General features: G+C 38.0%; 7 protein-coding genes and 1 long non-coding RNA gene across 20 annotated transcripts; 2 read left to right on the forward strand and 6 right to left on the reverse strand.

Annotated features, from left to right (window-relative positions):
* Positions 1-49929: 49929 nt before the first annotated feature.
* Positions 49930-51337, reverse strand: LOC122194721 (uncharacterized). The gene is made up of 3 exons (XM_042895881.2): positions 50939-51337; positions 50526-50596; positions 49930-50401 (listed from the first exon to the last, which is right to left on the reverse strand). The coding sequence occupies exons 1-3, from the start codon at positions 51306-51308 to the stop codon at positions 50354-50356; spliced, it is 489 nt and encodes a 162-aa protein (XP_042751815.2). The 5' UTR covers positions 51309-51337; the 3' UTR covers positions 49930-50353.
* Positions 51338-52305: 968 nt separating this feature from the next.
* Positions 52306-54041, reverse strand: LOC111892170 (disease resistance protein RUN1-like). The gene is made up of 4 exons (XM_023888233.1): positions 53697-54041; positions 53062-53553; positions 52638-52958; positions 52306-52554 (listed from the first exon to the last, which is right to left on the reverse strand). Exons 1-4 carry the CDS (start codon positions 54039-54041, stop codon positions 52306-52308), a joined length of 1407 nt encoding a protein of 468 aa, XP_023744001.1.
* A 2654-nt stretch (positions 54042-56695) lies between these two features.
* On the forward strand, positions 56696-64151 carry LOC111892184 (uncharacterized). Of its 4 annotated transcripts, XM_052764019.1 has the most exons (7): positions 56710-56995; positions 57090-57240; positions 61100-62599; positions 62687-62791; positions 63113-63298; positions 63629-63838; positions 63935-64151. In XM_052764019.1, exons 3-6 carry the CDS (start codon positions 62306-62308, stop codon positions 63827-63829), a joined length of 786 nt encoding a protein of 261 aa, XP_052619979.1. In that variant the 5' UTR covers positions 56710-56995; positions 57090-57240; positions 61100-62305; the 3' UTR covers positions 63830-63838; positions 63935-64151. The 4 variants fall into 4 exon arrangements, with proteins under 4 accessions (XP_052619983.1, XP_052619985.1, XP_052619986.1 ...); XM_052764023.1 differs by lacking the exons at positions 62687-62791; positions 63113-63298; positions 63629-63838; positions 63935-64151 and having other exon boundaries at positions 56696-56995; positions 61104-61817; XM_052764025.1 differs by lacking the exons at positions 62687-62791; positions 63113-63298; positions 63629-63838; positions 63935-64151 and having other exon boundaries at positions 56696-56995; positions 57156-57240; positions 61100-61817.
* On the reverse strand, positions 57390-59146 carry LOC111892183 (callose synthase 9-like). The gene is made up of 6 exons (XM_052764027.1): positions 59008-59146; positions 58340-58459; positions 58165-58246; positions 57927-58084; positions 57729-57849; positions 57390-57647 (listed from the first exon to the last, which is right to left on the reverse strand). Exons 1-6 carry the CDS (start codon positions 59013-59015, stop codon positions 57447-57449), a joined length of 690 nt encoding a protein of 229 aa, XP_052619987.1. The 5' UTR covers positions 59016-59146; the 3' UTR covers positions 57390-57446.
* LOC128126282 (uncharacterized) lies at positions 59143-64582 on the reverse strand. 2 transcript variants are annotated; one of them, XR_008224065.1, is made up of 5 exons: positions 64521-64582; positions 59878-59926; positions 59622-59683; positions 59450-59534; positions 59143-59365 (listed from the first exon to the last, which is right to left on the reverse strand). It is a non-coding gene; the product is annotated as an uncharacterized LOC128126282 (long non-coding RNA). The 2 variants fall into 2 exon arrangements; XR_008224063.1 differs by lacking the exon at positions 64521-64582 and having other exon boundaries at positions 59878-60011.
* An 8362-nt stretch (positions 64583-72944) lies between these two features.
* Positions 72945-79354, reverse strand: LOC122198253 (uncharacterized). Of its 9 annotated transcripts, none has more exons than XR_008224075.1 (11): positions 78856-79353; positions 78182-78263; positions 77926-78068; positions 77688-77847; positions 77486-77580; positions 77303-77412; positions 76925-76993; positions 76673-76832; positions 76360-76568; positions 76145-76260; positions 72945-75877 (listed from the first exon to the last, which is right to left on the reverse strand). XR_008224075.1 is itself a non-coding variant. In XM_042902590.2 (2 exons), the coding sequence occupies exons 1-2, from the start codon at positions 79199-79201 to the stop codon at positions 78235-78237; spliced, it is 375 nt and encodes a 124-aa protein (XP_042758524.1). In that variant the 5' UTR covers positions 79202-79335; the 3' UTR covers positions 78075-78234. The 9 variants fall into 9 exon arrangements, 1 of the variants encoding a protein (XP_042758524.1); XR_008224073.1 differs by having other exon boundaries at positions 76659-76832; XR_008224079.1 differs by having other exon boundaries at positions 76749-76818; positions 78856-79352.
* Positions 79355-79960: 606 nt separating this feature from the next.
* On the reverse strand, positions 79961-81589 carry LOC111892169 (uncharacterized). The gene is made up of 3 exons (XM_023888232.1): positions 81018-81589; positions 80041-80916; positions 79961-79964 (listed from the first exon to the last, which is right to left on the reverse strand). The coding sequence occupies exons 1-3, from the start codon at positions 81587-81589 to the stop codon at positions 79961-79963; spliced, it is 1452 nt and encodes a 483-aa protein (XP_023744000.1).
* Positions 81590-138371: 56782 nt separating this feature from the next.
* LOC111892167 (uncharacterized) lies at positions 138372-140543 on the forward strand. Its single transcript, XM_023888230.1, has 3 exons — positions 138372-138564; positions 139373-139775; positions 139985-140543. Exons 1-3 carry the CDS (start codon positions 138372-138374, stop codon positions 140541-140543), a joined length of 1155 nt encoding a protein of 384 aa, XP_023743998.1.
* The last annotated feature ends 3636 nt before the right edge of the window (positions 140544-144179 follow it).

A 144179-nucleotide genomic window follows, 5' to 3' on the forward strand; every position in this document is an offset into this window, starting at 1 on the left:
ATGCTTATTTTTATTCTTAATTAAATTATGTCACACAATTAAGCACATAACACATAATACTTAAATATTTCATCATTAATACTTCAAAAAGAGTTACAAGGGTTAACCTAGAGTATTACATCAATGATAATGCCTAGCCTGGAAACGTGGGCGTTACAATTCTCTCCCCCTTAGGATGATTCCATCCCTGGAATCACACATCAACAAACAAATGCAGATAGCGACTCAACATGTCACTCTCCATTTCCCACGTGAGATTTGGCCCATTCGAATGTTTCCAATGGACAAGCACTAATTCGACCATCTTGCGTCGAAGCTTCTTAGTCTTTCGGTCAACAATTGCCTCTGGTTCTTCAATTAACCTCTTGTTTTCATCAATTCTCAATTCAGAAATTGGAATTATATCGGGAACTTCTCCTGTGAACTTCCTCAAATAACACACATGAAAAGTGTTGTGAATTCCATTCAGTTCTTTAGGTAATTCGGACTTGTAAGCTTGGTTCCCAATTCTCTGAAGAACTTTAAACGGTCCAATAAACCATGGACTCAACTTTCCCCTTTTACCAAATCTTATAAGTCCCTTCCACGGCGAGACTTTAAGCAAAACCGAATCTCCAACCTCAAAAGTCATCGGTCTTCACTTCTTGTCAGCATAGCTCTTTTGACGATCCTGAGCTGCTAACATTCATTCCCTGATCACTTTCAACTTCTCAGCAGTCTGATGGACCATCTTGGGTCCCATAAACTGCTTTCCCCCAGCCTCAAGCCAACACGACGGCGTACGACACTTTTGTACGTACAAAGCTTGATAAGGTGCCATCTTTATGCTTGAGTGGAAACTATTATTGTAGGAAAATTCTATAAAGTTAAGTGTTCATCCCAGTTACCTAGGAATTCCAAGGTGCACGCTCTCAGCATATCTTGAAGTGTTTGTATTGTTCTTTCACTCTGACCATCAGTCTGCGGATGGTAAGCTATACTTAAACACAACTTGGTACCCATTTCCTCTTGTAGACTTTTCCAAAACCTTGAGGTGAAACGGCTATCACGATCCGATACAATCGTTAACGGAACACCGTGAAGCCTCACAATTTCCTTCACGTAAGAATTCACAAGCTTTTCCATAGACCATTTCTCATTGGCTGCTATGAAATGCGTACTCTTAGTGAATCGATCAATGACCACCCAAATCATGTCGTGACCACTTTTTGTTCTGGGTAGTTTAGTGACAAAATCCATCGCAATGTCTTCCCATTTACCCATAGGCACACATAAAGGTTCTAAACTCCCATATGGTTTCTGATGTTGTGTCTTGACTCTCGCACAAGTCACACACTAGGCCACATACTTTGCAACGTCAAGCTTCATCGTTGGCCACCAGTAGTAGGGTTTCAGGTCCCTATACATTTTAGTGCTACCAGGATGAATCGAGTACATGGTTTTGTGAGCTTCTTCCATCAGAAGATCTCTTATTCCTCCTAAATTAGGTACCCAAATACGATCTTGGAATACCTTCAGTCCATGACCGTTTGTACCAAACGTTCCTCCTTTAGGTCATTCTTCTCAGAAGCTTCCTCTTGAGCTTTCTTTATACTCTCCAAAATTGTCGAGTCGAGACAACTTCAATTCTCAACGCTCTTGGCCTCCTTCTTTCAAGATTGGCTTTCTGACTGAGAGCATCCGCAACAACATTAGCTTTACCGGGATGGTAAAGTATCTCACAGTCGTAGTCCTTGAGTAACTCTAGCCAGCGTCGTTGCCTCATATTCAATTCTTTCTGATTAAAGAGATATTGGAGACTCTTATGATCAGTGAAAAGTTTGCACTTTGTGCCATAGAGGTAATGCTTCAATATTTTCAGAGCGAAAACTACCGCTGCCAACTCCAAATCATGAGTCGGGTAATTCTTTTCATGCTCCTTCAGCTGTCGAGACGCATATGCTATCAGCTTTTCTCTTTGGGTCAAAACACAACCCAATCAAACCCCAGACGCATCGCTATAGACAACGAAGTCTTCAACTCCATCAGGTAGAGAAAGTATCGGTGCCTCGCATAACTTCTTCTTTAGCTTCTCGAATGCTTCTTTATGCTTATCACTCCCAGCATAAGTAGCTCCTTTGTGGGTTAAAGTTGTTAATGGAGTAGCAATCGAAGTAGTAATGTAATTGTATCCCGCCCCCCTAAAACATTTAAAAACAATTAAAAGGTTCATTAACGGGTATGAACTCACCGGACTAGAAATGTGTGGACTAGGATGTTTAAACGTTGAATCGAGGCTTGAAAACGTGCGAGGTTCCTATGTAATATTAAATGATACACAATAGTATCTAATTAGATTTAAATCACTAATTAATAGAGGATATACATTCCTAGTCACGAAAACACTTCAATTCAAGTGTTTGGAGTGACCCGAGTGAGATGTATGGACATGTATGGTTTGGATAAGGAGTTTACTCTCCAAGAGTAAACTCTTTGGAGAGATATTGGCCCTAAACACCTCATACTCATGAGTTTACGGCCGTAAACTCATGGATGAGGTTCTTGAGTGCCAAATGGCCTTTTACTAATTGAGGGATGATGCTAGGTTTTTTTCTAAGGCATTAGAAAGGGACTAATTCAAACATATGGACCATTTGATGAGTTTACGGCCGTAAACTCTCACCTACACATTCATTTGTGTTTTGAAGGCCATAGGTTAATCATAAGTGGTTCTACTCATTTTTACAAGTCAATGGGTGAGTTTAGGGCACCATTTAACCCCTTTATAGGAGTTTATGGCCCAGGAACCCATGTATGAGGGGTTTATGGCCGTGAACTCCTTATGGAGTTGTTTTAATCGAGTTTAAGGTCCCTATCTTGTTGGTGGTTGCTTCTAGAATTTATTCCAAGGCTTATGAGGTGTGTAAGTGGCATTTTAACACCCAAATATGAGTTTACTCTCCATGAAGGTGAGTTTACGCCCAAGCATGTTCTTGCGCAGTAAACTCATGTTTACTCTCCAAAAATTCGTTTCAAGGTGTTCTAAGTCCAGTATATTAAGTCATATAGCCATATCTAAGCTCTAAAGGTCCATTAGAAGGGTTTAAAGGCTCAAAAACCCCTTATATGTGTGTTTATAGCCCAAGCATGTTCCATGGCCATAAACACATGAAAATGGTCCTAATTGATTGTTTAACCACGAATTTGAAGGTCTAAGATGCTAATCTATGAGTTAGGGAAGTTACCTTAGTGATTTGAAGCTTGAAAAGTGTGATTTTTGGACCTAGATCTTGGATTGAGGTGAGGGTTAGCAAAAGAGTGAAAAAGTGTTCAAATGAGGCTTAAACCACTTTAAATATGGTTTGGATTTGAGACACGGTGGAATTCTACCCGGTACTGATGTTAACCGAGGCTTTTGGTTGCACCCGATTAAGTTGTCGTCACCTGATATGGTCAAAACTAAAGTTTTTCTAATTACTAGTTTGAGATGTTTTCTTGTGTTTCTAACATTTTTGGATACTTACAAAGTCAAAATAAAAGTCTTAATTTAATTGACCTAATCCAAAAACGGAAACGGAATAATTCGCTTAAGACGAGTTTTACGGACGGAACGAGTTGTAGAGATGGAACAACTTCAGGTTGTCACATTATCCCCCTGTTAGAGTGAATTTCGTCCCGAAATTTGAGTTCAAACAATAATGTTATTACAAGATAATTAAGCGAAAAGATAAGGGTACTTAAGCTTCATTTGATCCTCGCGTTCCCAAGTGAATTCTGGCCCTCGCTTGGCGTTCCATCGAACTTTCACAATCAGAATACGACTTAGTTTCGTTCGTTTGACCTCTTGATCCATGATTTCCACAGGTTCTTCCACAAAGTTGAGGCTTTCGTCGATCTCGATCTCGTCTAGTGGGATCACCAGGGTTTCATCAGATAAACACTTTTTCAGGTTCAAGACGTGGAAGGTAGAGTGTATGTTACTTAGCTCGTGGGGTAAGTTGAGTTTGTAAGCTACGGGGCCGATTCTAGCGAGAATATCAGAAGGCCCTATATACCTTGGGTTCAGCTTTCCATGCTTTCCAAAGCGTATCTTGCCCTTCTAGGGTGAGACTTTGAATAGGACTCGATCTCCCACCTGGAATTCGAAAGGTTTTCGTCGTTTGTCTGCGTAGCTTTTCTGTCGGTCGCTAGCGGCTTTTAATTGCTTGTGAATCTGTACAATCTTCTCGGTCGTTTCTTGGATGATCTCTGGACCCGTGAGAGTGCTGTCAGGAACTCATCCTTTAGCTAACTGAGTGTCACCCACCTCAGCCCAGCACAGAGGGGATCTGCACTTCGGACCGTAGAGGGCTTCAAATGGAGTTGCCTTGATGCTCGTATGATAACTGTTGTTGTAGGAAAACTCCACAAGGGGTAAGTGTGTATCCCACGCCTTACCAAAGTCAATCACACAGGCTTGCAGCATATCCTCTAAGGTTTGGATCGTCCTCTCACTTTTTCCGTCAGTCTGTGAATGAAAGGCTGTACTCATGTCCAGCCTCGTCCCTAATGCTTTTTGCATTGATTTCCAAAATCTCGAAGTAAACCTACTATCTCTATCCGAGATAATAGATACAGGGACACCATGCAGTCGAACTATCTCCTTAATGTATGTTCTTGTGAGTTTCTCCATCTTGTCTATTTCCTTGATGGGTAGGAAGTGTGCGGACTTGGTCAATCTATCGACGATGACCCATATGGTATCCAAACCACCCGTTGTCTTGGGTAGCTTAGTTATGAAATCCATAGTGATCCGCTCCTACTTCCACTCCGGTATCTCTGGTTGTTGTAGAAGACCTGATGGTTTCTGGTATTCGACCTTGACCTTCGTGCAGGTAAGGCATTTACTCACAAAGGTAGCAATATCTGCTTTCATATTAGGCCACCAATATAGCTTTTTGAGATCCAAATACATCTTATCTGAACCTGGGTGAATGGAGTATCGACTGTTGTGTGCTTCCTTCATGACCAAGTCTCTGAAACCTCCGTGATGCGGGGTCCAGATTCGGTCCATGACATAATAGGCTCCATCACCCTTGACCTCCAAGTTCTTATCCATTCCACGCAGGGATTCTCCCGCCGCATTCTCAGGCTTTAAGGCTTCAAACTGAGCCTCCTTAATCTGTGCGGATAGATGTGAACGGATAGTAATTGTTAGTGACTTGACTCTTCGGCCAGAATACTCTTTTCTACTCAGTGCGTCTACTACTACATTGGCTTTTCCCGGGTGATAGCGAATCTCGCAGTCGTAATCATTGAGTAGTTCGACCCACCGTCGTTGCCTCACATTGAGCTCCTTTTGATTCAGTATGTGTTGATGGCTTTTGTGGTCAGTGTATATTGTGCTCTTCGTTCCATACATGTAATGTCTCCAGATCTTCAGAGCGAATACAACCGCCCCTAACTTGAGGTCGTGCGTGGTGTAGTTGATCTCGTGTGTCTTCAGATGTCTTGAGGAATAGGCGACGACCTTACCTTGTTGCATCAAGACACAATTGAGCCCTTGTTTCGATGCGTCGCAGTATACCACAAAATCTTCTGTTCCTTCGGGAAGGGATAACACCGGTGCGGTGCATAGGGCTCGCTTCAGGGTCTGGAATGCCTTCTCCTGTTTCTCTTCCCAGTCAAATTGTATGCCTTTCTATGTTAACATAGTGAGAGGTTTTGCAATCCGAGAGAAGTTCTGAATGAATCTGCGGTAGTAGCCAGCGAGGCCTAGAAACTGACGAATTTCCGTAGGCATCTTTGGTGCTGACCAGTTCTCGATGGCTTTAATTTTGGATGGGTCTACATGGATTCCTTCCTCACTAACCACGTGTCCTAAGAATTCCACTCTTCGGATCCAAAATTCGCACTTAGAGAACTTTGCGTATAACTTCTCCGATCGCAGGGTTTCCAAGACTCCTTGTAGATGATTTTTGTGCTCTTCCTCACTCCGAGAGTAGACGAGTATATCATCAATAAAGATGATGATGAACTGGACTATGTATGGATGACACACCCTATTCATCAAGTCCATGAACACTGCAGGTGCGTTAGTCAGTCCAAAGGGCATTACTACGAACTCGTAGTGGCCGTAACAAGTTCGGAAGGCTGTCTTCGGAACATCTTCCTCAAGGACTTGTAACTTATGATACCTGGACCTAAGATCAATCTTAGAAAAGTAACTCGCCCCTTGTAGTTGGTCGAATAGGTCGTCTATACAAGGAAGAGGGTAGCGATTCTTGACCGTGAGTTTGTTGAGCTCCCTATAATGGATGCACATACGGAACGATCCGTCTTTCGTCTTTCCGAACAAGACTGGAGCTCCTCAGGGTGAGAAGCTCGGTCTTATAAAGCCCTTGATAAGCTTCTCGTTAAGTTGACCGGATAGTTCTTGCATCTCGGCAGGCGCTAAACGATAGGGCAACTTAGCTACGGGGGTAGCTCCTAGGACCAGGTCGATTCTGAACACAACTTGACGTTTGGGAGGTAAACCTGGAAGGTCTTCCGGGAAGACATCAGGGAAATCACATACAATAGGGATGTCTTTTGGATCTTTCACTTTCTGGCTTGTGTCGACGACGTATGCAAGAAAGGCGCAATACTCCTTGCGCAAGTACTTCTGGGCTTGAGTACTTGAGATGATACGAAGACTCATACCGGGTTTGTCTCCGTAGATTAACAAAGTTTCGCGATTTGGTGGATTTAGGTGAATGGATTTTTTGAAACATAGAATATCAGCACCATGAAGACTCAACCAGTCCATGCCAACAATGACATCGAAACTCTTGATCGAGACCGGTATGAGATCGATTGGGAATGAATGATCGTCTAACGTGAGCGTACAACCTATGTAAATTTCGTTAGAGCTTTCAGTCTTTTCGTTAGCCATTTATACGACGAATGTTTCTTTTAGTGGTTGTGGGGATTGTTTAAGTAAGTGTTTAAACTTTTGGTTTATGAAGCTTCTTTATGCACCACTATCGAATAAGACACATGCATAAGAGTGGTTGAGAAGGAACGTACCCGTGACTATTGTGGGGTCCGCTACTGCTTCATTGTGGCCAATAACGAGTATTCTTCTGGTTCCTCCCGCATTCGCAGCCTTCGGACAGTTCTTCTTCAAATGGCCCACTTCACCGCAGCCATAACAGGTCTAGGTCACTCCCGAACTAGGGACTTGCGAGATAGGTTTGGGTGGGGCTCAGCAAAATCGGACAGTATGGCCCTTCTGGCCGCAGTTGGTACATTGCAATTCACGGCAGGGGCCGTTATGATGGAAGGGGAACTTGGGACACTTGGGCAAGTTCCCAGCATAAGATTTTGCCGGTGCAGGAGTAGCAGGAGTGGTGGCAGCATGGACAGCCATGACCTGCTGGTTTTTGGAATAAGGTTGAGTTCTTTTTTCCTTTCTCCGATCCCCACATTTCCTCTTGTTGTCAGATGATTTGGGTGGTACAGTGGCAGTTGTAGTTGCTGTTGCTAGGGTAGAAGGAGTTTCATGATCGATCAACCTGTGGGCCAAATCCTTGGTGCTGTCAAAGGTTGCAGGGTGAGAGGATAGAACTTTTCCTTGATACGGGGGCACTAAACTTTAGATGTATCGTTTGATTTTCTTGCTCTTCGAGGGGATCATGTTGGGACACATAGCTGCCAAGTCGCAGAACCTAGTTGTGTAAATTGTTATGTCGGTCCCTTTCATCTTGAGGTTCCAGAGTTCCTCCTCAAGTTTCTGAATTTCACCCCTAGGGTAGTACTCCCTTCTCATGAGGTCCTTCAGTGTGTCCTAGCCCATGGCGTTGGCTGTTATCAAAGAGAGTGCACTGACGTGGCCGTTCCACCACGTCATGGCCTTGTTAGTTAGGGTGGCAGTAGCGAATTTTATTTTGCTCTCCTCGGGACATGAGCACATTTCAAAGACAGCCTCGGTTCTTTCGAACCACTGAGACAATGCCAAAATTCCTCTAGTACCATCGAAGAAGGTAGGTTTGCAGTTCATGAAGTCCTTATAAGTACATCCCTATACTCATTGATGGACTTCACCAAATCTAGAGTTGCCACTACTCGCATCACCAGAGTTCATTTGAGTTATGGCTGCGGTCACAGCTGCGGTCACAGCTGTTTAAAACATCACTGGATCGAACTGCGGAGGAGGAGGTGGTGGGGGAGGGGTTTGAGTTGCTGGTCTGCCTCTAGTTGGGTGCTTGCGAGGAGGCATCTTTTACTGAAAGTTCATAGAATTGATAGCAATAGTAAGAGTCTATTGCAAGTATGATAAGAGTGTTTCATGGATTAAATCAACATAGTTCAAATCACAGAGAGAGTCATAGCAATAGAGTAGTTAACTACCAATATTAATGATGTAATATGGGTTCGGGAAAAGTGACCTAACAGTAGGTCATATATTAAATCATAAGGAAAATGTTGGCAACCTAGAGGTCTAATTAGAGTACTTTCAAAGTCATGAACGTTTACAAACAAGTGCTCTACCGAGCATAGAAAGAGAAAGGCTATTCCTTAAAATCAAAAGACAGGTAGACATCTTCTACTGACGACGGTTATTCGTTGGGCGAACCCTAAGATCATCTAATAGGCAAACCGCTTCCTGAAGGTGTCTCTCCTGAACCCTCTGACGTGCTCGGAGTTCTCTAACTTCGGCTCGGGATGCAGCTAGCTGTTGCTGCAGAGCCTCGTTGGTCCTCCTTGTCCTATCCATAGCTTCTTCCAGTTGGCGTATGCGAACAGTGTTGAGGTTTGAGTTGGCATCAACCTCCATAACTCGGCCAATTGCTGCTTGACCTTGCTCGACATTCCTGGCAATCCTTCGGACCATAATGGGCAAGACTCGGTCCGCTGATCCTCCTTCGCTTATGTTGTAGAATCTTCGATCTCCATCGAAAGGCACCGGCTGACCCTGCTCATCGCTCCATCGGTTCAGGGTTATTGCCCACATGGGAGTGGGGCCTTGAAACACTGGATGGGGTTAGGGTTTGGAGCTACTGGGGGCAGGTTGTTAACTTCTGGCTCAGATCTGGAGCTATCCGAGAAACCTTCAGCATGGTGATCATCCAAAGGGATCGGGTGATCATCATCTGGCTCCTCGTCGAGCCATCCTCCATTGCCCTGGTTTAGATAATACGGATTGCCGGGATGGTGGAAGCCAGCCATGCTATCTACGCGAGAAAGGGGGAAAGAAAGGTTAATAGACGTACTAATCTAGGATACTTATAAGATGGATCATTATTAGTCGAGCCAATACTTGCTTAGTGCATACCAATTACATGTAACCAAAGCAAGATAGTCCTTCAAATAAGCAACTCTAACTTCAGATCCCCAATCAAACAAGAACAGGAAATGAAGCAAAGGCCACAGATTCTGAGTCTATAGCGCCCTAGTCACATGTAATCGTGATGTACCCACTTAGTAACTATTGTCCTACCAATAACGACCCTTTTAGTTATCACGTATGTAGTTAGTAGAGTGCAGAATACTCCTATAGTATTCTTATTCTAACGAACTTGTGGTAGTGTTGGTAAGTTTTTAGACTTGTTGCAACACCACAACCATTCTTAGGCACATGCTAGTCACTCCTAGAGAGATGTAGTTGATCAGGCTACATCCACCCATGTCACACCCCCAAACCGGAACGGCGGAAACGTTCGGGGGAGGATGACTTCATGTGGTAACGTAACAAATGAATACATAGTAAAGAAAGAAAATAATTGAAAGTTTACATTGTTTAAAAGAGTACATGTTCAAAACCAATTACAATATGATGCCAAAATATGAATTTAAACTAGTGCCGCAACGTTCCTTCTTCAAAAGCTGTTTAGTACCTGTAATTATTGAGTCCGTAGGACATACAAGTAGTTTTGAAAGAGTAGATCAGCATTTAAGCTGGTGAGTTTCACAAGCATTTAATGATAGTATTTGTATGAAAATGAAATGATTCGTTTTTGTTTGTTAGTCTCTAGAAAATCCCATATTTCCTACTGGTATAAACGTAGCCTTAAATCAAGACCTATATATGTTAAAAAGTTGATGTTTTTCCATCTATGAGTAGTGGTTCGAAGTTCCAAACTTATATCACAATTGGGTTTTTCATGCATAAAGTAAATCAATTTATTTTCGTATAAAACCTCCATTACATTTGAAAACCCCCGTAAATCAATGTGTTTTTAATACTCTATGTGAGTTTTATAACTATGCTATTGACAAGGAATGCCTATACACAACGTTCTTCAGGCGTTGGAATGTTCTGACGGTTGTCACCCCAAATGGTGTACTGTAGCTAAAAGTCAGGGTGCGGGGTTGTCAATCCCGTGTAGATCTATACACAAACACCATGCTCCCCCTCCAAGGGATTCTGGCATATAATACAGGACTTGAAATGTGTACTCGAGCGTACGTGAAGTTTAATGTCTCACAAAACTTAGTATAAAACAAATTTACGTGTGAAAATGTTCGTTTGTTCTTGTATATGAAAGTAGCTTTTTGAAATAGTATTTCCATGTATCTAAAAGTTTGTAGTATTCTCGTAAAACAAATTTACGTGTGAAAATGTTCGTTTGTTTGGTTCGTCAATCACAATCATATCGAGATTCCCTAAGGGTTTATTATACAAACGAAACACACATTTAGGAAACTATAATAGGTATAGTTTTACGAGAATACTACGAACTTTTACATACGTGGAAATACTATTTCAAGAAGCTACTTTCATATACGATAACAAACGAACATTTTCACACGTAAATCTGTTCTATACTAAGTTTTGTGAGACATTAAAGTTCACGTTTGAAGTCCTGTATTATATACCAGAATCCCTTGGAGGGGGAGCATGGTGTTTGTGTATAGATCTATACAGGCTTGACAACCCCGCACCCTGACTGTTAGCTACAGTACACAATTTGGGGTGACAAACGTCAGAACATTCCAACGCCTGAAGAACATTGTGTATATGCATTCCTTGTCAATAGCATGGTTATAAAACTCACATAGAGTATTAAAAACACATTGATTTACAGGGGTTTTCAAATATAATGGAGGTTTTATACTTACATAAGTTCATTTATTTTATGCATGAAAAACCCAATTGTGATATAAGTTTGGAACTTCTAACCACTACTCATAGATGGAAAAACATCAACTTTTTAACATATATTGGTCTTGATTTAAGGCTACATTTATACCAGTAGGAAATATGGGATTTTCTAGAGACTTACGAACAAAAACGAACCATTTCATTTTCATACAAATACTATCATTAAATGCTTATGAAACTTACCAGCTTAAATGGTGATCTACTCTTTCAAAACTACTTGTATGTCCCAGGGACTCAGTAATTATAGGTACTAAACAGCTTTCGAAGAAGGAACGCCGCGGTACTAGTTAAATTTCATATTTTGACATTATATTGTAATTGGTTTTGAACATGTACTCTTTTAAACATTGTAAACTTTCAATTATATATATGATGGTTGTATTGCTTTCTTTACTATGTATTCATTTGTTACGTTACCACATGAAGTCATCCGCCCCAGAACGTTTCCGCCGTTCCGGTTTGGGGGTGTGACATTTTACTTTCGAAGTTAATTTCATTATAACGAGCGTGGTTATAATACTTGACTTTTTACGTCGTTTACATAGAGTTGAAATATCGGGTTGTCACATCATCCCCCTGTTAGACGGAATTTCGTCCTGAAATTTAAAGTAAGAAAGATACAAGTGGATCAAAGAAAAAGATGTGGGTACTTTTGTTTCATCTGATCTTCGCATTCCCATGTAATTCAGGTCCTCGCTTGGCGTTCCAATGGACTTTCACAATGGGTATGCCACTTTGTTTTGTTTGTTTGACCTCTCGGTCCATGATTTCTACCGGTTCTTCCACGAAGTTGAGGCTCTCGTTGATCTCGATCTCGTCGAGTGGGATAACAAGAGTCTCATCGGAGAGACACTTTTTCAAGTTCGATACGTGGAAGGTTGGGTGTATGTTACTAAGTTCACGTGGTAGATTAAGTTTGTAAGCTACAGGGCCGATTCTGGCGAGAATCTCGAAAGGCCCTATGTACCTTGGATTTAGCTTTCCACGCTTTACAAAGCGTATTAAGCCTTTTCATGGTGAAACTTTCAATAGAACGCGATCTCCTACATGGAATTCCAAAGGTTTTCTCCGTTGGTCAGTGTAGATTTTCTGTCGGTCTCTAGATGCTTTTAACCATTCACGAATCTAAACGATCTTCTCTGTCATTTCTCGTATGATTTCCGGACCGGTGAGAGTGTTTTCAGTATCTCGTCCTTTAACTAATTGTGTGTCGCCAACTTCGGTCCAGCACAGAGGGGATCTGCACTTGCGGCCATAGAGGGCTTCAAATGGAGCAGCCTTTATGCTCGTATGATAACTATTGTTGTATGAAAATTCGACAAGAGGTAAATGGATATCCCATGCCTTTCCAAAGTCAATCACACAGGCTCTCAGCATATCTTCCAAAGTTTGTATCGTTCTCTCACTTTGCCCGTCTATTTGTGGATGGTAGGCTGTACTCATGTCGAGTCTAGTCCCTCGGGAACTTTGTAGTGACTGCCAGAACCTTGATGTAAATCTACTATCTCTATCGGAGATAATGGACATCGGAACCCCATGCAATCGCACTATTTCCCTTATGTAAGTTCTTGTAAGCCTTTCCATCTTGTCAGTCTCCTTGATTGGTAGAAAATGCGCGGATTTGGTCAATCTGTCGACGATCACCCATATGGTATCAAGTCCACCTGTTGTCTTGGGAAACTTGGTTATGAAATCCATAGTAATCCGTTCCCATTTCCATTCCGGTATCTCTGGTTGTTGTAGTAATCCTGAAGGTTTTTGGTACTCGACCTTAACCTTATCGCAAGTAAGACATGAACTTACAAAGGTAGTAATCTCTGCTTTCGTGTTAGGCCACCAGTACAGTTTCTTAAGATCCAGATACATTTTATCTGAACCTAGGTGAACAGAATACCTCGTGTTGTGTGCTTCGGTCATGACCACATCTCTGAAACCACCATGTCTCGGTGTCCAGATACGGTCCATGAGATAATAGGCTCTGCCACACTTGATTTCTAGATTCTTTTCCATTCCTCTCAGGGATTCACTCGTCACATGCTTGGGTTGTAAAGCTTCCAGTTGAGCCTCCTTAATTTGTGTGGATAAGTGGGAATGGATGGTCATATTCAGAGATTTGACTCTCCGACTAGTGTATTCTTTTCGACTGAGGGCGTCAGCTACTACATTGGCCTTGCCAGGATGATAACGAATCTTGCATTCGTAATCTTTGAGTAACTCGACCCATCGTCGTTGTCTCATGTTGAGATCCTTCTGATCGAAAATGTGTTGAAGGCTCTCGTGGTCGGTGTAAATAGTACTCTTCGTTCCATACAGGTAATATCTCCAGATCTTTAAAGCAAATACCACTGCTCCTAACTCAAGATCGTGTGTTGTATAGTTTACTTCGTGTGTCTTAAGCTGACGGGAGGCATAAGCAATAACCTTCCCTCGTTGCATAAGAACACAACCAAGCCCTTAATTTGATGCATCGCAATACACTACAAAATCTTCTATCCCTTCGGGGAGGGATAGTATCGGTGCGGTGCATAAGGCTTGTTTCAGTGTTTGGAATGCCTTCTCTTGTTTTGCTTCCTAGTCAAAGACCACGCCTTTCTGGATTAATGTAGTAAGAGGTTTCGCGATGCTAGAGAAGTTCTTTATGAATCTGCGATAGTAGCCAGCTAGACCTAGAAATTGACGAATCTTTGTAGGTGTCTTTGGTGCCGACCAGTTCTTAATGGCCTTAATTTAGGAGGGGTCCACATGTATCCCTTTTTCGCTAACAACGTGGCCCAAAAATTCGACTCTTCGAATCCAAAATTCACATTTAGAGAACTTCGAATAGAGCTTGTCCGATCGTAGTGTTTTTAAGACTCTTCGTAGGTGCTAACTATGTTCTTCCTTACTTCGGGAGTAGATAAGTATATCATCGATGAATACGATGATGAACTGATCCAAGTAAGGACGGCACACTCTATTCATTAGGTCTATGAATACTGCTGGTGCATTGGTTAATCCGAACGCCATCACTACAAATTCGTAGTGTCCATAACGGGTTCGGAAGGCTGTCTTGGGAATGTCTTCCTCTAGCACTCGTAATTGGTGATATCCGGATCGTAGATCTATCTTCGAGAGGTAGCTCGCTCCTTGAAGTTGATCAAATAGGTCGTCAATGCGGGGCAGAGGGTAACAATTTTTGATAGTGAGTTTGTGCAGCTCTCGGTAGTCGATGCACATCCGGAACGATCCGTCTTTCTTCTTCACAAACAAGACTGGTGCTCCCCAAGGTGAGAAACTTGGTCTAATGAATCCTTTTTGGTGGAGTTCGTTAAGCTGAATGGAAAGTTCTTGCATATCTGCTGGTGCCAGACGATAAGGCGATTTTGCTACAAGGGTAGCCCCTGGAATTAAATCGATTCTGAAGTTGACTTGGCGTTGTGGTGGTAACCCCGGTAGTTCTTCTGGAAAGATATTGGGGAAATCACGTACCTCTGGAATGCCGTTAATATCCTTTACTTCCCGACTCATACCGACGATGTGTGCAAGAAATGCCTGATAATCCTTCCGCAAACACTTTTGAGCTTGGATGCACGAAATGATGCGAAGGTTTGTACTTGATTTGTCGCCGTAAATCACTAATGTTTCATTGTTAGGAGATTTAGACGAACGGCTTTTTCAAAGCACATGATGTCGGCGCGAGGAGGACTTAACCAATCCATGCCAACTATGACGTCGAAACTTTTTATTTGGACTGGCATGAGGTTGATTGGGAAAGAGTGACCGTCTAAAGTTAATGTACAACCCATGTATCTACAATTAGTGTTTTCCGTTTTTCTATTTTCCATTTATACAGTGAATGATTCTTCTAACATGCTATGTTTATGTTTAAGTAAGTGAATAAAGTTTTGGCTCACGAAGCTTCTCTCTGCTCCACTATCGAATAGGATGCATGCATATGAATTATCGAGAAGAAACGTACTAGCAACTACCGTAGGATCAGCTCCGGCTTCCTTGTGACCAATAGCTAATACTCGTCCCACTCGGTCGGTATTCGCTGCATTTGGGCAGTTTATTTTGTAGTGGCCCACCTCGCCACAACCGTAGCATGCTTGGGCTACACCAGTATTGGGAACTTGAGTGATCGGCTTTACGGGGGCCTTGTAGAAACGGACAGTGTGTCCCTTTCTGTTGCAGTTGGATCACTGCATTTCCCGACAAGGTCCGTGGTGGTGGTAATTGCATTTGGTGCACTTTGGGAGGTTGCCCACATAAGGCTTTGTTGGGTAGAGATTTGTAGGAACGGTAGTAGGTACAGTCGCAACGTTTACTGCAGCCAGTTGTTGTTTGTTCGAGGATTCTTGGGAAGACCCACCCTTCCCCTTATTCCACCCTCTCTTCTTGTTGTTGTTTTTATTGTTGTTTCCCTTTTGTGGTTCTGGTGCAGAAGTTGTTGAGTTTTGATGATTTACGTGATAAATAAGCGATTGTGCCAGCTCTTTGGCACTTTCAGAAGTGTCAGGTTTAGAAGCTAACACGCTTGACTCAATTTGGGGCGACAGTCCCCAAGTGTATCGCTCTATTTTCTTGCTCTCGGGAGCAATCATATCTGGGTAAAGGATTGCCAGATCGTAGAATATGTTGGTATAAGTTTCTATGTTGGTACCAATCATTCCTAGAGTCCAGAGTTCGTGCTCGAGTTTTTGAATCTCTACTCGTGGACAGTACTCCCTCATCAGCATGATTTTCAAGCTCTCCTAGCTTATTGAGTTTGCCACTATCAGGGTAAGTACCTTAATGTGGCCATTCCACCAAGTTAAAGCCCTATCAGTAAGTGTGTAAGTTGCAAACTTGACTTTGCCGTGCTCGGGGCAGGAGCAGATTTCAAAGACTGATTCCGTCCTTCCAACCCACTGTCTTAAAACCATCACACCACCCGTTCCATTAAACATCCAGGGTTTAGCATTCATAAAGTCTTTATAGGTGCACTCTCGGGGTTGCCCATGACTATCACCATAGTTAGAAGGATGTATGCCAATTCCTGAACTAGTAGTATTGATCTGTGACATGGCAGCTGCTACAGCTGCGGTGACTGCTGCCTGGAACATGACAGCATCAAATTGAGGAGGTGGAGGTGGTGGTGGTATCGGTGCTTCGCCACCGTTGTTTCGTCTCGGATTTCTACGTGGAGGCATCCTTTAACTAAAGATTGAGAAAACAAGGGTAAGAAGTCCATAGTATAGAAAATGTATGTGTCTCATGAACTAAATTGCTATAGTTCAACAACAGATGATAGTATGAGTCTCAAAGATAGAAGAACGAAGGTTATTCGTAAATCCGAATATATGAATAAGCGTATGGTTTTTCCAAAATATTTTAAAGATTGAACGAGATACTTAACGTAGTAATAATAGCGTGCGAATTATATTAATATAATAGATGATACAACGATCACGAAAATTTGACCCTTAAAAGGGTCTCCGATTACAAGAACTTTAAGAAAGTAAAAACTTTTAGCCGAGGTCCTATCTTATAACAAAATTTGAGGTCTTCACAAGTACTACTTGCTACGTGTGTTGCGCTTGGAGCTTGACTCCGCATCCGATTGCTTTGACTCCATAAGACGCCTATCGAAGGTGGCTTGTTGTTCCCTCAACTTTGCGAGGGATGCATTCATTTGTGTTTGGAATGCATCGGCGCATAGGTAGGTGTCATTCTACAACATATCCAGACGACGGATGTCGGCCGTGTGAACTTGTACTTCCACGTTGACTTCAAGGATTCAATTTGCTTGGACCCCTGATTGATAGGACTGGTTGGCCAGTTTACCTACCATGACCGAAAGTGCTCGGTCGGCTGTACCTCCGTCCCTGATGTCGTAGAAGTTTTGAAACATACCGTAGGGAGAGCGTATCCATTGTTGTTGGCTCCAATGGGTGAGGTGAGTTCCCGAAACGGGGGTCGGTCCCTGGAAGGATCCTCCTAATGGCTGGAGGGTCGACTACTTCTGGTTCCGAGTCTGTGCCAGAGTCATCCCCTTCTTCTAACTCGATAGGTTCTTCGTCCTCTTCCGGATCCTCGTCTACCCATCCTCCGTTGCCCTGGTTCAGGTAGTAGGGGTCCCCTTGTGGGTGAAATCCGGCCATTTGACTATACGAGAATATGGTTATAAGATTTGAACAAAACTTGAAAACATGTAACACTAATTAATCTATTGTATGCACCAAATACTCCTATAGTATTTAAATTGTACGTTTGATACTAGTGTCCATTTTGGTAAGTTTTGACTTGTTGCTCACTACGATCAATCTTCGATATACGTTAGTCTAATTTTGGATAAATATAGTTGATCAGGCTATATTCGTCCCAAATTTGATTACATACCTCGAGAACTAATCGTAGTGTCCAACTCGTCTTAATACTTTTTGTATAGTTCTCATCGTGAAAATATGTCGTTGTATGCATGTAATTTGTATTTTCATGACCTAAAATAATCTATTTAAATAAAATAAGGATTTTAAGTGTAAAAACCTTTTGTCAGAGACTTTGAGTCCCTAAGCATTTATAGTTTGTATATCTTATGAGGTTCGATATACTTAGTTCACTATAAACATTGCTCTGATACCAATCTGTCACACCCCCAAACCGGAACGGCGGAAACGTTCGGGGGCAGATGACTTCATGTGGTAACGTAACAAATGAATACATAATAAAGAAATCAATACAACCATCATATATATAATTGAAACCAATTACAATATGATGTCAAAATATGAACGTAAACTGGTGCCCCAGCGTTCCTTCTTCAAAAGCTGTTTAGTACCTGTAATTACTGAGTCCCTGGGACATACAAGTAGTTTTGAAAGAGTATATCAGCATTTAAGCTGGTGAGTTTCATAAGCATTTAATGATAGTATTTGTATGAAAATGAAATGGTTCGTTTTCGTTTGTTAGTCTCTAGAAAATCCCATATTTCCTATTGGTATAAACGTAGCCTTAAATCAAGACCACTATATGTTAAAAAGTTGATGTTTTCCATCTCTGAGTAGTGGTTAGAAGTTCCAAACTTATATCACAATTGGGTTTTTCATGCATAAAGTAAATGAATTTATTTTCGTATAAAACCTCCATTAGATATGAAAACCCCCGTAAATCAATGTGTTTTTAATACTCTATGTGAATTTTATAACCATGCTATTGACAAGGAATGCCTATACACAACGTTCTTCAGGCATTGGAATGTTCTGACGTTTGTCACCCCAAATGGTGTACTGTAGCTAACAGTCAGGGTGCAGGGTTGTCAATCCCGTATAGATCTATACACAAACACTATGCTCCCCCTCCAAGGGATTCTGGCATATAATACAGGACTTGAAATGTGTACTCGAGCGTATGTGAAGTTTAATGTCTCACAAAACTTAGTATAAAACATATTTACGTGTGAAAATGTTCGTTTGTTCTTGTATATGAAAGTAGCTTCTTGAAATAGTATTTCCATGTATGTAAAAGTTTGTAGTATTCTCGTAAAACTATACCTATTATAGTTTCCTGAAAGTGTGTTTCGTTTGTATAATAAACCCTAGTGAAAATGTTCACTTGTTATGAAAAGTATAGTTTTTGTTGTGCCAAAACCGACACACATAAATATAGTATAAGCAGAGTGTCTGTTTTACATAAATACCTAAATCATTTCTCATTTCAAAAGATAAGATGTTATCGTGGTGAAATTTGCATATGAAAGTTTTACTACAATAGTTATAAATTCGCATATGATTCCGTTGATAAAAAGCGAATAATGAAACTTTATATAACACACAATAATAATCGAGTGTTTTACTTGTATTCGCCCCCCCCCCCTTAAAAACATATAAAAGTACTCATAAAACATTTAAATGTGTGAATTGTAGGGGTATGAACTCACTTGAAAGATCGGAGAAGGCAGGATGAAAACCGGACATAATTTCAACTCGAGAAAGCGGATTTTCTCGGGATTCTCGGGAATCTCGAGAGCACAAACGACCCTCGGTACTTGGGCAATGTGACCGGGACTTCGGGATAGCACGGGCAAGGAAAACGAGGCAAAAATGCAAGAGAGATGAGAGAGAATGGCCCTTTTCTTCAGAACCCTCGCATCCCTTTTATAGGGGGTGTGAACCGCTTCCGTACGTGGGGCGTACGGGCGTACGCTGGGCGTACACGTGCGTCATGCATGCACGCATCCTCGACTGCATTGGACCTCTGGATGGGACTGGACGTAGCTCCACATAGGGTACAACGTGGACGATCCAAGGCCAAGGCCTTGAGTACGCTGGGCGTACCCATATACGCTGGGCGTACTCGCGTGACTCAGCCTTCAGATAATACCGAAGTTTTCATTAAAAATTATATATTTAATATTTAATAAACTTGAAAAAAATCATATCTTCTTCATACGAACTCCGTTTTCGAAGTTCTTTATATTCACGCGTAGGTGAGACTTTACTCTACAACTTTCATTTAGATTCCATCGGAAAATTTTGAAATTATTTTTATTATTTATTTTTAAAAGGTCGCGGTAAGAAAATTTCTTAAAAAATTCATAACTTCATTATCTGACATCTGTTTTTGCTAGACTTTTTACCGTTGAAAAACCATTGTCGAGACCTTCGATTCTCATTTAGGTCATTTTGGTCAAAAGTTGCTCGATCTCTGTTTCGAGTTTTTAGTTGTCCGTTGCTAAGCCGAACTTGGAAAAATTCATAATTTTCTTATACGAAGTTAGATTTGGGCGTTCTTTTTACGTACGATCACGGTTTATTGACATCTAACATAATAGGTAATTTAATCAGTGATTTTTGGATATTTTATTTTCGAAGTTAATTTCATTATAATGAGCGTGGTTACAATACTTGACTTTTTAGGTCGTTTAGATAGAGTTCAAATATCAGGTTGTCACAACCCAAATGTGACTATATGTCTCTAAGCTTAATTGTGTTGTTCAACAATCTTTAATACTTCTGTTCTGTTCTAGAATGATATTGACCCCTTTGTATTGGTGAATGTATATGTATATACTTAATTAAATATTTTAGTATTTAAAAGTATATATTCTTGGTCAGAGTGTTTTAGTCCCGAAGTGTTTATAATTCGTATATCTTTTATGGGTTGATATACTTGATTCACTATAAACAATGCTCTGATACGAATATGTCACACCCCAAAACTGAGAACGGCGGAATACGTTATGGGGTGGAGAACGTCATGTACAGTATCATTACAATTGCATAATAGTAAAAACAAGAAACAACAACCATTTCATATATATAGTGATAATGATTATAATTGTGTTCTGTAAAGTTAATAAAAACCAAAAGTATAACAAAACAAAAGATGAGTCTTGTATATGCTCCATCTTCTTCCAAAAACTGCCCTGTACCTATCTATCTTTGACATGAGGATACAAGTTATTTTGAAAACGAATATCAGCATAAAGCTGGTGAGTTCATAAGAGTTTAGTGTCATTGTAGTGTAAAAGTGTTTGCAAACTTATAGTATAAAACTGAAATTTGTATTTATGAGTAGTAGAAATCCCTAGAAAATCCTATATTTTCTAGAAAAGTACATCTGTAAGTAAATCATTTAAGAGTATAAAAGTATTATCCTTAAAACCAATCAATTGTAAAATTGTAGTAATAGTTCTCACGTGAGTAATATGGATGAAGAAATGTTATGCCCGCTAACAGTAGTAGTGTTGTAACTTTAGTTAGTAATAGATCTTTAATTACTTCGGGATATTAGTTCAGACTTAAGTCTTAGTGGATTTATTTGGATTTAAGTTTAACTTCTAATGTGATCAATTGTGAAGTAGTAGAGTACCGATGACCTTCCCGGTCATGCGTAGTGAAGTAATGTAGTGCCACCCATGGGCCTAGTCGGCTCGGACTGTAGTTAACAGTCGGGACGTAATAGCGTTAGTTCTGTATAGATCTATACATATAGTGTGGCTTTCATTTTGGGAAGCCCTGGTCACATGGTGCAAGTACAGTAGAGTGCCTTATATATAGGTATAGAGAGGTAGTGTGATATACTTAGTATTAGTGAATTCTCTTATGCTTTAGTATGATAGACTTTTAGTATAGTAAGTAGAGTGTTCTCTCATGCATGCATTAGCTTGTAATATTAACAGTTTATGGTGTGTATAGTAGTAGTAGAGGTAACTAGTAGTAGCCTTAACTATACCTATTATAGTTAAATAGAGTATGTGAATTCTTGCTTCTGATCAACAATAGTAATGAATAAGATAAACACATTCATATCTAACACAAATATATATTATATATAATTAAGAATTCAACGACAGTCGGACGGACAACCAATACCCTAAAACCACATCAAACAAGAACAGGAAATAAGGCCAGCTATCGGTCCTAAGTCCTTCAAGTTTTATTTATATAAATATATTAATGTAGATATATTTTTAAAAGAAAAGTAATTGAAACATAGTTTTGAAAATAGTTTAACAACAATTTAACTTTAAAAGCGCATTAGATAATTAGTTAAAACAGTTTTATTGATAAGTATCTAAATTGTAGAGAAATCCCTTTTTGATGATAGATTGTAAACCACATATGATTTGATAATAAAACATGTATTAATGTAATTGTATCCCCCCCCCCTCCCCAAAACATGTAAAAACAATTAAAAGGTTCATTAAGGGTTATGAACTCACCGGACTAGAAATGTGCCGACTAGGATGTTTAAACGTCGAATTGAGGCTTGAAAACGTGCGAGGTTCCTATGTAATATTAAATGTTACACAATATTATCTAATTAGATTTAAATCACTAATTAATAGAGGATATACATTCCTAGTCGCGAAAACACTTCAATTCAAGTGTCTGGAGTGATCCGGGTGACATGTTTGGACATGTATGCTTTGGATAAGGAGTTTACTGTCCAAGAGTAAACTCTTTGGAGAGATTTTGGCCCTAAACACCTCATACCCATGAGTTTACAGTCGTAAACTCATGGATGAGGTTCTTGAGTGCCAAATGGCCTTTTACCAATTGAGGGATGATGCTAGGTTTTGTTCTAAGGCATTAGAAACGGACTAATTCAAACATATGGACCATTTGATGAGTTTACGGCAGTAAACTATGAGTTTATGGCCATAAACTCTCACCTACACATTCATTATGTGTTTTGAAGGCCATAGGTTAATCAGAAGTGGTTCTACTCATTTTTACAAGTCAAGGGGTGAGTTTAGGGCACCATGTAACCCCTTTATAGGAGTTTATGGCCCAGGAACCCATGTATGAGGGGTTTACGGCTGTGAACTCCTTATGGAGTTGTTTTAATCGAGTTTAAGGTCCCTAACTTGTTGGTGGTTGCTTCTAGAATTTATTCCAAGGCTTATGAGGTGTGTAAGTGGCATTTTAACACCCAAATATGAGTTTACTCTCCATGAAGGTGAGTTTACGGCCCAAGTATGTTCTTGGGCAGTAAACTCATGTTTACTCTCCAAAAATTCGTTTCAAGGTGTTCTAAGTCCAGTATATTAAGTCATATAGCCATATCTAAGCTCTAAAGGTCCATTGGAAGGGTTTAAAGGCTCAAAAACCCCTTATATGTGTGTTTACGGCCCAAGCATGTTCGAAGGCCCTAAACACATGAAAATGGTCCTAATTGATTGTTTAACCACGAATTTGAAGGTCTAAGATGCTAATCTATGAGTTAGGGAAGTTACCTTAGTGATTTGAAGCTTAAAAAGTGTGATTTTTGGACCTAGATCTTGGAGTGAGGAGAGAGGTTAGAGAGAGAGTGAAAAAGTTTTCAAATGAGGCTTAAACCACTTTAAATATGGTTTGGATTTGAGACACGGTGGAATTCTACCCGATACTGATGTTAACCGAGGCTTTTGGTCGCACCCGATTAAATTGTCGTCACCCGATATGGTCAAAACTAAAGTTTTTCTAATTACTAGTTTGAGATGTTTTCTTGTGTTTCTAACATGTTTGGATACTTACAAAGTCAAAATAAAAGTCTTAATTTAATTGACCTAATCCAAAAACGGAAACGGAATAATTCGCTTAAGATGAGTTTTACGGACGGAACGGGTTGTAGCGATGGAACATCTTCAGGTTGTCACAGAAGAGAAAACTTTTCTGGACTTCAAATGTTACCATTGTCAATGTCCATGGAAGTTTGGAATGTAGATCTTCCATTCATATTTTCTTTACCAGTGCACCAAATCATTGCAGATTCAGCAGCAATCAACAAATAGGTAAGATCAATAAGGGTCAGGTCGAGGTCTGTCATATAGTAGTCTTTAAGGAACTTACTATATGACTCAAGAAGTGATTGAAGAACTAAGTCAATAGCCAGCTTCCTCGAGAAAACGATACCTAACATTACTAGCCTATCAATATGCAACTTCATCTCCAAGACGTGAGCACACACAAACTTTCCATCTTTGTGTTTTCTTGCCAATTGGGCTTGAGTGATCTTGAACTTTTCAAGTTTACGAACACGTAGGTCGGGGAGAACTATTGGAGGAGGTAGAGGAAGTGAAGTATCATCTTCATGAAGAAAACTTTTTCCAAAAGATTCGGGAAGACCATAGTTGTCAGAACAACACATCTACAAGGGAGAAATTCAAGTTATTTGATTTAATCCTTAATATATAACCCAAATGAAATATAAAGGCTAGGATCCAAAACAATAATTCAAAATTTGGAAGAAGGATGTCTTAATCCAATTGTAAATTATTTGTCATTAGGTAAATGACGATTTACCAATTCCACTATGAAATTTAAACGAATTAGGTTTTAAATGAAACTCGTAGATCTTTTGAGATTCATTGAACTTTTCAAGGGCTTGTTTAATCTCGATTATTCCCTTCATGTTTGTGACTAGAATACCGAGGATCACACACAAGGTGTGAATAACCAAGCAAATTAGCTTGGGACTCTCGAAATCCTCTATCATCTAATCAATGTGTCGGTTAGCCACACACGCTCAATCGATCTATGATAATCTTTGAGCTACCCATTGTCATTCTTCATTAGTCTCATATTAGTGTGCTGGTTAACTACACACACTCCACTAACGACCAATAAGGTGTAATGTGCAATTTCATGGGTTAGCATCAAATTCACATTTTTTCCTAAAGTAACTAAGATTTGGGAATTTTATAAAAACGTTCAGTTACTTCGTACTATCATCATAATTTTAATGGAGGTTTGTGTCCTATCCTACCTGTTCAGCTAACGACCTCCACTAGTCAAGGAAGCGGTGAGTGAGAGTGGACACCCATTCAATCTTCATTTTACAGGAAATTCCTTATACCCCCTTTATAGATCAGATTTGTGAATGAGGCCTACTAAGGGTAAGACTGACCTTTTACGTATACATATATAATATATTCAACTTTTAATTTTATATAGTATAAGGGTATATTTTACACTTTTAAAATACTAAGTGGTTTAATCTATTAATAAATTAGACTTTTTATTTAATTAAATTCAAACCATTTTATTATGGATTTATTAATTCAATCTTTTAATTAATCACTTAATTAATTTAATAAAATCCGTAAGGATGTAATTTGAACTATTCAAAAATTACCAACTTCCTAAATTCAGGATTTCAAAATTAAAACTATTTAATAAAATTTCAATTATAAAACCATGAGGTGCACGTTTTAAACTTTTCAAAATCCTAAGGTTTAAGAATTTAATATTTCAAAATTAAAACTTTTAATTAAATTTTAAATTCTGAAACTTGAGAGCAAATTTTGAAACTTTTTCAAAAACATCTAGATCAAATTTAAAATAATTAAAATAATCATATAATTTTATCTTTATCAAAAATTTGACCTAATCCAATCCTATTTGGTAAGATAATTCAAATCAAATTTTACAAATAACTAATATATCATATAATCTTGTAATTATCTTAAAATTTGACAATTATCCTTCAACTAGATGAGGATATTCATTACCATATCATAAAAATCAATTTTGATACGAAAAAACAATTTATGGTAATTATCCTTATCTAATTTAGCCATGAAACCCGAAAATCTACCAACAGACGAATCAACTTGTCGAGTCAGTGCATGGACTCGTCGAGTTGGCCCAACTCATCGAGTCCCACTATAGACTCGTCGAGTTCATGCTGCAGACTCCAGATTTTGACTTCTTCCAACTTTGGCAAAACACAATAGCATCACATGTAATAGAAAAACGACCTAGACTCTGATACCACTGATGGGTTTTGAGCACTACAACATTCCTATGGAGTACATGCAACCATAATACTTTGGGTCTAGGTTTTTCTCAAGTTATACATGCAAATTCATATCCAAAGCATGAACCCTATTTCTAGGATACATAATTTCGAAATTCATGTGTATGAAAGGGTTTTATCATTACCTCACTTTTTATGTAACAATAAGAAGAACTCATTAACCTTTGAAAGCTTAGTGCCCCAATTTTTGCACCTCTAATGGAGTCACATACACTCTTGCAAAGAATGAGTGAGGAGAGATGAGGAAATTTGGATTGGATTGGGTTTCATAAAATAAAGCATTCACCAAAGATCTCATGCTAGGGAGGGGGGGGGGGGGGGAGTTATGGTTGAGGCTATTAGGGTTTTTAGGTGGAAACCATAATTTCCTTGCTTAGGCCTTAAGCAATCCATAAACCCCCATATGATATGCCTTGGACGAAAAAATCTATGGGTTTCCCATATATTTTCATCCACCGCTTATCAATAAGGTCCATTAGCCCAAATTACAACTATTAGTGATTTACATAATTAGTCCCTCCATTATTAATCAGTTCCTTTAACCCCAAAATTAATACTAGATTAATTTCTGATTAATTACTAATTAGTAATATGATTTTCAAATAATATATTAATCATACAATATATTAATAAAATCATTCTGAGTACCAATTTATTATTCATATAATAAATCCTACTCTCTCTCTCCACTTGTCATCATATCAAGTTGCATGAGTGAAGGCAACCCAAAAGGACCATGCTCATAATTGAATCAAGTACATACCAAAAATAGTTATGGGCTTAAACACCTAATCCAACAATAATCTCATTAATAAGTATAATGATATAAAAGTACTAGAACCTTCTTTTAAGATCCCACTCTAGTTACTTTAGAAAAAGTGTGAAAAGTATGCTAATCCATGAAAATGCACAAAATACATTATATGTCGTTAATGGAGCGTGTGATTAACTCACACAATAATAGGGAATCTAAAGAGATATGATGGGAATCTCAAAGATTATCATTGTTGATGGAGCATATGTGGTGACCGACACGTCAATGTGAGATGATAAATGGCATTGAGATTTCTAAGCCGGTTTGTGTGGTTATTCACATCTTGTTTGTGATCCTTGGCATCCCAATCAAAAAAGTAAGAGCATAATCCGAGATAAAACATGTCATTGATCAGATTCAATGAATCTCAAAACATGTAGGAGTTTCATAAGATTGGAACTGGTAAAAGTCTTACCTACCTAAAATAGATTCGAAATTGATTACGTATCCCTCCTCAAAGCTTAAATCAAAAATATGGATCCTAGCCTTAATTTAAATTTTGGGTTAATAATTAAGGATTAAAATCAACTAACTTGAATTCTTTTTTTCTCCCGCTATTTAGAAGTCTTAAGAAGATAGAAATCATCTTCCTCATTCCTATGGAAATGGTTTTTGTCAATCTTCTGGAGATGGTCTTCTCATTTCAAGCAAGAGTGAAATTTTTTTCCCCTTCCTTAGGAAGGGGTAAATTGGACACCATGCTTCTTCAACTCTTCCACCTCCTCCTGTGACTCTCTCAATTTCACATTTCCTTTAATTTGAAAGATATAAGACTACTCTATCCCTATTAGATCAACATGGAAACTCTATGTGAGCGCATGTTCTGGAAACAAAGTCATACATTGACAAGTTGGATAGGATGTGTGTCGTTTTCCCAAAAGAGCAAGTCTTTGATTTGGTTCTTCTCTCACTTTCAAATTCATATGATTAGATCACTGAGAACTTTTATATGAGGAACATCTATCTTACCCTAATTTAACCGACCCAAATGTTGATTGTTTTTAAAGAAGAAATACCTAAGAGCATATCTAAAGCAGAGATACTTATTGGGACTAATTCCAAGGTTTCCATGGACATTGATAAGGGTGATCCAGAAAATATTTCTCTTCCCAATGGAAAGGGGTTGCCCAAGATCAAACTGTTTAATATATGGTAAAGAGAAAGGCTTGTTCTGGAATCGTTTCATGTGTTAACAATAAATAGTCAATTTGTTTCTACTATCAATTTAAGGGACATTGGAAATGGAGTTGTCAAAATACCAGAAAGATCTTAGAGATAGTAAATTCAAGTTGAATAGACTCATAATACATGATGTGATGATCACATTTTGATGGTATAAAAGGAGCTAAGAGAAAGAAGGAAGCTTGAGTAAGGTGAGGTAAATCTGACCATGAGAAATGGACTTTGGTCACATGGTTCGAAGATCAGAACTTGGAGCTACTACTAAGGAGTTGGGATAATTTAATAGATTGTTATTACTTTGTAGAGATGTTTAGAAACATAGTTTTCATTTTATACGTTGTAAGAACAAGTTCCAACTTTTCGTTATTTTTCAATAAAAGTGAAATTTTGGTTTATCTAGTTCCCCTATTTTGTATTTGTTTGCAATGACATCTATGAAAGTGTTTGTTACATTTATAATACTAGCAATATTAATTATGGATATGATTTTTATGATTTCACTTGTGGTATTGTCATAATTAACCAAGTGAAAATAATTCTTATCACCAAGTTTCAAATTGGATAGAAACGTGGAGTCATGCAATTTGAATTGTGTGATGCACGAGAATCTTGGTCATTGGGAAAGTATGTCTAATTCATTGATCACATGTTTATTTGAGGCAAGTGAATGACTGATGAATCTAGTACATGTTGATATGGACTATTCAGATCCACTACGAAAGATAATAACTCTATTCATCATGATTTTCTAATGTTTCAGTAAATATGGTTGTGTTTATAAGATTAAACATAGTTCTGATAATTTGAACAAATTCAAAGAGTATCATAATGAATAAAAAGAATACATATTTGGTAGAGAGATAAAAGTTTCTCCAATAAGAAAGGAAAGCAGAGTACTTTAGCATCATGTTTTATGATCAACTTAGTGATTATGGACTTATATCACAATTAATCCTCAAAGAACATCTTAGTGCAATTGTATGACTAAAAATAGGAATCAAATATCGTTGGAAATAATTCAATCAAGAGACGAGTCATACTTCATTCCAAATCAAGTTTGCGAGTCATACTCTAATAACTACAAATCGTATCTTTAAACTCATTTCATATTAAAAAGGTTGATAACACCTTGTAACCTGTAGAGTAATAACATTATCTTACCCTAACACAATTAAGATTTGGAGTTTTGATGTTTTTCATTGATCAAGAAACAAAAAATAAACTGAGAACAATTATATGAAGTGTTTTCTTGTCGAGAATCCACACAAACTTTTGAATATTTTTTTTAGCTCGTTAATGAATGTTCCTCGAGAGAAAAACTCAAATGTCAAAAGGTCATTGAGATTCATATTGATCTTGAGAGTTTCAAGAGTCAATCGACAATAAAACTTTTAGTTATCACAAGCACGCGACCTAAGGTTGATAACCTATTGTGTTTGGTTGACACATTCTTATTCTTGTGCACTTCTAGTTCAGTTTAAAATGCTTATGAGTTCTATATTTTTCATTTATCTACAAAATAAAAAGCGTGTTGGTTAGTAAAAGTACATTTATCAATATAGGTGAGATGCTAACAACATAGAAGCATTTGTAGGCCCTTGTGCTAACAGAGGGCAAGAAATTTAGAATATCGAAGTGTAGTACATGAAGGCAAGCTAAATTTGAATTTGGTTGTTTCCTAAACCTTGAATTATGATTATAGGATGGAAATGATAGATTCACGTGGATGGGAACGTATGTACCATAAAATCTAATTGGCAACGGTTTCGCTCTAGTTCACAAGAACGATTGTGAGGAAATACTTTCTCTAATAGATTATAAGATCTGATAAAGATCAATGTGAATGTTTGTTGTATTAATTGCATTTTCAAATTCACAAGATGATTATAGCTTCCCTCTTCAAATTTGGAATTGTGAGGAATGGAAGGAATTGTTTGAACTTTCATGGCAAATGTTTACACGTTCTGAATGTGTCTAAACATACACATACTGTAACACAGTAAATTTCAAAACAAAATTTTCAATTTTTATAAAATATAATTCACTTAATATTCATAAAACAACCATGTTTGAAATTCAATCCAAGTAATACAAAAATCACAAGATCTCAAAATCATAAAATCCCATGCGTGTGTACTGATCAAGCCAGCACCTTCCCACGGTCGTCACTAGTACCTGAAACGAATAACATCAAACACTGTAAGCTCAAAGCTTAGTGAGTTCCCCAAAATACCACATATAACACATATTAGCCACTCGAGGCTATAAGTATGTGGGTCCGTACACCCAAACTCTGTGAACCCTCAGGTTCTAACTCTGTAAACATGCACAGCATAAATCACAAAGAATAATGCAGCGCAACACATAACAAAAATATAGCATACAAGCACGGTATCACATAACTCTAGTTACCTACTTAAGGTAAAGTATAGTGAGAAGACTCACCTCGTGTATCTCGATAGTTCACAAATCCCTGAACCCACTCGTACTCGATCCCCCGAGCTATAACACTCCTATAATACAATACATCTCTAATTAACATTTTCACAACTAAGGTTGACTAACCCCACTAAGCCAACACAGGTCAACTCTGGTCAACGGTCAACTTTGACCGGACTCGGCGAGTTCATAAGAGCGACTCGACGAGTCTACATGTGTTCGCTAACTCCCTCGGATTCTCGCTTGGCACGTCGAGTACTCCTCTAACTCGACGAGTTCCACCTGGCATGAATTGCGGGGCCACCGTGACTCAACTCGCCGAGTCTCAAAACAACTCGGCGAGTTCCAGTTTGACTCAGTCCACCTGTCAACCCTCTCTGACTCTCCCTGACTCACTGAGTTAGCCCTTAACTTGGGAAGACCACTCACTGAGTGGTTATGGACAATCTTCATGCCACTCGCCGAGTCTGTTCTTCGGACTCGGCGAGTCTACGCCATGCATAAGCTCAAACTCACTCCTGTGGTCAGATCCGTTCCAATAACTCCTAGATCCAGTCCTTCCAAGCACATTCATCACGTAAAGTCACAATCTTGGTGCTCATGCAAAGGTCCAAAGGCCTTATTTGATGACATGATCTCTAGAATGCTATTCTAAGCTCATGGCCTCCATTAACACAGGGAAAAGGGTCTCTGGACCTCTTTGGGTCTAGATCTAAAGTACTAACATAAGGAGAGGCCAATTACTCCATGGATCTCTTCCACAAAGAAACCCTAACTCTAAGATTCATAACAAGGACTAAGAAAAGAACGAATGGTTACCTCAAATGAAGTCCCTGAGCTCAGAAATCACTGGATTAGCACCTTCTTTGGTCTCCTCTTGCCTTGATCCTCTTCTATATGCAAAAATACCCACAAATAATCAAGGATCTTCCTCTTTTCTCTCAGAAAGTGCTCACAGGCTCTTTAGGGTTCTCTCTGGGTTTGGTGGCCGCAAATGACGGCCATAAACCCTTCATTAAACAGTGTGGACTCGCCGAGTCTACCCCTTGGACTCGCCGAGTCTAGAAGCGAACCCGCGTCCAAAATCACGATCCTACTCGGCGAGTTTGAGCTCCAACTCACCGAGTCCCCTCACAATTCACCAAAAATACAATAATAATAAATACCTGAGAATCCGGGCTATTACAATTCTCCCCCACTAGAACTAGACTTTGCCCTCGAAGTCTCACTCTGCAAATAACTCCGGATGTTGCTCGCGCATCTCACGCTCCGGTTCCCAAGTCATCTCGGACCCCTTCTGATGCTACCACTGAACCAAAACCAAAGGTACCTCCTTGTTCCTCAGAACTTTGATTTTCCGATCTCTGATTGCCACCAGTCTCTCGGCATAATTCAGGCTCGCATCCATCTGAATATCCTCTAATGGAACCACTGCCGACTCATCGGCTATACACTTCCGTAATTGCGAAACATGGAAAGTGTCATGAATCTGCCCCAACTCTGCTGGCAAATCCAAACGATAGGCTACCCTGCCCACCCTCACGACCACCCGAAATGGACCAATATATCGGAGCCCCAACTTGCCCCTCTTCCTGAATCGAATCACTCTTTTCCAAGGAGAGACCTTAAGGAGCACAAAGTCGCCGACCTGAAAATCGAGTTCGGACCGGCGTCTGTCCGCATAACTCTTCTGTGGACTCTGAGCGGCCAATAACCTCTGTCTGACCTGATGGATCTGCTCTGTCGTCTAAAGTACGATCTCAGTGTTGCCCATAACACGCTGCCCGACTTCTCCCCGGCAAATGGGGGTCCGAAACCTCCTCCTATACAACAGCTCAAAAGGTGGCATACCAATGCTCGAATGATGGTTGTTGTTGTAAGAAAACTCAGCCAAGGGCAAGTACGTATCCCAACTCCCCCCGAAATCCATCACACATGCCCGGAGCATGTCCTCGAGTGTCTGAATCGTCCGCTCACTCTGTCCGTCTGTCTGGGGGTGATAAGCGGTACTAAAATGCAACCTAGTACCCAGCTCCTCATGAAACTTCTTCCAGAATCTGGAAGTGAAACGTACATCCCGGTCTGAGACAATAGAGATCGGCACCCCATGCCGAGATACCACTTCCCTCACGTACATCTCTGCTAACTTCTTTGCGGAAGAACTCTTGCAGATAGCAAGGAAGTGAGCGCTCTTCGTCAACCTGTCCACAATCAGCCAAATTGCATCAACTCCCCTAGCAGTCCTTGGTAATTTGGTGATGAAATCCATGGTGATCTATTCCTACTTCCATTCAGGAACCTCTAACGGCTGCAACTTACCATGTGATCTTTGGTGTTCGGCCTTAACCCTACGACAGGTTAAGCACCTCTCAACAAACCACGCAACATCCCTCTTCATACAGGGCCACCAATACTCCTTTCTCAAATCCAAATACATCTTAGTAGCCCTAGGATAGATCGAGAATTTCGACTGATGAGCCTCTTCCATCAAAATGGTACGCGTTCCTCCCACAAACGGTACCCAAATACGCCCCTGAAATGTCATAAGCCCCCGACCATCGGTAAGGAACTCCGATACCAACCCAACAACTCGCTCTCTCTTCTGGTTCTCCGACCTCACTGCCTCAGCCTGTGCTCCCCGAATGGTGTCCAACACCGGAGCCATCATGATCAATCGCAAACATACATCTCGCAACGGGGCGCTCTCCGCCCTACGACTCATGGCGTCGGCTACCACATTAGCCTTGCCCGGATGGTACAGGATCTCACAAACATAACCCTTAACCACGTCCAACCACCTTCTCTGCCGCATATTTAGGTTGGGCTGATCCATCAAATACTTCAAACTCTTATGGTCCGTGTATATCGTACACCGAACCCCATACAGGTAGTGATGCCAAATCTTGAGAGCGAACACCACTACCCCCAACTCTAGATCATGGGTGGGATATCTCGTCTCATGAGGCTTCAACTGCCTCAATGCATATGCTATCACATGCCCTCTCTGCATCAGCACCGCTCCCAACCCCAAGATCGATGAATCACAGTATACAAAAAAGTCCTCCATTCCCTCCGGGAGGGCTAACACCAGGGCCTCGCATAACCTTTTTGCGAAGCGTCTCAAAGGAGGCCTGCTGGTCGCGGCCCCATGAAAAAGCGACACCCTTCCAGGTCAACCTAGTGAGTGGCACTGCGATCTTAGAGAAATAACTGATAAATCTCCGATAATAACCGGCCAACCCTAGAAAACTCCTGATCTCGGAGGGTGACCTCGGCACCTCCCAACTCATCACCGCCTCAACTTTGGCTGGGTCGACCAATATCCCTTCCTGGTTAACAAGATATCCTAGGAACTGGACCTCTCGCAACCAGAAATCACACTTGAAGAATTTGGCATAAAGCCTCCCGATCTCAGAACTCCGAGGATCTCCCTCAAATGCTGCTCATGCTGCTCTCTAGATCTCGAATATACCAAAATGTCATCAATGAATATAATCACCGACCGATCCAACATCGGGCTGCACACCCGGTTCATGAGATCCATGAACACTGCCGGGGCATTGGTGAGTCCAAAAGGCATCACCACAAACTCATAATGCCCATAATGCGTCCTAAACACTGTCTTCTGGATGTCCTCATCTCACACCCTCACCTGATGGTAGCCAGACCTCAAATCGATCTTAAAGAACCAAGATGCTCCCTGCAACTGGTCGAACAAATCGTCGATCCTCGGCAACGGGTAACGGTTCTTGACCGTCAGCTTGTTCAACTCCCGGTAATCAATGCACATCTGGTGTGAACCATCCTTCTTCTTGATAAACAGAATAGGCGCTCCCCACCGCGAGCTGCTCGGCCGAATAAACCCCTTCCCTAGCAGTTCTTGAATCTGCGAGGATAACTCTTGCATCTCTGGAGGTGCAAGACGATAAGGCACCTTGGCGATAGGTGCGGCCCTCGGGACCAAATCAATACCGAACTCTACTTGCCTCACGGGAGGCACACCCAGCAACTCCTCTATAAAGACATCTGAGAACTCACGCACTATAGGAACCTCCTCCACCGACCTCGGCCTCTCGAAATCAACCCGCGTATCCGACACGTATGCCACAAAACCCTTACAGCCCTGCTGTAGACACTGCCTCACCCTAGCGGCCGAACAAAATGCTGATCCATAAAGGGTACCCTCGCCGTACATTGTAAGAACTCCTCCACTAGGGTCTCGTATGGTCACCAGCTGTCGCTCGCAGTCAATAACCGCACCGAACCTGCTCAACCAGTCCATGCCCACAATGAAACAGACATCCCCCATGGCAATAGGAACCAAATCAATCGGGAACTCAACACCAAAAATCTCTAGTACGCACCCACGGATCACCTCCGTGGAATATATCACCTTCTCGTCAGCTATGGAAACTCTTAGAGGCCGACTCAGCACCTCGCGACTAACACTGATGTGCTGACTAAAAGCCAAAGATACAAAATACCGACTCGTACTCGAGTCAAATAATACCAAGGCAGGTACATAATTCACAAGAAAAGTACCTACGTCTAACATAATATAAGCATAATATCTCAACATTAAAATAGATACACGAAAGAACACATACCAGCCATGACATCGGGCGCTGCACGGACATCCTCCGCGGTCAACTGAAATGCTCTCCCTCGTGCCCTTGGCGCCTCGGCCTTTACTGGCCGACTCTCGGTAGCTCTCATGGTGGCAGGGGCAGATCCCTGGGGTGCTCCCTGAGCTGATCCCCGCAACTGCGGACATTCCGCCTTCCGGTGTCCGGTCTGGTTGCAGTGAAAACATACTGCAAACCCCCTGGGGTAGACCTTGGCCATATGCCCCTCCTTGCCACATTTGTAGCAAGATCCAGCTCTACGTACTCCATCATGAACCTTGCCACACTTTCCATAAGTGCAGCCCTTCTGGCTCCCTGATTTGGGATCAGCGGGCTTGGCCCGCTTGGCTGCCGGCTGGAAATGTGCCGGTCGCCGATCCCTCCTTGATACTCAAATATCGGCTCATACGTGCCTGCTCAGTGGACACGTGCTCAGGGAAGAACATCTCCCTCTCGTGGAACATCCTGGTAATCACCGTAACAGACTCAGTGCCCTGCTTGATGGTCAGAAACTCCTGGGCCAAACGCTCCCTCTCCACCTGGGGAACGTACTCATCTCGGAACATGGCAATGAACCTCTCCCAGGTCACCGCCACAAGCTCAGCAGGAGAGAAGTGCGCTGTCAAAAACTTCCACCAGTCCTTTGCTCCCAAGCAAAGCTGGTTCAGCGCGAACCGTACTTTCAAATGCTTAGGAGATGAGCAAGTGAAGAAAGACCCCTCTATGTCAGAAATCCATCTCATAGCCGCCACTGGGTCCTAGGTCCCATCAAACTCTGGTGGTTTCGTGTTGCTGAACTCACAGAACAGCAACATATCACCACCCTGCGGCCTCGCAGCAACAACAGCTGCGGTGGCCGCCGCAACAGCAGCCTCAGAAAGAGCATCATAACGCTCGTCGAAAGTCTCAATCAGCGTGGTCTTAATAGACCCGAACATCTATGGTATCTCTGCCTTGATGGCCGCAGCCACCTCCTCGTGAATGATCTGACAGATCTCCTCATCACTAGCCCCAACGCCCTCTAGCATATGACGTGTCCTCATCATGATCAACCTCTGAAATACAACATACGATAAATTAGAATCCATTCGAGCATACTCACACTCGACAACTCATCCCTCCTTGATCCTTGGCATTCCGAAGATTCTTACTTGGACCGTACACCGCCCCGGTGCTTTTAGTACTACGGGCCCAATACACCCCAAATCCTCCTCTTTGAATCCCAATTTCCAAGTACTTTATCACTTTCTAACAGATCTCTCATAAGCTCCTCGCTGCTACCTATTCACTCACAAGCATCTCATAGCAGCTCACTTCTCCTTAGGCTAAGGCATCACAAATCAGGGCACTCTAGTCCTAATAGGAATACCTAGCCTACTTAGCAAGAGAATACATCATAACAATCTCATAAACATATAATATAAGGGTATTTTGGGAAATCGCCGTTCGGGCGCTGACTGATCGTACACACGTTTCTTCTCTGAATTTCTCTAGAAATCTTTTACTTTTAGAAAATTTGATTTTCTTTTGAAAATATTTTCCAAATCCTCAGTTTGAGTTCAAATACTCCTGAAGGTGTACCCGAATCCCTCAAACCAAGGCTCTGATACTAATTTGTAACACCGTAAATTTCAAAACAAAATTTTCAATTTTTATAAAATATAATTCATTTAATATTCATAAAACAACCATGTTTGAAATTCAATCCGGGTACTAGTACCTGAAAACATATAACATCAAATACTATAAGCACAAAGCTTAGTGAGTTCCCTAAAATACCACATATAACACATATTAGCCACTCGAGGCTATAACTCTGTGGGTCCATGCACCCAAACTCTGTGAACCCTCAGGTTCTAACTTTGTAAACATGCACAACATAAATCAAAAAGAATAATGCAACACAACACATAACACAAATATAGCATATAAGCACTGTATCACGTAACTCTAGTTACCTACTCAAGGTAAAGTATAGTGAGAAGACTCACCTCGTGTATCTCGATAGCTCGCAAATCCCTGAACCCACTCGTACTCGATCCCACGATCTATAACACTCCTATAATATAATACATCTCTAATTAACATTTTCATAACTAAGGTTGACTAACCCCACTAAGTCAACACAGGTCAACTCTCGTCAACGGTCAACTTTGACCGGACTCGGCGAGTTCATAAGAGCGACTCGGCGAGTCTACACGTGTTCGCTAACTCCCTCGGATTCTCGCTTAGCACGTCGAGTACTCCTCTAACTCGACGAGTTCCACCTGGCATGAATCGCGGGGCCACCGCGACTCAACTCGTCGAGTCTCAAAACAACTCGGTGAGTTCCAGTTTGACTCAGTCCACATGTCAACCCTCTCTGACTCTCCCTGACTCACTGAGTTAGCCCCTTAACTCGGGAAGACCACTCGCTGAGTGGTTATGGAAAATCTTCATGCTACTCGCCGAGTCTGCTCTTCGGACTCGGCGAGTCTACGCCATGCATGAGCTCAAACTCACTCCTGAGGTCAGATCCGTTCCAATAACTCCTAGATCCAGTCCTTCCAAGCACATTCATCACGTAAAGTAACAATCTTGGTGCTCATGCAAAGGTCCAAAGGCCTTCTTTGATGATATGATCTCTAGAATGCTATTCTAAGCTCATGGCCTCCATTAACACACATAAAGCTTGAGGGAAAAGGGTCTCTGGACCTCTTTGGGTCCAGATCTAAAGTATTAACACAAGGAGAGGCCAATTACTCCATGGATCTCTTCCACAAAGAAACCCTAACTCTAAGATTTACAACAAGGACTAAGAAAAGAATGAATGGTTACCTCAAATGAAGTCCCTGAGCTCAGAAATAACTGGATTAGCACCTTCGTTGGTCTCCTCTTGCCTTGATCCTCTTCTATATGCAAAAATACCCAGAAATAATCAAGTATCTTCCTCTTTTCTCTCACAAAGTGCTCACAGGCTCTTTAGGGTTCGCTCTGGGGTTGGTGGCCGCAAATGACGGCCATAAACCCCCTTAAATAGGTCTCATACCCCGGAAATTAGGGTTTCATTAAACATCGTGGACTTGTCGAGTCCACCCCTTCGACTCGCCGAGTCCAGACACGAACCCGCGTCCAAAATCGTGTTCCTACTCGGCGAGTTTGAGCTCCAACTCGCCGAGTCCCCTCACAATTCACCAAAAATACAATAATAATAAATACCTGAGAATTCGGGCTGTTACACATACACTATCAAATGAAGGTGTATAGGCTTTTATGGGAGAATGTTGATGATTCCCACACTTTTAGGGGAGAATGTCACAGAAGAAAAGTGTGTTCCTTATCAGATCCAACATTTAGGGGGCGAATGTTGAGTCAAGAAATATTGAATTTCATGATGTGACGTTTCTGATTAAGGAGGTGTGGAAGACAAAGATAGGGAAGTTGTGTTATCTATACTAAATGTGAAGAACCTTTTATATATGTATGTATTTTAGTGTAAAGATTGAAGTTGTACTTTATTCCTTAGTCACACTATGTATTTTGAGTCTGTTGAGGGGACTACTATAAATAGTGCTATGATCTGGAGTGTTGGTAAGAGAGAGTTTATACATTGCCAAACTTATACACCTAAGATTACCTTCTAGAAATCAATTAAGCTTAACATAATTATTTACATTTTGTATTCTTACAATTACTGTTTGATTCATGTTGATTGTTCTTAACATCTTAATGTCATTTCCATGGGATCCTACAATTGTAATTGTCAGCCTCCTCGCATACATTTTTCAACTTAAGATGTTTTGTTGAAAACGAGACTTCAGGGCCGAATTTCCAAAAAACGACGTCTTATAGTTTAATTTTTTTAATGGTTATTAAAAGTAAAACCACAAGAGGGGTGTTTCACATACAATAGATGATTCCACTAGATGAGAGGTCGTCACATAATGTGGAATGATTCTGATGTATACCATACAAACACATCTAGTGATGCTGTAGCACTTGGTCCCCAGTACGTAGTCCTTGCTATTTATTTCTTTATATATTGCCTTGGACTCGGCGAGTTGATGGGCCAACTCGCCGAGTAGGAGTGGGTCAAGGAGCGGGATTTGGACTCTGGACTCGGCGAGTCAGTCCCCGGACTCGGCGAGTAGGCCCTGGTTGGGCAAAAACCCTAATCCGGGTGTCTACACCCAATTTAAACACTCTATCTTGGCCTCCTTTGTCCCTAACACTTCCAGAGAGCATTAGAGTTAGACCCTAGCCCCCCTTATTGATCTAGAGAGAGTTTTTGGCCTTGTGAAGGAGATTGGAGCTTGGAAGGAGAAAGGGGTTGTTGAACAATGCAAGGAAAGGATTAGATCCGAACTCTACGCAAGGAGAAGCTTCCATTCAGGTAGAAAAGTCTTTACCATGATCTTTAGATCATTAGTTGCCATTTTGGTCCCAAATTGGTGGTTTTCAAGCCCTGGATCACCAAGCTCCATGTGTGGTGCTTAATGATCCGAAAGGACTTCTGATTTGGACTTATTGGATGAATTAGTAGCATAAAGTTCTTGTGGTTGAAGTGATTAAGGTCCCCATTGAGTCTATGACCTATTGAAGAGCTTGGTTTTGGCCTTTTTAGCTTATAGGGCCATGCATGCACGTAAAGTTTGCAACTTTACATGATAAGCATGCTCAAGGGACATGGATCTATGGCTTTGAGGCGTTGCATGTCTCAGATTTGGCCTATATGGGAAATGGGTCATAGGGACCCGGTGAGTCCCATGGAGGAACTCGACGAGTTCCATGAATATGGCCTTAGACTCGGTGAGTCCTATGAAGATTTCCTGGAACTCGGCGAGTTGCTCTTCAAACTCGTCGAGTCGGGTCACGAGTCAGTTCAATCGTCTCAAGTCATGAATGAAGAGCGATTCAGTGAGTGGGAAGAAGGACTGGCTGGGTAGGATCGGGTTACTAGGAAAAGGACTCGGCGAGTCCAAGTCATGACTCGACGAGTCCAGTCAAACGGACATTAACTTTGACCAAGGGGTTGACCTTGGGCCAAGGGAGGGTCAGTCTTTTGACCTAATGGTATTTATGGGTGTCTAACCTATGTTTATGGTTTATAGTCGGAGGATTTGCGATCCCACAGTTAGACACTCACCAAGCAGATTTCAGCAACTACTTTTAAGGTGAGTTACCCTCCAGTAGCGGTGGGTCTATGGCCACAATGCCGGCCCACCAGTAGGGAAACGTATGATAGATGATTGTCTTTGTGATATCATCTAGGTCTGCTACAACCTGATATGTTATATGCTAGCATGATATGTTGTATGTGGTAGTAGTAGAGTTCGCTTGTTAGGACCGAAGGGTATTCGGACACCCCAAATACGTTTGATAGTATGGGATGATATGTTTGCATGCTGGCTTGTTATGTTACATGCGATAGAGGTAATAGGAGGGGACTAGTCCCCAAGTTCTGTTGCTAGGACCGAAGGGTAGTTCAGGCACCCCAGATATGTCTGATATATGTTATGTTATGATATATGTGATAGTAGCAGTAGGGGGTGAAATAGTCCCCGAGGTTCGGTCATCAGGACCGAAGGGTAGTCAGCACCCCAGAACGGCTTGACATGGGTAGTCAGCACCCCAGAATGGCTTGACACGGGTTGGTCGGCACCCCAGAATAGCCGTACCGGGTAGGTTGGGCACCCCAGAAATGCCTGGAAATATGTATTTTATGTGATTGTATGGTATGTTGTATGATGGGGGAACTCACTAAGCTTCTTTCTTACAGTTTTCAGTTTTGGTTTCAGACACCTCTTCTTTGAAGGGGAAAGAGCTGGTGCGGTAGCGGCCCATCACACACATGCTTCGTATTCCGCATCACGAGATCTTCCTGGGAAATTGTACTCTTACATTATTATGTTTTTATGAAATGTTTTCCAGACATGTGATACTTTTATTAAATGTTATGATCAGTAAACGTTTTAATTTGAATGCTTGCAGAATATATGTTTTGTTTTAAAATGAAATTTTTGGCTCGTATTTTTGGGGCGTTACAAGTTGGTATCAGAGCCCTGGTTTGAGGGATTCAGACACACCTTCGGGGGTGTTCGAACTCAAATCGAGGGATTGAAAGAATTTAGAAAGAGAAAATGTTTTCTAAAAGGCTAAGTAAAGGGTTTTAAGGAAGAACAAAGTGTGTGATGTGCGCGACCGGCCGAGCTCAAGTAAGTATTCCCCAATGTACCCATACAAGTTTATATATGTTTATCAGTTCCTGTAGAACAGCATGCTAGAATAGGACTGAGGATCTAGGAGTAATGCCTTATGTGCCTGCTTTGTGTGCCTCAGTATATGAAATTGCATGCTAGGATTGAGTAGACAGCAGTAGGATAGCCTGTGTAGGTTATGCCTGATAGCATGAGCTGAGCGTTGTATGCTAGTACAGTTTTCCCATTACGAGCATAGAGTTGCTTGAGATTGTTTTCCTTATGTCCAAATGCTGCTTGCTTTGTGCTATGTGGGCTTTGAAGTGATGGGAGTTAGCTGTTAGGTGAATACGTTAAGGTCACATGTGATCAGGGTTGAATAATATTAGAGTGTTGGATTTGACTCTATTGCATAGCTCTTGTTTGAGTCCTAACCGTTGTAGAGATGAGTCCCTTACTCGAAGGATTATCCGAGCGTTGTCACATGTGATTGTATTCAGGTAATAGTTAATTGGCATCACCAGGAGGCCTTCAGCAGCTGAGGACTGGGTTGGGTGGAGTCAGAGGTTTCCTAGGGAAAGCCTAGGATAAGAGTATCAGTGATTAGTGGTAGTGGAAGGGACCTGGTTGAGTCAAGGCGATCTTTGGGGAAGGTACGGATAGATGTGGAAGGTAGTATGGGCCCGTACTACTGAAAGCAGAGGATCTGTACCCGAACCAATGAAGGCTAAGATAAGACCAGGGAACCTGTAGTGAGTGTGATCCCTCCAGGGGTATCAGTATCACTAACAGTTGCTATTTCTTTTGTATTTCAGAATGGTGGTACAACGTTCGAGGCCAGCAGTTGGCAGTTCATGAGAGTGATCAGGTTCCGAGCTAGTAGATGAGAGGCTGCGCGAGTTCATCGCGTTTGAGATCACCAGAGGTATCCTTGAGTCGACCCCCATTATCTTCGGGTCGATCAAGGAAGGGATATTGGAGATGATGGAGGATCGCCTCCGGGCATTCAGGAGCGACATGGCATCTGGCCAGTCGGGATCTCGCACACTGTCCTTCAAGGAATTTCGGGGCAGTGGTGCGCAGGATTTTCATGGGGAAAAGGACCCCATAGCTGCCAGACAATGGATTGCAGACATTGAGTCTGGACGGATGATTAGCTTCTGCCCCGAGGGGACGAAGGTGAGATATGCAACATGATGTTTACGTGATCGAGCTAGGGATTGGTGGGAGTCCGTGAGCGACTCGTTGGGAGCCTCGGCTGTCGAGGCTATGTCATGGTCGGACTTTGCGACCAGGTTCAGGGCGGAGTTTGCGCCAGCTGTCGAGCTGCAGCAGCTGGCCAGAGAGTTTTTGGACATGAGACAGACGACGGAGACTGTGGCGGAGATCACCGCCAAGTTCCGGGAGAGGGCATTGTCAGTGACCCAGTATGCGGGTGATGAGGACATGAGGAGGACCCGCTACCATGACATGCTCTGAGCTGATATTCGAGAGCATGTCAGTTTTTCAGCTTGCCCTACCTTCGACTCTATGATTGCTAGGGCGAGGAGAGAGAGATAGATCTGGAGCACGTCTGGAAGAGGAAGACTGAGGAGGGATAGACAGGAGGGGCTTCAGGGAAGAACCCTAAGGGATCAGATGGTAGGCCGAAAGGCCAGTCAGGACCGAGCCGCTGCAGGAAATGCGGCAGGCCTCATGAGGGGGCACTTAGATTGAGATCGTCGGGCTGCTATAAGTGCAGGAAGGTGGGGCATTTCAGCAGGGATTGTACTTCCCCTGCACCTGTGATACAGACGTCTGAGTTGCTGTGTTTCAACTGCAACCAGAGGGGCCACAAGAAGGCCAATTGCCCCCAGTTGACATCATCAGCACCAGTTAAGGCGCCAGCTCCAGCTACCCTGCGGATTACAGATGGTCGTCAGGGCAAGATAGAGGCTCCAGTGGTGAGGAGCCGGGCATTTCAGCTGACTGCAGAAGAGGCACGCGCCGCACCCGATGTGGTGACAGGTATGATTCTTTCCCTCTACTTTATTTTATGATGTTATGTTATTGATATGTGCTCTGTGTATATGCATTAGGATCGTTCCATGTGAACGGTATTCCGGTTCAGGTGTTGTTCGACTCGGGTGCCACCCGGTCATTTGTTTCCCTTGCGCTTAGCAAAAGGTTTATTGAGTCCTCGGGCATGTTGGATTACCCTTTAGAGGTAGAGATTGTCGATGATCGATCGGTGCGAGCATCAGCAGTGTTCAGGGATTGTGTTTTGAGGTTATTTGAATAGCGTTATCTGGTGGATTTGGTTCCCATACTGTTGCGGGGAAACAAGGTTAGTATAGGCATAGATTGGTTGAGCCCTAATGGGGCGGTGATAGATTGCGCATAGCAGCTAGTGCGAGTCAGGACCCCAAGTGGGGGGAGAGTTGGTGATCCACAACGAGAGGCCACAGCGTGGACCTATAGTATGTTCAGCAGCGAGAGCTAGGCGCTACCTTCAGCAGGGATGCACGGGGTATGTCGCATACATTATGGATACCCGGGAGACGGGTAAGGCGACAGTGAGCGAGGTTGTGGTGGTGCGAGACTACGCTGATGTGTTCCCGGAGGAGCTTCCTGGAATTCCTCCGGAGCGTCAGGTAGAGTTCAGGATCGACCTAGTTCTTGGTGCGGCTCCGATAGCCAAGGCACCCTATCGGTTGGCTCCTCCCAAGATGCAGGAGTTGTCTACGCAGCTGCAGGAGCTGCTAGACAAGGGATTTATTCGTCCGAGCAGTTCACCCTGGGGAGCCCCGATCCTATTTGTGAAGAAGAAGGATTGGTCGCACCGGATGTGTATAGATTACCGGGAGTTGAATAAGGTAACGGTGAAGAACTGTCACCTACTCCTAAGGATTGATGACCTCTTTGATCAGTTGCATGGAGCATCTTGGTTCTCCAACATCGATTTGCATTCAGGCTATCATCAGATGAGGGTTAGAGAGGAGGATATTCAGAAGACCGCGTTTCGGATGCGTTATGGCCATTATGAGTTCGTGGTGATGCCGTTTGGGCTCACCAATGCTCCTGCCGCGTTCATGGACCTCATGAACCGCGTATGTAGACCGCTGTTGGATCGGTCTGTGATAGTTTTCATTGATGACATCTTGGTTTATTCCAAGACTCAGGAGGAACATGTGGATCATCTGAGAGAGGTTTTGGAGACCCTGAGGAGGGAGAGCTTATACGCCAAGTTCTCTAAATGTGAGTTTTGGTTGTGCGAGGTGCAGTTTCTTGGGCATCTCGTCAACCAGAACGGGATTTTAGTAGACCCGGCCAAGATGGAGGCCGTGATGAGGTGGGAGGTTCCGAAGTCTCCATCTCAGATTCGGAGTTTCCTAGGATTAGCAGGCTACTATCGGAGGTTTATTGAGGATTTCTCCAAGATAGTCGTACCCCTGACACGGTTGACTAGGAAAGCCGTGGTTTTTTGATGGGGGCATGAGCAGCAGGCAGCGTTCGAGACTCTGAGACAGAGGTTGTGCGAGGCGCCGATCTTAGCCCTGCCCGAGGGCGTGGAGGATTTTGTGGTATATTGCGATGCGTCGATCTCAGGTTTAGGCGCAATGTTGATGCAGAGGGGGCATGTCATTGTTTATGCCTCGAGGCAGTTGAAGCCTCACGAGGCAAACTACCCGACACATGGTTTGGAATTGGGGGCGGTGGTTTTCGCCCTCAAGATATGGTGACATTACCTTTACGGGGTTCGTTGTACCATTTACACGGACCACAAGAGTTTGAGATACCTCATGGATCATCCGAATCTGAACATGAGGCAGCGTCGATGGTTGGACGTGGTGAAGGATTATGATTGCGAGATCCTTTACCATCCGGGGAACGCCAATGTGGTGGCCGATGCGCTTTGCCGCAAGGCGGCACCGATCAGGGATGTTTGCATGAGGATGACTGTGGTGACTCTCCTGTTGGAGCAGATTCGGGAGGCTCAACAGGAGGCTATGAAAGAGGAGCATCGTAAGAGTGAGCGTATAGTGGGGGAAGTCACCTCCTTCGATTATGATAGCCGGGGATTATTGACACTACACCGCAGGGTGTGGGTGTCGTATCATGGAGGCGTGCTCCAGATCTTGATGGAGGAGGCGCACAAATCCCGATTCTCTATTCATCCAGGGGCGACGAAGATGTATCGGGATCTTCGCCTGGACTATTGGTGGCCCTGCATGAAGCGGGATGTGGCGTGGTACGTCGAGCGGTGCTTGACCTGCAGGAAGGTCAAGGTCGAGCATCAGAGACCGCACGACAAGATGCAGCCGTTGGATATCCCGTTGTGGAAATGGGAGGATATTACAATGGATTTTATCACAAAGCTTCCCAGGACTGCGCGAGGAGTGGATTCTATATGGGTCATCGTGGATCGATTGACCAAGAGCGCCCATTTTATTCTGATTCAGGAGAGCATCTTGGCCGAGAAGTTGGCCGATATCTATATCAGAGAGATAGTGGCACGGCACGGGGTGCCAATGTCAGTGAGATCAGACAGAGATGTGCATTTTACTTCCAGGTTTTGGAAGAAGTTTCATGATGAGTTGGGCACTCGTCTGCATTTTAGCACTGCCTTTCACACGCAGACGAATGGCCAGAGTGAGCGGACCATCCAGAACCTTGAGGACATGTTGCGGGCATGCGTGCTGGATTTCGGTGGTAGTTGGGATACCTATCTTCCTTTAGATGAGTTCTCATACAACAATAGCTAACACGCAAGTATTGATCGTCCTCCCTTCGAGATGTTATACGGACGAAGATGCAGGACCCCAATATGTTGGGGAGAGGTTGGCCAGAGGGTGCTGGGAAGCACTGAAGTGGTGCTCCAGACGACGGAGAAGATTCAGTAGGTTCGGAGCAAGCTTCAGACTGCTCAGAGTCGGCACAAAAGTTACGCCGACAAGCGCCGTTCAGACTTGGAATTTCAAGTTGGAGATATGGTTCTTCTGAAAGTGTCGCCATGGAATGGCGTCATCCGATTTAGAAAGCGGGGTAAGTTAGGCCCAAGGTACATCGGGCCATTCAGGGTTGTAGCCCAGGTGGGCAAGGTGGCGTATAGGTTGGATCTACTAGCCGAACTCAGCCAGATCCACAACACTTTCCACGTCTCTCAATTGCGGAAGTGTTTGGTGGACGACTCGGCAGTGGTGCCTTTGGAAGATATCTGGGTCAACGACAGTCTAAATTACATCGAGCGGCCTATGGGAATTCTCGACAGGAAGTCGAAGGATCTGAGGAACAAAAAGGTGGAACTTGTGAAGGTGAAGTGGCAGCACAGGAAGGGTTCAGAGTGGACTTGGGAGCCAGTGGAAGAGATGATGGAGCACTATCCCGAGCTGTTTCGGGATCGAGTAGTAGACTTCAAGGATGAAGTCTAAGATAAGTGGGGGAGATTTGTAGCACCTGGTCCCCGGTACATAATCCTTTCTATTTATTTCTTTATATATTTCCTTGGACTCGGCAAATTGATGGGCCAACTCGCCGAGTAGGAGTGGGTCAAGGAGCAGGATTTGGACTCTAGACTCGGCGAGTCGGTCCCCGGACTCGGCGAGTAGGCCCTGGTTTGGCAAAAACCCTAATCCGGGTGTCTGCACCTTATTTAAACACTCTATCTTGGCCTCCTGTGTCCCTAACACTTTCAGAGAGCATTAGAGTGAGACCCTATCCCCCCTTATTGATCTAGAGAGCTTTTGGCCTTGTGAAGGAGATTGGAGCTTGGAAGGAGAAAGGGGTGGTTGAAGAGTGCAAGGAAAGGAGTAGATCCGAACTCTACGCAGGGAGAAGCTTCCATTCAGGTAGAAAAGTCTCTACCTTGATCTTTAGATCATTAGTTGCCATTTTTGTCCCAAATTGGTGGTTTTCAAGCCCTAGATCACCAAACTCCATGTGTGATGCTTAATGATCCGAAAGGACTTCTGATCTGGACTTATTGGATGAATTAGTAGCATAAAGCTCTAGTGGTTGAAGTGATTAAGGTCCGCATTGAGTCTATGCCCTCTTGAAGAGCTTGGTTTTGGCCTTTATAGCTTATAGGGCCATGCATGCACGTAAAGTTTGTAACTTTACGTGATAAGCATGCTCAAGGGACATGGATCTATGGTTTTGAAGCGTTACATGTCTCAGATTTGGCCTATATGGGAAATGGGTCATAGGGACTCAGCGAGTTCCAAGGAGGAACTCGGCGAGTTCCATGAAGATGGCCTTAGACTCGACGAGTTGGATGAACAACTCGGCGAGTCCTATGAAGATTTCCTGGAACTCGGCGAGTTGTTCTTCAAACTCGGCGAGTCGGGTCATGAGTCAGTTCAATCGTCCCAAATCATGAATGAAGAGCGATTCAGTGAGTGGGAAGAAGGACTGGCTGGGTAGGATCGGGTTACTAGGAAAAGGACTCGGCGAGTCCAGGTCATGACTCGATGAGGTCAAACGGACATTGACTTTGACCAAGGGGTTGACCTTAGGCCAAGGGAGGGTCAGTCTTTTGACCTAATGGTATTTATGGGTGTCTAACCTATGTTTATGGTTTATAGCCGGAGGATTTGCGATTCAACAGTTAGACACTCAGCAAGCAGATTTCTGCAGCTACTTTCGAGGTGAGTTACCTTCCAGTAGCGGTGGGTCTATGGCCACAATGCCGGCCCACCAGTAGGGAAACGTATGATAGATGATTGTCTTTGTGATATCATCTAGGTCTGCTACTACCTGATATGTTATATGCTAGCATGATATGTTGTATGTGGTAGTAGTAGAGTTCGGTTGTTAGGACCGAAGGGTAGTCAGACACGCCAGATACGTTTGATAGTATGGGATGATATGTTTGCATGCTGGCTTGTTATGTTATATGCGATAGAGGTAATAGGAGGGGACCAGTCCCCGAGTTCTGTTGCTAGGACCGAAGGGTAGTTCAGGCACCCTAGATATGTCTGATATATGTTATGTTATGATATATGTGATAGTAGCAGTAGGGGTGAAATAGTCCCCGAGGTTCGGTCGTCAGAACCGAAGGGTAGTCAGCACCCCGGAACGGCTTGACATGGGTAGTCAGCACCCCAGAATGGTTTGACACGGGTTGGTCGGCACCCCAGAATAGCCGTACCGGGTAAGTCGGGCACCCCAGAAATGCCTAGCAATATGTATGTTATGTGATTGTATGGTATGCTGTATGATGGGGGAACTCACTAAGCTTCGTGCTTACAGTTTTCAGTTTTGGTTTCAGGTACCTCTTCTTCGAAGGGGAAAGAGCTGGCGCGATAGCGGCCCATCACACACATGCTTCGTATTCCGCATTGCGAGATCTTCCTGGGAAATTGTACTCTGACATTATTATGTTTTTATGAAATGTTTTCCAGACATGCGATATTTTTATAAAATGTTATGATTAATAAACGTTTTAATTTGAATGCTTGGTAAATATATGTTTTTTTTTTAAATGAAATTTTTGGCTCGTATTTTTAGGGCGTTACAGATGTACCCTCACATAAGGAAGATATCATTGAGATTTCTTGGACATATTACCAAAACCTACCATTACCACTTAGGCGTACGGAATGATAGACACATATTTCGATTAGGTTAAAGTCTACATGTGTATAGATGTAAAATAAAGGAAGTAACTGTGTATACCCATCTTTTTTGGACTATTGCGTGGACGGAAATATTTACACGCTATATAAGAAGTGCAAACTTTTGATATTGTTTGCTCACTATTATCTTGTCTATCGGGTGGTGATGGATATTTAGATACTTTTAAATGGGGACATTTAGTACTGTTTGTTAGGTTGTGATGTAAGTTATTTATATTTGGATGTTATCATTATACAATAAACAATTACTTGGGTAATTTACTCTCTTTTATTCATGTGTCATCGACAACAAAATATGCTATGGATATCTTTGCTTCTAGAGAGAAGGCCTGATAATGCTCCTGGGATAGTTTTGCCGCCAGCTGCTTTCAGCACCGACGTAAAGAATCAACATGAGATGGCTGATATAAGCCTTTACCGGGTATGGTCTAAATGTGATGCGGTATACGTGTGTTTTTATCACATCACATAAGTATTAGCATGTTATAGCGAAATGTAGTCTAGTGATATGTTATTTCCAACCATTTGTGCAGATATACATTTCCATAAATGTAAAGAATGCCCATTGGTTTTTTAGGGTTTCGGATTTTCAGTTGTTCACACTCGCTGTCTACAATAGTTCATGGTTTAGTGATTATTGTTCAGAAACCGCAAACTGTTTTATAGCTATACAACCGTGTATCCAGAAAGTAGCATCAAATATGACAACACAGGTAGTTATGGTTCGTCGGAGTTAGTAACAGTGGTAACTAGAGTAAGTTTCTTTGTCAGAAACAGTGAACATAGCATTTGAGGTTCTCCGATAAGAGAAATGTATCGCGATGGAGGTTAGAGCACATTCCAAATATGAGGGTTCGGTGCTACTAATTAAGCAAGTGTGGGATACATGGAGGCTAGAATTTGGAAGACATTGGAGGCTAGAGTTTGAACACGGCGGCGATTTGTAAAAATGAAGGAAATGGCTAGGGTTGGAACATGTCGGTCACCGGTTATGTGAGGAAATTGGTGGTAGTGGCATCCTGCCGAAAAGAGAAGGGGACACATGGAAGAGGAAAGACGGGGCTGGGTAAAGGGGTTGGGGGGTTTTTTAGGTTAATAATTTGAATAAAATAAATATACAAATAAAAATCCAAAATACAGTGCAAAATAGTAACATTTTAACATATGTACAATAACAGCTGTTAAACAGAGGGACGGAATTCACAACCAAGCCTGATGAAAAGGCAAAATTTTTGTAATTTTGAAATCACTAGTGTTGGAACCGCAAAAATCAGCAAACAACTGGAACCAGACTTTCATGCTTAGATCATTCGAAAATCCCCTTTTATGAATACAAATAAATAGTTTACAAATTTGTTTTTAATTATTCAGAAAAGAAATGAGATGAAGGTACTCCGTGTTGCCAATATTGAAAGTTTCAAACTGTTTAGCAACCCACAAGTATATTCAAGTTCTTAAACATGTACCATATATATACATCTAATTACTGTTGAATGTCTTATCCTAGGGCATCTAAGAAGCTTATTTAAGTCCTCAATATGAGCAGAAATTTAATGGCCATAGCACAATTTTATAATACTACTTAAACTCAAGGCAACTTAACACTAATGTTGGGTGGTAGTTCATGGTGGGGTTTCGTGGCGGCAATTGCCGATGACAAAGACGCCTAAAGCAATGCAAAAATCATGAGAATCATGGAAACTCTGCAAAAATATCGAATATATATAAAGCAATCAGTACAACACAGAGACTTACATCATGTTCCTCACACATGTATTAACTGAAATCAATTTATCTTCCTGTCTCTTTACCCTTCTCATTATACACACATATAAAATACAAATTACAAAGAATGGGCGAGATATGCAAAGGTCCGAGAGATAACACACATACAAACATACATTTAAAAACTAATATAGTAACACTAAATATTGTTTATCACCTATCTTTCGCAATCAAAGATAAATAAAAAATATATATGAAAACAAAAGCCCGGAAGATTTCCCATATGGGCACCAGGTGTGACAACGAGCAAACCATCTTAATTCTTGTGGAAAATTAGGATAGAACTCATAAGAGTTTCACATGATTGATTCAGAGTAGTTCGGTTACATGCATGCAGCCTCTCTTTCTCAAGCACTTTCAGGTGAATAATGAGACGTTGAAGATTCCCCCTTACCCTAATGATCAATAAAGGAAAAGTAAAAGTGAACTAAGTATATGGAGATATGATGTAACATATTTGGTTGTGTACGCATTTTTATGCTGTGATGATAGAAATGTTTGGGTGTGAAAAAAGCATACCTCACGTCTGCTACCAATTAATCCAGGATTCCTTTGAGATAAAGCTCTAAACCAGGACCCTTTCTTTTGTCCTGAACACAAGTTGTATTGAGCATAAATATATTTATATGGTCCAGCATATCAAAAGACATAGTCAACTACATAACAAATCAACCCATTTAGACGGATTATTACTTTTTCCATTCATATAAAAATTAAAAGTACAACTTTTGGTTTTTATATTTTATAAAGACAAAATCTTGTCTTATAGGTCAATAAAATCGATAAAAAAAAATGGGTGGATTTGGGTCATAAGATCCATTTGCTTAAAAGATTTAAGTTACGATCCATCTATTAAAAAAGTTGGGTCATGGATGAAATCATTATAAATGAGACATGACAATAAGAATATATTTAATAAAAATGACATCTACCTTGATAGTCGGGGACATCCGTAATGAATTTACGGTGATAGGGATACAATTTTATGTAAGGAAGAAAAAATCGATAGTAGTTTAGGATGTATTGTCCTGTTGTTGTTTGAAAATGAGAGAGATCTCCACCAATTATGTGATTCCATGACTTGTAATAACCCAATGCATCTTCTTCATCATTGTTTTCTCCATCAGCATATACAAGACTCACCCCACACTCCTTTACAAATTTAAAAAACGGCAGGGTAACAGTAATAGTAACATAGTCACCAACGTCCATCTCATTCATCCCAAACATCCAATGACTTAACAACACCCACCACTTTCCACTTTCCACAATTTTTTCCAAGTGACGTTCGTATATCCACATGCGGTTCTTTGTTATATTACTAATTGTCATTATTGGAGGAAAAGGGAGCGGATTATCATCTGGAAGTAGAGGCCACTCATCGGTAGGTTTCTCTGTGTGCAGAGAGCAAAAGTTGATTCCTGTAAGGAGGTTGTTTGGAGATGATGATGATGGGATGGTAAATGATATTGATGGACCCATGCTTCTATGCCTAAACCAACTTGGTATCGCTTCCGCCTCAAACATTGTGCTGAATATTCCAAATTCATAAAACATCGTCTGCCAAATACAACCAGCTTAATTAATGTCCATAACAATTACATTATACATATTCACATAAACATGGACAGTTAACTGAACAAAACCTGGATTCCAAGTTCTGATGAAGAATTACTTCCCACGCACTTTTCATTATGGAATTCTAAATCAGCCCAGCCCAATCTATGTAATACCTTTTCCTCAACACCTACTATTTCTTGGACTTTCACAATGCCCTCAATTTCATACAACCAACGTTCAACAGTTATCAAGGTAAATGGTAACTCTAGTGGGGACATTTCCGGATCAAATAAAACTTTTTTTACATTAACCAGATCATCAGAATCGAACAACAATGCTCTTAAAGTGCGTGGAGGGCACTCAACTAACTCCAATTTTGTACAATTCTCCATACTAAGTATCTCAAGTATAGGAAGGGTTCTCACACAAATGGGCATGGAATCGAAGGGATTGCTATCTAAATATAATTCCTTTAACATGGATAGACAACTGAAGTCCATGGGAAAGGATTCAGTGAACAAATTGCTATTTACAAGTGACAACCTTACTAAAGTCCTCGGTAAAGACATTGCAAAGAACTTCAAATCACTTGGTATGGCACCCTCAAAGGTAGAGAAATAGGTCCTTCTGTTTATGCTAATGTTGTTACCTTTGCACAATTCCAGTGAATCCATATCCCTAATCTGGATACGAGATTTACCAAGACTACAACCATCTAGCAACATTGTCTTAACACTCTTCAACATCTTATGATTCTCGGAAGTTTTTCAATCTTCTTGCAGTAGCTAAGATCGATGAAGGCAAGGTCAACACATTTCTCAATTGATTCACAGACCTCAACCAAACTAATGCAATTTCTAACTATTAACCTCTCAAGTGTAGGAAGTTGCTCAAATTCACCAAGACTACGAAGTTGTTTACAGAAACTTAAATTAAGAATCTTCAATGATCCAAGTAGCTTATTGTCTTTTAAGCGTGATCTGTCCCACTTCAAAAACAAAGGAAATAAGTTAGAATAGTAGTGAATTTCATTAACTCAACATGGAAGAATAATGAGTGAAGATAAGTTACCTTTTGCCTCTTGTCAAGCCGTGGATTACTATCACAACCGACAAATGATTCAATATTGCTATATGACATGTCAAGAGCAACCAAATTCATCATCGGTAAGTCTAAAGATATAGACTTTAAAGGAAACCCATGCATACACAAGCCTCTTAATTCCTTAGGAAAGTTCTCATAAGACCCATTCATATGCACATAATTAAGTTGTAGTAGCATCAAATTATCCATGTTACTAAATGCATCCGTTTTCAGCTCAAATGATGCACCCAACTTCTCTTTCTCAATCATGCGCATGTCAAGAGCAAGGCCTAGAACATTTCCCTTTCCCTAAGAAGTAAGAAGAAACACATTGAAAAAAAAATAGAAAAAAATCAGATAATACAAAATCCTTTGAACATGCACAATACTACAAGCATAAATGGCCTCTTACCTTTTTTTGTTTTAACACTCTAAATGACTCCTCATGACACCATAATCGACTTCGCTTCCATGGTTTGTCAAGTGACTCTTGACGTACTTCCCATCTTCCCATCTCTTGAATCAACTGATGCATCTTCAATTCATTATTCAGTCCTATACTAAGAAGGCATTTGTCAACGAGATCTGTGATCCCAGATCTTGTATTTATATCACATGCATTTAATATTGTTTCACTAACATCTTTATCTATTCCAACAAAAAAACAAGCAATGTGCTTAAACAACTCCTTATCATTGTTACATGGTAAAGCATCAAAGCTCATTCTCAATACATTATTTATACGAGAATTTGTTTCTTTCATCAGACCTTCTATGCACCCTTCCCAGTAAGCTACATCTTGATTATGTAGAGACTTACCCAAAACTTTAAGAGCTAATGGATGTCCTTGACAATACTTCACTAGGTTATCTGACACCTCTTCATAACCTGGGGATAGTTGCACCTAAATGCATGAGAACACAAAAGCTGTTGTGATTGAATCTCATCTAATCCTTCAAGGAAATGCATTGCATGGTTGGGTTTAATGTTTGTTTTGAAAAGTGCACAACTTTCTGTCAACCATGAGTCCTTTGTTATTATTATAACTTTGCTTCCGGGATGAAAACCTTTGCTTCCAAGTAATGAATCCAACTGATCAAGAGTGGTGATATCATCAAGAACTAGAAAGACCCTTCTACGGGCTAGTGCATTCTCTATCCTTGTGGTGTATATTGATACATCATGAAATCTTATTGAACTTGTTTTGTAAATTTCATTGAAGAGTTGTTCTTGTAAATCAACCAACCCATTAAAATTTCCATTACATTTCCTAGTGATATCATCAATATAGCTGCTTCTCTGGAATTCACGACAATATAGCCCATATATATGTTTGGCTAAAGATGTCTTCCCGATCCCGCCTATGCCATAAATAGTGAGTATATCCGCCATATGTGAGGATCCATCTTTCAACCATGAAGTGATGAAATTAATATGATAGTCCATCCCAATAAATAGAGGTTGAGCACTCCGTAAGTGTATATGTAATCTACGGTGTATGTTCTTCACAATTTCTTCAATGAACTTTTTCTCTGGCCTGAAACATGAATTAACAATAACTTCAATACACAATCTACAACCTAAAGAACAAGATTTGAAGATTTAGTTTATCCGAAGATCAAATCAAAATTATACCATATTATTGTTATGAATTAAGATATTCACATCAAAACCATGTTGTATTTTTTACTTCTAAAAATATAGTCATCAAATGTGTAAGGTCATAATATTTATGTATGATAAGATGAAAGCTACCAATGTGCTACAATATTTCACATATCGGCCATATAACTTTACTATGTTTATACAAGACCATCAAGCTTAACTATCAATGTGGTTTTGCATGTGTCTAAAAAAAACCAAGTTATCTTCTCTAAGTGTTATTCTCTACTACTCACAGATACAAGAAGTTATTGTTATTTATTAGAGAAGACTGTAAAATAGTTCAAATTTATGTTGTTTTCTTTGGATCAAGTCCAAAAGGTTGTAATTTTTGCAACAATCGTCCTCTGCTAGGTTATCTTTGTGGCTTTGGTCACTCACTATGATACCGTGAGTGCTAGTTCATTCAATCCCTATGAAATGACTAGTTTGACCTTTCATACTAAATTTTTAATTATTTTAATATTAGTATTATTATTTTTATCTAAATTAGCAAACAAAAAAACCTTATCCCCATCCTTTTCCGAGAAAAACATCTCTATTTGAATAGGATATGGACCAAATCTGTTTCCCATACTATTCTTGTGTACAAAGTATATACATACAAATATTATAGTTTAGTAACACGACTATTATAAACATTACAACTATTATTCATGTGTACAAAGTATATAGATACAAATATTACAGTTTGGTACCATGACTATTACAAATATTACAATATATAATTCCTAGTCTTAATATACCCCCTTGATCCAAAGGAGGAGGATGTCGAATGCTTAGCCTGGATCTATATTAAATAAAACTCATGGTAATCCTATTGTGAAAATATCGGTAATTTGATAACATGCTGGGACATGCAAAACCCTTATATGGCCTCATTGAACTTTCTCTCTGCCAAATTGAATGTCGATCTTGATATGATTGGTGCGATGATGTTGAATGGGATTTCCCAACATGTATAGGGAACTAACATTATCACAATATATGAGAGAAGTACTCTTTCATGGACAACCCAACTCTAGAAAAAGATTCCGAATCAAGCAAATCTCAGCAACATCATTGGCAACACCTATGTTCTTTAAAAGAAGACTGTAGTCTGTCGTTTGGAAGACCATTAGAGTAAGTTATTACCCACGAAGACACATTATCTAGACATGGAACAACGAGTGTCTGGGCAACCCGCCCAATTAACATAAGATAAGGGTGCACAGTGAACAGGGACACATGTATAAACCCATATCAACATCAACAGTGGCTTTATTGTACCGGATAATGAGTTTAAGAGCATTCATGTGAGCCGCACGGAGCGTACATATGTATGCAAACTTGTTGAACAACATATGACATGTCGGGACAGGTAAATGCCAAGTACATTAGGCTTGAGGGTGTGGTGCGGTTCCAGGGAGTGCGGTTTCGCCACATAAGCAGTGAACACCTCCCCCTGGGTATGGTTTGGTGCGGTTCAAACCGCAGTGCGGCAAAAAATGGCCGCGGTTTGTGATTGGGTGTGGCTAATTTGACTGGTTTGTGATTAGGTGGGGAGAAATTAAAGTTTTTATTTAATTTTTTTTAAATAAAGTGTGACACCACTCCTTAGGTGTGGCAAGGAACCACACTTTTGTTATAAATATGACGTGGCGCTTACGTGACAACGAAGGGAGTGCGGTTTCGATGGCACGACACCCTCCAGCCTTAGAGAACTATCGAAGCACCTATAAGCGGTGTCATCATCTATCAATTATTTGACATAATAACTAAGATAATCTCAGTGATGTTGGTGTGTGAACTGAACTGGACTACAATCTTTCGTCTTAACGCGCAAAATAATGCCAATAGAGTTACTCTACTTGGATAGAAACATTTCGATACAATCTCTACTCTCTGGTGACAGAGTGATACGAGTATAACCCACACCCGACCCAAAAGACCCATCAGTAAAACCACCGGCTTTGCATATTAAAGGAACCTTGAAAACCAAGTCATATTGATCACTAAACTCGTTGCACGTGAATTTGAATGTTTCTTTATTTCCTTGTTTTTAGCTCCATTGGGTTTCCATGAATAAGTCAATGCATGGTTACTCCCGTTTCTAGAGCTGAGGAGATCGTGAGACAATCATTAGTCTTTAAATTGTATTTGCTTTTGGGAATGAATATATCAAAAATTGCTCTATCTTTTTTCTTCCCCTTCCTTGATACTTCTGTACAGATTGACTCTCTCAAACAAGGTCTACCAATTTGGTTCTTTCATTGCTCTGGTCCTCAACACTACTAGAAACTTGAGTTTCAGCTATGGATTTTGCTACGGATATGTTCTCTAGCAAAATTTAGACTTATAGCTACGAACTTACGACGGATCTACCATGTTTTTGATATGTTTTTGATAGTTATTTTATTTATTTAACATGTGGAATATTAGTGAGGATTTACCGAGGGATCAGCTATAGATCTCGCAAGTATTTATCGATGCACCACTATCCCTCGCTAATCAGTCGAAAAATGAAGGGCCTTAGCTAGGGTTCAACGACAGATAAAAAATTGCGCCATCTGGTACGCGTTTAGCGAGAGAACATCGACGGAAACTATATTGTGGGTACGCGCGTTTTGTTTTTTCTATCGCTAATCTCTAGCTGAAATTGGCACAACCCAGTTCCATCTTCACGAAATGCATTGAAATTTCTGGTACGCGTTTGCTTCCCTCCAGCATACTTTGAAGTTCACGAAATGCGTTTTGTTTTTTCTATCACTTTGGACTCTGGACATGAATTTTGAACAGATGACGGCATAGAAGTTCCCTTCAATCTGTTAACCCACTTCCATCTCACAATCTCTGTTTGAACAGATGACAATGACGACACTACTCACCCGATTCCGGCAACCTCCACATTTTTAAGCTGAAAGTATTCTTCGTTAACTTTCGGATTCAAGTAAATCTCATCCCTATTAGGTTAATTTTAGTTCAATTGCACAATATACTTTGTTGGGGTTTAATTTCTCATTTTTTCTTTTTCAATCGATGTCCCTCTTATCTCTCAGCATTATATACATGAATAACCCTGAAAGTTAGAAGTAGAACTTGATTTAGGGCTTGATTCATCATAGTTTGTCATCCAATTTACGAGAATTTAAGGATTCAGGAACACCAGTAGCCAAAACCTTTAGGTTTTCCCCAATTCTCTTTCATATTTAGGAGGTGGTCTCTCTGATAAGTCCTATTCCCTATTGAGGTCTTGAAGTTGATGTGGTCTCTCTGATAAGTCCTATTCCCTTTTGAGGTCTTGAAGTTAATGTGGTCTCTCTGAGAATTTAAGGATTCAGGGCTTCCACCTTCTTTCTGTAAGTATACAATTAAAATTTAAAACCACATTATTACATTAAAAAGAAAATAAGTTGATTAAAAAAAACAAATACAGACCAGAATTCCAGTAAGGGCAGTGACTTTTTGCATAACAAGTGAGAGTTTTTTTAGTTGAAAGTCAAAGTGGATTGTTCTTTGCACTATGCTTGCTTTAATGTCATCGTATATTCTTTCAACCCTGTGGGAGATGAATATGTTAAAAAAATTATAATAATAATAGTGAAATGACATAATTGACCCTGATTAAACACATACCATTCGTTCCCTTCTTTGTCGAAAATTAAAGTCAAAATTAGCTTGATGGTGTAAAAACATTCCTCAACTGCATATTGCATATAATCATCTCTTGAAATTCTATCCCATAGTTCGTCTTGTGTGTCACTCTCTCCAGCTATATCTTTTGCAAGGAATAACTAAACATAAAAAAGAAAATAAATAAATAAATATTTATAAAGAAAATGTAAAACTTCAAAATTGAAGGATTTTTAGTAACCTTGCTGGCTAGTACAAAAAGAGGCCATTGCACCATGGGAACAGTTCCAGTATTTTTAGGCATTTGAAGCAATTCCATTTCCCTGAAAAGAAAGACACGTCAAAAGTCAAAACCAGAGGGCAAAAATGTAATATTTTACCTAAACAAGTCATGTTAATAGAAGTTAAAAACTCACAGATTAGTAATGTAATCTTCTTCTCTTAGATTCTTGACAATCTCATTCCAGAAAGGTGAAAATCTAGCAGCATCAAACTTATCTTTTACAAGAATCTGACCAGTTACCTTAAGGGAACTCCTGAAAAATATAATTAAACATTAATATAGGACAGAAAATGGAATTCAACAAATTATGTTACGAAATTTCATAAAGACATCTTATATTAAATACATAGCAAGTGCATGCATACGATCTTATATTAATCGTCCTAATTGTCTTACATAATCAATGATGATTCCAAATGACTTATTGTATGGGCCCTTTTATCATGGCAGTTTCTAATTTTGCATTAGTATTTAAAAAAAAAATCTCGGTGGACCAAGTACAAAATTTCATTTTAATTGTAAAATTATACAAAACTTATATTTAAAGATAATTTATAATTTAGAAAAAAAAATTAATGAATTTGGTGCAAGGGCAAAATGGTCATAAGAAAAATTAAAAGCCGAATAGTTGGATTTTAAGAAATCAGGGACTAAAAAAGTTAAGAAGCATAAAATTTGCTAACCCATTTCTTTTCGGACCAAACCCAAAGAAAAATTGTTAAGCTAAAGGACCATAAGTGTAAAACTAACAATCAAATGCTTTTTAATGTGATTATTAGAAATGAATGCAAAGTTGTATACTTGCACATATAATGATATTCCCCCACAATCCGAAGTTAATTTCGGTAGGTTTCTTCTTCGATCCTCTCATGGCTTGTGAAACATGAAGTCTTTTTTTGTAATTTGTTTTAAGACGTAATTTGTTTTAGGGAGGGAATAGGATGAGAGAGGTTGTCTTGTGATGAGCCATGTTGTGTTCCCCCTCTTTATCCATTCTTCAATGGCCTTTCTTTCATACGTTTGACCAGTTGCTAGGGTTACTGGATCACTAAAGATATGGCTAGTTATGGGACACACAGAATCTTTTGGTGGCCTTGATTGTGTATAAGATTGGGGAGAACCAAAGTTTGGACTTCCGTTACCATATTCTCCATGGAAGCTGAAATTTTCAAAAAAGAAATACAAATTTAGGACAAAAACAACAATACTCAATTCCCATATAAAAAAAATGACTCATAATTACCTTTTATCTGATGCTGAGTCTTCTTATTTGCATTACTGGAACTTCGCCCATGACCAACTTTTGTCCAAACTCTTTTCTTATGTTCCTAAGCATTAAAGCAACAATTAGTAAGCCATCAATTTAGAAACATTTTTGTAAGCCACAACTTTAAGACAAACTCTAGATTCATTACCTGAGTCTGCTGAGCTACTACTGAGATCATGGTGCGCTAATGACCATTTTACCCTTACACTCCTAAAAAACAAATTTTACAATATTCATCAATGTTAAGTCAATCTTTTAACGTGAGAGTAGTCAGGAGGATAAAGAATGGTAAGTAGTTAAAAAGTTAGTGTCTTAATAGATTAAGCCAAGTTTTTTGACTTAACCCATTAAGTCATTATGTCAAATTTAAATAAGAAGAGATAGAAAAAAGGTAAGAAACTAACCTGTATGCTTCTCTTGAATTCTTATTAGGCTTTAGAACTGGTGAGAACCCTACACTTTTAGGCAAAATGGGTCACATAATCTGGAATTTTGAGACTCACCTCATGCAAAGGAGTCATAGGTTGCCCTATTAATTATCATTTTTGTCATTTTGGTACTCCCTATATACTATTGGTTTTATAAGTTGTTAACAGGGGAAAATGGTCAATAAACTAAACAGAAATAGATACAGGTGAGGGGCAAAATGGTCCGTAAAATGTCAATAAACTGTCAACAGGGGCAATTTATTAATACTAAAGGATTGGCATAAAAGTAAAACTACTAGAAACCACATCGTTATTTAAGCTTCTGTTCCTAATTCTACCTTACTCACTTTCTTTATTTTTATTTATTAAATCAAGTATCGCTTTTTTGAGTATTAAAATTAACACGAATTTAATAGTACTACCAATAACTAATCTCTTATTATTAATTAAATAAGATCTCATAGAACTAATAATATTATTATACAACTTGATATAACATCTTTATAACAACATTAACTAAAAAAAATTAGGTACAAGAAATTAAAATATATGAAAAATTATTTTTTTTGAAAAGATTGTATAGTATTACGTTAGATAACAAAAGATATGCAAATGACACTTTAGGTCCCTGTAGTTTTAATATTCCGGAATTATATTTTTAGTCCCTGTAGCTTTAAATTTTAGGAATTACACTTTTGGTCACTATGAAAGTGGGAAATAAGCAAAAGACACTTTTGGTTTCTATAGTTTTAGTTTTCCAGAATTATATTCTTGGTCCCTAAAGTTTTTAGTTTGCGGGAATTACATTTCTGGTCCTTGTAGTTTATTTTTACAAAATTACATTTTTAGTCCCTGTAGTTTTTAATTTGCAAAAGTTAAATTTATGGAATTACAATTTTGGTCACTATGAAAGAGGGAAATAAGCAAGACACTTTTAGTCCCTATAGTTCTAGTTTTCCAAAATTATCTTTTTGGTCCCTAAAGCTTTTAGTTTGCAGGAATTACAATTCTTGTCCCTGTAGTTTTAATTTTCCAAAATTACATTTTTAGTCGCTACAGTTTTTGGAATATGATTGCATAGTTATAATAAAAATAAGTATTTCATATTGTATAATTGTAGTTTCCAAGGATGCTTTTAGTAATGTGGATATGATTACATTATCTAATTTCTAAATAGTACTTATATATTTGGTTGTAGCTAGTCATTATGTCAACACGTAGTGATAGAGACTGGATGTACAAAAGGTTAGATCATGGGTATCTTAGCACAACATATCATGCATCCATCAAAGGATTTCTAGATGTTGCTTTTTCTAATGAAGCAACCGTTGATGGGGATTATATTAGATGTCCTTGTTTTAAATGCAAGAACATGTATTATAAAACAAGAGGTGATGTAGAGCTTCACTTGTTACAAAATGGTTTCACTCCTAATTACACAACTTGGTGGGCACATGGTGAAAGAAATACGATATCTCAGCATGAGGAAGAATCTTCTAATCCAATGCAGGATCCGATGGAAGATGATGATGATGATGATGTTAATGGGTGTACACAAATGTTGATGGATGTAATGGAGGAACGCCCGAATCCAACTGCCAAGGGGTTCTATGATATGTTGGAAGACGCTGATGAACCTTTGTGGGATGGATGTGAAAATTATTCAAAATTACAAGCTGCAACAGAGTTGTTGCATTGGAAGTCAGAATACAATATATCTGAGGCTGCTTATGATCACATACTTCCTATAATTAAGCGGATGCTACCCAAAGGTGAGAAGCTAGTTGAGAACTTCTATGAGACGAAGAAGCTTTTGAAAATAGTTAGACTCCCAGAAAAAAAATCCATGCTTGAAAAAACCATTGCATGATATTCTATGGGGCAGATTCGGATTTGACTAAGTGTCGAGTGTGTGATCATGATCGGTACAAGAGTGGCAGACTACCATATCTGGTTATGAGGTACTTGCCGATTGCTCCTAGACTCCAAAGGTTGTATTTGACAAAAAAGACGGCAAAGCAAATGACATGGCACTATGAACATCAAACAGAACCGGGTTTGATGGTCCATCCAAGTGATGGTGAGGCTTGGAAGCATTTCGACTTAATGCATCAAGAATTTTCAAGTGAACCACGTAATGTTCGCCTTGGGCTATGCACCGATGGGTTCAGTCCAAATAACTCAAATACAACCCCGTATTCATGTTGGCCTGTTTTCCTTTCAATTTATAACTTGCCTCCTTGGATGTGCTTAAAAGAACCATATGTTCAGTTAAGCATAGTTATTCCTGGAAAAAAGAGCCCAGGTCAAAATATAGATAACTGTATGTGTGATCTACATGTAGGGTTTGTATGTCTGGCCCGAAGCGACTGATGTTCTTGCTCGCAAGGTATGGGAAGACTGTATGAAGAAACGATTTCCTGACATAATGCGAAGAGCACGTGAAGAATCTTTAAAACTTGCCAAAGCTGCAAATGTGAATGCCTCACTAGAAGGTGATTTAAATTTGCTAAAGGACTATCACCCAAATTGGATAAAAAAGGAGTATTGGGAAAAAATGATTAATGAAGTGTGGACCACATCCAAATGGAAACGTTTATCACAATCAGGGAAAAATAACAGAAATAAATTAGAAGATGGCTCTGTTTCCAAACATACAGGGGGATCTATATCTATTCGTCAACATAAGAAAAGAATGGTAAGATGTTTGCATCTCACCTTAGTTTCCACTTAGACTATTGAGTTTTTGTTTTGTTTTTTAATGTATTACTAATGGATTTTGTAGCAAGCAACACTTAAACGCCCTCCTACAGGAGTTGAACTTTATGCAAGGTTGCACACTAAACGGTCTACTCAGGAGTACATTACACCAAAGGCAGCTAAAGTTAAGGTATTTTCAATTCTTTTTTAGGAAACAAAACTTCCTACTATAAAGCAACAAATTGACAGAAAACAAATCTTTCGTGAGTAGTAATCAACTTACAAAAGAAAAGAAACAAATTATTATCTCTAAATGTTTTATCCTCTGCCTAGTTGTAATTAAATATTTTGTAAGTAGTAATCAACTTTATAAAAGGTTTGAGTATTAATTAATAGGAGGCTTATGAAGTGGTTCATTCCATTCCTTAATTATGAATTTAATGGAATGGAATGAACCATTCTATTCCTTATTTCATGTTTTTGTTGTTTCATATTTTTTTTGCTATAATAGGAGGCTTATGAACGTGCTATGGTGGCTAAGTTTGGTGATGATACTAGTTGCCACCCCCTCTTGGATAATGAAACATGGTGTGATGTTTCCGGAGGAGTCAAGAAAGGAAGAATATATGGATTCGGATCTGTGTCTGATCCAGCGAGCTTTTTGGAAGGAACATCTAGTACAATAACATCCCAAGAGGTACTTTATAAAAAATTCCTATCATATCATTGTACTTACAAAGTTTCCTATCATGGCATTGTACTTACAAAGTTTCCTATCATGGTATTGTATTTACAAAGTTTCCTATCATGGCATTGTACTTACAAAGTTTCCTATCATGGCATTGTACTTACAAAGTTTCCTATCATGGTATTGTATTTACAAAGTTTCCTATCAAGGCATTGTACTTACAAAGTTTCCTATCATGGCATTGTACTTACAAAGTTTCCTATCATGGTATTGTATTTACAAAGTTTCCTATCATGGCATTGTACTTACAAAGTTTCCTATCATGGCATTGTACTTTAGGTTGTCTATGAACGTGTACGAAATGAGATGCGTGAGGAAATGGATGCTAAAGCTATAGAAATGGAAGCTAAACATCAACAAATGCGTGAGGAAATGGATGCGAAAGCTGCAGCAATAGATGTCAAACAACAACAAATTGATGCAAAATATGAAGCAATGGAGAAGATGTATGCAGCCTTGCAAAATATGATGAGAAATTGAAAATTATAGGTAATATGATGTTAACCATTAGTATTTGATGTTTTTGCATGACTTGTTAACCTTTTGTATTTGATACTTTTGATTGTTTTGAATAATATTTTATAGGAATGTGAACCGAAGATGATTGGATGGACATGAAATGAAGAGAGCATCTAAAATGTTATTTTGAAATTATGTTTTGTGAAAACTCATTTCCCGATGCATATTTTGGATTTCTTGGTGCTAAAATGTTATTTTGAAGTTAAACCTTTGGGAGTTTGATGTTATATGGATAGTTTTGGTTTTGGATGTTTTTTGAATGATACTTTGGTAAACTTTGATATTTTGATATTGTAGTGTTTGGTTGCATTGTTATTTGATGTTTTTTAGTATAAAAAAAATTAATGTATAAATTTTGCAAGGGATTAGCTATGGAAAAAAACCATGTCTAAAGTTTGCGACAGATTAGTGACGAAAAAAAAAAGAAATCAATATATGAATTTTGCAAGGGATTTGCTACGGAAAAAAATTGATCACTGAAATTTTGCGACAGAAAAGCGACAGAATGACTTTATCAAATTTTGTCGCTAATGCCCTGAGTAAATGTGTTGAGTGACATTTAGTGACGGATATTCTGTCGCTACATTTGTCGCAAGGAAAAACCTCTTCGTCGCTAAAACCCTCGCTGAGAAATTAGCCACTTATAAATTACCTATGGAGTGAGTCCGTCGCTGATCCATCGCAAACAACATTTAGCGACGGAATAGCGACGGATACTTTCGTCTCTAAAACTCATGTTTCTAGTAGTGTAATCATGCCTCAAAAACTTGAGACATTACCCACTCTCTAATCTTCCATGGCAGCCATGGTCGACAATATATCCAAACTAGTTACTTTTTCCACCGCCAACCAAACTACCACCCAGTCCCAACTCGACATCATCATGAAGCAGCTAACCGCCGAATACGAGCAAACCGATACTCTCCTGGCAACCCTAATCAAACCAGAAAAAGCATCTGCCAGTAAACAACCCAAACCTCTCACCACCAACACACAAAGGCGCCCACCCAAGCTGACCTTGGTTACTTTTAATGGCTCCAATCTATTCGAATCGTTATTTTAGGCACACCAGTATTTCACATTCTATAACATCAATCCTACGGAATGACTCACAATGATCGCTTTCTTTCTACGTGGAGATGAACAAAGTTGGTATAAGTATCTTTTCAACATTGAATTACTTACCACCTGGGATAATTTCAGTAGAGCCTTGGAAACTCGATTGGGTCCATCCACATATGATTACCACTAGGCCTCTTTGTTCAAGCTTCGACAGACAACAGTATCAGCATACCAAACAAAATTTTAACGTCTGAGCAATTATATCACTGGTTACCGCCCGATGTACTCCTTAACTATTTAGCCAAGAACTAACCATACTACGACCCACCACAATGTCAGAAGCAACGAGTTTAGCCAAGTTAATTGAAGAAAAACATAGTGACAATCGAGTGCGCTCCCATTTTGTTCCATCCCATCGTCCATCACCATATCCGACTACCCCTAGTACCACCACTATTACCACCAACAATACAACCATTCCCAATCCACCAGCAACATCGGTAGGTCTTCTGCCAACACCAACACAACCCAATGCAAGCCTTCCCTTCACTCATCTCTCACCGGATGCCATGCAGAAAAGACTAGTTGTCCGACTTTGTTTCCGATGTCCTGCTAAATACCACCCGGGTCATAAGTGCAACCCACTGCAATTCTTCTTAGTGGTTGATAATAACAACTCCAACTGCAACACCAGTCTTGTGACAACCTGAAACGCATCCAATGTTGTCAACCACCAACGACAACTCAATGAAGGATACAAAAGTCAATGATACCATCTCCCAGTTTTGGTCTCTATCTCCAGCAGCCTTACTCGGGTCAGCATCCCCACGTGCTCCGTGTGTTACTGGCCACATCGGAGGCCAACCGATTACCGTTTTGGTGGATTGTGGCATTACACATAATATCGTCCAATCCCGTATCACTACTTTTCTCAACCTACCGACCAAACCTATTCTAACTTTCTCTGTTATGGTCAGCAATGGAACCCATATCTACTGTCTAGATGTATCCTTACAACTACAAGAAGCTACCTTAACCATTCCATTTTTGGTTCTTCCGATTGCAGGTGCTGATGTCGTTCATGGTTTACAATGGTTGAGATCTTTACGTCCTCTAACAGCAAGTTTCTCCATTCCCAAGATCATGTTCAAACACAACCAACAACAAATTACACTCACCGGTGAACCGCTCGCTACCCCCGCCACTATAAGTACCATCCAACATTTGATACAAAAGTAATCTGTTGCCTCTATGCAAGCACTTCCGTTTGAACCCACTACACAAAACACAACACCTACACCCACGACTGACCGTATCATTCAATCCCTACTCCAAGAATGCCAAAGTATTTTTACCACACCCACAACCCTTCCCCCTAGCCGCCGACACAACGACCGCATCCTTCTCTTACCTAACACACCACCGGTTAACGTGTTAGTGTCGGTATCCACATTTCCAAAAACATATCATGATCGATCTCATCTCCACCACGTCACAGGAAGGCTTGATCCGCCCCCGCAATAGTCTTTTCTCTTCCCCAGTCGTACTCATCAGAAAGAAAGATGGAACATGGAGATTTTGTGTCGACGGTCATGCTCTTAACGCCATCACCATTCAGGATTGATTTCCCTTACCAATCGTGGAAACTACACGACGCATTTGTTTTTCCCAAATGTGATCTCCGGGCAAGTTACCAACAAATCCGGGTTCATGATGAGGATATCAATAAAATAGGGTTTCGGACCGTCGACAACCATTACGAGTTTCAGGTCAGGCTATTTGACCTTTCAAATGCTCCTTTATCATTCCAAGTGGCAATTAATGACATCTTTCTCACTGTACTACGCCACATCGTGTTAGTTTTCTTTGACGACATCCTCATCTATAGTCGATCACGAGAACAGCACCATGAACACTTACGAATTGTGTTCCAGATGTTGGCTCAACATCGATACTATCCGAAACTCTCCAAATGCATCTTCGGGGTATATGAAATCCAATACCTAGGGCATGTAATCTCTCTGTTAATTAGGAGTGTCCACCAGTCCCGAAAAATTGAAAGCCATTCATAACTTTGTGGCTGCCCAAATCTGAGACAATCACAAGCCTCGGGGATTCCTGGGCTTAACGCCTACTATTTCCGGCTCGTGCAAAACTACTCTACCTTGGCCGCCCCACTCACGGATCTGCTGCGTAGCTCATCACTCTCCTGGATGGAAGACGCAAACACAGCCTTCGCCAGCCTTAAAGTTGCAATGTTACACCTTCCAGCACTAGCTTTACCTAATTTCAATGAATTTTTTGATGTTACCACAGATGCCTTGGCATTGGCGCCTTCCTCTCACAAGCTGATAAACCAATCACTTGCTTTAGCAAGAAGCTCTGCCCATGCAAGCAAACAGCTTCAACATATATCCGAGAACTCCATGCCATTACTGAAGCAGTCAAGAAGTGGCGCCAATACCTCTTGGGTCGACGATTCTGGGTCTTCACGGATCAAAAAAAAGCCTAAAACACCTCCTAAATCAAGTGATAACTCAAGTGATTAAGACCGAGAACAATGGTTAGCAAGATTTTATTTTTTCTTCCATGATCAATAACCTATAACGATGTAAAAGAAGTATCAGTAGACCACACATGTTCTATCAAAAATCAAAGTCAATATTGGATGTTACACCTCTGATTTATATCCTGCAAAACTTCACCAGGTAGATAATCCAAGAGAAAATATAAGAGCTTTATTTGACCATGTCTCTACAAACCTAAAATCCCAAATAAAAAAAAATGACCAAATTTAGATCAAAATCTGTATAATTACAAGAGGATGGCAACCATATAATCAGTTAGTGAGCCCTACCCGGAAAGAAGGAACTATAGAGATGGCAATCAACAGGTAACTTAGAATAAAATTCTTCAAACCTTCCATAGTTTTTTTCCAGGTGGATAGAGGAGAAGAAATATGAAAATAGAGGCCACGTTAGGGAGAGGTGATGTCTTATATGAGAGTGGGGAATTCGGGATATCAAAACTCAAGTTTGTATCCCCTACTCCATTTGCAATACGTATTGATTTCCTGATAAGGATCCATATAAGCACTAAAGTGTATGAGAAATCCAAAAAATAAATAAATCCTTAAATAAAACCAATAAATCTATTATATATATGCAGGCAAAATTTTGACGGAGGTATAATCTGATAGCTTAATTCAAATTCTGGGCCAATTTTAATACTAAGGGCATTTTGGGAATTTTTGGGAAGTCTTTTCCAATTTAAGGTTGTAAAATTGTTTTAGACATCAAACCGAAGCTAACCAAAAAAAATAGAAGCAAAAAATTTGAAACATAGACATCAAACCGAAGCTAACCAAAAAAAAAATAAGAAAAACCATAAACAAAATACAGCCAAAATTAAAGAAACCTAAATTAAAGAAACCTGATCCATACCAAATATTCGTAGCCTTCATCCAATCATGAATGGCCTTCATTCTTCAAAAACTCAATTCATGACAATAGTCATTTATATGTTTGTGAAATAGAATAAGTTATTAAACCATCATTTGTATGCTGAGCTGATAGGGGGAAGTATTGAAAGGTCAATACAAATATGGCTACACATACACGCAAACATTTCAACTATATTTATACTCATACAAATACGCTGATAAAATCTAAAACATGTTCTAAACAAAGATTAATCCACCTTGCAAGCAAAGAACACTATATCTAATGCGTTTATCAGCAAAGACATGTATAAAGCTTATCCGGTAGATGTTTTGTATCGAGGCCTTTTTTTAATCAATCGAACTACTTGATGCATGCCGATATAAAGTTAATGTTGGCCTCTGTTACATACACCAATTATATTGTATTACCAATATTTATACTAAGCCAGGATTAAAAACAACAACATTCAAGAACGATGAGTGTACCAAACAGATTATGCCAAAGTCAGAGTTTCTTCAGGCGTACAAGTTATTGGTCTTCTTTCCTGCGGAGAATCGTATTTCGTAAATGAACGATTGTTCAATATGTATGAAGTTTATATAGAACAAAATATGATTTAAATTAATAATAAAATCAAATTAATTCCAATTGATATCATACCATATATAAGAACTTGGATACATAATAAACGGCTATTAATCGGGTATGTAACTTAAACATGTACAACTCTATTCTTTGATTATAATGAATTGATTTATTGAATAGAAGGTGAAACAAAAGAGGGCTTGATTATTGAATATAAGGTGAAACAAAAGAGGGGCAAAGTTGGTATTTAACTTTGGCAGAATTTGGTGGTTTTGAAGGGACACATGGAATAGTGGTTTTCTTTATTAGATAGGGAGATGATTGGTCTTTGTTGTTTACCAAAAATCACACGGTTAGTTTGTATCTTATTTCTCCTCGTGAATGGTCCTTATGGTTTCAAGTTTTTGTTTGGTGGCTCATGTTGTTCCATTTTACTTTGTAATTTGTCAAAAATATAAATTGTTTAATATTTTTATTAGTTTTTAGAATAAATTATACATTTGGTCCATTTGGTTTTCCCCGATTCATCTTATTGGTCCTACTATTGATTTTGTAACATGGATGGTCCTTGTGGTTTGCTTTTAATGCATTAGCCGTCCATGCTCCATATGAAAAGATCATCTTACCCTTTCTAATATCGTTTCCTTTTTTTCTATTTACATATTTTAATAAAAGTATAGAAAACCCTACCCACACCCCATACCTTTCATCACACACATACATACACGTGAAACCATGATTATCTACCAAAGACACCCAAATGTGTCAATCTTGGAAATCAATATTCAATCCAACTCCTTCCCATTAATCCAATGACTAAGTGGTTCTTGTAAATTCTTGTATAAAATAATATATGTCGTTGGAAATGTTGGAAAGAAGATATAGTTTCAGGAGGAGGAGAAGGTTCATGAATTAGGTCAGTAAAAGGATAGATGGTGAGATGGGAGGTAGGAACCACCGACATTGTCACTAATATTGTTTGCTTGACATCCACATATGTAAGAGTCCTTTTCTTACTCCTATATAATTCTTTCTTTCTTCAAATTTCTTCTCCTTAAGCACCACATTACACTACTCGATTTCTAGAAAAGATATATTCATTGATTAAAACTAATGTTACTAATTTCTTCGGTTCATTCCGATGAACTTGATTAAAGCATCAGTTTTGGTAAATTAGAGTTTTTAACCCTCATCGTCCAGACTAAGTATTTTCACTACTGTTAGATATATCTACTAATCTTACTATCTAGTTCTTAGGAGCATCATATTACAAACTCTCGTAACACTTTCGGGTCTAACAACCCTTTGTAATTTATGCTATAAAATACGATAACATAAATCTTATTGTAGCACATTAAAAATTAGTAATTTTCCCGATTTGATCACTATTTTTTTGGAGCAATAGGCCATTAATCTTGTTATTGAGATGTCAATTAACCCATTATTCTCAAATTTAATAGGTTTCCCGGTAACAATGCTGATGTGTCATTACTAATAGATTTTTCTTTGTTTTTAGATAGCCACATCTATTATTAACAGAATGTTAATCTATTTTGGATCATCTTCGCCGAGCACCCTTCTTTTATGCTACACTTTCTTTCTTGATAATCAAAATAATATGCCTGCAAACAACAAACATGATGTCATCGGACCAACAATCCTCCACTGACGGCCCACTTGTAACCGCAACTTCAATAACTGTCTACCTCTACATCCAAAAACAACAACGACGACTATTCCATTTCCACCACTTTGTCCACCTAAACCGTCGTCTCCAATCGTTCCTTCCGCTTAAAAATTAAACCCTTGATTTTTCTGGAACAAACACGGCTCCATGAAGATCGTAGTCTCCAGAAACAACGAGTTCATATATATATATATATATATATATATATATATATATATATATATATATATATATATATATATATATATATATATATATATATATATATATTACGATTTCTCATGAGGCCAAGTTCACGGCACGTCCAGAACCCATATACGGATTCTACATCGTCCCCATTGTATCCAGTTAAATGAAACTCTTTCTTGGAGATTCCCTAAAAGAAACATACTCCACAGCTAAATCGACTCAATCAATTAAAACCCATATCACCGTCCTCTGTCGCAAACATGTCTATGATATCGCCAATAATAAATCCAACACCGAAGCAACTACATTGGGAAAATTTCCCCTGAGAGATAACCATAGGTTGCTATGGATGTTCACAACTGAGTATTGAAGGAAGAAACTGATGACAGTTACACATTGTTCATGTTCAGATTCAAAAAATTCAAATTCGATTACCATGAAGATGACACATACTTATTTAGATTGAATGCATTTATGGTGGTATTTATCGAATAGGATCAGGTTTCAAATTTGGGTTTGAGATGAAGAAGATTAAGACAAGGATGTTGAAGAGGAAAAAAATCTCATTTTCTTCCTCGTTGTCCTTGGCATCCTCCAGCTGTTGGAATCGGAAAGTCTGGAGGAAAATGAACAAGAAAACGAAGAACACATCTTCACTCTCAACTTTTGAGAGAGAGAGAGAGAGAGAGAAAGAAAGTCATAAAGAGATGGAGAGAGAAGAAGTTTAATTGATTAAAGAGGGATAAAAATTTAATGACTTTTATTTTTGTCGTGGCATATCTCACGTGTCATCAGATTCGATAAAAAATACATATATTAATCGGCATATATACGATGTCAATTGGGAAACCATTTAACATCAGTGAAAATGACTAAATTACAGGTAAAACATGACAATGGTCTAATGTGCAAAAAAAAAAAACTTTAACAACTAAATTAGACAAATTTCATAACTTTAATGTACTATAGTCTCAATAAATGGATACCTGCAGCTTATCAATAGTTTGTGTCTCCGCATCTTAGCATCGACTCTCTGATCAAACTCCCAAGAACCATTTCTCTCGCTCTCTTTTGAAACAACTCTCTCGAAACTCCCAGATGAACCACACAACATCGTTTATATATATATATATATATATATATATATATATATATATATATATATATACTTAAATACCTAAATCTAGCTCTATATAAGCTTAGGTTATTCTATTCAAAGTATTTATTGTGTTATTGTATGCAAATGTGGGCCAATCAATTTTACTTATTTTAAGTAAGTGATTATTACATATTATTGAATTAAATATAATTCAAAAGTACCATCTATTCTAACTAGAAGGGTATTTTAGTCAATTAATATAGATTTAATAATGGAAATTTGCATATTTTAAGGAAAATTGTATATTTTAAGGGAAAATAGATTCTATTAATTTTAAAAATCAGATTGTATGGATGATAATTCTCTTAATACGTAAAATTCTGACGGAATATGTTTATCAATATATTGAAAAATAACAAATATGATTGAACCATACAAGAATAAAAATTCTGACATAATATATATTTTGATTTAATGAAATTCTTGAAGCATAACAAAATTTTTGATACAAGTTAAAAAAAAATTCATTACATTCTTAGAAAAGAAAAAAATTTACATACTATTCTATAAGAATGTTACATTTATTAATAACAAAGAAATACAATATATAAATCATTCTACCAGATTATACTATTACATATATATATATATATTTTCATAATATTGTATGTTATTCTGCTGGAATAATCCATTTTTTTGGAAGATTGGTGGTCATTGTTCATCTTCATCCCATACAATTTTGATCTTTTAAGATTCTATTCTGACAGAATTAGACATGCACAAAGACCCGATCTGATCCGATCCGATCCGGTTTGATGATGTCACGCCGAATCCGATTCAACCTTTAATCCGAACCCGTTTCAAACCGGATTTGACCAGATTTTACCGCTTTTCCAAGCCCCGCATCCGATTCGGTTTAATCCGATCCGGATCCGATCCCATCCGAAACCCGATCCGATTTTCTCTTTTTTTTTATTTTTTTTTAAATACACATTTTTTGGACCTCAAATATAACACAAAATGCAACATGGGTACATTAAAATAGTTAAAACATACATCAAACGTCGAATTAGAAAGAGTTTTTAAACTAGTTAAATAATAATAATAATAAAGTGGCGTTATAACATTTAGCCAAATGGAAATAGATTTTGTGGTCTTCCACTACATGTCACCTTCATTTAATTATTCTTCAACCGCCACGCAAGTAACTAGGGGCCTCATCAATGCCATATTCTTCATCCCCGTCTTCATCTTCGACTTCATCGTCATCGTCTTCGTCTTCTGGAGGTGTTGATAAGCCTTGTGCATATTCTTCATCCATGATCTTCGGTTCAACATTTTGTGATAGTGGGCCTTCTAGTGATGCCAAGTGTTATATATGTTCCACAGAATCTAAGTAATCCTTCAAGCAAACGCAAACCTCTACCGCAACCGGGGTAAGATTCGTCCTCAACTTTGATAAAACTCTTCCACTAAAAGAAAAAGCGGATTCCGAAGCTACCGTGGAAGCTTGGACGGTTAGTAAATCACGGGCCATGATAGAGAGAATAGGAAATTGTGCTTCCTTTTCTCTCCACCAAGCCAAAAGATCCAAAATTTTAAATTGTGATGCACTCATGAATTTTAAAAAGTTTGAACCCATATAAATTCCAAGTTCGCTACTAGGCTTTAATGTGCGTTCTCTTTTGTTTTGCTCCTCCAAAAGGTAGTTATAAAGGTCGATATGAAAATCCGTTCGACCCCCACCACTACCCGATACACCGCTAGTAGAGTCGGTTACACTTGCAAAAGTGTTTGACATATTGTCATATTTTGTAGAGTAAATGTCAAACAAATTAGTAAAAGTATCATTAAAAATGTTTATTTGGTTACGGATGTAGTTTGAGTTATCTTTGTGCAAATTTAAAGACATAGAAATTTTGGTAATCAAAGCCTCTACACCCGTAACATTGATTCATGGGTTTAATGTCGCGGCGCAAGTAAAAAGTGGTGACATTTCTTTGAAATATTTGACTAGTTTTTGTCTCATTGGTCTCGTAACCAAAACAAATATTTCACTTCTTTGTTCAAAATGTTTCAATTGTGCGGACATCAACCATAATTCATTTAGTAACAACGGACTTGTAGGGTAATACACACCCGATAGAAAAGTGGTTGATTGTTTAAAAACTTTTAACATTTCCACAAACTCTTCCATCAAATCCCAATTATAATCCGAAACCGGGTTTTTTCCTTTTGAAATTGTGTCGTAAAATAATTGCAAAGCGATTCTTTGACGTGTCAAACTTTCAAACATCATGCATGTTGAACTCCATCTAGTGTCACAATCCCAATGAGGACTATATGGAGTTACGTTAATGGAAATGGCAAACTTTCGATATTTTTCCATTGTAGCTTTATTTTTCCAAAAACTCTAGTTAACACAGTTTTGAATTTTTCAATCGTCGAATCTATCATTTTTAAACCATCTTGTACCGCAAGATTAATAATGTGACAAACACATATAGTATGAAAAAACGAGCCATCCAAAATAGGTTTATATTTTGCAATTAATCTTTTTGCCTCGGTGGTGTTGTTACTTGCATTGTCAAACGAAATAGAGGAGATTTTGTCGCGTAAATTACAAGTCTCTATAACGCTTACTAAAATTGCAAATAATCTTGCCCCCGTATGAGGATGCGCAAAAAGTTCAAAAGCAATAACTCGTTTGTTCATTACCCAAGTAGAGGGATCTATCCAATGTGTCGTGACACAAAGATAGCTTGTGGGACAACTACCGGCGGAGGACCAAACGTCACAGGTTAAAGAAACACCAGTTTTTATATTTAAAAATCTCAATTGCATATCTTTTTTGGCTATATCCCAATACTTTAAAGCATCACGTCTAAGAGAAGTACGACTTACTTGTCGGTATTGCGGTTGCATTTTTTCCCGCAAAATCCTTGTTAATCGCGGGTTGTCGAAGTGGTTGAAAGGATAGCCTTGAATCACGAACTTGCAAAAGCTTTCACGAAGGTCATCATTGTTGTAAATGAAGATCGACCCGTCGGGAGTAATATTTGGTTAACTTGGATCACTTTGACCTTTTACAGCCGGACAAGTTTTTGTTGTATGACTTCTTAATGTGCTATTGCCATCTTTTCCCAAAAACATTCCGCACTTCTTGCATCTCACTTTTTCCTTCCCGTTCGACAACAAACACAAATCGTAATGTTCCCACACTTCTTTACTCCGAGTGGTTGGTATGATTTTAACCACCATTACATCCGAATCTTGACCCGCGGTTGAATTTCTCGAGCTCATTTTTTTGAGTATTATGAAAATAAGTAGTAAATTTTTTGTGTAAAATTGAAATGTAGTAAATGAAAGGTATATATAGGTGTTTAGAAGTGCCAAAAAGTCAAAAAAAAAAAAAAGTCAAAGTAGCCGTTTTTTTAAGTTCTAACGGCTAGTAAAAAAAAATTTCAAAATTTCCCATTTTTTAACGATAACAAAAAATCCGGTTTCAAACCAGTTTTGGATCTGGTTTCAACAAAATCCGGTTCTCGATCCGGGGTATAATCTGATTTGCTGTCAGAAGTCTCGATCCGGTGGCCGGTTCAATCCGATCCGATTCGGTCAAAACCGGTTTTGACCAAATCCGGTTTTCGGATCGGATCGGATCCTATAGCCCAAACCGGTTTTGTGTGCATGTCTAATTTCCACTTGATCGCCTTGTAGGAAGAGTTTGACTTTATATTGACGTCTTTTGTTTTTTTGTGAAAGATATAGTTTAAGGCTCTTACTCTACGATCAACACCCTTGATTGCATTGTTTCTGAACTGATAACAAATTTTTTCATGTGAGTCTTAATTAACTTGCAAGTTGTGAAATTTGTTTTTGAAGTAGTAGACTTCAAATGAAGGTATAGAATGTATTGTTTGGTTGTTCACAACGTATTTCACCTGCAATCAAATAAATCAATATACATAAAATATTCAATATTAAAAAATGAATCAAAATACATAAACGTTCGGTCTCTAAAACAAAAAGGTTTAAACCTACAAAATTTTGAGGCTTTCTCACATGTCAAATAGAGAAAAAAAATCAAAAAAAAAAAATATCAAGTGTATGTTGATAAAATGGAAAGCAATCATCGCATATTGCTCTAAAGTAACAATGACGTCTGTAGAAAACAAAAAAAAAAAAAAAAAAAATCAAAGAATACATACCTTTGTTATACGAATCAAGCATAGGTTCACCTTAACAGGCTCGTATCTACGTAATCGTGACTCAAATTTTGGAGGCATTGAAACGCCATGTAGTTAGCACCATTAAGAAAAATGGACTGTCAAAAGAGCAAAAATAGACACTGTTGGGATTTTGTCGGCTGCATGTAATTTTTTTTTATTAATTTGTAATGAATTCGTATATTTAAAATATGTACCTCAAGTATCAATAATCTAAGCTGAGAAAAGAAATAGATCTATGAATCTACATTCTACATAGATCAACGATGTCAATAAAAAATGTAAAGCCATACGACCTCTTTATCACCTTCAGCAAACCCAAACCCATAGAGTGCCTGATCTTTCTTTTGCCGAACCCTCTCTTTTATCTTGGGAGTCTACACCTCATTCGCCTACTTCTTGCAGTCTGTTAATATTCCAAAGATGATGTGTTCAAAAATAAGAAAAAAAATAAACAAAATTTAGAAGCACAGATAAACATAACATCAACACGGACATAATTCTCCTCACTTCCTGATGTGTCATCAACAAATATGGCACAATATTGGTTGTGAATATCAAACAGATGCATTATGTGACAGTTTACCATCCCTTTTAGGTATTCATAGGCATTTCTCTGATCTAAGTCATCAAGAATTCCACATAACCATGACCCTCTGCATTTCAGAAACTGCCCCATTTAAAGTATATATATATTCTCATTAATTGGTAGATAATTTGGGATTAAAAAAGGAAAACTTTGTTGTATGAATTATTAAATACCTGTAGGTGTACACTTATGGTTTCTTGGCTAATGAAAATCCAAGTCAATGCTCCCAATAAAGTTAACGGCTGTTAGTTGAAAAAAATATTAAACAGTAAGTTTAATCAAGTGAAAAACGATGAAAGTATGATTAATATACCAAATGACATAAATAATTAAACTTAATTTTGAGTTATTTAGATTCCAACATGTATAGATATGATAAATTTCATTCCTAAAAAAACCAACCACTCCCATAGAACTGATATAATGGAATTATATTATTTTGGTATTATGAGAGGATATATGTGATGTTATAACCGAACCTATAATTTTTGACGCGGATGTCCATAGGTCGGACAGATCAGGGATCATATAAGATAATAGAAACATATTACCTTCTTTTTGGCCATTTCCACAAACACCTCATTGCACTTTCCTTCCACGTAGTAACAGTTTCTAAAACCCAATTTTTTCAAGTTGAACATCTTGATATCGTTGATAATAGCTGTTAAAAAATGGTATAAGGTCTTGACAAATGTAATAGATAAAAACGAATTAATAATTAGATTGAAAGGTACTGTTGACTTCCGGGCTTCTTCTCGAATAAGCTGAATAGAATACCAACTTTACTCTGTTTCCTCCAGTGTTTTGTACGACATGGAGTTACATCCGCCTTAAAAAAGAAGAAATTTATTGGATAAAGAAGAATGAAGAAAGTAGAAGGGACGTAGAAGATGTGTCAGGATAAGAAGCGGAGGTGACGAAAGGGGATCGACATACTTGCATCATCGATGTTGTTTCCCTGAAAAGCTGAAACGTTATGCAACAAAGAGGAGACGCGAGAAACTGAAATCGATTTTAGGGCTTCTGTTAGGCACCAACGGTAGAGATATAGGTGGCTGGGTATGGTAACAATGGTCTGTCGTCTTCTTCTTCCCACCTGTGGCAATATAGAATAGAGTCGGAAGCAAATATAAATGAAGTCGGTGAGAAAGGAGAAATGAAGAACAAATGATACCTTGAATTGTGGACTTCTTCTTCAACGCCCGTCTAAAACTGTGGAGTTTTCGATGACTTTGCCACCGCCGATCAATTGGGGCAAGCAAAGGTTGAATATCGGAGAGGGAGTGTGACAGGGGAGGGGGTGTAGTGGATATCGATCTGATAAGGAAGAAATTGAATATCAATTAGGAGTTATCGTCGGTGGAATAGGGAAGAAGAGAGATAGAGAGCATAGGAAGGAAATGATGAGAGGGTAGTTTGGAAAAGCAAACTGTGACACGAATGGATTTTTGGGGGGTGGCTGCTCATGTGTACAGAACACGTATCACTTCTGAATGAAGCAGTGGATCACACCTGGTAACCAACGCACGTGTCCACCAAATGAAACCCATTGACCAGTCAATAACGAAGAATGGAAAGAAAATAAAAATAATAAAGTGACAAATACAGCAAAATATAGGGACTTAGAATGGCAGAAATAACAAATGCAAGTGGAGGGACCAAAAGAGACAAATATACTACATCTTTACTGTTCGTTTTCTTCACATAATAATAATAATAATAATAATAATAATAATAATAAAAAAATAACCAATAATTGAACAATTGTTTTGAAATTCAAAAGTCAAAATTGCCAAAACCTGCATTATTTCTTAACAACTTTTTTAGATAACTAACAGCTTGTAATCCCTTCACATTCTATCAAAAGTCGCAACTACTCGGTATCTGGTTCAGGGTATTAGAACAAAGGGAAATGATATTTAGAAATTAGAACAATGAACTTCATAAAACCACGACATATAACATCCAAGAAACATAGATTAGAAGCCAACAACTTCAATCAAGATGACAAAGAAAGAACAATAGAAAAAGTAACAGTTGTTTATTTCCACCACGAGTCAACGCTGTGATCGTTTTCCATCTTGACCTATCAAATTTCAAGTACCTGAAGTGCGTTCTCTTGCATTCCAAGATGTCATCGACGGTGGTTTGGCAGTGGTTTCCGTCAGAATTTTGGTATACGGATTACCAGAAGTATAGTGGGGATTAAACTGAGTAATTGTTGGCGGTGGGTTGGACTCCGTTTTAGTTTGATATATTGAATCTGTAGCACCTGAAGTAGTGTTTTGGTGTTTATTCCAACTAGAAATTGTTGGTGGCATAGCATTGGATACAGATTGAAATGCCCATTTTGTGAATGTAGTTTTTGGGGGAGGATTCACACTGCTAATCGTAGGAGGATCACCATTCAAAAGCCCCTTCAACCATTGGTAGGTGTTTGGTGGCGACATTGGAGGAAGAGATGTTGATTGTTATTTTCTACCGGCAACTTGCAACTCTAGCCGATTCAGATACAGAATGGTCACTTGGAGAGAGGCATAGAAGCTCTCCCTTTGACTCTTAGGAGGAGGGCTTCTAGGTGGTCTACTTATAGGACGAATGCATACATATCTACCTAATGAACCATAAGATAAGATGAGGTTGTTTCTTGGAAATTCTAGTATATGGCAAGATTAGTTAATTAGTTTGGAGTTTTTAACCATAATAGAGTCCTTTCAAAAAATATTTATCATATTGCGTTCTTTCAAAAATATTTATCAAAATGGTATTTTTTTTCTTTTTTTTTTACTTTTCAGTTTCTTTTATTGTAAATACCTTATTTTTCCTTTTTTCTCTTTTATTTCTTCTTTTTAATTATATATATATATATATATATATATATATATATATATATATATAAAACAGCTTTTATTTTAGTTTTTTATTACCTTTTTTATTGTTTTTTTAAATAACGGTTTTTTTATCTTTTTTTTTTAAATATCCGTTTTTCTTATACCACCTTTTGACCATCAAATTTTAGCCATCATAAATTAAAAACACAATATATTTTAAGGTACAAAAACTCTAACATTCACATACAACGTTTTTAAGGTAAAAAAAAACTCAACATAGTTTGTTACAAAAAAAAACACCACAAAACAACTCCAACATTGTTTATTACAAAAAGAAAAACATTACAATTTGCTTGAACTTGAACCGGTAACAAATCCTTACCTGTAAAAAAAGAAAAAAAATAATAATAAGAGAATAATCACAACAAATACCATAAAAATATATTTTTTTAAACTACATTGGCATAGACAGGCATTGTTTTCGATTATGCCCCGGTTGCCTATAAACTCCACAAATATTGGCATTTCTGCCTTCTTTAATATCTATACCATTTTTTAGTCTTGTTGAACGAGGACGACCTTTTTTATTTCGTAATAGTTCTAAATTTGGAAGTAATTCATTAAATGGTAATTGTCGCCAATACGCTTCATGAGGAAGCGGGGAGAACTCAGATGCCCAAGTAGCACAATAGTATTCAATCGAGTAACATTTATCAACATATTGACAACTATTCAAAGAGAGTTTGGCACATGCACTCAAGACATGAGAACAAGGATATTTAAATGCCTCCCATTTACCACATGTGCAAGTTTTTTGTTCCAAATTAACTACTTGCACATTTCGACCTCTTTGAGTTATCAACTCAAATATACCTTTTTCTCGGTTAAAAGATCTTAAGGAATGTGCACTTGCTTTTGCCATCAAAGCTACTTGTTTTACAACAACATGTGGAGTATGTGTATCTCCATTAGCTTGAGAACTACATCCTAAAGGAAATCTCACATCAAAATAATGCACCATTCTATAGAATGTTAGTTGCACACAAGCTGTGATTGGTAAAAAACGAGCACCTTTAAGTACACTATTGAAAATCTCTGACAAATTTGTTGTGAGCAACCTATATCTCCTTCCACCATCATGTGCAAGTGTCCATCTATTAGGTGGATGACTCTCTAACCATTCTCGAGCACGTGGATTTAACTTCCTAATTTCTTCCATGATGTAGTTGAACTTTCGAATTTGATTCTGACTCCCGGCACGATAAGCTAAAGCTTTCAATTCTGAATTACGAAACTTGTCATAAAAGTTGTTGATGAAATGTCGTAAACAATACCTTCAAAAAAATAATGTAAGTTAATGAAGCAAGTTATTGAAATGTCATAAAAGAATACTTCAAATATATAACAATACTTATGAAAACCACGTGGCTCTAACCATGGAGATCCATGCTCATTAACAGCCTTAAGAATTCCACCATGACGATCAGATATTAGACATATGCCTTCACGGTCTTTTACCACATGATTCTTGGCATGAGAAAGAAACCAATCCCAAGTATCATAAGATTCATTTTCTACAAAAGCAAATGCAAGTGGCAAAATTTGATTATTACCATCAACTCCCATTGCAATCAACATCTTACCCTTGTTTTTTCCATACAAGTGTGTACCATCAATGCTAATAACCGGTCGAAAATAGTGAAACCCTTTGATAGAGGGAGCAAAAGCCCAAAAAACACGCCTAAATTCAACTTCATTCACATCAATCGATCTTGAAACACACAATTCAACTATAGTTCCTGGATTGAACTTTTGAAGTGCGCCTAGATATTTTAGTAAAGCGACATAAGACTCTTCCCAGTTTCCAAACACATGCTCAATTGCTTTTTGCTTCCCAACCCAAAGCTTCTTATATGAAGGAGTATAGCTTAATGTTTCAGCTATTTCAACTCTTAAAGCCGGAATGCTGATAGAAGATTGCTCTTTTATAAGGTGTCTAGTTTCCATAGCAATCAAGCTTGTATCTAGGTTCGGATGGTCTTGAGAAAGCTTATAATGTAAACAAGTGTGTGGACCGGTATATGATGTGATTTTAAAATAACCACTACATTTATGTTTACTTGAATGAAGTCTCCATTTGCAACCAGATTGTTAGTACAACTTGCATCTTAGACTCCAAATAGTTGGGCGTGACTCAATTACCTCAAATTGTCTATGTGTCCTAATGCTATGTATTTTGATTGCTCTAACAAGTTCCTCTTTATCCTTGAAAAAATCTTTTCCCAACTCTTGTGTAAAATCATTATTACTCGTTGATTGTGTCACAATCCAATTATCATCAATAGTCAAATTTGTTCCTTCCATATTAGTAAAAGTTGAAGGCACTTCAACATTATTATCAAAAGATGCTTCCTCGTCATCTTTATCTCCAATTTCATCTTCCAATATTCCATTTAACTCAATTTCATTGTCTATATTCATCACATTAGTCACGACAGCAACTTGAGAGATTATAAAAAAAAAAATTCATTGTCAATCATGTCTATTATAGAATTCATCTACAAAACAAACAAAAAGAAATTTTACAATTTTACTCTTAATTTTTTTAACAATCATGTTACATACATAGTTCAAATTGAAAAAAAAAATATTGATTTGCATGTCATCTTCATATTTTGTGTCTTCACATTGTTTTACACACATACATACATATTTAATACCACCAACATATAATATTCAATTAAATTATCAATGGGCAGCAAAACATAAATAATATTAAAATGAAAACATTTATGGCTATCTTTTAATAGCATTTGTCTAATTGAAAAGAAACAAAACTTTAAAAATTGTCCAAAAGAAGGGCATAAATGTAATTTCCAATGTAACCAAAGAGCAAAAAAGCATGGTGCTGTGACGTTTGATGCATACAGGGTTCAATGACTATGAGGTTTCATACTTGGTTACTTGATAAGGTAGAGAAGAAAGAGAATAAGGTTTTTATCTATGTTAAGAGAATTATAGAAAAAAAAAATTGATGATTTTCGTCTACGAATAAATGGCTAATGGAACACAGTTAACCTATTCTTGAACATGATGAAGAAGAAACATAAAACCAGAAAAAAAAAATGTTTCTAACAAGGCTTTTGATGAAGGGTCAAAATTTTAAGAGAATTGTCTAACATAAAAGCAGGAAAATAATCCATTACATAAGGTTAATATTCATATTTACGTACAAATTTGTCACACAATTTCATTAAAGCATAAACATCATAATACGTACAAATTTATTACTTACTTTTCAATAGTAATTTATATTTAACCAAAAGTTCCTACAATAGAAGTAACATGCAAAAACTCAAACATCATGCTCAATAATAAACTACTATATATTTTCTTTAAATTGATTTTTTTGAATTGTAATTTCAATATTTAACGATATATGTACAAATAATGAAAAACAGTAGCAATCTTGTTTTTCAATCTTCGTTGAAAGATTAGACAAAATGTCAGAATCAATTTTCACATAAATTCACAGAAGTACACAATCTTAAGGCGAAGAGTACAACTCATTAAAGCATGATTGTTCTGGATGTTAATCAATTGCTCCGCTGACAAACGATTTTCCCTAAACAACTACTACTAATAAAAGATGAATATTAACCTTGTGTAAAAGCCGCAAAATAATCGCATACCTTGAATGGAGGAAGGGTGGAACCGTGGAAGAGGTTGCATGTCTGCTCGCCGGCGACGGATGGACGAGGCTTCAGGTGGCCGGCGATGGTGGATGTGGGACAACTGACAGCAACCAGAGCTCTAATTGTCGTTTACGTTTTTTTTTTTGTTTTTTCTTTCTGTTCGTCGTTCCCAGTTAATACAAAAAAACGTGTTTTTTTTCTAAATAAAAATATTACTTTTCAATCTAAAGTAATACCATTATGGTAAATATTTTTGAATGAACCCTATTATGATAAATATTTTTTCCAAAGACTCTATTATGGTTAAAAAGTCAATTAGTTTGTGTGTTTGATTGTTGATTTTTTTTTTGTTTATTGTTTTTGTCTTCTTCTTTGTTTTTGTTTTCTTATATATATATATATATATATATATATATATATATATATATATATATATATATATATATATATATATATATATATATATATATATATATATATATATATATATATATATATCAAAGTAGGTTTAAATAAAAACGTCAAATAGAATGAAAACGTGAGAACACTTCTCTGTCAATCATTTTATTAAATTAATCTTTTAAGAAAAATATATTTAAATAAAAGTATTTTAGGTATTTGCTACGAACATTAATAACCGATTTAAATTCAAGCCTTTTTTTTTATGCAAGGAAAGTCTATCATCAAATTGATGTTCTCTATTTCCATCAAAATAAGATAAATTTATCCATGCTTTTAGCCCAAATTTAAGAAAGGATACCATGCATTTTGGAGTTTCGCTTCTTTATTTCGTTAAAATAAAATAAAAGAGACGACATATTTTTTACATTTATTTTTGGCATGTATTATCATTAAGATATTGTGTTTGAATGTTAAATATTGATTTTAAAGTGTAAATCTACAAACTTTTCTTTCAAATTCTTATGTAATATTAGTCTATTAGTAGCCATATATTAAAAATTATATATAATTCTTTTATGGATATTAGTTATTATGAAAGAAAATATATTCTTAAGTCCATTTTAATTTTTTTTTTTATGATATTTTTCTTATTCCATCCTTAATATTGTTTATGCCTATTTTCTAATTTTCTATATATGTTTATATTTATATCTGAATAACTCTTATATTGAATATTCTATGATGAATAACTACTAGACCGTCCAAACAAAAAATTAAATGACATTCTAATATGAATTATGTCAAATTTGCAATCGTGATTCAAAAAAACATTGAATTTTTAGTTCAGATTGTATTCAATAAAGTTGTATTACTAATAGAAATTTCATTGAAATTTGTTTGTTTCTTTATTTACATTGGATTTTTTTAATGACGTTGCAAATAATATAATATTTTTGATATTCTAAGACGAACATGTATTGCTCATAGCTTTTTTTTACATAAAATATATCCCTTATAGAATAAGTAAAACATACTTGATAATCTCAATTAAGCATATGAATTTGCACTCTTAATACATTTTGAAATCTTGCTATATTTTTACTTTTTAGAATAAAACAATTAAGTGTCCATTAAAAATCACTTAAAATAGGAAAAGTATAGGAAATTAATAAATTAACTATTATCCCTAAAAGTCCTCGTAACCACCACTTTCCTTGTTAATCTCATTTTATTTTTGTAGTTTTATCCTTACACAATTAATTGTATATTCTAATAATATTTAAAATATTAATTGATAAATATATATTAAATAAAATGATTTGCTAAGAATTGTTCTCACGTTTTCACATTATTTAGTGTTCTCATTTTAACTATCCCATATATATATATATATATATATATATATATATATATATATATATATATATATATATAATTTTATTATATTTATTTATTTATTTTTTGTCAAAGAGGGTTATTTTCAGGAGGATGTATTATTTATAATTATTAAAAATGGATGATATTATAAATAGTAAACTTCTAATCATTCTATATTTGACCATATTGTTTTGAGGGGTTGGCAACTTTAGTCGATGTCTAGTTATATATATTATTACACATACAATTATAGTTCATTGGCTTAGACGACAGATGCAATGTGTTTGTCACCACCTTCTATCTTCAATATGTTCATCCTGTTGTGTTTTAGTTCAAAAATAATTTCAAAAAGATGATATTTTAGCAATGGAAGACTTGAATTTTTGAGCAAATATAAACAAGTTACAACCCACCAAGGATCATCTTGCAAAAAATGGAAAGATAAAACACAAATACAAAAGAGATGAAGAAATAACATGTGTTGTTCTTTGGCCTTCCTGGGAAGCTTGAGTATTTGATAAACAATGTGGAACTTTTGAGACACCAATAATGCACCAACTTGATGTAGGATGCTAGTTGTTTCGATAAATTTTGTTCTTTGGTCTTCTTGGGAAGCTTGAGTATTTAATGAATAATGTGGAACTTTTGAGACACCAACAATGCACCAACTTGATGTAGGATGCTAGTCCTTTTGATGTGCTCTTAAGCTTGGAAGCAAATATGTAAGTACTAAATCCAAGAGAGTGAAAAACAAGCAACTAGAACATTCTAACACCTTTGCAAGAGAAGAGTAAGTGAGTATGTGTGTGTGTGTGTGAGAGAGAGAGAGAGAGAGAGAGAGATGGAACTCACAATTTTTACAAGTACGAATGAGAGTAATGAAAGCCTTTCTTTCATCCTTTAAAGCACAACATTATTTATAAGTCCTTAACCATTAAGCCTCATGTATCTACTAGCTAGATTGTCCCCCATGCTTCTCATTACTTTAGATTAAACAAACGAAAAGACCATTTGTCTAATCACCATGCATGTCTATGGCTTTTGCCATAAAAAGAAAAAGTTCTTTTTATATTTTATAAAACTTAAGTTCGTAAAATATGAACATTAACATTTAGGTAAAAGACAAAAAGACATTTATAGTATAAAATATTGTACACGACTTGTTAATTCATATCATATCAAATATAATGTTACATTGTAATTGTAAAATAATTAATTCCATGAATTTTTTTTGCCAATTTATTCTAAGAGTTTATGAATATTTATTAAAATCAATTTCTAATAAATAATCAATTATCTCAAGTTGTTGTTAGTGTGATCCTTACGATCATATGGTAAGTGCCAATATCATTTTAATATGAATCATTAGCGTACAAGATCTTTCAATCTCCCACTTACGCAAGAATCATATTAGATTGATATGAATAATGGTGAACATTCAACAACATTGTACCATCCCAAAAATTACGAGGTAAAAATTTCATTTTTAATTCAATCAAAACACTAGGTATCTTTTAGCTAAACATCAATTATCCTTTTTCTAAATATTCAAAAGTATTTTCATAAGAAAAAAATTATCATAGTATAGTCCCAAAATCGTCATAAGGCGGAAACATGAGTGGATGCGCTGTGATCAAGCCGAGACCTTGCTTTTCGAACCGGAAGTACCTCAAAACATAACCATAAAACTATAAGCACAAAGCTTAGTGAGTCCCCAAAACACCACATACCATATATAAATTTGCTATGGGATACAATTGTGGTCTTTTCCTTGAAATTCCATGGGCTACCTCCATGGTCTTTCCTTGAAATACCATGGGCTACCCCCATGGTCTGACATCAAAGTGCCATGGGTTAACCCCCATGGTCTTTCATACAAATGGCACGGGCTACCCCTGGGGTCTACCATGCAAGTATGACAAGGACAACTAGCATTCCACATAACAAGTAATGGGTCGGCATTGGTGCCTTCAACCCGTGCATATAGTGAGAAGACTCACCTCAATCCGTTGATAATCAAATGACTGCACGTGTCTATGAATCAAATAACCTCACACCAACTAACAACATACAATCTTAATCAATAATTATTTCGATAACCCAAAATTTGAGGTCCACTCCATAACCCAACATCCTAAATGGTAAAATACCATTTTACCCTTTACTTACTTTAGCCAAAACCAAGGCATATCCTAATTGCATAAAAACCCAAAATGGTAAGCCAAAGTCTAATATGGTCCAACTTCCTAATAGAGCCTAAAACTATCATGAAACCAATACCAAGAAAGCCCACAGTCTAACCATGGCCCAAAGCCAAAAGTTCAATGGCCCAATAAGGGCCAAACCTCAAAAGTCCCAAAATAACATATTGGGGAGTATGTTATGCGTCCCAGAATGGTACACCCTGCATACTCACTCTTGAAGCACATAGTACAAGTCCACAAAGCACAATTCAACATTACACCAAGCGTACACTTATGTACGCCCAACATACTACTAAATACTAAGATTTGATTCCATAAGGCCACTTATCATGTAATGTTGACAACTTTACTCCCATACATGGCTTATTAGGACTCAAGAGCTCAAAAAGAAATTAACGAAGGTCTTAAGACATGTATGAGTCAAAATACTCCATAAAGAAGGCATTTTTATGAACAAGGGACCTCCCAAAGGCCAAGACCCACATTCTAAACTCTTGGAGTAGCTCATACTCACAAGGATGACTCTAAGGACCAAAATTGACCCAAAATACTCCTTAAACAAGATCTAACATTTAAAGTCATCAAGATAGAAACTTTATACCTCCAAAAGGTAGATCAAGATGGAACAAGCCTAGATCCAAAAGCTTCAAGCAATCCCAAACATCTCCAAGATGTTCCCTCTTCTTCCATGAACACCAAAAAGCATGAAATACCACCAAAACCTAAAAAAAACCACACAAATGGAAGTTAGGGTTTCTTTTCTAAGGTTTATAGGGATGGAGGCTGAAGATAATAAGGTTTGGTAGTGAGTTAAGGAGCTTAAAAAGGGGTCCAAAACCCTAAATTCGGGTTTAAGTCTGACTGGAGTACGTCATGCGTATTTCAGGTACGCCTAATGTACTTCCTTAAGCATCCATGATAATTCTACCTAGTACGCCTCGGGTACCCGGATGTATGCCCCGCATACTAGCCTTAACACTAGTACCCTGTATGTACACTTGTGTACGACATGTGTACTCGTCTTAACCCTAAAATCACCAAACTTCATAGTTCCATAAATTCTTCATTCTATGTCCGTTTCCAACGATTCTTATATCCACTAAAAGGTGACGAGAAGTCTACGCTTTTATCCACTCATCCTTGCCTTAAAATTCTAGAACAAAAATCCAATATTCATAAAATATCGAACTAACACTTTACTGATATGAATCTTGGCTCCAAAACACAAAATGAACTTCCAGATCAGCTAAATTATATTACCCACACCCAAATGGGTCTGAATCTCTTTTTCCCAAAGGCCCATCTTCGGTCCACAACCCTGAAAATAAGGAATGCTTCATAAAAGAGCGTTACCACTGTCCCACACTTAAATTAGATTTCCTCCTCGAAATTACTCCTTACCACCCTCCTCGAAACCAACGTTACAATCAAAATTGTCCAGTGCTGAATAAAAACATTGATCCCATACATTGTCGATCCAAAATGATACTACTAAGATTCTGAAATCCCATTGCAGACTTACAATAATTTTCCACAACTACTTGATATCCTGGTGAATGCTAGAACCACCCTGCAGTCTTATGGCACGTCTATCATGCCATGGTCACCGCCTATGGTCTTACAATACCTTTACTATCAAACCCCCAGACCAGAACGATGGAAACGACCGGAGGCGGGTAACGTATTGTGCAGTATCAAAACAATTGGATATAAATGAAACATAGAAAATCCAAACATCGTACGTCAATAATACAAAATTTCATTGTTTTACATCTTGTTGATGTTCTCGAAATACACAAAGGAGACAACATTGAATAAATTCCAAACTACATCAAAATAATGTTGAATCCGCATTCCACTAACCTGCTTACTGATTTCTTGAGAATACAAGATGTTTGAAAAGCGTCAACATAAAATATTTTGGTGAATTCATAAGCATTTTTGTATGAAAATATGTGATAGTTGGGAAACCAAAAATCCAGTATTTTCTTGTCGAAATAGTTGTACATCTCGTTTTCAATCAAGTATAGTTGTTTGTGTGTATTAGTATATCGTTTTCAAAATCGTATAAAATTGTTTTCCCCAGAAAATCCTTTATTTTCTGATGTACAAATAGTAGTCTTAAGACCCTAAGAATTGTGTGATAAAACCTTCATTTAAAGCATCGAAACAATCGTTGTTATAATCGAAAGGTGTAACTCGTGTTATTTCAAAACGATACACTGTTATATTCTAAGTGAGTCCTTATAACCATATTAATATGACGGAGGCCTGTCTTGGTGGTTCTCAGGCACCTGGGTTCGTTTAAAGACATTTGTCATGTAACATCCGGATTCCCATGTATCTCATTTTATGCATTTATATTGAGTTTTGGAGAGGGACTCAACGAGTAGGCACTCAAACTTGCCGAGTAGGATCGCGCATGGTCGGACTGATTTAGTGGCGAACTCGGCGAGTCCATGCGTGGACTCGGCGAGTCCATGCTGTTTAATGAAAACCTAAGTCTCTGGGGCCTGAGCCCTATTTAAGGACCTTTTAGCCTCCATTTGCGGCTATTAGACCCCTGAGAAACCCTAGAGAGAAGAGAGAAGGATTGTAGTGCAAGAGGAAGGCTATTTCATCATTCTAAGTGTGTTTTTGCAAGAAAGAAGGAAGGAGGTCAAACAAGGAAGATTGAGGAGCTCGGATCTATCATCCCTTCATCAGAGGAGGCTACTAGAGGTACTAATATGTGCTCAAACTCGTGTATTTGGTGTTCTAGTTGAATCTAGGGTTTTCTTGTGCATTCTTTGGATTGGATTCGAAGTATGTGAGGTCCCAAGGTGGAGTTCTTCTTAGATATGGACCTTAAGAGGTCCAGAGAGCCCCATTCACATTGCTTTTTGCTACTCCATTAGAGATATGGCCCTAGGTTGCCATTTTAGGGGTTATTTCGCCCAAAGAAGCTTTTTGGTCATTGCATGAGTGTAAAGGTCAGACCTTTACATGATTATAGTGGTTGGTATGGCCAAATCTATGGATTAGGGATAGAGATTTGACCTCAGGAGGTCATTTGAATTTGAGCATGGCATGAACTCGCCGAGTCTAAGAACAGACTCAGCGAGTAGGATAGTTTTCCCCCATGAATCACACAGTTGGTGACTCGCTGAGTTGGGGAAGTGACTCGGTGAGTCACTGGGGATTTTGAGGACTTGAGTTCATGACTGAACTCGCCGAGTCACAATTGTGCACTCGGCAAGTCTAGTCAAAGGGTTGACCGTTGACTTTTCTTGACTTTTAGGATAGGGTCAACAATTGGACATGTGAACTGGTTGAACGGTAAAATAGCCTTTTAGCCTTAGAGGGCATGTGAGGATTTAGTCTAGCCTGGAGAGCCGTTATTAATTGGGATGGTCGTTTATGTGTTTAGGCAGAGGCTAGATCAGTGATACGTGAGCGGGATATTACCGAGACATCCGAGGTGAATCTTCTCACTATACTTTACCTTGAGTAGGTAACCAGAGTTATGTGATAGAGTATCTTGTATGTTATCTATCTGATGCGTTGCACTGCATTATTTTTATGTGACTTATGCCATGTGTATATCAGAGTTAGGACCGAAAGGTCCACAGAGCTAGGACCAGAGGGTCCATAGAGTTAGAGCCCAAGGGCTCATAGATTATAGCCTCGAGTGGCTAATATGTGTTATATGTAGTATTTTGGGGAACTCACTAAGCTTCGTGTTTATAGTGTTTTGTGTTATGTGTTTCAGGTACTAGTGAGGATCGCGGGAAGGCGCCGACATGACCAGTACACACACACACGCGTGGAGTTTTATTGATATGTTATGATCTTGGGATTTGTAATGAGATAATATTGACACATTGTTTCCTTGAAAGTGATTACGAATGAATTTATATGGTTTTAAAAAGCGAGAAATTGTTTTAAATTTTACAATGTTACAAGTTGGTATCAGAGCCTTGGCTTGAGGGATTTGGATGCATCTTCGTGCGTATCTGAACTCAAAATGAGGATTTGAGAAAAAATTTCAATATTAAAACAAATTTTAAAAAGAGTAAAAAGAGTTTTGAGACAAACAGAGCAGAGTTGTTTGTACGATCAGCCAACGCCTGAACGGTGATTTCCCAAAATACCCTTGCAGTAAGTGTTATGAGATATAATATGTTATGATATATGATGAGTTATGTTAATGCATGCTAGAGTAGACTAGGTACTCTTATTAGGACTAGAGTGGCTTGATATATGATGCCTTAGTCTAGGAGTTTTGCTGCTGGATATGTTGAGAATGTTTAGATAGCAATGAGGAGCTTATGAGAGATCTGCTAGTGAGTAGCATATGATTAAAGAGAGTAGAGTACTTGGGATTTGGGAATCTGGGAGGAGGACTTGGGATGAATGCTGATGTGGTATGAACGGTAGTATTGGGCCCGTACTACTAAAGACACCAGGTCAGTGCGCAGTCCCAGTAAAAATCCTTAGAGTATTAAGGAACAAGTAGGGTGGGGTTATCGAGTGTGTGTATACTCGAGGAAGTCCCTAATATTCTTATGTTGTATTTTCAGAGGGAGATCATGGTTGGGACATGCCACACACCAAGGAGCAGCGGTACTAGTGATGAGGAGATCCATAGGATCATTCATGAGGAGGTGGCTGCGGCCATAAGGGCAAAGATACCAGAGATGTTCGGGTTTATCAAGACCACACTGATAAAGACATTTAACGAGAGATATGTTGCTCTTTCTGAGGTTGTGGTTGTTGTGGCCGCTGCAACTATAGCTGCGACTAGGTCGCAGGGTGGTGATGCGTTTCTGTTCCGGGAGTTCAGCAACACAAAACCACCGGAGTTTGATGGGACCCAGGACCTGATTGCGGCGATGAGGTGGATTTCAGAAATCAAGGGGTGTTTCTTTACGTGCTCATGTCCAGAGCATTTGAGAGTTCGGTTCGTGCTAAACCAGCTTTGTTTAGAGCGAAGGACTGGTGGAAGTTTGTGACGACACACTTTTTGCCTGCTGAGCTTGCTGCGGTAACCTGGGAGAGGTTCACCGCTATGTTCCATGATGAGTACATTCCCCCGGTGGGGAGGAAGCATTTGGCACAGGAGTTTATGCCCCTCAAGCTGGGTACTGAGTCTGTTACAGTGATCACTAGGATGTTCCACGAGATGGCGATGTTCTTCCCGGAGCACGTGTCTTCCAAGCAGGCACGTATGAGTCAATATCTAAGTATTTTGAGGAGGGATATACGGGAGTTCGTGGCGAACTTGTCATACCGGACGTTTGCCGAGCTTCAGGCAAATGCTCGGAAGAGGGAGATAGAGCTGGAGACTCAGGCTAGGGAGGAGGCGGAGTCTCAAGGGAGGGACAGACGACGGGTACAGTCTCAGCCGGCAGCCAAGCGGGCCAAGCCTACCGATACGAGGACATGGAATCAGAAGGGTCGCACTTGTGGCAAGTGCATCAAGATTCATGACGGGGTGTGCAGAGCAGGGTCTTGCTACAAATATGCCAAGGAGGGGCATATGGCCAAGGATTGCCCCAAGGGGTTTGCAGTCTGTTTCCACTAAAACTAAACCGGACACCGGAAGGCAGAGTGTCTGCAGTTGTGAGGGTCAGCACAAGGAGCATCTCAGGAATCTACCCCTACTGCTATCAGAGCTACAGAGAGCCGGCTGGTGAAAGGCCAAGGCACCGAAGGCACGAGAGTGAGACTTCCAGTTGACCGCGGAGGAGGTATGCGCTGCGCCCGATGTTGTGGCTGGTATGTATTCTTTCTCATATTTATTTTGAGTTTGAGGTGTATATTATGATATGCGTAGGTACATTTCTTGTATGTTCTGTGCCTGCTTTGGTGTTATTTGACTCGGGTGCGAGTCGGTCTTTTGTATCCTTAGCCTTTAGTCAGCACATCAGTATTAGTCGAGAGGCATTGAGTCGACCTTTAAGAGTTCCCATAGCTGACAAGAGAACAGTGTATGCCACTGAGGTGCTTCGAGGATGTGTACTCGAGATCTTCGGCGTTGCGTTTCCTATTGAGTTGGTCCCGATTGCGATGGGGGACGTCTGTGTTATCGTGGGCATGGATTGGTTGAGCAGATTCGGAGCGGTTATTGACAGCGAGCGACAGCTGGTGACCATATGAGACCTTAGTGGGGGAGTTCTTACGGTGTACGGCGAGGGTACCCGTACTGGTTCGGCATTTTGTTCGGCTGCTAGAGCGAGACAGAGTCTACAGCAGGGCTGTAAAGGGTTTGTGACATATGTGATGGATATGAGAGTTGATGCAGAGAGACCGATGTCAGTTGATGAGGTTCCGATAGTGCGTAAGTTCCCAAATGTATTTCCAGAGGAGTTGCTGGGTGTGCCTCCCGAGAGGCAGGTAGAGTTCCATATGGATTTAGCTCCGGGGTTGCGCCTATCGCCAAGGCGCCCTATTGCCTTGCGCCTCCAGATATGCAGGAGTTATCCTCGAAACTTCAGGAGCTGCTGGGGAAGGGGTTTATTCGGCCGAGCAGCTCGCCGTGGGGAGCGCCTATCCTTTTTGTCAAGAAAAAGGATGGTTCACATTGGATGTGCATTGATTACCGGGAGTTGAACAAGTTGATGGTCAAGAACAGTTACCCGTTTCCGAGGATCGACGATTTGTTCGATCAGTTGCAGGGAGCATCTTGGTTCTCCAAGATCGATTTGAGGTCTAGATATCATTAGGTGAGGGTGCGAGATGAGGATATCCAGAAGACAACGTTCAGGACTCGTTACGGGCATTATGAGTTCGTGATGATGCCTTTCGGGCTCACCAATGCACCGGCAGTGTTCATGGATCTTATGAACAGAGTGTGTAGGCCGATGTTGGATCGCTCGGTGATCGTGTTCATCGACGACATATTGGTATATTCGTGATCCAAAGAGCAGCATGAGGAGCATTCGAGAGAGATTCTCGGAGTTTTGAGATCAGAAAGGTTATATGCCAAATTCTCCAAGTGCGATTTCTGGTTATGAGAGGTTCAATTCCTAGGGCACTTCGATAACCAGAAAGGGATATCAGTCGATCCGGCCAAGATTAAGGCTGTGATGAGTTAGGAGGTGCCAAGGTCACCTACCGAGATCAGGAGTTTCCTTGGGTTGGCTGGTTATTACCGGAGATTTATCAGGGATTTCATCATTCTAAGTGTGTTTTTGCAAGAAAGAAGGAAGGAGGTCAAACAAGGAGGTTGAGGAGCTCAGATCTATCATCCCTTCATCAGAGGAGGCTACTAGAGGTACTAATCTGTGCTCAAACTCGTTTATTTGGTGTTCTAGTTGAATCTAGCGTTTTCTTGTGCATTCTTTGGATTGGATTCGAAATATGTGAGGTCCCAAGGTAGAGTTCTTCTTAGATCTGGACCTTAAGAGGTCCAGAGAGTCCCATTCACATTGCTTAATGTGTAAATGTGTGTATAAAGATATTAATTTTTATGTTAAAATGCTATTCTATAGCTTAATTAGTACTAAAATCGATTGCTTTGTGTACTAGGGACGTATGGGAATGAAGCTTAGGCATCCAATCTCGTGGCAGTAATAATTATGTGACAGGTTTTTGAATCCTTTAGCCAACACATATATAGCTAAGTATTGATGTAGAATATTCTTTCCCAAAAAAAAGTATTGATGTTGAATAACCTTTACATTGCCACGAAATTTATTTTAAAAGCTGTTACTCACTTAACTAAATTGATTCACCTGTTTATATGGCTATGTTGGGGTTAAAGAAAATAACAAACCAGTTAACGCGTTCAACCTACATGGCCACAACTCCTCTGTTTTAATTTGATAAACCCACGTATATAAACATCCCTGTTGTTGTCCAAGTAAAGTACATTTGAATTTCAGTAAAGTAAGGCTCAAACAAATCAACACCAAATACCATTTTCCAAAACAACTACAAGATCCGCTATTACCTCCCATGAAAAAAAATTGCAACACATATAGGAAATTTCAAGCTTTAACTAGAGAACAACAAACAACTCAATCTAACCAAAAAAAAAAAAAATATATTAAATTTCTTGACATGGTTGTTTATGGATCTCTAAGATTAGCAACAACAATCTTCTCAAATAAAGTTAATATATAATGGATCTAATATCAACATACATCTTATCTAATGTGTTTCAATAATATGTTTCTGAAACTAACAACTCATCCCCTTTGTAAGGGTTCAACTTCAAACTCTATTCTAGATGAATCTTCAAAAGGTACATGCACTGTGTAATCTATACAAAATCATTACATATCATTAAGTTGTGACTTCAACTCTAAGAAAAACACACATTATGCCAATCGAATATTGAAGCTTGTCCATTATGAGCATCTAGCTTACCATTAAGGAGCCGATATAGCATCATTCAAAGAGTATAAAATATAAAAATCGTGTGATGAAATGGAGAAGATAATGGAATTCAGGAAGCAATTTAAAAGGATTGAAGAATTTCCCAACGTGCAACAAAAGTAATTGAAATGGAAAAAAGTCAATCATATGTGAATGAAATAAACAGATGATTATGATGTGATTTATGTTTAATAAGATGAAATTGTCTAACAACATGTGAAACTAACTTGTAATTAAGAATGTGTCCTCATAGTTACCTCCCTACAGAACGATAAGGAGATTGAAGCAACGATGGTAGAGGATAAACCAGTAGTGACAAGGGAAATGGGGAATCAATGCACCAAGGAAGGAAGAACAAGAGAGTAATGTGGTGGTTTTCAAAAGGTGATTTTTCCAAGGAATGTTTTGATATTTCCAAGGACTAATTAAGATGTGGACAATTTTACCCTCCAATCTATTTTAATTAATGGTCCGTTAAAAAAACACCTTAATTTTCCATTTAGACATCCTATGTGATTTTTAATTTTAAGGTTTTCTTATTGGTTAAATTTGTATTGTTTTTTGAAAAAGTAAATTGTAAATAGTTTAGTATAGATTGACTTTTAATAAAAGTGTTTATAGCGTCCAAGAGGTGTTAATTTAACAACACCCTTTGATTATAGTCTATGATACAATAATGAAAAGATAGAAAACGGTATTTTAATTACCTATTTTAAATCTCTCTCTCTCTACCCCACATCTCCTTGGAAGTCTACACCATCAGTCCATCACCCCCAACAAAATCAAGAAAACCCAAGATTGGCCATCGTCTCTACATCGTTCCTTGTTCCTTTATTTTCCGAATCTTTCCTTAGCCATCTCAATCACCATCTCACAACCTCCATCTTTATAAAACCAAGAAAATGAAAGAAATTATCATCTAGTCTCACTTGAACATTTTTAATAGTATTAAAACTAGAATATCAATTAAAATGAAGTAAACACAAATACATGGTTTTTAATAGTATTAAAACTATAATATCAATTAAAATGAAGTATAAGACAAAAACTTCTTTTGTATTTTTATTTTTCACACCTACTTTATAGCTTCGTCCGTTGTAGATTAGTTAATGACAGCCGACTTCGTATGCTCTAGTTTCGTTTTCTTCTATTTTTCCCCTACATAAAAAACCACCGATAATTGAACAACTATTATCACATTCCAAACTCAAAATTGTCTAACTTCCCAAAATCTGCATTATGTTTTACAATTTTTTTTGGACAATTATCAAATGATACCTTGGTTGCGTTAATTTGTGTTGTAGGAGTTGCACCTAGCTTTACTTTGTATCTCTGTTCAACTATACTAGGAACGACAATTTAAAAATTAGAACAATCAACTTTGGAAAAACACTGATGTATAATATTATACATCAAAGAAACACGGACTACAAGTCTACAAGTCTACAACTTCAATCAAGATTACAAACAACGAAGCATAAAAAGGGTTACAATTGCTTATTTCCACCATGAGTCAACTGCGATCGTGGCTTAGGAATGGTTCCAGCTTGACATATCAAACTTCAACTACTTGAACTGCGTCTGTGTGTAAACAACGATCCCCACGACACTGGTTTCTCCGAGGATTGCTGGGTGTTATCAGAGGTTTCCGCCAATGCTGTATATGGATTCTTACCTGATGAACTATTGTGAGAGTTAAACCCACCAACCGACAATGAGTTTGTCCCTGTTATAGGTTGATCTGATGAAGTTCCAGCACCTGAAGAACTGCGTTGGTGTTCATAAAAAGTACTACGCGATGGTGGGTTATCAATGGATGCATATTGAGATCCAAATTTAGTGGAACTTTTTGGGCGAGGATTCAGACCGCTAATGGGAAGAGGATGAAGATGGCCATTTTGTGTATTGTTTGTTTTCTTCGGAGGGTTAGCTCTTGCGCCCAAAAATTCTTCCCTGAAACTGAGTTTCTGGTGAGGTATTCCGGCAAAAAATGCATCAGCAAATTTGAAATGCTTATTACTTGTTAACTCTTGGTAGGTTTTTGGTGGTGACATTGGAGGAGGAGATGTTGAATGCTATTTTGGAGTGGTCTAGTTATAGGACGAATACATACACATCTACGTAATATGATGATGCATAATATGACGTCATTTTTTGGAAATTCCAGCAAATAGGAAGATAGGTTTCTTTATGGGGTAATTACGGTAATTACACGAATGGTCCCTAAGGTTTTGGGTAAGTTGTACGTTTGGTCCCTAACTTATTTTTTTTTTTTAATTCGAAAGATTCCTAATATTTGCTTTTGTTACGCGCTTGGTCTCTAATTTTTGTTTTTGTTATGTGTTTGGACTTTGTCTTACATAAAAACATTATTATTTAAATATAAAAAAAGGGTGGGATATGTAAGATGAGATGATGGGGTGGGGGTGGGGTTGAGAGTGTGTTTATTTAAATAAATTAACAAATAATATGAAAAATAGTTTTTTTACGTAACACAACGACCAAACGCGTAACAAAAGCAAATTTTAAGAATATTCCCAGTTAAAAAAATAAGTTAGGAACCAACCGTGTAAATTGCCCTAAACCGTAGGGACCATTCGTATAATTTACTCTTGTTTGTTTGACTTCGGTGCCTTAAACGATACTCTTTTGTTAAGTTTTTTTTTTTTTTTTTCCCAAATAGGGTTATTATATTATTAGTAGGCTTCCTTCCATATTTGAGTTCACAATATTGGTATCGATTTGGTCAGGTCTTTTTTCAGTCACCAATATACCTGATTTTTGGTGGGTTTTCTTGGTCTCGGCAGTTTGGTCCGATGATTTCTGCTAGGTTATCAGAATGCACAAGAATATTTAAATTTAAAATTGGTATGGTTAGATTCATTTTTTTTTTGTTTTTTTTTGTTTTTTTTTTTTTTCATAACATGACTATAAATACTAAAATATGTCACTAATATAAAAAACTTGCAAATTGTTTCCAAACTTTACATAAGTTTATGTTGTAAAACATAGAAGTATCGTTAAAGCAAGATATTTCGATGGAAATTCTGGTAATTGTAATCATCGTTGTATATTCGTATAATTGGACAAGTTTGGCGTTTGAAGTCGTACGTACTAGTTATGTAATTTGTATTGCCTCATCGGGTGTTAGCAATGAAGTCTTCACCGGTCTCTTCAACACCGATGTTCTTTCTAGTGTTATTAAAAGAGATGACTTCCACTAACCTTTTTCCATTTTCTGTTCCGATATACTATGTTGCATATTTTGCATGTGGTTTATACCTTCTTCAAAATATGAGTAATTTTGTGAATGAATATTAGTCATTAAGGGCATTCACAACGATGAATTCAATAGGAAAGTTGAATGAGGTGACAAGTCTATGTGTCATTCAATGGATCAAATTCTATCATTGTGAAATGTCAAATTGACATTCAATGAATTTGGATTTCAAGGATTATTGAACTCTTCAATAGGAAAAAGAAAAGTTTTAATTCTTAAATGTTTACTATAATTTATATTTTTTAACATTCTATTAAACTTTATAGAGTTCAATACGTTGTAGGAAAAAATGATAGAATTGTATAGTTATAGTAAAATGATGTGACAATCTATTGAACTCTATGAAATTTAATGCATTGTGGATGGATAAGTATCTAAGACAATTGCACTTGTTCATGTGTCACTAATGTCAAAATACTTCTTCCACTTAATATCCCGCCACTAAGAGGAAAACAACATTCCAATTATATGATACTAGCTAGTGTTGATCGTTAGTATATCTCTAGGCATTCTTGCTAAAATTTTATATGGACCAACATTTTCTCTTTCTTGCTATAATTTTAAGCTATTAAAAATTTTGCAGAATTTCCAGCAGGTACTTTAATAGCGTAGTTAGTGCATTTGTAAATTGAAAGCTCATCTAAAGATTACTAAATCCGTGAACGCTTTGTTTGGTAAAATTCATCAAACCATGTAGTTAGTGCATTTGTAAATTGAAAGCTCATCTAAAGACTACTAAATCCGTGAACGTTTTGTTTGGAAAAATTCATCAAAGCATGAGCTGATCATACTCGTAAAATTTATAGGTGACATTAAAGAATAACTACTTTGATTACTTGATGCATCTACGCGACTATACATTCATTATCATATCTATTATATATTGCTCAAAATTTATTATATTGCCGGTTATTTCAATTTTATTTTGACCCAAATTATTACCAGTTATAGTTATACACACTCTAGTTTACACCTTTAAAATTTATAAATGGGTTTAATGCAGAATAAATCATAAAAATTAGTGGAAATATTATAAAATATCTTAAAACTTATTATAAAATATGATTAAATAACAAGATAAATTATAAAGTAAAAAAAGAAATGAGAGTAGAGAGAACTTTTATTCCAATACTTGTGATGAAATCATCAAGTTTCTGATACATATGACTTACTACTTATACTAACCAAATAAGATGAAAGATGAGTTTTAATATGAATTCACATTATGATGGTGTATTATTACATTCATAAAATACATTGAAATGGTTGTTACTAATGCTAAATAATGATGAGGAGTTATGGGAGAAATGGAGAATCCAATGGTCATTCACAAACTAATATTTCATAATAATCCCCCTTGAATGACGATTGTATCAGTTCTCCTTAAAACCTTAATAGGTAAAACCTCATGTGAAAAACCATTTATTAAGGAAAAAGAGTACATGATTAATAATAGATATTTAGAACAATTGCATCGTTAAAAACCTTGCTAAGAAAACCCAGTGGGAAAAACATAGCTAAGGAAAAGAATACAATATGTTTCCAACTCCCCCTGATCATCACATCACTTGATTTCCTTAAAGCATCGCATTCCAATATTTCGTATCATGTTTTCAAATTTGGATGTAGGGAGCGCTTTAGTGAACAAATCTGCCAAGTTGTTACTTGATTGAATTTTCTGGATGTTGATGTCACGCTCTTTGTGAAGATCATGAGTAAAAAAAAAAAAAAACTTTGGTGATATATGTTTGGTTATGTCTCCTTTGATAAACCCTTCCTTGAATTGGGCTATACAAGCCGCATTATCTTCATATAGGATGGTTGGAACGTCTCTATTAGAAGTTAGACCACAACTCTCACGACTGTGATGAGTTAAATTTCGTAACCAAATACATTCATAGCTTGCCTCATGAATTACTATAATCTCTGCATGGTTAGAAGAAGAAGCAACTAAAGTTTGTTTAACAAAACACCAAGAAATTGTGGTACCTCCACAAGTGAATAAATAACCTGTTTGGGATCGAGCTTTGTGTGGATCAGACAAATATCCAGCATCTGCATAACCAATTAACTCCACATTTGATGAATTTGAATAATATAAGCCCATATCCATTGTACCTCGAAGATATCAAAGAATGTGTTTAACTCCATTTCAATGTCTTCTTGTTGGGCAAGAACTATATCTTGCTAATAAGTTTACAGCAAAAGATATATAAGGTCTCGTATTATTCGCAAGATACATTAGTGCACCAATAGCACTAAGATATGGTACTTCGGGACCAAGAAGTTTTTCTTGTTTTTCACAAGACCGAAATTGGTCCTTTTTGGCATCTAAATGCCTTACTACCATCGGGGTACTCAATGTGTTTGGTGTGCTCAATTTGAAGACACAAACAAAATTTCGTTTTACCAATATCTTTCATTTCAAATTTTTCTTTCAAATAATAAGTGGCATTTTCCAATTCTCCAGGAGTTCTAATTATGTTCAAATCATCTACGTAAACAACAATTATCACAAACTCTGGTCCAGATCTTTTTACGAATACACATGGGCTTAATGTATCATTTTTATAGCCCTCTTTTAAAAGAAATATACTTAAACAATTGAACCACATACGGCCAGATTGTTTCAATCCATACAACGATTTATTTAATTTTACCGAATATACTTCACGAGAATTAGGAGTTTGTGCTTCTGGCACCTTAAACCCTTCTGGGATTTTCATATAAATATCATTCTCAAGTGAACCATATAAATAGGCAGTAACTACATCCATCAGAAGCGTCTCTAATTTTTCATGTGTTGCCAGACTTATTAGATCACGGATTTTAATTGCATCAACCACAGGAGAGTATGTTTCTTCATAATCAATTTCGGGCCTTTGGGTAAAAGCTTGTGCAAAAAGTCTTGCATTATATCTCACAACTTCATTCTTCTCGTTTCTTTTGCACATAAATCCCCATTTGTCTCCCGCTGGTCTTACTCCGTTTGGTGTACGGACTAAAGGTCCAAAAACTTTTCGTTGAGTAAGAGAATTAAGCTCTTTGTTGATTGCATCTTTCCATTTTTGCCAATCTTTTCTATTTCTAAATTCATCTATAGATTTAGGTTCAAGATCCTCATTTTCTTCCATAATCTCGCATGCAACATGATATGAAAAATTATCACCGACGTCTTTCTTATTTCGGTTCCATCTTATTCATGTCATGATATAATTTATTGAGATCTCTTCATTTTCATAATTTTTAGGTACCTCGGTTTCTTTTGTTATGTCATTGGGCTCTTCTGGAGTTTCATTAATCTTTTCAAAAGATTCTCTTTTCTCTTTTGGACCATCAATTATATTTGCTCTCTTTCATTTTCGAGGATTTTTATCTTTGGAACCGGTTGGTCTTCCACACTTCAGGCGTACCTTTGATTCATTTGTAGTTGTATTTTTTCCTTATGGGATATCAATTCTAACTGGAGCATTTACAGCTGGTAAATGAGACTTTGTTACTCTCTTACGCTCAGTAAATGCATCTGGCAATTGATTTGCTATATTTTGTAAATGAATTATCTTTTTCACTTCAAATTCACATTGACTTGAACGAGGATCTACAACTGAAAGTGATAATTCATTCCAAGAGATTTTATTCTCCATTTTCTTTATTTCTCCCCCTAACGTTGGAAAAACTGATTCATCAAAATGACAATCGTCAAATCTGGCTGTAAATAAATCTCCAGTTGATGGTTCTAAATATTTTACTATAGATGGAGATTCGTATCCAGCATAAATTCCCATTCTTCTTTGAGGATCCATTTTTGTGCGGTGAGGTGGAGAAATGGGTACATAAATTGCACATCCAAACGTCCTTAGATGGGAAATATTTGGTACATGGCCGCAAACCAGTTGAATAGGGGAGAACTTATGATAACTACTTGGCCTGATGCGTATAAGTGATGTTGCTTGTAAAATTGCATGTCCCCATGTCGATGTAGGAAGTTTAGAATGCATTAGTAATGGTCTTGAAATTAATTGAAGGTGTTTGATTAACGACTCAGCTAAACCATTCTGTGTATGAACATATGCAACATGATGTTCAATAGTTATCCTAATCGACATGCAATAGTCATTAAGAGCTTGTGATGTAAATTCTCTAGCATTGTCAAGTCGAATTTTCTTAATTGGGTAATCGGGAAAATATGCCCTTAGGCGGATTATTTGTGCAAGTAATCTTGCGAAAGCGAGATTACGGCTAGATAACAAGCACACGTGTGACTATCTAGTTGACACGTCAATTAAGACCATAAAATATCTAAATGCTCCACATGGTGGATGAATTGGTCCACATATATCCCCTTGAATTCATTCTAAAAAACTAGGACTTTCATACCAAACTTTATTCAATGATGGACAGGAAATTAATTTTCCTTGAGAACATGCAACACAAGACAATTCATTAGCTTGAAAAATCTTCTGGTTTTTCAAGGAATGAGTACTTGAACATTCAATAATTTTGCGCATCATAATTGATCCGGGATGGCCCAACCGGTCCTGCCAAACTTTGTAGATGTTATCATACCTTTTATTTTCAATAGTATGAGATTCAATCATTCTAATATTTGTATAATAAAATCCGGAGGACAATACGGGTAATTTTTCCTAAAGACTTTTCTTACCCGATATCATTTTGTAATATTGAGATACTCTTTATCACCATCACTAGTTGGCTCAACATGATATCCGTTGGACCGAATATCCTTAAAACTTAATAAATTTCTTAGTGATTTTGATGGAAATAATGCATCGACAATTGTAATTATTTTCCTTTATGGTAATATCATATTCGCTCTTCCGGAGCCTGCAGTCATTTTTGCACTACCCGTTATTGTATTTACATTTGCTTCTCCAATTGATAAGTAAGCAAAATATTTTTCATTATTAAAAATGCTATGTGTTGTTGCACTGTCTGCAAGACATATATCTTCTTCATTTCTTTTGCAAATATCCATATTTCTCTTCAAAATAAAAATATATTATATAAATAATAAGAAATAAGAAATATTCAACTTAGAAAAATAAAATCATATATTATTATTTGTCCCTTTCGTGTAGGCAAGACAATCAGCGACTTCCAAATGTCCCATTTCTAGTTGATCTTCGGAAAAATAATTTGGAACAAAATTTGTTTCCGCATTTTTTCCTTCTTTATATTTTAGAGAAGCTTGATAAAGATCAACAAAATGCTTTGGAGTGCGACATGTACGCGACCAATGACCGGTCATTCCACATCGGTGACAAACATTTTCAACTTTCTTTTTGCCTTGACCACTTTTATCATTAGGATGTGGGTTTTTGTTATTATCCCACTTCTGGTGGTTACTTATATTATTATTATTGTTGGGACGATTATTATGAAGGCCTCCACGACGTCCACGACCTCGACCACGACCACGGCTACGACCACGGTTAGACCCACGGCCGTTATAATTAGACGATGTCGCATTCTGTAATGTCCAAAATTACAAACCAATTTAAACTTTTTAAATCAAGTTCATCAAAACATTACAACTTTGTTTTCAAAATATTGATTATCAGAGTTTTTCCTAGAAACATAAACACCATAAGAGAAGCTGTACGATCACGCCTTGGCCTTGCCTCGATCCCCTGATGTACCTGAAACAAAAAACTGAAACTGTAAGCCTAAAAGCTTAGTGAGTTACCCCCAAAATACTTATACACATGCAGTCCACATAGCAATATCAACATTAACATATCATATCAATCAAAACAGAACAGCATGCACTGGGTCCACAGCTTTAGAAGCTGGACTACCCCCTGGGCCCTCAATACAAGTTTGGAATGCCTACCGGGACCTCAGCTCGTATATGGAATGCCACCGAGCCATCAGTACGAGTCTGGAATGCCTAGTGGGCCCTCAACTCATATCTGGAATGCTCCTGAGTCCTCAGTATGAGTCTAGAATGCATATTGGGCCCTCCGCTCATATCTGGAATACTCCCGAGTCCTCAGTATGAGTCTGGAATGCCTACCGGGCCCTCAGCTCATATCTGGAATACTCTAGGGTTTGTTGGCTACCGCATGGAGCAGTACAACCTCAACCCATCCCACATAACATGTCGAAATGTATCATAACTAATTCACATACATATAATCATACAGTATCACAGGCAGTCCTACATATCTACCCGACTAGCATATCAACTGGCATTCGTCACTAACTCAAACTCAACATAACAATAACTACTAGGATATCAAATCCAATGGTCCAGCCTTGGTGCCTTAGACCCCTTAGTATAGTGAGGATAACTCACCTCGCAACTGACGTCAGAAAACTAGAAAGCTTCAACTTCCGGATCACCAACACGAACTTCAGTACCTATAATTACCCTACAACCCTTTTTCATAAGTTTCCAAATTATCAAAATACCCTCAGAAGTCATCTCGTCAACTCTTGATCAAAGTCAACGCCCACAGTCAAAGTCAACAGTCCATGTTGACTCGACTCGTCGAGTGCAGTTCACCGACTAGTCGAGTCCTTCCTGAACTCGAGAAGTCGTGAAGTCCTTGATTGGCTTGTCGAGTCCTCCTTTAACTCGCCGAGCTCATATGTGTCCAAGAATCGGGGGAACTTTAGTTGACTCACTGAGTTTTATAACGACTCGTCGAGTTCAAGGCAAACTTCAATGGACTCATCGAGTTGTTCATCAACTCATCAAGTTCCCAACCAAAATCATCAGGCTCGCCGAGTTGTTCATCCAACTCACCGAGTCCTCGTAGACCTCCATCCATGCAGAAGCTTTTTAAGCCATGGCAAGGCTCCAGATTACAGATCCAAGCCTCTAAGGCATGTTTATCACGTAAAGTTGCAACTTTACGCACATGCAAGTTTCTAAAGGCTCTAAATGACCAATCTATGCTTCCAGTGGAGTTTTACACCTTGGGAGAGTCTCATTCTTTCACAAGCTGGAAACTTTATGTACAAAGAAGCCCAAAGGAGCTCAGTTCTGAAGTTACAACTTCAGATATGAGGTTGCAAAGAAGAGTAGCTTCCAAACACACTATGAAAACCCTAGAAGTTGCCCAATAGAATGAATGAGGTTAGGTTAACGATTTATACCTTCCAGAAGATGCTAACCACAGTAGATCTTAGGTCCTTCAAGCTCCTTGCTTCTGAATGCTTGGTCTCCAAGCTCTTTTCTCTCCAAGAATTCCTCTTTCAAGCTTAAAAATGCACAAGATGAGCTCACACCCATGATTTGGAGTTTAGAGGGACAAGAGGCGGTGAAGGGGAGGCCAGGGGGTGGCCAACGATTCTTTAAATAGGGTGAAATGCCCCGAAATTGAGAGTTTCATTTGTCAGCTCCTACTCGTCGAGTCCCTTTATGGACTCGGCGAGTGGATCACTAAATCCGCGATCCCACCTCGTTGCTACTCGACGAGTAGGGCAGCCTTAACTCGTTGAGTAGGATTTAAAACTAAAGAAATTCTTTATTTAAATCCATACCTGAGAATCGGGGCGTTACACATTCACTTCAGGGAATGGACTAGAACCGGTTGGACGTGATTGGTGATTTTTCATTAAGAGCTCATTATTTTGTTCAGCCACAAGAAGACATGAGATTAATTTACAATATTTTTTAAAACCTTTCTCACGATATTGCTGCTGCAGGAGCATGTTAGTGGCATCAAAAGTAGAGAAGGTTTTCTCTAGCATGTCTTCTTCAGTTATAGTCTCACCACATAATTTTAGTTGGGTAGTAATTTTGAACATGGCTGAATTATACTCACTCACAGACTTAAAATCTTGTAGTCGAAGGTGTAACCAATCAAAACGAGCTCTAGGAAGTATCACCGTTTGTTGATGATCATACCTCTCTTTCAGATTAGTCCAAAGATCAGCTGGATCTTTGACAGTGAGGTATTCAGCTTTTAATCCTTCATCGAGATGGTGGCGAAGGAAATTCTTCGCCTTAGCCTTTTCTTGGCCTGATGCTTCATTTAAAGGATTTACATCCTTTTTGTTTTTTCCAAAACCGATAGCATCAAGGTGGATTTTAGCATCAAGGATCCATGATAAATAATTTTTTCCACTAATGTCAAGAGCCATAAACTCAAGTTTGCTAAGGTTTGCCATAGTGAAAGTACAAATCAAAATAAAGAGTTGTATGTTAGAGGATTGTTAGTTAAGAAGTATCATAAAATTACTTGTGAGCATTATATAACTTGTGAACAGTATACATATGAACTTTGAAAAAAAATTATATATATATATATATATATATATATATATATATATATACCTGACAATGACAAGAACGACAAGAAGTTGGAACTCTATGGTAGAGCCTCGTGCTGATAATGTATTATAAAATATGATCAAATAACAATATAAATTATAAAGTAAAGAAAGAAATGAGAATAGAGAGAACTTTTATTCCAATACTTGTGATGAAATCATCAAGTTTCTGATGCATATGGCTCAGTATTTATACTATCCAAATAAGATGAAAGATGAGCTAATTATGAATGCACATTATGATGGTGTATTATTACATTCATAAAACACGTTGAAATGGTTGTTACTAATGCTAAATAATGATGGGGAGTTATGGGAGAAATGGAGAATCCAATGGTCATTCACAAACTAATATTTCATAACAAAACTGTCATTTTCATTTCACCAATAATACCCTAATAATCATCTAGCAATTCAAAAGTTAATAATGTTTTAATTATTTCAAAAATACTTATCAATGACACCAAAATGTTGGAAAATAAGTTCGTGATATCAATTCAAAACTCATCAATATTCTTGGACTATTGAAAAGAGTCCTAAAATGAGAACATGATGTCATTCTTAACCATGAAGAAGATGGTTCTGAATATTGTAAGCCTGATGAGCAAACTGATGACTGATGAGATAAATAAAGACGTTGATTCTAACTATAATATGTGATACGAGCACTACACATATCAACCCATTTCTAGATGATACCAGGCCCAAACGTGTGACCCGGAAATCCACCCATTTCAAAGATTGCTTAAACAGTCATGCATTAAGAAAGAGTCAATGATTGAATTAGTATTTCCCATCGGTTGCTACTCATTTTTAGCTCACGTTTTTAGCTTAGCATAGGGTCCATGACCATTAATGTTTCCTTCTTTCCAGTTATTTGCTTGCTTATTTAATTAGTTGTAATTTGAGATCAGGAATTCAATTGAGAAAATTGTCCCAAATCTTCTTGTCTTTCTCTTTAGAGAATTGTCATCTCGAATAGGCATTTACCATTTGGTTCTTTCATCCTCCTTACCATGCCTCCCAAACTAGAATAGAAACCAGAGGTACCTCTCTCCACTCACGAGCAACTTCAAGCTCTACTTTATCTCACGTCTGCCACCAATAACCGGCTTAACACCCTCATCACCAATATGGAGAACCTGGTAAACCTCATAACTAACCATCACATCAACCAACCACCCCCGCTGCCCTCACCGCCACCACCAAACAAGCAGCAACCTCGCCCCCCGTCCCCCCTCCCCCCCAAAAAAATCTCTACCTAACTTTGATGGTTCTCAACTGTTAGATTGGATTTTCCAAGCTAACAATTAATTCGATTATTATAACATGCCAAATAACTAAAGATTACCCTTGGCCGTCTTTTATTTTACCGGAGAAGCTCTTAGTTGGTATAAACCACTTGGTTGGATCTCAGTGGAGCCATGGAACTCCGTTTCAGGCCTTCATCTTATGAAAATCATCAAGCAAATCTATTCAAATTGAAGCAAACCTCAACTGTAGCAGCTTACCAAGCCAAGTTCGAGCAGCTCATCAATCAAGTGGATGTCCTCACACTGGTAGCCATTCTCAACTATTTCATATCTAAACCCCGTACAGATATCCTGAACGACATCGCCATTCACAGTCCCACCACCCTCCATCAAACCTACGGCTTTACCAAGTTAATTGAAGACAATCTCTCCAATGAACCTCGTTACACCACCAACACATCTTAACACCTCCAATCAATGTGAAGAAGCCTTATCGATACCCACACTATTAGAGACAGATCACGTCAACCCTTATCAATGAAATGCTTCAGGATGGCATCATCAAAGCTAAAAACAACCCTTATTCATCACCAGTCCTCTTAGTTTGAAAAAAAAGATGGCACAAGGAGATTTTGCGTTAACTATGCTGGCTTGAACGCAATCACTGTTAAAGATCGATTTCCCATCCCTATAATTGATAAACTTCATGGTGTGACAATTGTTTCTATAATCGATTAACATGTAGGTTACCATCAAATCAGAGTAGCACTAGAAGATACCCACAAGACAGCCTTCAAAATAGTGGATGGACATTACGAGTTCCTCGTAATGCCCTTCGACCTCTCTAATTCTCCCTCCACGTTCCAAGCTACCATGAAGGAGCTCTTTCGGGATGTCTTACATTAATATGTGCTTGTATTTTTTGACGACATCCTCGTATACAGTCCATCTATCGACCTTCACTGACATCTTCTAGGTCAAGTGTTTGAGAAACTTGCTCAACATCAATTTCACACAAATATGTTCAAGTGTATATTTTCAGTGGAGACATTTAGTTACTTAGATCATGTCATCTCAACACAAGGCATTCAAGCTGAACCAGTCAAACTAGAAATAATCCAGCAGTGGCCGCAATCCAACAACTTCACTAACTTACATGGCTTTCTCGCTCTTACAGGTTATTACCGACGCATTGTTCGAAAGTATGCAACTATTGCAGTCGGCCTCACCAATATTGTTGGGTCAAAACCCTAAGAACGATATGATGAAAATAATGCGGAAAATAAGAATGAACACAATAATGAAGATATGTTGAGTGATCAAATGATTTATTCAACAACATGAGGAATAAATTACACCATAAGAACATATTAAAGTAAATATATTCTACCTAAGAAACCCCATTATGAGTGGCAGCAACATTTTGCCTCACTCTTAACCCTAATTATTAATAATATATGACAATATATAGGGAATAAAACAAGTATTGGGCCTAATAACCTACACTTCATCAAGGGGGCTCATTTTCATAATCCATGAAGTTCTTTGAACCCTGCATTCACCCCTTAAAGTATGGAATGTATGACAAGGCTTCAACTTCCAAAGCAAGAATCTAGCAAATAAGAAAGGGTCTCATGACAAAGAATATCAAAAGCGATCCACGAATCTTGATTCTTCAATAGACTTCAAAAACGGGTTGTAGGATATATAAATGTGAAACCGAGCACTGAAGTAATGTTTGTAAACTTCATTTTCTAATGTAATCCCAAAGATCTTCAAGAAAGCCAAACCCGCCATAGAAAATCCATTTTGGAATTAAGAAACAAAATCACTTCGTTTCTTTGAAGAGCTCCCCCACCAAGTTACAATGATCCTCAAATAAGCTAAAGATATAAGCCACCAAAAAATTTCATGTAACAAAACAAATTTAAGATTCATAATGTCACTTGATCGAGAAATCACTAGAAGTTAGATATATTCAAAAAGCTTTAGAAGACCTTGTTGTGAACTTCTCTATAAAACCTACTTCTCTGTAAAAGCTTTAGAAGAGCTTGATGAAGAACCTCTCTGTAAAAGCTACTTTCATATCACTACCACAAGCTTCATAAAAAATCTTCAAATTTGAAAAGTCATAATCTAATTTCGAATGGCCATATCAAATTCTCCCCCTTTTTATAATAAAATGCGATTATAGAACTTTCAAATGGCCATGAGAATGATCATGAATGGATAAACAAAAACTATGCTCCCCACGAAAAAATGAAATAAACAATGAAGTTTAAAATCTGAAATATTCATTTGACATTATTGCTAAAAACGACTTTTCGAACCGTAAAGACTTGTTGGAATCCTTAAATTTCTATTCACTGAAAAGTGTCTGCATTAAAAACCCAAGTATGTTCATCAACCCATAAATTTGCAAACAAATATGAATATTGGGCAAAAATCGTCATTTGCTGAAGAAAAGGAGACTGAAATGGTAATTCTACATCATTTTCCTTTTAACTTGTAACAATTTTCGAAAAGGGACGAAAACTATCACTTTGTTAAATTTCTAGGGACCAAGTGTGTAAATCAGTAGTCTACTTCCCCATTTGCCCCCGATAAATGAATACAACTTCACACTCGCAACTTGAAGACATGAACTCTGAATCCAAACATTAACTAAAGATTCCAAACTCCAAACAACCCTTTGTTTCGAGTACGGGTCCGCTTCAGATGTAGATGGGAGTTACGAATCCAAGCCCAGAGTTTCAATTGTGATTGAGATTTGAGTTCCGATTCCGATTCCATTTGTTCCAAACATCACACTTCCGATTGCAAGCAACAGTTGGTTCCGAATCAGATAATTTCGATTGTGTAGCTTCTGATTTCAGTTCTGATTATGAATGAGCCTTCCAAACGATATGCCATTAATAGTTCCGAGACCTGCACTTTAACTCCCAAAACTAAGGGGGTGTTTGGCTTAGCTTTTCAGGGGGCAAAAGTCCTTTTTGGAAAAGTTACAAAAAGTCAGGAAAACCTGACTTTTCCAAAAAGTTCATTTTTTACTTGTATCCAAATCCAAAAGTAGCTTTTAAAGTGCACTTGCCAAACATCTTTTGCTTTCTATCTTTTCCTAAAAGATTTTTTGGCTTCTAAAAAGCTAAGCCAAACACCCCCTAACTATCAATTGTGAATAACTTTTCTGGTCCGAAAATCAAACACATTGATCACGGTCATTCTGATAAAGCCTTCGTTTCCGATTCGCAAGTAAGATCATTCATTTCAATTTTGACTTTTACCATTGACCTCCAAGAACATCTTCTTGCAATTGTTTCCAGATCAAGAAAAGTTGATATTGAGTCCCGAAACAAAACTTATCACAACCATATCAAACAATTGACCATAATCGATGTTGAACAAATCTAACAACTTGGATTCGATTATCGAACTTGAACAAGACTTGATTTCGATTATTGAAAATACAATTTTGTGATTTATAGAATCGATTCAATGAACAGAAGATGCGACAAGAACGAGAGAATTTAAAATATAAACAATCGCCAAATTTTTTACCATTAAGGTCAAAGAAAATTAATGTGCACGGAAACGTATCACGATGGGCAATAGCAAATAAGATTTGGACTCAATTTAAAGATGATGAACAGTAACGAACTAGGCTTAATATCGGTAGAAACAATTGATTTTTAGATCCAAAAAAAATAGTGATTAGTAGGATTGAACACAATAAAAACGTGACATTGAAGAATAGATTTATTGAATCATAAGAATTTTTTCTCAAAACAAATCAGGTTAGAAAAATACCACAATGAATAGTTGAAAAATATCATAAATGTTCATGAACAGTAGAACGAACAAGAACCTTAATTCCAAACCGCCAAAAAACTAAAAATATTCAGTAACCTCTACAGGAAATCATCAAATCAAGAACCGATACTTCAAAAATCAATTGATCTACCAAAAGGCTTCTAGCCCAGTGGTATCAGGTCTTGCCCTCCCTCTTTGAGGTCGAGGGTTCAAGTCTCGTCGCGGACATAGGTGGAATAGGTGTTGTTAGTTTAGGAGTAGATTAGATTTGTCAGTTCAAAAAAACAATCAATTGATCTTCAAAGACCCGTTGTGATAGCACTTGTTGGGTCAAAACCCTAAGAACGATTTGATGAACATAATGGGGAAAATAATAACAAACACAATAATGAAGATATGTTGAATGATCAAACAATTTATTCAAGAACAAGTGGAATAAATTGTACTATAATAACATAGTAAAGTAAATCAATTCTACCTAAGAAACCTCAGTATGATTGGCGGCAACATTTTGCGTTATTCATAACCCTAGTTATGAATCATACATGACAATATATAGGGAATAAAACAATTCTTGGGCTTAATAACCTACGCTTCATCAAGGGGGGCCATTGTCATAATCCAGGAAGTACTTTGAACCCTACAAATTGTTGGATATGTGTCTAAGCCCATAACTATTTTGGTATGTACTTGACCTAATTATGAGCATGGTCCTTTTGGGTTGCCTTCACCATAGCAACTGATAGGATGAACTAAGGAGAAAGAGGATTAATTATTATTTATTAATATATTATATGAATAATATATTACAAGAGAATTCATATTATTTAATTAATATTCATCAAGAATTAATTAAGAATTAATTTTGTGACTAAAAGAGATTAATTAAATAAAGGGGACTGATATTGCAATTATATGATAGTTACAATATTTTGCTATGGATTCCTAATGGAAAGGGCGTTGGACGAAATCTATGGGAAGCCCATATGATTTTCATCCAAGGGCTTTCTAGGGAACTCCATGGGTTACTTAAGGCCTAAGTGGAGAATTAGGGTTTCACCTAAAACCCTAGCAGCCTACACAAGTATATAAAGACCCCTAGGGCTCCCAAACACGTGACTAAGCTTTCTCTAGAAGATCTTGGATGTTTTTGGTGCTCCTCCTCCCTCTTCTAAGTCATCTTGTTGCTCATGGTGTTTGTGACTCCATTAGAGGTGCAACATTTGAGGCACTAAGCTTTCAAAAGTCAACATCAAGAGGAATCGATTGTTATTACTACATAACAATCAAGGTAAGATCTAAACCCTTTTATTATGATAATATCGAATATTATATGCTAGATCTAGTGTTTATGAGCTTTGGATGATTATTGCATGTTCATTAGACAAAGTAGATCCAAAGCTTTAGGGTTTGCATGTACACCATAGGATTGATGTAGTGCTCATAACCCATCAGTGGTATCAGAGACTAGGATGTTTGTTTGATGTATTTGATGCTTAATTGTTCATTGCTTGCTTGAAAATCGAAACATTTTGCACTCTGCCTGATTGACTTGGCGAGTCCAGTCAGTGACTCGGCGATTTGGACAAAGAGAAAAATGGGATTTTGGCTGATTTTGTTGATGGATAATTACCATAAATGTTTCTTATTGATAAATCCGATTTTTTATTGATATTATGTGATTATCCTTGCCAAAATAGTAGATAATTGTCAATCAATTAGATAATCATTGCCTTATATGATAAACATTATTTATTTGAATTAATTGTTTTGAATTATCTTGCAAGAAATTGAATTAGGTCAAATTTAGATAATCACCGATTATTTTATTAATTGAATTATTTGTAATTTGATCTATATAGTTTTGAAAAATATCAAAATTTGCCTTCAAGTTTTGGAATTTAAAATTTTTATAAAAAGTTTAATTTTGAAATATTAAATTCTAAAACCCTAGTTTTTGAAAAGTTCAAATTACACCATCATGGTTTTATTAAATTAATTAAGTGTATAATTAAAAGTGTAACAACCCGAAGTTGTTCATCGCCGAAAAACTCATTCTACCCGTATAACTCGCCGTATGTCAAATTCGTTCCGTTTTCGTTTTGGGTTAAATTATTTAAAACTTATATGTTTATTATAATCTAATGAGTGTCCACACGCCTTAGGAACTCATGAAATTAGCCCAAAAATATTTATTTCAGAAATTTTAGAAACGTCCCCGCCGAGTTACGGAAAATTAATCGGGTGCGACCAAAAGCCCCGTTTAGTGCCAGTATCGGGTAGAATTCCATCGTGTCCAAATTTTGGGACCTATTTAAACGTGTTCAAGCTTTCATTTGAAGTTTTTTCCTCCTCTCTCTACTCTCTCTCTAACCTCTCTCCTAAATCCAAGTTTAAGGGTCCAAATCATCAAATTAAGGCTTCAAATCTTTGAGGTAACTTCCCTAACTTGTTATACAACCCCTCTAGCCTTCAAATTCGAGTTTAAACCATGGATTAGGACCATTATCATGTGTTTACTGCCCTAGAACTATCCTAGGCCATAAACTCATTTATAAGGGGTTTTTGAGCAACAAAACCCTTCCAAACCACAACTAGATTTTTGTTATGGCTAAATGACTTCTTGGATTGGACTTAGAACATTTTAGACATGGATTTTGAAGGATTTGAAAGAGTTTACAGCCCTGGAAGGTGCTTAGGCCGTAAACACTAATTAAGAGGGTTTTTAAGCCCTTAAACCCTTCCTAGACTCAAGCAAGGCTTAGATATGAATTTTAGAATATTGGTAATGGCCTTAGAACATCATAAACATAATTTTTGAGGAGGAAATAGAAGTTTACGGCCAAGGCACATGCTTGGGCCGTAAACCCCTCAAAAAATGGAGAGTAAACTCCTTTTCACATGTCAAAATGCCTTGAAACTCAACCAATAGCCTTGTGGTAAATCCTAGAGCCATCTAAAAATAGTTTGGGGACCTTAAACACATCAAACATCCTCTTAATAAGAGTTTACGGCTATATATCATGCTCTTAGGCTGTAAACTCCTAAATGTGATTTAAATGGTGCCCTAAATTCATAACAAGGCTTGGAAAATTAACTAGAATCACATGTGATTGTTCCTTGTGCCTCAAAATAATTATTCATGACCCTAGGAGAGTTTACGGTCGTAAACTCCAATTTTACAGCCGTGAACTCCCTTAAACATGGTATAAGTCCCCTTCAATTAATCCAAGGCATTTTAGAAGTCCATTCCAACAATTCCGAAGTCCAAACAAGCCATTAAGAACTCAAAATCACACTAGCATGAGTTCATGGCCATGAACTCATGTATGTATGTGTTTCATGGTTGTAAACTCCTTAAAATGTTTACTCTTGGTGAGTAAACTCAAATCCCAAGTCCCTAGTACCGTTACACGTCCGTAGATGTCACCCGGATCACTCCAAACACTCGTTTTGAGGTGTTTAATCTCATTGGAGTATAATGTTCCATATAATTAGTGATTGTAAATCTAATTAGATATATATGGACATTATTTCATTTTACATAGGGACATCGCGAGTAATCAGGCCCCGAACCGATGTTTAGTGTCCGAAACCGTCGCATTTCCGAGTCCGGTGAGTTCATACCCCTACCCTTTTTCACTGTTTTCAATGTTTTCAGGGGGGGGGGGGGGGGGGAATACAAGCAAAAAGTACAAGTGTATTTGTACTTAAACTGATTTTCAACCCAATGGTTTTAATTACTAAATGTTTTGATTTCCAAAGATTTGTGATAACTGATATTTCGAATTGCTGGTTAAATATAGATTTCTTTTAAAAGTGTTATAACTATATTCTCTTTGAATAATAAATCATACTAATCATATTTAAGATCAATACGAATACGAATACGAATACGAATGTAACCTAGTACGAATACGAATATGAATGTAACCTAGTGCGAATACAAATACGAATGTGACCTAGTACGAATACGAATACGAATATAACCTAGTATGAATACGAATACGAATGTAATCTAGTACGAATATGAATACGAATGTTATCTAGTACGAATACGAATACGAAGGTAATCTAGTACGAATATGAATACGAATGTAACTTAGTATGAATACGAATACGAATACGAATACGAATATGAATACGAATACGAATGTAACTTACTATGAATACGAATACGAATACGAATACGAATACGACTACGAATACAAATACAAATACGAATACGAATACGAATACAAATACGAATACGACTACGAATACGACTACGAATGCGAATACGACTACGAATGCGAAATGACGCCTTTGGTTGACACTAAGACTTCGAATATACAGTTAGTGTACCCCTTGAGTGTCACCAGAGTTTCGAATTTAATACTAAAATACGCCTCTAGACCTCTACTGAGTTTCAAATATATCCGCCTCAGAATGTCGACAGAGCTTCGAATACACAACTTATATACTCTTTTGGAACTCAGCAGAACTTCGAAAATACTGTAATGTACGCTTCTGTGTGATTCCAAATACTCAAAAATACAACTAAATTAATAAATAAAAGCCATTCTAAAGTAGAATAACTAAGGGTTTAGAATACTTAACCAATACTACACAAATGGGAATTACTATTACTTCGAAATCAAACCTAAGAAACCAACCACCACACATAGGAAAATATGGGATTTTCCTGGGATAACATAACAACCGATAACGAACCTAGATACAAATAGACAACTCAACGCATAGGAAAATATGGGATTTTCTTGATCAACAACTTTTCCAGAAAGTAAAGGAACTCGTTCTTTTCAAAACTAAACCGCTTATGAACTCACCAGCTTTATGCTGATTTTCAAACTGCTTGTATTCTCAGGTCAGTGATAGACAGGTACACCGCAACCTTTTGGAGAAGACGGAGCGTTCCGAAGACTCGTCTTTACTTTTGATTATATTACATATGTAAAACACTTGTACAACTTTACTTTCAAACAGATGTAAACAATATTATGTAATGTAATGTTTTGTGATTACTGCTTTACTATGTGCATTGGATTTGATACTCAACGTGGAGTCAACCCCGAAAATGTTTCCGCCTTTGGTTTTTGGGGTGTGACAGATTTGTATCAGAGCCCTTGTTTATAGTGAACTGGTATACCAAAGCTTACATGGTATAAGACTATAAACATTAAAGGGCCTAAGTGCTCTGAACTAAAAGTATACTCTACGAATATAAGTATTTTCTAATGTATACAAGTATACCGACCGTCGAAATCCGTAACTACAAGTAGAACAAAATATAAGTAAATGGGTGTTGTACACTGCGGTTAAACCTGGGCAGTTATGTAGTCGTGTCTAGGATCAATATAGCCTGGCCAACTATATTCATTCGAGACACGGCCAACATGTGCTTGGGAGTGACTGTGGTACGCAGCACACCTAAAACTTACCTAATATCCCAAACAATGAGTCGTCGCTGCAGCGAACCATGAAATACTATGGGAGTATTTCTCGAGCCGATCCTTTGTAGAAATCCTCAAATAAGTGTTGTTCCTTGATCATTCCTCTAGCGATAAAATTTTCTTCTTTGATCACTCTCTCCTGTTTTATCGCTTACTATAATGTTGTATTTGTCTTGATGAGATATCCCCTGATCTATATCTCTTGATTCAATTTAGAGGACTTATGATCCTCTCTTTCCTGATCTTTTTATATCAAGATGCCTCCGAGGAAAAGACCCAGCTCAAAGAACACCAACAACCCTCCGCCGCCACCACCTTCTTTTCGAATCGATCTTGAAACACTTCAGGCAACCATTTCTGCCACCATATTAGCTCTCCTACCTCAACTAAACCCTAGTGGTTCAAGGGGTGGTACCCAAACCCAAAACCCGGAAGGTAATCAAGGACACCGGAAAGAGTGTTCCTATAAAGACTTCATGAACGCAAAACCGACATTCTTCAATGGCACAGGGGGTGTCATTGCTCTAACTCGGTGGTTAGAGAAAATCGAATCAATCTTCGCGATTTGTGCCTGTTCGGAATCCGACAAGGTGAAATTTGCTGCCTGTACGCTCACCGATAAGGCTTTGACTTGGTGGAACGGCCGAGTCAAATCCCTGACTTTACCTATAGCCAATGCTATGGGATGGGAAGTTATGAAGGAACTACTACGTGCGGAATATTGCCCTCGGGGTGAAATCCAGAAGCTGGAACATGAGCTATGGAACCTGAAGATGAAAGGTTCCGATATCTCCTCTTACACTTCAAGGTTTGATGACCTGGCACTCCTTTGTCCGGGAATGGTTAACCCGGAAAGCAAAAAGGTAGAAAGATTCATCTGGGGATTAACTCAGCCAACCAAAGGGAACGTTATAGCAGCAAAGCCAGATACCTATGACAGCGCCAAGTGTCTGGCTCAAACTTTGATCGATCACAATGATGATCAAGAGGAAGCAAACACCACTCCTGAGACAACAGAAAAGAGTGGCGAGAAAAGAAAGTTTTGGAGAAAGAAGAAGAAGAGTCAGTCTTCCCCAGAACCCTCGAAGAAACAACAAATAGTGGCAGTCCACGCTGCCACTACCCCTGTTCCTGTTTCTGTTGTCGATTCCACATCTCAAGTACCTGTTATCGGATATGTCGGTACCCTCCCGTGGTGTGACCAATGTAACTACCACCATCGCATCCCTGGCCCTTGTCGTGCAAAATTCTGTAGAAGTTGTGGCCAGGAAGGTCATCTCGCACGAACCTGCAAAACCCCAACCCCGTCAACTAGTCAAGCTTCCGGAGCAGGTATTGGTCAAACCTGCTACAGCTGTGGAGAGGTCGGGCAGTATAAGCAAAACTGTCCAAAGACAGTAACGTCTGGCAACGCCGGGAGAGTCCTAACTATGGGGCAAGAAAGGACAGCCGCCGATCCCACCGTTTCCACAGGTATACTTCTTTTCGATAAATCTTGTGCCCGTAATCCTTTTGGATTCTAATGATGAAAGGATTTGCTAACCATTCATTCAAATATCTTTCTAAATTAAATCCTTCCTTAAAAATCGAAACGTGCACCGTCGAGATGACCAACCAGTGAGAAAGAATGCGTTAACGTCATACCCTTAGATCGTATCCTCAATTCGGATGGTTATCCCTTTTCATTTGATCTAAAGGTAAACCTTTCATGGAAAACTTTGATGCAAACTCGGCATGGAATGACTTAGTCTCATTCATGCGGTTAGTCTTGTCTTCGAAAGGTCCGTCTGCTCGTATCTTTCCTTTGACCCAACTCTCATATTCTTCGTGCATCAAAGCTTAGAAAGTTTTTCCATCCATTCCCCGTCCGTATGACATTCGGGAAAACGGGAAGTCTGTAACTTTTTCCCTGATGTCTTTCCAAGAATTCTCGAGAATTCTTTTCTGAACGTCTAGTCAAGTCTCTTACTAATCTAGTTCCTGGAGCTACCTCGTAGCCGAACCTCTGGAAGATGATGTATCCAATACAGCGACCACGACCTGATGTGATCACCACGAGTTCGTAGTGGTACCCTTCAGTCAAATCATTTTCCTTGATCTTGTAGTAAACAAAGCAGCCATACCCGTGGGCCCATAACCCACAGGTCCCAGAATTCTCTTTTAGGATCATCAAACCCTTAGTTACTCTGCCACATGAAGATGTACCTTCTTGTTGGAGTTTGTTTTCTGTTGGAAGCCTTATCCTAGGGAAAACATGGAATGCTTTGGAAAAGCGAAATATTTCCCTCATGGTACATTAGACCCTTCGCGACCCTTGTGAAATCGGTTCCATAGCCTTCAAACTTCGATTGCCCTCAGAACTCAGTAGCACCCATCTGATACTTCACGTCTCGGTCTTTGAGAAGTATCTACCAAACGAAATCAAGACGCGTCCCGATAGTGACGGTTCGCTGAGACGTCAAGCGGAGACCCGATGTCACTTGGGAGCGTGAAAAACCGAAGTAGCAAATCCACCCGTATCTCATTCAAATTCATGACTTGTATCGTAATCATTGAATTTCGGGACGAAATTCCCTCTAACGGGGGATAATGTAACAACCCGAAGTTGTTCATCGCCGAAAAACCCATTCTACCCGTATAACTTGTTGTATATCAAATTCGTTCTGTTTTCGTTTCGGGTTAAATTATTTAAAACTTATATGTTTATTATAATCTAATGAGTGTCCAAACCCCTTAGGAACTCATGAAAGTAGCCCAAAAATATTTATTTCGGAAATTTTAGAAACGTCCCCGCCGAGTTACGGAAACTTAATCGGGTGCGACCAAAAGCCCCGTTTAGTGCCGGTATCGGGTAGAATTCCATCGTGTCCAAGTTTTGGGACCTATTTAAACGTGTTCAAGCTTTCATTTGAAGCTTTTGCCTCCTCTCTCTACTCTCTCTCTAACCTCTCTCCTAAATCCAAGTTTAAGGGTCCAAATCATCAAATTAAGGCTTCAAATCTTTGAGGTAACTTCCCTAACTTGTTATACAACCCATCTAGCCTTCAAATTCGATTTTAAACCATGGATTAGGACCATTATCATGTGTTTACAGCCCTAAAACTATCCTAGGCCGTAAACTCATTTATAAGGGGTTTTTGAGCAACAAAACCCTTCCAAACCACAACTAGACTTCTGTTATGGCTAAATGACTTCATGGGTTGGACTTAGAACATTTTAGACATGGATTTTGAAGGATTTGAAAGAGTTTATAGCCCTGGAAGGTGCTTAGGCCGTAAACACTAATTTAGAGGGTTTTAAGCCCTTAAACCCTTCCTAGACTCAAGCAAGGCTTAGATATGAATTTTAGAATATTGGTAATGGCCTTAGAACATCATAAACATAATTTTTGAGGAGTAAACAGGAGTTTATGGCCAAGGCACATGCTTGGGCCGTAAACCCCTCAAAAATGGAGAGTAAACTCCTTTTCACATGTCAAAATGCCTTGAAACTCAACCAATAGCCTTGTGGTAAATCCTAGAGCCATCTAAAAATAGTTTGGGGACCTTAAACACATCAAACACCCTCTTAATAAGAGTTTACGGCTATATATCATGCTCTTACGCCGTAAACTCCTAAATGTGATTTAAATGGTGCCCTAAATTCATAACAAGGCTTGGAAAATTAACTAGAATCACATGTGATTGTTCCTTGTGCCTCAAAATAATTATTCATGACCCTAGGAGAGTTTACGGTTGTAAACTCCAATTTTACAGCCGTGAACTCCCTTAAACATGGTATAAGTCCCCTTAAATTAATGCAAGGCATTTTAGAAGTCCATTCCAACAATTCCCAAGTCCAAACAAGCCATTAAGCACTCAAAATCACACTAACATGAGTTCATGGCCGTGAACTCATGTATGTATGTGTTTCATGGTTGTAAACTCCCTAAAATGTTTACTCTTGGGGAGTAAACTCAAATCCCAAGTCCCTAGTACCGTTACACGTCCGTAGATGTCACCCGAGTCACTCCAAACACTCGTTTTGAGGTGTTTAATCTCATTAGAGTATAATGTTCCATATAATTAGTGATTGTAAATCTAATTAGATATATATGGACATTATTTCATTTTACATAGGGACATCGCGAGTAATCAGGCCCCGAACCAACGTTTAGTGTCCGAAACCATCGCATTTCCGAGTCCGGTGAGTTCATACCCCTACCCTTTTTCACTGTTTTCAATGTTTTCAGGGGGAGAATACAACCAAAAAGTACAAGTGTATTTGCACTTAAACTGATTTTCAACCCAATGGTTTTACTTACTAAATGTTTTGATTTCCAATGATTTGTGATAACTGATATTTCGAATTGCAGGTTAAATATAGATTTCTTTTAAAAGTGTTATAACTATATTCTCTTTGAATAATAAATCATAGTAATCATATTTAAGATCAATACGAATACGAATACGAATGTAACCTAGTACGAATACGAATATGAATGTAACCTAGTACGAATACAAATAGGAATGTAACCTAGTACGAAGACGAATACGAATATAACCTAGTACGAATACGAATACGAATGTAATCTAGTACGAATATGAATACGAATGTAATCTAGTATGAATACGAATACGAATGTAATCTAATACGAATACGAATACGAATGTAACTTACTATGAATACGAATACGAATACGACTACGAATACGAATACAAATACGAATACGAATACGGATACAAATACGAATACGACTACGAATACGACTACGAATGCGAATACGACTACGAATGCGAAATGACGCCTTTGGTTGACACTAAGACTTCGAATATACAGTTAGTGTACCCCTTGAGTGTCACCAGAGTTTCGAATTTAATACTAAAATACACCTCTGGACCTCTTCTGAGTTTCAAATATATCCACCTCAGAATGTCGACAGAGCTTCGAATACACAATTTATATACTCTTTTGGAACTCATCAGAACTTCGAAAATACTGTAATGTACGCTTCTGTGTGATTCCGAATATTCGAAAATACAACTAAATTAATAAATAAAAGCCATTCTAAAGTAGAATAACTAAGGGCTTAGAATACTTAACCAATACTACACAAATGGGAATTACTATTACTTCGAAATCAAACCTAAGAAACCAACCACCACACATAGGAAAATATGGGATCTTCCTGGGATAACATAACAACCAGTAACGAACCTAGATACAAATAGACAACTCAACACATAGGAAAATATGGAATTTTCTTGATCAATAACTTTTCCAGAAAGTAAAGGAACTCGTTCTTTTCAAAACTAAACCGCTTATGAACTCACCAGCTTTATGCTGATTTTCAAACTGCTTGTATTCTCAGGTCAGTGATAGACAGGTACACCGCAACCTTTTGGAGACGACGGAGCGTTCCGAAGACTCGTCTTTACTTTTGATTATATTACATATGTAAAACACTTGTACAACTTTACTTTCAAACAGATGTAAACAATATGATGTAATGTAATGTTTTGTGATTACTGCTTTACTATGTGCATTGGATTTGATACTCAACGTGGAGTCAACCCCGAAAATGTTTCTGCCTTTGGTTTTTGGGGTGTGACAAAAAGAGAGTTAATAAACCCATAATGATATGGTTTATATTTAATTAAATTAAAAGGTATAGTTTATTAAATTAGACTACATAGTATTTTAAAAGTATAAAATACACCCTTATATTATATAGAAGTAAAAGTCTAATATTATATGTGTATAAGTAAAGAACTAGTCTTACCGTCATTAAGCCTCATTCACGAAGATGGTCTATAAGGGTTGTTTAAGGAAATTGCCTATAAAATGACGATTGAATGGGTATCCACTCTTACCCACCGCACTCTTGACTGGTGGAAGGTCGTTAGCGGAACGAGTTGGATAGGACGTAACCTTCCTCTATAAGTATAATGAAGTACGAAGTAACTAAACACTTTTATAAATTCCCAAATCTTAGTTACTTTAGTAAAATGTGGAGTTGGTGTTAATTCATGAAATTGCACATTGCACATTGCACGTTGCACCTTTTTGGTCCTTAGTAGAGCGTGTGTGGTTAACTGACACACTAATATGGGACCAATGAAGGATGGCAATTGGTACCTCGTTGATTATTATAGATCAATGGAGCGTGTGTGGTTAACTGACACATTGATTAGGTGATATGCATTTTCGAGAGTACAAAGCTAATTTGCATGGTTATCCACAACTTGTTTGTGATCCTCGGCATCCCAATCACAAACTTGAAGGGTACACTCGAGATTTAAACATGCCATTGAAAAGTTCAATGAATCTAAAAAGTTCTAGGAGTTTCATTTCATTTAAAACATAATTTTCAATTTTCGTTTTTCATGGTGGAAATTGGTAAATCGTCATTTACCTACCTTCAAATGTTCTAGAATTTCGATTACGGCATCCGTCTTCCAAGTTGTAGAGTATTGTGTTGGGTCCTAGCCTTAATATCTCATTTGGATGCTTTATTAAGGACTCAATAAACTAACTTGAATTTCTCCCGTTTTCTAGATGTCAAAATCTAACAGCTATGGTCATCCTGAATTCGTTGGAAAAAGTTTTCCACTTGAAGATGGTGTTCCACGATTGGATTGTGGAAATGAAAATCATACTTCAATTTCTCCACCTCCTTGAATAATTCTGCCTGACCCACGTGTTTGAAGACTTGAAAAGTTCAAAGTCACTTAAGCCCTATTGGCAAAAAGACACGAGGATGGAAAGTTTGTATGTGCTCATGTCTTAGATATGAAGTTGCATATTGATAGATTGGGAATGTTGGGTGTCAATGTCTCAAGGAAGTTAGCTATTGACTTGGTTCTTCGGTTACTTCCCGAATCATATAGTGAGTTCATTAGCGAGTACTATATTATTGACCACGATGTGACCCTCATTGATTTGACTTATCTTCTTATTGCTGCTGAATCAACAATAATTTGGCAAACTAGTTGAGCAAATTTTTCTAGTAAAACAATATCCCAACCTTCTATAGGAAATGGCAATGTTGGAAGTCTAGAAAAGTTTTCTCTATGCAAGAGAAAGGGTGAGTCTGAGATAGTCTCATGTACCATTCTAGAAGAATCCGTATGTTTCTACTGCCAAAAGAGGGGCATTGGTTATGAAGATGCCCAGACTACCTGAGAGATCTAAGAGATGGGAGAGTTAAGATGTATCACTCTGCTTCAGGTAAAATCCACTATCTAACTCTATTAAGTTTTCTATTTTAGATTTTTAATACATGATGTGATAAGATTACATTTTGTTGTTTTGTAGGATCGATGAAAAGAAAGGAAGCTTAAAGGAAGAAGTGAGTTGAGTCTGATCGCGAAAAAATGGATTTCGATCTCATGATTCGATTATTGGATTTTTGAGCTGCTGCTTAGAGTTATGAAAGATTGCTTAGGAATATGAGATAGCATAGTTTTCATTTGAATTTGCATTGTAAGGATAAGTTTTCCATGCCTTTTATAAATAAAATAAATTTTGAGTTTTTGTCTTATTTATCTCTCCTTGCAGTTTCATTTGTGAAAACTGATGCTTGTGTGTTTCTATTATAAGCAATATTAAGTGGATGTGATTCTTAGTTATGTTATTTATGGTAGTGTCATAATTTTTCTAAATAAGGAAAGTTTCCCATCGCCCAAGTTTCAATTGGACAGAAGTTTGGAATCATATGATTTGAATCGTGTGATGTATGGAAATCTAATCTTGGTACTTAGGAAATTAAGACTAATTCCTTGATCACACAAGCATGTGAGTCAATTGAAGGACTAAAGGACTAGAACACAATGTTGTGCACTGGTCAAGTCCATCACAAATAACAATATGATTATTCGTCCTGATTTACTAAAAGTTTTGTAAATGTGGTTATGCTTACATGATTAAGTGTAATTTTGAATCATTGAAAGGTTTCAATGTATGGAAAAACGAATAAGAAGAATGAATTAGGCAGAAAGATAAAAGATTCTCCAATCTGAAAAGAAGGGAGACTACTTAAGTATCATATTTTATGATTGACTTAGTGATTATGAAACCATATCACAATTGAACTTGTATGTAAATCTTAGTGCACTAGTATGGCTAAGAAGAGGAATTGAAAATTGTTAAAATGGTTAAATTGAAAGGTGAATCATACTTCATCAAAAAATCAAGTCTTAAAGTCATACTACGAGATTGTGACTTGAGTGAAATTTTAAGAAGTTCTAACACACTCATTAAATGTGGAGTAGAAAAATGTTTCTGTACTCTTTCACGTTTGAAATTGGTAAATTGTGATGTCTTAAATAAGACAAAGACCAACTATGACCAATTGTGTGTAGTGTTTGTCTTGATAAGAATCCGCACTAACTCTTGCATATTTGATTGTCAAGAAATCTTTCTTGACAAGAGAATCTTATATGTCAAGAGGTCAGTGGGAGTCTAAATGATCTCGAAAAGTTTCAAGAACTAATCACGAGTAAACGTATTATTAAACACTAGCACACGACTTGAGGTTTGTAACCTAACGTGTTGACATATTCTTGTTTTTGTGCCATTCTAGTTTAGTCAACTATGCATGTGAGTTATATGAGTTTGCAATGGGTTACATAGAGGCAAGGCACCCTGATCAATGGAAAGTACATTGATAGGTATGGGTGAGCTGCTCAATAACTTGGAAGCAATGGTGGGACCCTTGATGGCAAGAAATTAAGAATGAACAAGTTCTGTCCATAAGAGTTTGGACTTGTCACAAACATTATCTTATGATTATGGTTATGACAAATTCACATGGATAGGAACACATACACCACAAAATCTAAGTGCCATAAGGTTTCTCTCCTTCATGAAAATGATTGTGAGGAAACACTTTCACTAAGAGAGATTTTAAGGAGTTAGCTGCTGTGTAAATTGCATTCTAAAATTTGATTATGATTACGACATCCTTCTTAATAGTTCGAATTGTGAGAAATGGCAATTAGTCTAAACATTTAGGACTTATTGCTATTACTTTTGAATTAGTTTAGACATTCATATGAGCTAGCTAAGGAAAAGTGTATGAGTTTGGGAAGCTTAGATAAAGGCTTATCAAAGCATATCATATTAGAAATATGAACTTAGGGAGTCAATAAGTATTGATTTCTAGAAGTCCAACTGTTTTCTGAATACGTGTCAAAGCTAGTGGGAGCATAAATTTTATGCTGGTATGGATATAATTATCATGCGAGTGGGAGCGTGATTATTATTTTACATGTTGCAAGTTAGCAATATTAAATATAGAAAACAAAAGTTTCACTTTGCAAAGTTACAGGGATTAAAAAGTTGTTTTGCTATAATTAAGGGAGAGAATATTATACTTCATTTCAAATCTAAAAGCTTAGATCAAGAAATTTTAATTGAATTTAGTCAAAGGACATATATGGATGTTATGTTGAAAAGGTTTAACTTTAAAGAATTCTATATATGGCAATATTATAGCAAGAAACTGGTAAAGTATCATGTTCATTATAAATCGTGTCCCATATGCTTCGAGTATAGGATCGATTGCATATGTTGTAATATTCGAACTTTCTAAATTTCCAAATACGTAGGGCATTAAGAGGGAAAAAGGACCAGAACCAGATTTGACTAAATTAATAAAACAACTATCAAGGACAATCTAAGGTTCGCCGAGGATTGGTCACTTGTGGGCAGTTGGAAGTAAAGTATTAAGTGGAACATATCGACGTCGTTATGAATAGATGAGACTCTATTAAGAATGAGTTGTCATATAGTGAATATGGAAATGTTTCCGTAATGGGAGTTGGACATTAAGAATCTATGTAGATTAGAAACTTTTAATCAAGAAGGATGTTCAAAGGAATGTACTTTGAATATGAGACTTCATAGAGCACTTTGTAATTTCATTGGCAAAGTCTTGGTTGCTTTGGTTCTTTGACATTACAAAAGGATCGTTGCATAAAATGTTAGAATCTAACATAATCTAATAGTGGCAAGAATTTGGTATTCTTACACTAATGATAAGGATTAGGAGTTGGGAAATGAGTATCGTTGGAAATGTGTTCAATTTATCTATTTCACAAAGTATGGACCATAGGTAAACAGAGTGTGCATGCTTGGTGCATGGGAAAACTGTGTTATAATTCAAGTAATAAGTTAAGTATCCAAAACATTATACAATGAATAATGAGTAATCAATATGGTGATTAAATAAAGTTGTTTCATTTATACTCAAAAGTTTGGGGCCATATATGATTAGTATTATTCTTGTGTTTCACTTTGCATGTTTTCACTTCCCAAATAATAAGATTATTTAAACCATCCACAGTCGATAAATACTTTGGAAGTAGGTATCGAAGCTAGACTGTCATGAATCCGACTATAGATTGTCTAAAATGTTTTAGACATAGCAAAGGTCTGCTGCAGTGTTCATGAGTACTCCTGAAATAAGATTTGACTATTGGATTAAACCCACACTCACTTGAATCACTTCATGGATGTTATCACGGGTGATTAGTGAGACGATAATATCTTATATTGTTGAAACAAAGACCTATGAGTTGTAATTTACAAGTCGGTTGCACATTGATAATATGTAAATGCACCAGTAACTTGGTGTTATAAAACATATTGTTGTGTGTGATTTGATGAGTAGGTCCAAGCGAGCATTTGGGACGAAGTTTATCCATTCCTTTTACCCAAAGTGGGATAAAAGCAATATTTGTGGGCCCCTCGATGATTTGGTGATGATACCCTAAGTGTTTGGCCAAGCCGGGACTAAGTTGATGTGTTCAATTGTAGTCTGTTGTCATTCGTCATAAATCGGAAACCGGGAAACAACACATGCACAGAGAGTATGATTAAAACCCATGTCTCGGTTCATACGATATCTAGAATGGAGGAATATATGATCCTTTATCTAAAGGACTAGTTACTGATAAGATCAGAGTTGACAGCGGCTTTCGAAAGCTATGATTGTTGATCAGGTTTTGAAGTCATATGCAAAATAGTTATTAGACTTATCCAAGTGGGAGACTGTTGGATTAGGTGTCTAAGCCCATAACTATTTTGATATGTACTTGACCCGATTATGAGCATGGTCCTTTTTGGGTGCCTTCACCATAGCAACTGATAGGATGGACTAAGGAGAAAGAGGATTAATTATGATTTATTAATATATTATATGAATGATATATTAAAAGAGAAATCGTATTATTTAATTAATGTTAGTTAAGAATTAATTAAAAGTTAATTTTGTGGCGAAAAAAGATTAATTAAATAAAGGGGACTGATATTGCAATTATATGATAGTTGCAATATTGGGCTATGGATTCTTAATGGAAAGGGCATTGGACGAAATCTATGGGAAGCCCATATGATTTTCTTCGAAGGGCTTTCTAGGGGAACTCCATGGGTTGCTTAAGGCCTAAGCAAAGAATTAGGGCTTCACCTGAAACCCTAGCAGCCGACACAAGTACATAAAGACCCTTAGGTTCCCAAAAACGTTGCTAAGCTTTCTCTAGAAGATTTTGGATGTTGTTGGTGCTCCACTTCCCTCCCATAAGTCATATTGATGTTCATGGTGTTTGTGACTCCATTAGAGGTGCAACATTTGAGGCACAAAGCTTTAAAAAGTCAAGATCAAGAGGAATTGAGATTGCTATTGCTACATAACAATCAAGGTAATATGTAAACCCTTTTATGATGATAATATCGAATATTATATGCTAGATCTAGGGTTTATGAGCTTTGAATGACTATTCATGTTCATTAGACAAACTAGATGCAAAGCTTTAGAGTTTGCATGTACACCAGAGAATTGATGTAGTGCTCATAAAACATCACAAATATCCTCTACCAACCCATGTTTGTGTGGACACTAGGCACATCTAGTTCCTTTTAACAACTCAAAAGCGCCATGGAAAAGCTGGTCACTCTAACCTTACCGGATTTCATTTTTTCATTTGATGTTGCTACGAATGCTTCAAACATTGCTATGGGTGCAATTTTATCCCAGAAAGAATGATCGACCTATTGCGTTTTTCAGAAAATGTTTTTGTACATGAATATAATCCGCATCCGCATATGTTTGTTAACTCTTTGCAGTTACTGAAGCGGTGAAGAAATGGCGACAATACTTGATTGGGCAGAAGTTCTGCATTTTCGCGGATCAAAGAAGTTTAAAACATTTATTATTGCCGGACCTTCAGACTCCTAAACAGTACAAGTGGTCCATGAAGTTACTGGGATACAACTTTAAAATCTTTTACAAACCAGGCAAAAAGAAACTATTAGCGGATCCCTCAGCCGAATCAACCAACCCCAATGGTCTGCTCTCTCTCTAGCAGAGGTTATACATACTAGACTAAAGTACCATTCATGAAAAAATCTGCAATGAATATCATTCAAGCCCCCTCGGCGGGCATTCCAGAGTTCTACCCACCATCAAATGTATCAAAGCAACTTTTCTTTGGCCAAAATTGAAGTTAGATGCCACCACCTTCATAAGAAACTGCATAGTCTATGAGCAAACAAAATCACCAACTCATAAGCTATATGGACTATTACAGCCCCTACTAATTATGTTTTCAGCCTGACAAGATATTTTTATGGATTTTATAACCAATTTGCCCGAATATGCAGGAAAAACAACTAATTGGGTCATTGTCGTTTGTTTCTAAAAGTTTGCTCATTTTATAGCCATTCCAGCCACTTTTGGTACAACAACCTTGGCTACTTTGTTCCTCACCAACATCTACCGTCTCCGTGGCATCCCAAAGAGCATGGTCTCAGAACGCGACTCCATTTTTTTGAGCACTTTTTGGAAAGAAATTTCCAAACAGATATGTATACAGCTGCAATACTCAACCGCCATTGACCCAGAAACAGATGGGCAGACAAAAATAATGAATCGTTGCCTTCCAAACTACCTCCGCGTTTTGGTACAACTCCTCTCATCACAGTGCAATTTAAATGTCACCATTTCAGGTCATTTGTGGCAATCTGGTACCAGATCTCAACCATTATCATCATGGGTCAACTACTACAATCTCCATTGATGTCAGCCTTCGGAAACACCAATGGCTTCGAACAGTGCTCAAAGACAAGCTTCAGTGAGCGCAACAAAGAATGACTACAATAGCCAACTCGCATCGCCTCAATAAAGAATTGAATGTCGACAACATGGTGTACCTCAGAAAACTCATAAAATGACATGTGAAAAAAAAATTCAAAATAACCAAAAAAATTACATTTTCCAAATTGAATATGAGTATGACAAATAGCAAAAAAACATTCGTTTATTAGAGATGATATATATATATATATATATATATATATATATATATATATATATATATATATATATATATATATATTCGCTTTTTATACTTTATTGTTCAGCAAGTTGATAATTTTTTTACCTTTTGACTTTTCTAATCTATTTTTTTTTAAATAATTTTAGTTATTTGTGGATTTTCTAATGTTTTTATTTATTTTGATTCAGGTAAATGAAGCTAAATTCGATAAACCATGTCAGAACAAATTATTCTTTAACTTTTCTTATTTGTAAGTTGAACCAGGTAACGTTATTTTTTATATTATGCCGTTAAGGTTCATATTTTTTTACTCGGATGATCCACAAAATAACTAAAATTGCTATTTTCATTTATTTAAAATAATAATAAGGTTAAAGTTTATATTACATTATATGTTTTAAAATTTTTTATGGTAATATATTCATACCATTTAAACTTACTTTAAAAAAAATAGTATTTTTTAAATTTTTTCATATTATTTTTTTTAATATTCTTAACTTTTTCGTTTTTTCTTTTTATTTTTCATCAATTTGTTAACTTTTTTTTTTATTTTTTCTTAAAAGCATAAAATGTATGAATATCTTAGAGCATATTACAATTCTTGTGTTTGAGGTTTTTTTTTGGTTTTCTATTTTTTTTAATTTCTATAATTTACGGTTGTTCTACTTTTTTATTTTGATTCAATTAAATAAAAATGTTATATTTATATTTGTATTTTTGTTATTTTTTTCTTTATAATTTCTTGTTATTTAGTGGCTATTTTATTTATATTATGAAAAATTAAAGTTCAAAAATCAAACACTTTCTTTATTGAGAATTAATGTTTCAATGTGTGATTTTTATGATTTTTAATTATTAAAGACAAAACTGCAAAATTGGTCAATGTGGTATTCAAAAATCATTGGATAGGGTCCAAAAAGTTTTCAACTTGCATGGATAGTCCAAAGTCATGAATTTCCTTTGGTTTGAGTCCTAAAATCATGAATTTCCTGTGAATTTGGTCCATAAAGCACTTGTAATGACCGTTTTGCCCTTCTAATTTATTTTTTTGTATTTTTTTCATATTATTTTTATATTTTAATTGGAAATAAAAAATCTCTCACACACATACACACACATTCTCTCTCTCTCTCTCTCTCTCTCTCTCTCTATATATATATATATATATATATATATATATATATATATATATATATATATATATATATATATATATATATATATATCTCAGTCGAATTTGGTCCCAACCCCATCTCCATTCATCACACCTTCATTTTTCCAGCAACACAACAACCACCACTGATTATGTCAATTTCAAAGACAAATTTGGGTTTACCAACAATTCTTCTTATAACACCACTTTAATTTCATCAACAAGGCATAATCTCTAATTAACAGCTCATTAAATTCATGGGACTTTTACCAACTCTCAACATCACAAATCAAGACCTGCTCCATTCCCTACAAAAACATCAATAGACTATCAATGTTTTCAACTCAAGATAACACAATAATAGGTGATTCCAGGGAGGAATCATCAATTTCTGAACAAATCCTAAGTGGGGAAAATGAAATTGAAACATAAGTGAAAGGATAGAGTAAGGAGAAGGGGTGTATATCAAATAAACAAATGACCAATGATCTAGAGTTTACTGGAGCTTCAATCGATGTCAGAGTAAGATTTTAACGGTAAAGAAGTCTCATGTAAGATTTTAACTATGACAGAGCTTAGAAATGCTTCGTGTGGATCTGATCGTTAGCCTCCATGTCTTCCTTCACCACCTTAGCGATGAAGGCTTTGTTAGGGTTAGGAATATACAGAGAAGGAAGCAGATAAGGAGCTAAAGGTCATGTTGGTGAATAAGGGGATTCCAGAGGGTGTTTAGGTATCAACAATGGAGTCATACTTACAGATAGTAGGCACTTTTGGGACAAAGACAGAAATGGTTGTGTTTCTTGGACTTCTAGGGAGGTCACACGTCAGTGCTGCCGTAGCAATTAGGGTGGTTTAGAGATTGGTCGGTGATTGTGTAAACGGAGAAGGAGCTCGGATTAGGAATGCTTCGTGTAGATCAGGGATGATCGTTAGCCTTCATGCCTTCCTTCACCACCTTCGTTCCATATCCACAGTATCAACCAGAGATCCATCTCCACTATGGACGACAAATTGGGGATGAGGGTCAACATCAATGGTGGCGTCATTTAAGCATTGTCGATTGAGAGATAGATAGATAGAAAGCGAGATAGAGAGATAGATAGAGAGAGAGAGAGCTTGTGGGGTTCATTTTATTTTCTATTTTTTTATAATTATTAAAATACTAAAACAAATAAAAAAAATGTAAAAAGTAATATTAAGGGCAAAATAGTCCATTCAATTTTTTCAAGACCAAAAGCAAAGGAAATTCTTGATTTTGGACCATCCATGCAAGTTGAAAAATTTTTGGACGCTATCCAAAGATTTTTGAATAACACAGGGACCAATTTTGGAGTTTTGTCATTATTAAAATAAGGAAAGGACCTAACATTTTAAAATGTAACTTCAAATTTGGTCATTGTGGTTTGTAAAACACTTTCGATGGGGTCCAAAAAATTTCCGACTTGCATGGAAGGTCCAAAATCGAATACTTTTAGTGGTTTTAGTCCAAAAATTAAGAAATTTCCGTGTTTTTGGTCCTCAGGAAACCTGAAAGGACAATTTTACCTACTTATTTCCTTTTTGTATTTTTTGTATTTTTGTTTTAATCTTTTATCAATTAAAAATAGAAAAGAAAAGAATGGACCCACTTCTCTCTCTCTCTCTCTCTCTCTCTCCTTTGTTCTTCTTCCTCAGCTCAGACAACTTAAACTACATACTGGTAGTTTCGTTTTCATTACTTATTTTCATAGTTTATTTTTAGTTAAAACCATCTCATTTTAGTCAATCTTCATGCATATTTTCTCTTTTTGTCATTTTTCTGCTTTACCGGGTGCTTTCCAGTCTTCTGAGCTTATTTGCAGGATTATTGAAGACTTTTTGTTATTGGAGGCTTAGAAGGATGCGAGACTCATGGAGGCATGTGATTTGCTTGCGGACTTGAAGTGGTGCGATTAGGCTTGGTGCTTCCGTAAAAGAAGAAATCAATTCAGATTTAATTTGTGGGCAAGGATGACGATGAGGCGACGCGAAATCGAGCAACAAGAAAAATTAGAGGAGTGTTGGGTCAATCATTAGAAGGATTTGGAATGGCAAATGGGTCATAAAGAGTTATGATTATAGGCTGAAGTTGAAGAAATGAAGATTGGGCTTAAATGCATGTTAAATGGCCCAAGTTTCACATTCAGAGTGACCCACGCGGTCCGCGTGAATTGTGCTGGGTTGTTTCCAGGTTTTGACTTGTTGACTCTATTTGTGGAAGTTTGGTGGGTAGCTTTTGGTCTCTTTTTGAATCCGAAAATTGGCTCTCCTTAGCTGGTGATTGGAGGCTCATTTGAGAGGGGGAAAAAATAACACATACAATTCTCTCTCAAGAAGGCTTTGGAAGATTTGATGATTTTTGGAAGATTAGTGTAATTTCTTTCCATCTTGCAACTAAGACAATTTTTGGTACCTTTAAATTACTATGCATTTCTTTCATCTTGGCCATGCTTGGCTAAACTCATACATGGTTGACTTGGATGTAATTGCTTGAATGTTTTAGTTATTTTGAAGAACTCCATGAACTTGTGTTGAATATCTATGATTATATTTTTTTTTATGAAAACTTCCTTCATGTTTATATATCTCTAGTCATGAATATTGATATGTGAATTTTATTTTTTGTTGGTTAAATTCTTGGCTAAGTAATGGGTCTTCAATTTAACAAGCAACAATTAGTTTAAATGTTTCTTTTCATTTCATTTGGACTAAGAAAATATTTTCTCCATAGTGGTAATGAAAGCAATAGATTACTCTATGGATTTGGTGACTCTTAAATCCTAATGCTAATTGACTTTCACAAAATTACATGCTTCATTAGTTTTGTGACTTTAATTTAGGAAATGTGCTATGAGCTTCTCTAGTCATTTTAATACAAAAGAAGAGTTGAGACAAGTTATGCTTATAAATTGCTATAACCAAGTTAGGTTATAAACACAAGTATTGCATCTTGGTATTCTCATGATTATTTAACCAAATGTTCAAGTAATGAAAGTCCAAATCAACCATCTTTATCTTATTGAATTTACATCAACTTTGGTTTTGTTGAATTGTGTTTTTAAAATCTTAATCTAATTCTAGTTTTATTTCAAGTATTTCAAAAGACGAAAACCCCCCAATTTTATTTTTATTGTTATTTTTCAAGTATTTTTACCAAGAGATTTTTCATAGAGTTATAAAATTGAACCAATCTCGGTGGATTCGACCCCTTTACCACTATACATTATTTTAGTATAGAAGATATAGGGTTTTTAATTTTGTTGGCCTCGACAACCACCAAATTTTGGTACCGTTGCCGGGGATTGGTTTATTTTTAATCAATTTGTTTCTCTATGCCCAGATCTCAATGTACTGGTGACTTGATTTACAATCCAGAAATCGAAAAAGAAGCAAGGCGTTTGGCGAAGGAAAAACGAGTTGAAGGTGGTCAAACTTCTAACCCCCACGGGAACCCGGAGGTTGAAACCGCTTCATTAAGTGATATAGAACCTGATTCTAGTCCCGACCCTCGCAAAAAAATTCCCGAAACACCACCCCTACAAAAAAATCCACCCATTATTGAACCAATTGCAATGGCGGATGGAGGAGAAGTTCCCGAGAGAACCTTGAGGCAAATGATGGAGACCAATGTTACACAAACTCCAACCGGTATCAATTACCTCGTTTTGGAAGGAGGTTCGGATTTGAAGTCAGGTTTAGTCCATCATCTCCCAACTTTTCATGGATTGGAGAATGAAGACCCTCACAAGCACTTGAAGATGTTCCGCATTATTTGCACTAGTATTAAGCCATAAGGGTCAACCGATGACCAAATCAAGCTAAGGGCATTCCCCTTTTCATTGGCTGATAGAGCAAAAGATTGGTTATTCTATCTTCCACCGGGGTCGATCAACTCATGGACCGACATGGCAAGAGCTTTCCTTGATAAGTTCTATCCCGCTTCAAGAGTCTTAAGTCTTAGAAATGAGATTTGTGGAATCCACCAAGGTCAAAATGAGACTTTCCATGATTATTGGGAGAGGTTCAACAACTTGTGCTACAGTTGCCCACAACACCAAATTTCGGAACAACTCCTCATTCAACACTTCTATGAGGGATTGTTGCCAATGGAGAGAAGACTAGTTGATGCCTCAAGTGGTGGAGATGTGTTTAGTAAAACCCCACAACAAACAAGACAAGTTTTCAACACCATAGCTGCAAATTCACAACATTTTGGCCCTCACCAAGATATGAAAAGAGACACACAACACAAAGTCAATGAAGTGAGAACATCAAATCTTGAGTCACAAATCAAAGATCTAACCTCCGTTGTCCAAAAGCTAGCCATGGGACAAACTCCACAAGTGATGGTTTGTGGAATATGTGCAATAATGGGACATCCTACGGATATGTGTCTCATCCTCCAAGAAGATGCGGAGCATGTGAACGCCACGGGAGAGTTCCAAAACTACCACAACAAGCCATCCGGTTACCAAAATGCATATAATTCAAGTTGGAAGCCAAATCCCAACATGAGCTACAACCTAAGACCATTGCCTCAAAATGCATTGGTTAGACCATCCTATCCACCACTACAACCTCATTACCAAAATCAACAACCACACTATCAACCCAAACCGCACCCTCCTCATCATCATCAACAACCTCCCCAATCTCAAGCAAGTAGCTCCGGAATGTCTCTTGAAGACATTGTCAAATCCCTAGCCACTAGTACCCAACAATTCAAAAAAGAGACAAGGACTAGTATCTCCAACCTTGAGGCACAAATGGGAGATATAGTTACATCCATAAGCAAGTTGGAATCCCGTGGTAAACTCCCTTATCAAACCGAAAAGAACCCAAATGTCAATGTGGTGAGCTTAAGAAGTGGCAAACAAGCCGGAGAAAGTAGTTCAAAGAAGAAGCCAAGGGAAGAAGAGGAGGAAATAGAAGTCATTCCCATTGAAGAACCTATAATCAAGAATGATACACAAGCTGGAACCCCAAAGAAGACCACCCCTCTAGTAACACCAATAGCCACTCAACCACCGTTCCCTTCCCGACTTGCAACTTCAAAGAAGAATTTGGAGGAGAAAGAGATCTTGGACACCTTCCGAAAGGTGGAAGTAAACATTCCCTTACTTGATGCAATCAAACAAATTCCGAGATATGCAAAATTCTTTAAAGGGCTTTGCACCAACAAGAGAAAGTTGAAAGGAAATGAGAAAATCTCTATGAACGAAAATGCATCCGCGGTTTTACAAAGGAAGCTTTCATCCAAGTGTAAAGATCCTGGAATGTTCGCAGTCCCTTTCAAGATTGGAGATGTCACCTTTAGTAGTGCTATGCTTGATCTTGGTGCCTCTATCAATGTCATGCCTTACTCGGTGTATGAATCATTGAATGTCGGACCCTTAAGCGAAACCGGTGTCATAATATCTCTTGCGGATAAATCAAGTGTCTTTCCTAGAGGTGTTTTAGAAGATGTCCTAGTACAAGTAAACCAATTGGTCTTCCCGACGGATTTCTATGTGATTGACCTACATGAACAAGTGTCCACAAAATCGGGTATAATCTTACTTGGGAGACCTTTTTTGAAGACGGCTGGAACAAAGATTGATGTGTATGTGGGAAGCTTGACAATGGAGTTTGATGGTGAAACAATAAGTTTTAACATATATGACGCTATGAGATATCCTAGTGATGTTTCCTCTTTTTGTTTTGTTGATTTTATTGAACCAATGACCCAAGAGTTGTTCGATTTGTGTGATGATGACATATTTGAGATGATCTTGAGCAAGGGGTTTGACTGTGCAAAACTAGCCAAGAATTTGAAGCTTTACTCACTAGACCCCGAAATTGAAAGATTAGTCAACAATTTGGAAATCAAGAAGACCATCCAGTTTAGTGTGAAGCAAATTGAATTACCTCAAACTCACACGAGATTGCCACCCTCCCTTGTCCAACCACCCCAATTAGAATTGAAGGTCCTCCCTCAACATTTGAAGTACGTGTACTTGGGAGACAACGAGAATCTCCCGGTCATCATTTCAACTCACCTAACCAAGTGCGAAGAGGAACAACTCTAAAGGTGTTGAGGGAACATAAAGAAGCAATGGGTTAGACGATTGTGGATATCAAGGGTTTGAGTCCCAACACTTGTATGCACAAAATCTTAATGGAGGATGAATGCAAGCCGAGTAGAGACGCGCAAAGAAGATTGAATCCGCCAATGATGGAAGTGGTCAACAAAGAGATTTTAAAGCTCCTAGATGTGGGAATGATCTATCCAATCTCGGATAGCAAATGGGTGAGCCCAGTTCAAGTCGTGCCAAAGAAGACGGGAATCACGGTGGTCGAGAACAACAAAGGTATGATGGTCCCTACCCGTGTGCAAAACGGGTGGAGAGTATGTATTGACTACCGCAAGCTCAATGCAAGCACACGAAAAGATCATTTCCCCATTACCTTTCATTGACCAAATATTAGAAAGGTTGGCTGGGAAATCTCATTATTGTTGTCTAGACGGGTATTCCAGTTTTCACCAAATCCCGGTGGCCCCGGAGGACCAAGAAAAGACAACATTTACATGTCCATTTGGCACTTTTGCATATCGGAGAATGCCACTCGGATGATGTAATGCCCCAGCCACTTTCCAACGTTGTATGGTTAGTATCTTTTCGGAATATGTTGAAAATATAATTGAAGTTTTTATGGATGATTTTACGGTATATGACAACTCCTTTCAAGAGTGTTTGACCAATCTCACCAAAATTTTAAAAAGATGCATTGAAACAAATTTGGTTTTGAATTTTGAGAAATGCCATTTCATGGTGAGTCAAGGTCTCATTTTGGGTCACATCGTGTCAAAGAAAGGAATTGACGTAGATAAGGCAAAAATCAATGTTATTCAAAGCTGACCTTACCCGACTTGTGTTCGGGAAGTTCGTTCTTTTTTGGGCCATGCAGGTTTCTACCGACGATTCATCACGGATTTTTCAAAGATAACAAGACCAATGTGACAACTCTTGCAAAAGGATGTTGATACCGAGTTCAACAAGGCGTTCAAAGAAGCTTTCAACAAGCTCAAAGAGTTTCTTACATCCGCCCCCATCATGCAAGCACCAAATTGGGATCTCCCCTTTGAGATCATGTGATATGAAAGCAACTATGCGATAGGCGCCGTTTTGGGTCAAAAGAATGGGAAGGCCTCCTACGTGATCTATTATGCATCAAGGACACTAGACAATGCTCAAAGCAACTACTCTACCACAGAGAAGGAGCTATTGGTGATAGTGTTCGCCTTGGAGAAATTTAGACAATACCTACTTGTTACTAAGGTCATAGTGTATTCGGATCACGTAGCACTTAAGTACTTAATGACGAAGAAAGATGCAAAGCCAAGACTCATCCGGTGGATCCAACTATTACAAGAATTTCACTTGGAAATCCGGGACATGAGTGGATGCGAGAACCTCGTTGTTGATCATCTAAGTTGGATCACTTCAAATGAAACCCCTCTCTCGTTGCGGGACAAGTTTCTGGATGAGCATCTCTTTTCCCTTACTCAATCTACTCCTTGGTATGCTGATATCGTTAACTTTTTGGTCACAAAAGGTATCCCGACACATTCACACGTGCTCAAAAAGACAAACTCAAAAGTGATGCGAAATACTATGAGTGGGATGAACCTGATTTGTGGAAACATTGTCCCGATCAAATCATTAGGCAATGTGTACCCCAACAAGAGCATCAAACTATTTTACAATTTTTCCATCAATTTGCTTGTAGGGGACACTTCGGACCTAGCCGGACCTTGAGAAAGGTCCTTGAGAGTGGACTATTTTGGCCAACCATGTCACGCGACGGTTACTTGTTTTGCAAAAGTTGTGAAAGGTGCCAAAGTATGGGAAATCTTTCACAAAAGAACCAAATGCCCCAAAATCCAATCCTTGTTTGTGAAATTTCTGACGTATGGGGGATTGATTTCATGGGCCCATTTCCCGTCTCATTTGGCAACGTTTATATTTTATTCGCGGTTGACTATGTCTCTAAGTGGGTTGAAGCCAAAGCCACAAGATCGGATGATGCCAAAACAGTTATCGACTTTTTAAAATCTAATGTCTTTGTGAGATTTGGTGTGCCCATGGCGTTGATTAGTGATAGACGGACGCACTTTTGCAACAAGATGATGGAGGCTTTATTGTTGAAGTACAACGTGACCCATCGTGTCTCTACCGCCTACCACCCCCAAACGAACGATCAAGCGGAAGTTACGAATCGTGAAGTGAAAAGTATTCTGGAAAAAAAAGGTGAATCCTTCAAGAAAGGATTGGAGTTTAAGGCTTGATGATGCCTTGTGGGCCTACCAGACCGCTTACAAGACCCCGATAAGAATGTCCCTATTTAGGTTGGTTTTTGGAAAGTTGTGTAATCTTCCTGTCGATTGGAGCACCGTTGTCACACCCCAAAACCATGAACGGCAGAAATGTTCTGGGGCGGAGGACGTCATGTACAGTATTACAACAATGAAAAGTAGTAAACAAGCAACAAAATCATCCATTGTATTAATAATATAATTTTAATACAAGTGTGTTATGTATGTCTAATAGACACTAAAGTATAAATCAAAATGAAAGATGAGTCTTGAACGATCTCCATCTTCTCTAAACCTTGCATCGGTACCTGTCTATCGTTGACCTGAGGATACAAGTAATTTTGAAAGCGAGTATCAGCTTTAAAGCTGGTGAGATCATAAGTATTATAGTGTCTTAATTTGTAAGAATGTATTTGTACTTTGAAATGTAAGTATTTGTACGTATATGAAATGTAAGTATTTGTACGTATATGAAATGTAAGTATTTGTACGTATATGAAATGTAAGTATGAAAATGTTTTGAACATCCTAGAAAGCCCTATACTTCCTACTGAGAGTATCCTTCTACCAAGGCATCTAGTATCTGTGTGTGTTTCTTGTAAGTGTGTATACTTTCCCAAATCCGACTATCGTTAACCAAAAATATAGCTTCTACATTACCGTGCATCGTGGGAATGTTCACGAAGTGAATGTAATGGGAAAATGAAATAGTACTATGGTGTAGTATCAAATAACTATAACCGTACTAACTACTTTAAATATATTGTAATTTAAAGTAACATGTGATCGACCTGTATCCTGCTACTGACTCTAGTAAAACGACGATGTAAGACGCCGTAAGAAATGACATTTGGCACCCGTAGACTTGCAAGTCCCACTGTAGCGAGTAGCAAGGTGTAGGATAGTCAATCCAGTATAGATCTGTACGCAAACTCATATGCTCCCCAATTAAGGAGATTCGGGATACAAAAACGGTCATGGCAGGAAGTGCCATGACCCGTTTAATGGTTCACATAATTGCATGTAATGAATGTGCTAACCATAAAGTGTACTCTTTCTCTGTCTAGCCTGTATGTACTGTAGTGTTACGCGTGTGCTAGCTGTAATGTGTGTTCTCTCTCTGTCTAGCATGCATAGTAATATACTATGTGTACTAGCTGTAATGTGTGTTCTCTCTCTGTGTAGCATGTATAGACTCATGAATGAACTGACTCGTGGTATGATTTCCGCATTCTAGTAATAGTATTAGTATCCTCCTAAACTACCCATTCGGTAGCTTACTAGTAATGTTACTGGTACGTATGAACATGGAAGTATACCCTTGCTTCCCAGGGGTATTGAACTGACTGGAAGAACCTTTATGACTATATATGTACACATGATACATAACTAATATTTAAACGACCTTCGGACGGATACCCAATACCTTACTAGACCACGTCCCAACGGGGAAAAGGAAATAAAGCGGGCTAACCTTCCTAAGTCCTTTAAACATTAATTATATAACTATCCATATATAGGCATGCAATTGACAATATAAAAGCATAAAATAAGTTTTGTAAAACCATTTGAAGTAAATTACTGTTTGGTAAAACAGCTAAAGAAGTAATAAATCCTTTTGTATGCTACTTATTAATCACATGTAATTAATATAATAACTAGCATGATTCAACTTGTATCCCCCCCCCACATAAAAACATTTAAATCATTGATTAAAGGGGTATGAACTCACCTGCCGTGAGCGGATCGGAAGGGAGTGTCGGACAACTGCTTAGTGTCAAGTGAAGACTTAGACACACAAAATGATCCTAATTACAGATGAAGACATATGTATATAAACAATTAGTGATTATAACATTAGTTAAACATGTATGAACATCCTATTGCGAGGAAAACACTTTGGCCAAGTGCTAGGAGGCTAACGGGTTGCAACAAAAGAGTGCAAAGCCTCATATGGGAGTTTATGGTCCAATGACCATGTGTGTTTAAGTTTACAGCCCAGGGGAGTAAACTCCTGGCATAAACTCTCAATTGGTCACCAAATGTGGCTTAAAACTCTAAGGCTTAAGTGGTTAAGTGTTTCCAATGCTTTAACCAAGTGTTTGGGTGGGTTTAAGGCCCTAAAATGGCATTGCTTGGTGTTCACGGCCCTGGGACCACTCCCCCATGAGTTAACGGCCGTAAACTCATGGTAAGGAGTACCATTTCGTGAATCTTGGTCCTTAGGTCCATAGGGTAAGGTTCTATGTCACTAACCAAGGCTTACTAAGGTGTTAGGGGGTCATTTGCACCCTAAAAAGGGGTTTACGGCCCAAGAACATGTCTTGGCCATAAACTCCTTGAATCCCTTGATTTCTTATGTTTTCTAAGCTCTAAACATGATATACCTAGTGTACAATGAGTTGGATCAAGGGTAATTACAATCTACGAGCTCAAATGGTCGATATTGGCTAAGAACACGAGTGTGTGTTATTAGTGTTCTTGGTGGATCTTGAAAGTCTACAAAATGGAATGATTTCACAGATGAAATCATGTAAGATTACTAGATCATCTAAGATATCAACTAGTTAGGGTAAGAAACTTATGAGTTTTGAAGATCGGGGACGAAGGTCGGGATGGTACTTGAGAGGATTTGGGCCAAAGAAATGAAAGAAATGGACAAATGGCCTTCATCTTCACCATATAGGGTGAGTTTACGGCCCACATGGAGTTTACGGCCGTAAACTCCAATGTGGTGGCCGTGAACTCATGGATAATGTGCTTAAGGCTTGGTATTTGTACAAGGCTCAGAACTCTCAAACGGACTCTAAATTGTGCTGAATGATAGCAGGAATGAGTTTGACTTTCTATTGACTTGGTATGTTGTACAGAATGGAAATTTCAGGTTGTCACAACCGTTCATTTTGGGCGGTCAAGCAATGCAACTTCAACATTGATGAGGCGGGGAGGCATAGGAAGCTTCAACTTCAAGAGTTGGAGGAGTTGAGAAATGACTCATATGAAAACTCAAGAATCTACAAGGAAAAAAAAGCTTTTCCATGACAAGTTCATTGCCTGCAAGCATTTTGAGCCGAGACATAGCGTTTTGCTTTATCATTCGCGATTGAAGTTATTTCCTGGAAAGTTGAGGTCAAGATGGATAGGTCCGTTTTTTGTGCTAAAAGTCTTTGAGCATGGAGCAGTTGAAATTCAAAGTGAAGAAACGGGGCAAGTCTTTAAAGTCAACGGGCATCGATTGAAACCTTTCTATGAGGGCTTTAATGCAAATGTCTTAGAAGTCATCCAATTGGTTGCCCGAGTGTATTGAAATCAAGAGGGAGGCACGTCTTGCCAAAGACGTTAAAGAAGGGCATTTTTGGAAAACTAAAAGTTTTCGTCTTTTCTAATCCCGAATAAATGTCGTAGATGGTTAATTTTTGGATTTAACATCTCTTCTTCTTCCTTCTTGAGGTAAAACGAATGTTGGAATTAAGGGCCCGGTGTTCGTAATGGTGAAAGAGCAAATTTTTTTTTGGAATATGTCAAGCCAGCACACGCGGTCCACGTGTACTCAAGGACCTGTCCGCGTGTTTATTAACACGGACCACGTACGACCCCTCCAAGTGTCCA

This window comes from Lactuca sativa, chromosome 1 (genome assembly GCF_002870075.4).
Source record: "Lactuca sativa cultivar Salinas chromosome 1, Lsat_Salinas_v11, whole genome shotgun sequence".
Taxonomy (NCBI): Eukaryota; Viridiplantae; Streptophyta; class Magnoliopsida; order Asterales; family Asteraceae; genus Lactuca; species Lactuca sativa.

Coding starts and splice junctions, on each gene's coding strand:
- LOC111892167 (XM_023888230.1), top strand. CDS start 138,372: ATGGAGGATGAATGCAAGCCGAGTAGAGACGCGCAAAGAAGATTGAAT. Junction 138,565..139,372: donor GGTGGTCGAGAACAACAAAG/GTATGATGGTCC, acceptor ACTATGCGATAG/GCGCCGTTTTGGGTCAAAAG. Junction 139,776..139,984: donor CTTACTCAATCTACTCCTTG/GTATGCTGATAT, acceptor ATTTGCTTGTAG/GGGACACTTCGGACCTAGCC.
- LOC111892183 (XM_052764027.1), bottom strand. Junction 58,247..58,339: donor GAAGATTACATTACTAATCT/GTGAGTTTTTAA, acceptor CTTTCTTTTCAG/GGAAATGGAATTGCTTCAAA. Junction 58,085..58,164: donor TTTTTGTACTAGCCAGCAAG/GTTACTAAAAAT, acceptor TTTTATGTTTAG/TTATTCCTTGCAAAAGATAT.
- LOC111892170 (XM_023888233.1), bottom strand. CDS start 54,041: ATGGCGGATATACTCACTATTTATGGCATAGGCGGGATCGGGAAGACA. Junction 52,959..53,061: donor GAGTGTTAAAACAAAAAAAG/GTAAGAGGCCAT, acceptor CTTACTTCTTAG/GGAAAGGGAAATGTTCTAGG. Junction 52,555..52,637: donor GGCTTGACAAGAGGCAAAAG/GTAACTTATCTT, acceptor TTGTTTTTGAAG/TGGGACAGATCACGCTTAAA.
- LOC111892169 (XM_023888232.1), bottom strand. CDS start 81,589: ATGGAAACTAGACACCTTATAAAAGAGCAATCTTCTATCAGCATTCCG. Junction 80,917..81,017: donor AATGAGCATGGATCTCCATG/GTTAGAGCCACG, acceptor ATTTTTTTGAAG/GTATTGTTTACGACATTTCA.
- LOC122194721 (XM_042895881.2), bottom strand. CDS start 51,308: ATGTGGATATACGAACGTCACTTGGAAAAAATTGTGGAAAGTGGAAAG. Junction 50,597..50,938: donor GGATGTCCCCGACTATCAAG/GTAGATGTCATT, acceptor ACTTGTGTTCAG/GACAAAAGAAAGGGTCCTGG. Junction 50,402..50,525: donor TAATTGGTAGCAGACGTGAG/GTATGCTTTTTT, acceptor ATTGATCATTAG/GGTAAGGGGGAATCTTCAAC.
- LOC122198253 (XM_042902590.2), bottom strand. CDS start 79,201: ATGTCGCCACCAAACACCTACCAATGGTTGAAGGGGCTTTTGAATGGT. Junction 78,264..78,855: donor TGCAAGAGAACGCACTTCAG/GTACTTGAAATT, acceptor GTTGGTTACCAG/GTGTGATCCACTGCTTCATT.
- LOC111892184 (XM_052764019.1), top strand. CDS start 62,306: ATGAAGAAACGATTTCCTGACATAATGCGAAGAGCACGTGAAGAATCT. Junction 62,600..62,686: donor GTCAACATAAGAAAAGAATG/GTAAGATGTTTG, acceptor TGGATTTTGTAG/CAAGCAACACTTAAACGCCC. Junction 63,299..63,628: donor GTACAATAACATCCCAAGAG/GTACTTTATAAA, acceptor ATTGTACTTTAG/GTTGTCTATGAACGTGTACG.